The sequence below is a fragment of the Chiloscyllium punctatum genome, chromosome 37, assembly GCF_047496795.1.
Source record: "Chiloscyllium punctatum isolate Juve2018m chromosome 37, sChiPun1.3, whole genome shotgun sequence".
In the NCBI taxonomy this organism is placed as follows: Eukaryota; Metazoa; Chordata; class Chondrichthyes; order Orectolobiformes; family Hemiscylliidae; genus Chiloscyllium; species Chiloscyllium punctatum.
In genome coordinates this window covers 35,029,914-35,174,092 of record NC_092775.1, presented here as the reverse complement: position 1 = coordinate 35,174,092, position 144,179 = coordinate 35,029,914, and the positions used below count along the sequence as shown (strand labels likewise).

At 39.9% G+C, this 144,179-nt stretch overlaps 1 non-coding gene across 1 annotated transcript; it reads left to right on the top strand.

Moving 5' to 3' along the window:
* Nucleotides 1-42,241: 42,241 nt before the first annotated feature.
* On the top strand, nt 42,242-42,348 carry LOC140463240 (U6 spliceosomal RNA). Its single transcript, XR_011954646.1, has one exon. It is a non-coding gene; the product is annotated as a U6 spliceosomal RNA (small nuclear RNA).
* Nucleotides 42,349-144,179: the final 101,831 nt, after the last annotated feature.

Here is a 144,179-nt window from a genome sequence, read left to right as displayed (position 1 = left end):
CAATGTTGAAGGTGGTGGATGGAGTGTCAATCAAGTGAGATAATGTTGCTCTTCTTGGGAAATGTTGCTGCGGCATTTATCCAGGTAGCTGGACAGCATTTCCTCACACTCCTAACTTTGTAAATGACAAGTAGACATGGGGAGGGAAATTATTTGTTTCAGAATTCCTCATCTCTGATGTGTTTTTGCAGCCGCTGTCTTTAACTGGTCCAGTCTAGTTTTTGGACAATGGTAACTTTAGGATGTTACGAGTGGCGCATTCAACAATTGGTAACACTTACGAGTGTCGAGGGAAAAAGTTTAGATTTTCTCTTGATGGTTATTGGCTGGCACTTGTCTGGTGAAATTGTTTCCACTTATCAGCCAAAGCCTGTGTGCTGTCTAGTTCTTGCTCCATGTGGACTCAAGCTACTTCAGTATCCGAGAGTTGTAAATGCTGGACATTGTGTGTAACGGACAGCAACAATTCTCGTTGCTTGGAAGGTCTTGAGCTGTGGGTATCTGCATATACAGTATCCATAAGGCTAGTTGCTTCTTATCTTGAAACAAGGCTTTCAACCCCTTCTGAAATCTTAGTAGGACTTATACACTTAATGGTAAGGTCCTAGGGAGTGTTGCTGAACAAAGAGACCTTGGAGTGCAGGTTCATAGCTCCTTGAAAGTGGAGTCCCAGGTAGATAGGCTAGTGAAGAAGGCGTTTGGTATGCTTTCCTTTATTGGTCAGATTAGTGAGTACAAGAGTTGGGAGGTCATGTTATGGCTGTCAGGTCATTGGTTAGGCCACTGTTGGAATATTGCATGCAATTCTGGTCTCCTTCTTATCGGAAAGATGTTGTGAAACTTGAAAGGGTTCAGAAAAGATTTGCAAGTATATTGCCAGGGTTGGAGGATTTGAGCTGTAGGGAGAGGTTGAACAGGCTGGGGCTGTTTTCCCTGGAGCAGAAGCTGAGGGGTGACCTTATAGAGGTTTACAAAATTATGAGGGGCATGGATAGGACAAATAGACAAAGTTTTTCCCTGGTGTGGGGGAGTCCAGAACTAGAGGGCGTAGGTTTAGGGTGAGAGGGGAAAGATATAAAAGAGACCTAAGGGGCAACTATTTCACACAGAGGATGGTACGTGTATGGAATGAGCTGCCAGAGCAAGTGGTGGAGGCTGGTACAATTGCAACATTTAAGAGGCATTTGGGTGGGTATATGAATAGGACGGGTTTGGAGGGATATAGGCCAGGTACTGACAGATGGGATTAAATTGGGTTGAGATATCTGTTCGGCATGGACGGGTTGGACCGAAGGGTCTGTTTCTGTGCTGTACATCTCTATGACTCTGTGCACTGTGACATTCTTTATTCATATCTGTGCATAATCGGTTATCACGTACAACTGACCAAAATCCTGAACTAAATTAGTCCGACCTGCCTGTTCCTGGCTCATATCCCTCCAAACATTTCTTATTCATTTAGTTATCTTAATGTCATTTAAATGTTGCAATTGTACCTGCACCTATCACTTCCTCTGGAAGGTCATTCCACTCACAAGCCACTCCCATAAAAAAAAGCCCTTCATATATTTTTTAAATCTTTCTCCTCCCACCTTAACAATATGCCCCTTAGTCTTGAAATCTCCCACCTTAGCAAAAAGACATCTGCCATTCAACTTACTTATACCCCTCATGATTTTATAAACCTCTAGAAGGTCATCTCTCTAGCTCCTACATTCCAGTGAAAAAATGTCCCAGCCTATTCAGCCTCTCCTTATACCTCAAACCCTCCATTCCTGGCAACAGCCTGTTAAATCTCCTCTGTACCTTTTCCATATAAATCATATTCTTGATATAATAGGGTGATCAGAACTGGACACAGTACTCCAAAAGAAACCTAGCTAACATCCTGTACAACCTCAACATAATGTCCCAACTCCTATACTCAAAGGTCTGAACAATGAAGGCAAGCATGCTAAATGCCTTCTTAACCATCCTATTTATATATGATGCAAACTTCAATGAATTATGTTCCAGAACCTCTAGGTCCCTCTACAACACTGCCCAAGGCCTTACTTTTAAAAGTCTTGTCTTTGCTTGTTTTATCAAAGTGCGATACTCACATTTATCCAAATTAAACTCCATCTGCCATTCTTCAGCCCACTGACCCAATTGATCAAGATCTCTGTAATCTTAGGTAGCCTTTTTCACTGCCCAGTATATCATCAATCTTGGTATCATCTGCAAACTTATTAACTATATTTTCTATGTTCACATCTGGACTACCTTGAGCAGTTTTAAGCCCCATTTCTAAGATAGAGTGTGCTGGTGTTGGAGAGGGTCCAGAGGAGGTTTACAAGAAAGATCCCAGGGATGAAGGTCTTGACATTTGAGCAGCAGTTGAGGATTCTGGGACTGAACTCGATGGAGTTTAGAAGAACGAGGAGGGATCTGATTGAAACTTACAGAATACCACAATGCCTGGACAGAATGAAGGTGGAGAAGATGTTTCCATTGTAGGAGAGCCTAGGGCATGAGGACACAGCCTCAGGGTGAAGGGGCAATCCTTTACAACTGAGCTGAAGAGGAATTTCTTCAGTCATAGGTGAATGTGTGGTGCTCATTGCCACTGAACAGTATGAAAGCCAAGTCATTGTGCGCATTTCAATCAAAGATTGATAGTTTCTTGATTAGTAATGGGACTAACGGTTATGGGGAGAAAGCAGGAGAATGGGGTTGAGAAACATACCTGCCATGTTCAATTCGCAAAGCACTTTCAAATGGTTTAATTCTGCTTCTATATCTTACGATCATCTGGTCTTATGATATATGTCAAAGGGAAAGCTGCAAAATGTGTCTGCAGTTTGGGACTTAATCCACAATAGATAAATCATCATCAGCCTCTTGTTCTCATTGTAGTCGTGAGAGATCAGTATGGTCAAAATTCCTTTTGCACATTTGTTATATACCATCAGTCCCAGACAGGACTATTGCAAGCCAGACATTGAATCTACCCCTGCAGATCTCTACTTTAAAGATAAAGGGCATTTTGGAATTGAGGGCTAAAATCACCCAAAGAATTTCAGGTTCTGACCTTGTTTACTTTTGTAAAAAGAGCCAAGTACAGTAAAAACATGAATAAACATCAAATCCTTTGACTACTTGAGGTACAAACACTTATTTATTGGATGACTTCACAAAGTAGAATACAAGCCACTTGAAAGCATCTTGAGCAGGTTATCTGTTGTAGCTCATGTAACTACAACGATTACAGTGGTGGTACGTTGGCAATTTTCATATTGCAAAAAACAGACACTCTGAATTCTTACACGTTCTTGATGTATATCCCAGAGGAGAAGCAGCAGTATTGGCATCAGTATACCATGGAATTGGGACAAGTATTCCATAAATGGTGCTGGTTCCACTGTTTTTTATCATTTATATAATTGATTTGGATGAGAACATAGGAGGTATGGCTTGTAAGTTAGCAGCTGACACTAAAATTGGAGGTGTAGTGGACAGGGAAGAAAGTTCCCTCAGAATACAACAGGACTTTGATCAGATGGGAAAATGGGCTGAGGAGCAGCAGATGGAGTTTAATTTTAATACCTGTGGGGTGCTGCATTTTGGTAGAGCAAATCAGAGCAAGACTTATCTACTTAATGGCAAGGTCCTTGACGCTGTTGTTGAACAAAGAGACCTTGGAGTAAAGGAGCATAGTTCTTTGAAAACAGAGTAGCAGGTAGATAGGAATATGAAGAAGGTATTTGGTCTGCTTGCCTTTATTAGTCAGTGTGTTAAGTATAGGGGTTGGGAGGTCATGTTGCAGCTATACAGGACATTGGTTAGGGCAATTTTGGAATACTATGTTCAATTCTGGTCTCCCTGCTAGAGGAAATATGATGTGAAACTTGAAAGGGTTCAGAAAGGATTTACAAGGATGTTGCCAGGATTGGAGAGTTTGAGCTATAGGGAGCGGCTGAACAGACTGTGGTTATTTTCCTTGGAGCATTGAAGGCTGAGGGGTGACATTACAGAGGTTTATAAATTCATGAGGGGCAAAGGGTGAATAGCCAACATCTTTTCCCCGGGGTAGGGGAGTCCAAAACTAGAGGGCAGGTTTAGGGTGAGAGGAGAAAGATATAAAAGGGACCTAAGGGGCAGCTTCTTCACACAGAGGGTGGTGTGTGTATGAAATAAGCTGCCAGAGGAAGTGGTGGAGGTTGATACAATTACAACATTTAAAAGGCATCTGGATGGATACATGAATAGGAAAGGTTTAGGGCGATATGGGCCAAATGTTGACAAATTGATTAATTTAGGATATCTGGTCAGCATGGATGAGATGGACTGAAGGGTTTGTTTCCATGCTGAACATCTCCACAACTCTAAAGTGATACAGGCTGTAGTGCCAATAAAACTGGGCTTGGTACCAGTAAAATTGATCATGGTCTTGTTACCATTAATACAGATCATTGGTTGTCAAGCTGGTGATATTGATTCTGTCTCCTGTTTGGAGACAGTTCTGTAAATGTACGTTATGGTGCCAGTTTGTTTAGCTGTAGTATGATATGCAAATATTGCCCAGATAGATTGTCCACATTTTCCTAGTGAAAGGAGCTTGATATAGGAATGTGCATGGGAGGGCTTTTGCATGCCTAAACGGGGTTGCATATGGCAACATCAATTGTGTCATGTGTTAATGAATTTGGAAGTTAGTTTATTGAAAATCTAAATCACAAAAGTATATAACCATACATTAAAGGACAATTAACACTATAAGGAATATCATGACAAACAACCAAAAGGAATATTAACACACAGTTTTCCCCCATCATCACTTATAAATAGTTTGTTGGATCGCCTTTTCTTTTTCTGTTCAAGTCCATAATCGTCTCTGATCTATAATTATCAACAGGGTTTGCTCCTTGCAGACCCCTTAGATGAGAGATGGTGACCATAGTTCACTGCAAATGAGGAGAAAAGGGAGTGCATATAATTCATGGCTGTAAACTCAACAAAGCTGCAAGGCGGATTTGAATTTAAGAGTTAGCGTGAAGTTCGAAGATGGGGAAAATGCAGCCATCAAGGGTATAGAGTTGAGAGCATAATTAAATGCAATTATTGCCCGAAATAATGTAAAACTCTATGTCACAGAGAGCAGTTTAGGCCAAAACATTCAATGTTTTCAAGAAGGAGTTGGATATAGTTCATCAGGCTACAAGGATCAAAGAGTGTGAGGAAAAAGTGGAAACAGGATATGGAGTTAAATGATCAGCCTTGATCATGTTGAATGGGTAGAGTGGGGTCAAAGGGTTGAGTGGCCTATTTCTGATTCCACTTTCTGTGTTTCTATGAGCTTATCTTAAGCAGCAGTCAGTGAATCAGGAGAAAGTGCAGATGATTGCCCATTTTGATGAAGGTAGAGTACGTCTGAGCTCCATACAGGGTAGCCAGGGATTTGAAAACATTAGGTTTGTCTTGGAGCCAAGAACATTTTCCCATTGGGTCTCTGAGATCAGCGGACACATTGCCTGGAAATTATTTTGACTAAAGTATTGCGTTTATGAAAGTACACATACATGGATGATAAACGTAGAGGCTGGACAATGGCTGGGGAAATCCTATTTTTTAAACATCCGACTTCTATCATACCAGAGGTGCTTTAGGAATCCTTATTGAAAAGACATTGACAACAACAGATTTCCAAGTCTGTCTGTAGTTATATTTGGCAAATATTGGGAACACATTTACAGCTAAGGACTATGAGGGACAAGAACATGAGACTGTTTTGTCATTCTGGATTGTGAGTGCTATGTTCAGTTCTAGCTGTGGAGAAACATGGGAAGCATAGAAGCACTTTATGAAGTCAACAGAGCAGTTACAAAGTAAATCCCTTCTTTCAGGGATCTGAATTATGAGGTAAAGCTGCTGAGATGTGGACATTTTCACCCTGAAGCAGTTTACGTGAGGAGAATTTACGGAAGGAGATAAGATTGCTAATGCAGTTGAAAAGTAAATCAGGAATATTATATTCACTTAAATAGGTTCTCTTATCTTGAAGCATCTTGAAATCTTTAGGATTCTTGATGTAATAATTGCAACCGACCAGTTTCATTGTGTTGTAGGTAAAGATACAAAATACAAATTTAGCAGTGAATCAGACTAAGCTTTATTTAACAAAAGCTTTTGGGAGAAGCATGGCACCTAAACACAGTTCCACTGGCTTCTTGTTCAGTACAGATTACAATCGTCTTTATTACCCTTGATTGCACATCGTGTCACATTTGCCTTCTTCTGGAAGGGCCGCAGAGCATACTGAGCCATTGTCCGTTGCAAGACGTTTTCGTTGGCTGTTGCAAGATGTTTCCATTGTTGCTTTCATTAGGTAGCACACCATGATTATACCTTGCACGATAACAGGAACAGCCTTTCTGCAGTTGCTTGCAAAATCTAAAAAAAAATCACTCAACAGTTAGCACAGCATTTGTCCATTTGTCCCTTTAATTTCACGTCTTCAACTCAGTAATGGCAGATTTCTGATTAATGCTGATGAAAATGAGGTTGAATTATTTTCAAGATAACACTTTGGCTGAAATTTTAAAAGCTCCTTGAGACAATGGGCTTATGTATCATGGTTAAGTAGAACAAGTGACTTTGAACATATTGTGGAGCATTTAAAGGGTAAGTGGAGAGTGGGCTCGTGCATACTGTGAATTTAATCCTCCAAAAGTATCCTTGGGATTGGAGCCACACTCGTACTTTCCCTCTTCCAAGTTTAACTAGTTTAAAGTTTATTTTAAATCTCAATATAAGTTTGTTTTTTAGCACAGTTTAATTTAAAGTAAGGTCATCGCGTTTTACAGGGGCAAGGTATTTTGTGGACAGTAGCATCATCTGACCTGTGCCCAGAGTATCATGGAATCTTTTAAGTCACTCTGAGAAGGCAGACAGGATTTTGATACGCCATCTACCTTCAGGATGGTACTTTTACTAAGCTGCATTACACTGAAGTATCTGTTGAAATGTATTGCTTATATTCTGGAGTTAAATGTGTGACTACTGCGCTCTGGCAGACACCTTAGAACAAATATTTTGATGTTTATTTTTTCAAAAATGTTGGTAATTCACAGTATCAATCCACTTTGAAGGAATAAATAATATTTGAGCAATGCTGATTAAAGTCAAATACTCCATGGGTCACCCTTCCCTTGTCTTCCCATTTTTGTTCCTGTTCATTTTTTCAAACATAGAAATCCCTCAGTGTGGAAACAGGCCCTTCAGCCCAACAAGTTCACACTGACCCTCTAAACAGTAACCCATCCAGACCCATTCCCCTACCCTATTATCCTATATCTACCCCTAACTAATCCACCTAACCTGCACAGTCCTGAACACTATGGGCAATTTAGCTTGGCCAATTCACCTAACTTGCACATTCTTGGACTGTGGGAGGAAACCAGAGCACCCAAAGGAAACCCATGCAGACATGGGGAGAATGTGTAAACTCCACACAGACAATTACACGAGACTGTAATCAAACCTGGGTCCCTGACACTGTGAGGCAACACTGCTAGCCACTGAGCCACAATGCCACCCTGAAATTAAATCAAACAGGAAGGTAAAACAGAAATCTCAGACACTGTGTATTGATGGAGGAGTTAATCTTGCTTTTACAATTGAAAAAAATAATCCTTCTATGGTAACAGACTGTAAATAGATTGGAGGCATCAGTTGCCTGAACAAACTTACAATTTATAGGGTTCAAATAACACTTGTTTATGTAAAAATTTATCCATCTGAACTTTATTTTGAGGGGGAGAGATATGTTAATATTTAACAATAGTTGTGCTGAGGGGACTGCACCTGATATTCTCCCCTTGTCAGTCATCTTACTGTGTGATACTTGCAGGATAATATGCAATACAAGATTTGGATATGTCGTCAAATGGTCCTGCAGAAGTGAAGAAAGCAAACAATGTCTCTCTGTTCTCTGTACAATACCTGGATTGAAAATACAACTTCATATTCTTCACATAATGGCATGTGAGGTGAACATGTGTGATGTTGTTCTGATATGAATCCAAGTGTCTATGAAAAGAAATGCTCATATGTATGCAAAGCACATCCTGCACCTTTATAGATGAAAATCTGGATTGTGTTTTATGATTTGAGAAATATTCTTGAGCTAGGAGGCCTGATATTGTAATCCTGGCACTGCAGTAATATAGCTTTTGGTTTCTGGGTGAGGTGAGGAACTGAAAAGTTGTTAATTGACTTTGTGCTATAAAAACAGGCCAGCTCTCATTTACAATATTTCACAATTTTCGGAGTACAAAAGCATACAATGACCTGGAAGCACAATTGATAATGAGACGACTTATTGAATGTCAATAACTCTTAAAAGGTTGCTAGTCTCCTTTAAATTTGTATTGCTATTGAGTGGTAGAAATACCTGCAACAAGCCCACAAGGTTGTGTGGCACTGTTCAAGATTGCAGCTTTGAAAGCTTTACTGTCAGAAGTGCTAACAAAATGGTATTCTTTTAAAAGTATAGGAATGTTCTTGAGTGAAGACTAGGACCGGGGTAGTGCTTACATGCACATTATCCTTCATGTAAATGAGGATGATATTTGCTGAAGCATTTCAAAGAGAACATCTACAAATTCTGGCAATTGATGACCAAATGCTGCATGCAAATACATTTAGACTACATCCTATTAAATATGGCACCACGAAAATACCAACATAATGTACCTTCAACTTTAGGAAACCATATAACTTCTCAGGTTTTGAAGCAATCCATGCCTACATATAGCAAAACCAAGGCAACATTCAAACTTGATCTGATAGATAACAAGTGGAATTCATTAAACATCAATGCAAGACAATAATCATCTCCTACAGAGAAAATCAAATCATCTCCTATGGACATTAAATTACATTCTCATCATTCATTCCCCAGGATGAAAACCTGAGTTACCATTTGTCACAAACATAACTGAATCAGCCACATCAAAACAGTAGTGAGAAGAGCAGGTTGGGAAGTTGGGAAATCTGCAGCAAATCACTTACATCCTGCAACCAAACCCTCTCCACCATCTATAAGGCATGTTGGAAGTGGAATTCTCTCCATCAAAGAAAGGGGCTTCAACATCACTCAAGAAGCACAACACCATGCATGACAAAGCAGCCTACTCGATCTGCATTGCATCTACCTCCTGAAACGTTTGCTCCCCCTAACACCAATGCAAAGTGTAACATTTACAAGCTGCAATGCCGGAACTTACCAAGGCCCCTTCGACAACAACATCCAAACTGGTGACCTCTATTACCAAGCAGGACAGATGGCCCAGACATATGGGAATGCCTTTTCAAGTGAATCACCATTCTGACTTGGAACTATGTTATGGACCAGGCCAGACCCACTCAAAACATTTCAAGAAAGTAGCCGAGACCATAGCTTTGAGAAGGTCAAATCAGTTAGTTAGTCAGAGAGATGAGAGATGGCAGAGAGATTCAGGATGGAACAACTTCTTCCATGTAGCTGCTTCTTTGACGATCAGCCTCAAAACTGACTCATTGCTTGCTCTGAAGAGCCAGACCACTAAAACCAAACCAAACCAAACTAACCAAACCAGAGTGAGCTGAGCTGGGAGAGCTGGCCATTTCCCTTTTATTGTACATTTTATTTTAAACTTAAAAACTTCTTCAAGCTGAGTAAGCCAGCTATTTTAGAAACTGTGTCATAAAACACTTTTGAAAAAACTTCCAAGGACAACGCAACCTTGTTAAAGCTGCAGCATCATCACACCTCCCACCTTAAAAAAAAGAACAATCGATAACCAAAGAAGGCTTCATTTTAAAGCCCCTTAATCTTAAATCATTAGTACACTGCAACACCCATATTCAATACATTGACTATAAACATGCAAACATGCACTACTACATTTTGTTTCGGTCTGTTTTACTTCTGCAACCGAATGCATCTGTTTCTCATTCAAGTCTTGGCAATTTGTTGGCAATTACGTTTTTCCTGTCCTGCCACATGCATAACTTTCAACTTGGATGGCTGTAACCACAACTTCCATCTAAATAGTCTGGAATTATTGTCCTTAAATTTCTCCACAAATTTCAATGGGTTATGATCACTGTATATGGTCGACGCAGGTACATTATTGGTAAAAATAAACAATGTTATAACGCCAACACCAAGCTCAAAGTCTCCTTCTCAACTGTCAAATATTTCTGTTGAAGAATGTTCAGTTTCCTGGGGAGATACCTGATAGGTTTTTCTATCTTCTCTTTATCTTCTTGAAAGAGCACAACATCAATACCCACACCACTTGCATCAATAGCCACCTTGAATGGCTTTGCATAATTAGGTGTGGCTAATACTGGGGCAGCTTTCAATTTGTCAAATGCCTTCTGACAGTTCATTGTCTATTGGAATTTCTTGCCTGTTTTTAACAATTTGGCAAGTGGAGCAGCCACACTGCAAAAATTTGGTATGAATTTTTGCTAGAATCCACTCAATCCCAGGAATCGTAGTTCTGCTTTTTTTGTCGATGGTGTAAGAAACTCCCCAATTACCTTTGATTTTGCATTCTATGGGGCTATTTGTCTGTATCCAAAAACATGTCCCAGGAGGGTGACTTGGGCTTTTGCAAATTCACTTTTAGCCAAATTTATCACCAAGTCTGCCTTCCGAAGTCGATCAAACAAGTCTGCTAAATGGTGCAAAAGTTCCTTCTATGTGTGTCTAAAAATTACCAGGTCATCAATATAAACTACACACTTGGGTAATCCGGAAATGACCTTATTGGTAATTCCCTGAAGTGTTTTCATACCAAACAGCATTTTTCATACCAGACAGCATGATTTTAAACTGATGCAGTCCATTCGGCATTATGTATGCCAAAACTGTCTACACTCTTTCAGACTAAGGTATCCTCTGAGCAAGTCCAACTTAGAAATATAAGTTTCTTGTCCCACCTTTTCAACATAGTCTTCCAAATACAGAATTTGTAACTGCATTGATAGTCCACACATAACCGTTGGGCACTATCTGGTTTTGGCACCATCACTATGGGTGAGCTCCAGTCACTGTAACTCACTTCAATTATGTGTCTTGGTGCCTTCATTCAATGTCTTTTTGCACATGTGCCAACTGAGAGGGTTGCAGCATAAGGTACAGCATCTCCTATCTATCTACATCATGCTAAATTAGGTTAGTACTTCCCAGCTCCCCATGTGATAGTAATAACTCACATTCCTGATGATGAGCTTATGCTCAAAAGGTTGACTCTCCTGCTCCTTGGATGCTGCCTGACCTGCTGTGCTTTTCCAGTGCCACACTTTTTGACTCTGATTTCCAGCATCTGCAGTCCTCACTTTCTCCTATGCGATAGTAATAACTCTTCTGTGTCAATTTAATTTTCCTCTGGAATGTAACTCAATAATTTATCCCAATTTTTGAAAACTTCCTTATTATCCAATTTAATTTGAGGAATGTCCAATTCAGAACCCTCTGCACTACGTTATTCCCTCTGTGTTTAAGCAATAACACGATCTCCTTTGGCTTTCCTTCCCTGTCAAAATCCCTTTTGAACATATTCACATGATACACTCTGTGAGATTTTCTTTCTGTCTGAAGTCCAAATCAAATAGTTTACCTCATTCAATTTCCTTTCGACTTGATAAGGTCCACTAAATCTTGCTTTTAAAGATTCACCTAACCTTATCCCCAATAGCAAAATTGTGAGTTTTTGACTTCTTGTCTGTCTCCTGTTTCATTATGTGTTGTGATACTTTCAAATGCTGTCTGACCAACTCCCCCATTTTATTTAATCGTTCCTGAATATTTTATACAGTCCAAATATGTGGTCTCTGAATTATGATTTACCCATTTCTCCTTAATCAATTTTAGTGGCCTCCTCACTTTGATGAAGTTTGAGAACCACAAAAGAAAAAAAAAATTCACTTGCTTATGATGGTTTATTGGGAATTCAAAGGTTAAAGGTTCCCTATTAAAGTGACTCGCTGCAGGTTTGATTGCATGCCTGTTCTCTGATAGAGTGAGACTGGAAATCACAGTGGGGAGTCTGGCTGCTATCTCCAAACTGCCAAAATGGTCTGGAGCCATACATGTGAATCTTACTTTCAGCCCCAGGCAAAGGTGTTTGTTCTCCCTGCACAAGACTGATAGCCTTTGTTATAGATCTTATTAACTGCATCCTGTCCATATTAACGTACTTTCTTACTTACTAACAAGGGTATGTGAAGACCAACAATGGGAACAAAACAAAAATCCTATTATCTAAACCCCTTACCCATTAACATACGATTGTGAATAATACAATAACCAGCTCCTATAAACCATTCGTATCTGTCACAGGAAGTCAGCAACTACGGGGCATTGTAAGATTGTGAAATACCTATCTTAAACAACATAATAACAATCAGCCATTTGATTTTATACTTCTGTATTAGTCACACCCAAATAAAATATAAAATACACTGCTTACATGTAAAGTTCAAAGATTCATCGAGGGGTGCTATCCAGAAATAAAACATCGACTTTTGAATGGAAATTTGTGTCGTCCGGATTTGAGAGTCCATAAGACCATAAGACCATAAGACATAGGAGTGGAAGTAAGGCCATTCGGCCCATCGAGTCCACTCCGCCATTCAATCATGGCTGATGCGCATTTCAGCTCCACTTACCCGCAAAACTTCCTCAACTTCATGCCAAAAATTGAATTCAAATGGACTGAATTTGGTCAATGTCTTTGGTGCACCTCTGATCGCAAAAAGCACAAATAGAATTCCCTTATCCCAATCATCTGGATAATCTTGACTATAAGCCCTTAACATAGTCTTTAATGTCTGATGCCACCTTTCTAGTGCTCCTTGTGATTTTGGATGGTATGTAACAAGATTTGAATTGTTTTGTTCCTAAGCTGTCCATAACTTCCTTGAATAATTTTGATGCGTGGTTTGACCCTTACTCTGACTGTATCTCTGGGGGGTAGTTTGTATCTAGTGAAACATTTGAGTAACTCCTCCATAATACTTTTAGCTGTGATATTGCGTAAAGGAATGGCCTCTGGAAATCAGTGGACAAATCCATAATACAAATACTGATTCCTACTTTTTGTTTTACGTAGATATCCTATGCAATCAATTAAGACTCTTGTAAAAGGTTCCTCACATGCAGAGATAGATATTAAAGGTGTGGGTTTTATTACTGCCTGTCGTTTTCCAATTACCTGATATGTATGACATGTCTGGTAAAAATCAACTACATCCTTCTGTAGTCCAGGCAAATAAAGATGTTTTTGTATTTAGATTAAGGATTTCTCACCCCTAAATGACTCCCTGGTGGTAGTTCATGTACCACCCACAACACCTCCTTTCTATACCCCACTGGCAATATGACTTGATGAATTTCTGTCCATTTCTCATCTGTCTGAATATGTGATGATCTCCATTTCCTCATTAAGACATCATTTTTAAGATAGTAGCATCCAGGGATACGTTCAGATTCTTTTTCTGTGTATGCATGTTGATACGATCGCTTTAAGTTTTCATCTTTCATCTGTAACTCAGTTAATTTATCTGTGCTATAAATGTCTGCTTTGTCATCTATCTTCTCCTGGTTTGTGTTAAACATTTGATCAGACAGGGTCTCTGCTAATTCCACTTCGGTGTCCTTATCTGTACTCTGTGATCTCTCCTGTTTCAACTGGTGACTTTATGAACTCGTTACCACACAGTTGGGAAAAATCCCAGGGTACGTGTCCTGCAATAGTTTAGTTGCCTGAGTTTCCATTGACTCTTCAATCATAGTAGGCCACACTCCTACCTTTGAAACAGCTGTATCATTAGCAAGGACAAATTGTAATCCTGAAAATGACCACTCCTATCACGACTTCTCCACTCTTCACTGGACAGTCGATCCTCACTTTACATAATTGAGCACTTCCTGTCTCACTGTGAATTCCCATTACTGGTACCTTTTCTGGCAATAGTTCTTCAGGGGTACATATCTCCTCATCATTCAATGTCAAACACTGAGAGTATCTCTTAACATTGTAACCTCCTTACCTGCTGCTCCTGGCCTATGAGAGTAAACTTGACCTTCACAGGTATATGGTTTAAGAAGATCTGGCACTTCCTCCTTAACCAACCTTCAACCGGGTTGTACATTCTGGTGCAGCTTACCAGCCTCAACTGTGCTTTCCGTTACCACTCCAACAAAATTCACTGGCTTATCCTGTTTTCCTACATCTGGCTTCCTAGTGCTTTTCCTAAACCAACACTGTGATTTCAATTGGCCTACTTTATTGCAGTGAAAATACTGGAGCTTTTTAACTTCTCTTTCCCCTTCAACGGGTTCCTTTTTTACTCTGTGGTATATAATCCTCATCATCTTCACCGAGATCTACCTTTCTCTTTCCACATGAGGAATTCTCTTTTCCTCAATTTCTATCCCTCACGATTAAAATTGATTTTGGAAGCCAAACTTTGATTTATGGACCAACTCATAATCATCAGCCATTTCAGCTGCTAATCTTGCTGTTTTAACTCTCTGCACTTCCACATGAGTTCTTAATACTTCAGGAAGTGAATTTTCCTCCAAAATAATTGTCTCTCTTAGAGTGTAATGGTTTTGCTCTATTTTTAATGCTCTTATCTACCTATCAAAATTACTTTATTTGATCTTTTTAAACTCAATGTACGTTTGACCAGGGTCCATCCTTGGATTCCTGAAACATTGGCAGTAGGCTTCTGGCACAAGCTCATCTGCACTTAAGTGGGTTTCCTTCACAGCTGCAAAAGCCTCAGATACCTCCTCTGATAGTTATTCAAATATCTCATTAACTCCACCTTGATGTTTTGTTTGGATCAACAAAACTGGCATGGTCATTATCTGCCGCATTTGTTTAGCCACCTTTTCAAATGAGCTAAAAAAGTCTTCCACATCCTTCTCATCAAATTTAGGCAATGATTGAATATATTTAAACAGATCCTCACCAGACCTTTGACTATCATGAGTTTGCTCACTCTCACTCTTTTCCTTACTAAGCACACCATCAGCCTTCATCTCCATCCTTTAAAGTTGACATAGAGTGGCTCACAACTGTTTTCAGAATAAGTTAGTGAATGGCAAAAAAACACTTGCTTTTCCAACCATGTTCATATCCTAGGACTGAGTTATTTTTAAAACAAAGTGGGAACTGGCTAAATATTTGAACATTGAATGGCATCTCTCAGATCCTTCTCAATACAAACTTAATGAAAATTCCACATAATTGAAGAGCTTCAATATGTTATGAAAAATCAATTATTTTAGATTCATGCTTCAAGTATGAGAAGATAATGCCAATGTCTCCTGCAACCCACAAATCATTGCCTTAATCACAGTTGGTACTGCATTTGCTTACTTTTTATGATTTCCAGTGAGACTCAATAGGCTTTATCACACACACACACATGCACACACAGAAAGCTTTCATGTTCGTAGAGGCTTTTCTTAATTCTTTAAAAAATGCTAAAGAGACATAGGTGATAGAGCTCATTTTCTGCCTTGAATCATGATCTTTACAGCACCTACATTGTTCACACCTACGGTTTAGTAAAATTAATAAGTTATAGGAAGAATGCTTGTGAAGGAGTGAAGACGTGTATGCAGTTCTAATGTGCAGTCCATAAAGTAAGATGGTAAACTTTTAAAAGTATTGACGACATGTATTCAGGCCAGGCTTACATTTAATATCACGATTTGATGCAGTAATGTAAAAGTTTCATAAGCAACCTGTAAAATTTGTGATTATCTAGCATGAATTTAGAACCTGGGATATATGTAATTGCATAACTATAGACATGTAGTTCATCATAACCACCTGAACAAGCTACACACCACCACAGAAAGCATAACCACACAATGGTTTCTACAGCTGAATGAATTAACTAACTTGGGCTGTGTAGGATATAAGCCCTGATCCACAGCAGTCTGCTGTTGCAGATTTACCACATTAAGTAATTAAATTAAGGTCCCTAGAATGGAAGACATTCTTAATCAGGCACCAGAGGTCTGATCTAAAAAAAAATCAAAATATTCATCAACAAGGACCTTGCCAAATTGTAAAAGTGGACAGTGACTGAATGGTTTCCATGGAGCGTTATTGAAGTTCCTTGCCCAGGCTAATAACATTATCATCAGCCGCATGACGTACCTGTGTATTTTAGTTGTAACAATTCTTGGAGATCTCTATTGTCTCTTCAAAATAACCAATACCAAAATAGTAGCAGCAGATTTCATACAACATTACCTCTGTCTTTAAATCATTCAAAGTCCATCTGCATGAGAGTGTAATTCTGTCTCCATTTAGTTCTTTAATGGAGGCAAGCCCATGTAACATTATTATATTCATACTGATGGAAGCAAAGTTTTCTGGCAGGTGCTCCCAATGCAGAGCCTGGCCGAACAGGTATTCATTTTGTGAGTTAGGAGGTGTTTAATGATATTCCATTCATTCATTTTGAAGATAAAGAAACAGGAGGTCTTAGCTCTCAAACTTAGAAATCATAGAATCATTAAATGACACATCATAAAAGAAGGCCATTTGACCCATTTGGCTTCTGTTGGTTGTTTGAAACAGCTGTCTAACCCTCCTCTGCTCTTTTCCACTGGCTGTGGCAATAATCCTCTTTCAAGTATTTATCCAATTCCCATTTGAAAGGCATTTTGAATTTGGTTACACTATCTTTCATACAGTGCATTCGAGGTCATAACGATTTACTGGGAAAACCTTTTTGTAAACCTTATGTTGCCTCTGATTTTCTGGTAGTTTTTTTGTATCCTCTGGTTACAGACACTTTGCCGTTTACGACATTGAACACCTTCATTAAATCTTCTCCTTCCCTGCTCTGCTGGAAGAAGAACATCTCCAGTTTATCTAGTCTTTCCACATGATCAAAATTTCTCATCATAACATTCTCAGAAATCTCTTTAATTTGTCAAACAGATAAATGTCCCTTTTATATATACATAAAAATCTACAATTTTAAAAATGCAAAGGTCTTTAAGTCGATGGTGGGTTAACTTTTATTATCCTTAGGGGATTTATTTTCCCCACACAACCTAATCTTTGATATTACTGAGTCTGCAAAGTTATTGGCACTGATAAATACCGGCCTAATTTCACAGCTGCATTCTTATTTTGAATGGCCTATTTAGGAATATTTCCTTTAATCTATCAAAAATAAAATCTACAAGCCCATTCTTTGCCACAACAGAATTTTCAGAGTGAATCTTCTGAATCTATTTCTGTGTTGCAAAATAAATAATCCTCAAATCAGGTTTTCTGTTTGTGCAAATTCCAAATTAGGTTGGTACATATCGGAGTATTTCCTTATCCTTTCATGTTGTTGTAAATAACCTCAGACATGAGAACTAATGATACTCTGTAGCTGAGGCTTCTGGTGCAAATGATTTTTTAAAAGTTTGACATAAAGGATCTATTTATGAGCATATTAAGTTCATAGGTTACCATTGATGTAATACATATCCTTTCAATAAGATAGATCATTTAAATTAAACTTTTGAAATTACACCAATTACTCTCTATGCATTGTAACAAAATCTATGATGGTACAGGAGCTCGCAAACATAGATTTAAGGTTTTAGGCAGAGAGGTGTGAGGAAGAAATTTTTTTGTTCACAATTATAAATAATCAAGATCTCACTGCTTAGCAGGTTGAAACAATAATATCAATAGAAAAAAAGATAGGAGAGAGGAAACATCTTATCTCAAAATAAAACCTGTGCTTTTAGGAGACCTGGGTTCATGTCCCACCTGCTCCAGAGATGCGGAATAGCATCTCTGACCAGGTTGATGAGAAAGGTAGAATCAACTTGGGTGGACATTGGAAACAGCAATGACACAAAAACAATAGTGGGAGACTTTTTATAGGCACCTTAACAGTGGTTATATTATTCAGTAGAGGCCAAATCAGCAAATGGGAGCAAATCAGTTGGGTTAATGCAATGATCATGAGGACTTTAATCTTCAAATAGACAGAGCAAGTTAAATTTGCTGTATGTGAGTGAAGTGTCAACAACTTTTAAGATAGATTTCCACATTAGTGTGCCAAGAAACAATTAAAAAAACAGTTGACTATGGATCTAGCATTATGCAAAGAGACTTGCGTAATGAATAAAAGTATGTTAGAATATATTCTGGAAAAAGTGATCATATTATATTAGAGCTAGTAAGTCATCGTAAGATCATAAGAAATAGAAGCTTTAGTGGGTGCTTTAGCTCATTCAGCCTCCTCCATCATTCAGTTAGAACATGGTTGATCTGTTTACTGCTTTATGTCTACTTCCCTGCCAATCTCTAATACCTTTGACTCTCTTGTCAATCATAAATCTGTCAAATACAGTCTTGTGATTATTCAATGATCCAGTCTCCACTGCTCTCTGGGAGAAAGAATTCCAAAGACTAATTACCCGATTAAAGGAGTAATTCTTCCTCATCTTTGTCTTATATAGCACATTCTTTATTCTTAAAAGTTGGCCCAAGTTCTAGATTCTCACACAAAAGGAAACATCTGTCTAAATGTAACCTGTTAAAACCCCTCAGAATAGCATATCTTTCAATATGTTTCACCTCTCTTTCATTGAAATCCAATGAGTAGAACCCAAATTGCTCAACCTTTCCTTATAAGACAACCCTTTCATTCAAGGAATCACTCAAGTGGACCTTTGTTGAGTTGTTCTCAATGCAAGTATACCCCTCTAATTGGCAATAGGGTGGGACAACTGTTTGCAATCTATCCAGGCTCACTTGGAGCAAAGGTATTAAACATGTTAGGGATCTATCCACTACCATTGCATCTGATGGCAAGGGCATTGGATTATGCTAATTGAAAAACTAAGGGTCACAATAGCAAAATAAACTGTTTAGCCATTTAGGACTGAGATTACAATAAATTTTGTCAGTCAAAAATTTGTGAACCTTTGAAAACACCCCAGAAAGGATGTTCTATCATGGATTTTCAAGACAGACTTGGAAATTATGTATCAGACTATTTTCTAAAGTCACTTTCCTGGGTCCTCAATGAGTCACATGCATACATTACTTTCTCTATGAGGAACTTGAGTTGGAGAATGGTGCCTCCCCATTCCACATTAATAGCCATCATAGCTTTCTTGCATCCTATATTTCCAATCACAAGCTGAATGGTTGAGCTCTCTAAAAACATTGGGAAATATTTCACATGCTCATAAAATATATACATTATCCATTGAAACTCCACTTGAATAAAATTGCTTCTATTTTAAGCTTTCAAATATATATTTGTTCAAAACTATTTGAAAAATAGATTCATCCTTAAGTTCACATAAATTTATCAAAACAAAAATCTAGCCATTTGAAAACCTCTTCAAACCACTTAACTCCTACTGCTCATAAAACTGTAAATCAAAACAAATTAATAGCTACCTTAATGACTATCTAAATACTCTTTGCTCTGATAAATCCAGCAATGGCTCTTAACGTTTACCAAGAATTCTTAATAAGATAACATTGCTCAACTGTAAATCCAAACCCTGCAGATTTCAATACAATTATGCTGTTAGAAGTTGAATAAGCAGGAAACTAGACATCAGCAGCAAGACAGTAAAATTAACTCATTAAGTATATTCAAAACTAAATCAAGGGATAATTTCATGGAATGGGAAAGTGAAAGATCAGCATCACCAGACTGAATAGCTGTGCAGGTTTAAGGGCTCAAGGCCTTTTCCCCTTCTTTACAAATTCTTATTATGTTGAATAGTGGTGCAGTAGTTAAGCAGTATCGTAGCCAATTATGTGTGTGGGATATATGTGAGTCTCACATTATTAATTGGAACCTTCAGTCTCTAAGCTTTCAAACAATAAAAAAGGAATTACAAAATCTATCTCACTGTGCAGTAATTATGTTCAATTACATCGCTATTCGTTTTCACAATTCTGTATTGTATTTTTAAAAAACTCAACTTTTAGCCAATGGAAGGCTGCAATTTCATTTTTTAACCTCATTAAATTGCTACATAAATAATAAACACATGAAAGTAATCAGGCCTTTCCTAAAAAAAAACAGGCACTTGATTTTGTTGCCATAATTCTAATCATTGAGCACAATCGTTTACAGAACGGCAAAAGTATAATGTTAAAACCATTGTAGTAATGTTACACAATACATATGAACAACTCATCTTCTTTCAGCTAACCACTAGCATTTTATTTGAAAAAATGTCATGTTGGGTGCTGAAAGGCTGGTGTTTGGCACAATTCAGGCCTTGTTTCCTTTAGAATTTAGTTCAGCTATCATAGCCTCCTTTAATTTCATTCCTTCTCTGTTCCCAATACAATTCTCTTAAAATACCAACTAATAGAATAAAAAATAGAAAGTCATGATGAGAACTATTCCAGCATGACTGGGATCACATCAACCATCTGTTTACTTCAATGGAGCTCAACACCTGCTGGAGTTTAGATCAGACGGCCAAACCAATGCTGACTGTTCTATGTTACCTGCAAAGGTGAATTTCTATTTTGAGTGTTTGATTTACTCGAAGGTATCTAACACTGGCATTTTAAAAATGTGTTCATAACTGGCACATGTGTATTATTGATTCAACTTAATTTGTCTTTAAATGCTTCTCTTCTCTCTTTTGGGGCAACATACTAAACTTGCGAAGGCAGCTTCTACTCAAGCACATTTAAATGAAATATCGCCAAATTGTGGACGTGCAATAGTTCATATACTGCTCAAACTGTTATCTGTGCCGTTGCTATCTCGAGACTTGACCAATCCCATATGCTGTTCATTAGGTTTTCACCTTGGTCCCTCATTAAATGAGCTCATCCAAGTATCTGCTGCTTACCAAGTCCCACTTTCATCCATTGACCCTCTCCTATTTAGCCTTTACTAATTTCGGGCAATACTTTGTCTTGATATTAAAGTGATCATATTTTTTTCTCAAAACTCTCCACTCTATTTGCGTTTGAAACTTATTCCAATCTCACAAAGTCATGAAATTTCTTCACTCCATGATGACTTCACTGCTGTCAGGGTGACTTAAGTTGCCTTGGGCCTAATCTCTGGAATTCTTTTCCTAAATCTCTCCAATTTGCTACCACTTCTCCTTCTTTCGAACAATCCTGTCACCCAGCTTCTTGAGGAGAAAGTGAGGACTGCAGATGCTGGAGATCAGAGCTGAAAATGTGTTGCTGGAAAAGTGCAGCAGGTCAGGCAGCATCCAAGGAACTGAAGAATCGATGTTTCGGGCATCAGCCCTTCTTCAGGAATGAGGAAGGTGTGTCCAGAAGGCTAAGATAAAAGGTAGGGAGGAGGGACTTGGGGGAGGGGCATTGGGAATGCGAGAGGTGGAGGGAGGTCAAGGTGAGGGTGATAGGCTGGAGTGGGGTGGGGGCGGAGAAGTCAGGAAGAAGATTGCAGGTTAGGAAGGCGGTGCTGTGTTTGAGAAATTTGACTGAGACAAGGTGGGGGGAGGGGAAATGAGGAAACTGGAGAAATCTGAGTTCATCCCTTGTGGTTGGAGGGTTCCCAGGCGGAAGATGAGGCGCTCTTCCTCCAACCGTCGTGTTGCCATGGTCTGGCGATGGTCTTTCTAATCCTCCCACTTCCTCCAAACCAAAGGAGTAGCCATGGGCACCTGCATGGGCCCCAGCTATGCCTGCCTCTTCGTAGGATATGTGGAACAGTCCATCTTCCGCAGCTACACTGGCCCCAACCCCCACCTTTTCCTCCGCTACATCGGTGCCTGTAACGGCGCTGCCTCGTGCTCCCACGAGGAGGTTGAACAGTTCATCCACTTTACCAACACTTTCCACCCCGACCTCAAATTCACCTGGACTGTCTCAGACTCCTCCCTCCCCTTCCGAGACCTTTCCATTTCCATCTCGGGTGACCGAATCGACACGGACAACCGACTCCCACAGCTACCTAGACTACACCTCCTCCCACCCTGCCCCTGTAAAAACGCCATCCCATATTCCCAATTCCTTCGTCTCTGCCGCATATGCTCCCAGGAGGACCAGTTCCAAAACCGTACCACCCAGATGGCCTCCTTCTTCAAGGACCACAATTTCCCCACAGACGTAGTCGACGATGCCCTCCACCGCATCTCTTCCACTTCCCACTCCTCCACCCTTGAGCCCCGCCTCTCCAACCGCCACCAGGACAGAACCCCACTGGTCCTTACCTACCACCCCACCAACCTCCATGTCCAACGTATCATCCGCCGTCATTTCCGCCACCTCCAAACGGACCCCACCACCAGGGACATGTTTCCATCCCCTCCCCTATCAGCGTTCCGAAAAGACCAATCCCTCCGTGACTCCCTCGTCAGGTCCACACCCCCCACCAACCCAACCTCCACTCCCGGCACCTGCCCCTGCAACCGCAAGAAATGCAAAACTTGCGCCCACACCTTCCCCCTTACATCCCTCCAAGACCCCAAGGGACACTTCCATATCCGCCACAAATTCACCTGCACTTCCACACTCATCATCTATTGCATCCGCTGCACTCGATGTGGCCTCCTCTATATTGGGAAGACAGGCCGCCTACTTGCGGAACATTTCAGAGAACACTTCTGGGACACCCGGACTAACCAACCCAACCACCCTGTAGCCCAACACTTCAACTCCCCCTCCCACTCCACCAAGGACATGCAGGTCCTTGGACTCCTCCATCGCCAGACCATGGCAACATGACGGTTGGAGGAAGAGCGCCTCATCTTCCACCTGGGAACCCTCAAACCACAAGGGATGAACTCAGATTTCTCCAGTTTCCTCATTTCCCCGCCCCCCACCTTGTCTCAGTCAAATCTCTCGAACTCAGCACCGCCTTCCTAACCTGCAATCTTCTTCCTGACTTCTCCGCCCCCACCCCACTCCGGCCTATCACCCTCACCTTGACCTTCTTCCACCTATCGCATTCCCAACGCCCCTCCCCCCAAGTCCCTCCTCCCTACCTTTTATCTTAGCCTACTTGACACACTTTCCTCATTCCTGAAGAAGGGCTGATGCCCGAAACGTTGATTCTCCCGCTCCTTGGATGCTGCCTGACTTGCTGAGCTTTTCCAGCAACACATTTTCAACCCAGCTCCTTGACCAAACTCTTGGTCATATGCACTAATTCCTCCTTGTGTGGCTTGAACTCAAATTTTGTTTGAACATGCTTCTGTGAAGTGCTTTTAGATGTTTTATTCTCTTAAACGCATAACTGAAAAGCAAGCTATTGTTGTTCCATCTGAGTTTATTGATTGTGTGTATGTTTAACAGCATCCAAGAGTCAGCTAACATTTGTGAACAGCAAACAACTTCAAGTTTGAAATTGTCACTGATTAACCTTTAAGAACAAACATTAACTGAATGGAAATTGTCAAACTGGTACAAAAATATATACAGATGAAAGCAAGCAACACTTAATGCCAGCATGTTAAAAAAAAATACTATCTGCAACTCTGAGTGATTTTCAACAAAATGTTATTTGTGATTGATTTTTACTCTTTGTGAGGTGAAAGAAGCTTTGATAGCTAAACAAATTAAACCTGCAAATGTTTTATTTTTAACCGTAGGCTTCAATAATCTTATAAAATAATAGAATTACCAAATATACTCGTGTAAAATTCAATTTTTTTAGACTTTTTTTAAGGTTTAATTCATGAGGTTGACTATTTTTGAAGGGCTGAAATTCGTGCTACAGTCCAAACTACTGTGTCATTAGGAGAACCCCAAACAATCTCTAAATGATAAAAGAAAAATACACAATTACGGTAATATGACTGTATTCAAGAGTGCAACAGGGGGACTGAGCTCAACTGAGCTGCACACAGACAGAGGTTGTCACCTGACTCTGACCTGATGCGTCTCAAACTTTTGCACCAAACTGGTGTGTATTGTACATCAAAACACATAATAGAATGAAAAGAAATTAGTTCCCTCATCATAACTTTTATCTACAGGGTAATACCTTGACTCATAACTGTTGATCTGTTATCTGTAAAGGACTATGGTCAACGTTTGCATGAGTTATATGGAAGATCTAGATTTTTTGGCCAAAAATAGGGGTCCATTTTCACATGAGATCAACTTTTACTGGGGTATGTATGGTACATGAAATGGGCATCTGCATACAAACTACAACTTGTATCTATGGAGCTAGACAGCAATATTTAATCAGAAACAGAATAGTTGTTGGAATACAGGCTAAGTGATGCAAAAAAAGAGACATTAATAAGAATCTAAATTGACATTGAAAGCTTCTATGAATGTAAGTGAAGCTAGTCAATTGACAGAAAAAAAAACCTGAAAGCAATAAACATCTTGACAGGAGTGCAATATTTAGGGAGGATAAAAGGGAAACATAAAGGCTCTTGTCGTGCAATGGTAGTGTCCCTATCTCTGTACAAGGAGACAGATTCAAGTTCCACCTATTTCAGAGGTGTGTGATAACATTTCTGAGCAGTTTAATAAGAAAATATCTAAAGGAGAAATTGGGCCCTCAATCATATTAACCTAAAAACAACTGCTCTCTTCTAATCTCGGAAGCTAAGCAAACTCAAGTCTGGTTAGTATCGCAAAAGGGTTCTTGTGGTGCAGTGGTAATGTACCTATCTCCAGACTAGGAAACCTGCGTTCAAGGCCAACCTGATCCAGAGGTGTGTTGTAACAGATCTGAACAGGTCGATTAAGAAATATCTAAAAGCAAAATTGATTTTGGTAATGATGGACTACTTCCCCATTGTTCTAACAATACTGGAGAATGTTGGATTCTGGAAATCCCATCCACAAACACAACACTTCCTGTTTTTGTGAGGGCAGATCATGTTTTGTGTATGTGTGTTTCATGGAGGCAGCTTCCCAAATTAAACAGCAACTACCTTCACTCATGAATGGCTTTGGTGACCTGGGTGTCTGAAACACAATATGCATGGATTAGGCTTGATAGGATCTGGTCTGAAATTCATGAATTTGCTTCGATAGGCAAGGTATCTTTTGAAGAGTACCATTGGATCTCTGCAGGATGTTAAGTGATCTTTGGAGAGTGGCCATTGGGATTGTTAAAAGTAGGCATGAATGTGCATAAAAATGTGTAAACTCATTGAAACTGTCAAGAGGAATTGTCAAAATAACACAAGGGCCTACGCAGAAGAAATGCCAAAACTGTCAAGGCATTTAAAAATGCGATTTAAATCTGTGAAACACGATTTTCTGGAATGTTAAAAAAAAATTGCATGTTATTTCACATTATCTGTTGAGAGAGACCTGAGAGTTACCGTTACTGGATTAATTCTGCATGACTGATTTCACAACCTAGTATGGTGCCTATTGCTTTACATGAATACTGAGCTCCAAGTAGTTATAGACTCTTAAAAATAGGACTGTGAAAGGAGCTTGCTTTAATGGATTATGCATTTGAATGAAAATTTTGCAGTTGTGAGGAATCATGTAGTTAAAGGAAATTAACTCTAGCAAGCGAGTGCGAAACTTTAATAAAAAATTACATCTGAAGTAAACGCTTCAAACTTTGTATTATTTCACCAAAGCATGGATCCTGAGATCTGTCCATTGTTCAGATGATTACCATAACAGTTGTAAGGACAAAGCATCATAGGTGGGGAACTTCTATTGACACTAATTGTTACTGAGGTTATAAAGGCAGAAATCACTTGACACCCGTTTATAATCCAATAGGTTTATTTGAAATCACAAGCTTTCAGAGTGTAGCCCTGTCATCAGGTGCAGTGAGAGGGGAGCACACAGACAGAATTTATGAGTGTAGGGAGCAAGGGCAGAGAGATCAAAAGATCATACAAATGCTGTGAGTGGAGTGTCGAATAATAAGTCTCAGCAGGTGACCGAGGATGTTAGACAGTGTTAGTAAAGTGTCAATAGCTGAATAACAACTGAAGGGATGATCTATAATCTGATTAAATGAGGCAGAGAGATAATTTTTAAAAATTAAAAATGCTGTAGTGCTGGAGACAAATCAAATGACTGGAATAACAAGGAACAAAGTCGGTGATGGAAACCAAAGGAAAGGTCACCGGCTGCAAAACGTTAACTCTGATTTTTCTTCACAGATGCAACCAGACCTGCTGAGCCCCCAGCAACCTTTGTCCTTGCTCCTGATTTACAGCATCCATAGTTCCTTCAGTTTTTATTTGACTGGAATAACATGATAAGTATAGGAATCACATGCCAAGGGTCTAACCAAAGTAATAAGTAATCCAAAGATGTACAACCTAATTAAGGTACAATGATCAAGGTGATGGTGTCAAAGAAGGATAGTAAGGAAGCTTTTACAGGTATGGAACAGTGTGGTGGGGTCAAATGTGGTGCGACATGAACTCAAGACTATGGTTGAGATCGTCTTCATGGGAATGGAATTTGGCTATCAGTTTCTGCTTGTTGGCTCTGTGTTGTTGTGTATCTTGAAGGCTGCCTTGGAGGACACTTAACTGAGGAGCAGAGGCTGAATGTCCTTGACCGCTGAAGTGTTCCCTGACTGGGAGGGAACATCTTTGTCTGGCGATAGTTGCGCGGTGTCCAGTCATCTGTTGTTGTAGTGTTTGCATGATCTCACCAATATACCATGCCCTCGGAATCCTTACCTGAGTGTATGAAGTAGATAACATTGGCCGAGTCACATGAGTATCTGCCATGTACGTGGTGGGTGGTGTTCTCACGTGTGATGTCAGTGTCCATGTTGATGATCTGACATGTCTTGCAGAAGTTACCGTGGTAGGATTGTGTGGTGTTGTGGATGAAGTTGTCCTGAAGGCTGCGTAGTTTGCTGCGAACGATGGTCTGTTTAAGGTTTGGCCATTGCTTGAAAGTGAGAAGTGGATGTGCAGGGATGATCTTGGTGAGATGCTCATCATCATCAATGAATGTCGGAGGCTGTGAAGAACATGGTGTAGTTTCTTCATTTCAGAGAAGTACTGGCCAACAAAGGGTACTCTATCAGTTGTATCCTGTATCTGTCTCCTAAGGAGGTCAATGCGATTTTTCGCTGTGACATGTCGGAACTGGGGTAATTGATAAGTCGAGTATCATATCCCGTTCTTATGAGGGCATCCTTCAGCTTCTTTAGGTGTTCGTCAAGCTCCCCCTCATCTGAGCAGATCCTGTGTATAGGGCTTGTCTGTAGGAGATGGCTTATTTAACATGGTTAGGGTGGAAACTAGCAAAACACAGCATTGTGAGGTTATCTGTGGGCTTGCGACAGAGTGAAGTACTGAGGTGTCCATCCTTGATGGAGATGCATAGGTCGAAGAAAGAGACCGATTCTGAACAGTAATCTCTGATAGTTCTGATGGTGGAATGAAGCCTGTTGATATCACTCTATAGTTGTTTCAGTGATTCCATAAGATCATAACACCATAAGACATAGGAGTAGAAGTAAAGCCATTTGGCCCATCGAGTCCACTCCACCATTCAATCATGGCTGATGGGCATATCAACACCACTTACCCTCACTCTCCCCGTATCCCTTAATTCCTTATGAGATTAAGAATTTATTAATTCCCTGCCTTGAAGATCTTTAACATTCCAGTCTCCACTGAGCTCCATGGCAGTGAATTCCACAGGCCCACCACTCTCTGGCTGATGACTCCTCATATCCTTTCTAAATTGACCCCCTCTAATTCTAAGGCTGTGCCCATGAGTCCTAGTATGCCCGCCTGAGGGAAACAATTTCCCAGTGCCCATCCTTTCTAAGCCATGCAATATCTTATAAGTTTCCACTACATCTCCCCTCAACCTTCTAAACTCTATTGAATACAATCCCAGGATCCTCAGCCATTCATCGTATGTTAGGCCTACCATACCTCACCATGAGTCCACAGGAAGAAAATATTGTCGATGTATCTGGTGTATAGCATTGGTCAGAGATCCTACACAGTGAAGGAGTCTTGCTTGAACTTGTGCATGAAAATGTTGGCATATTGGGGTGCAAATTAGGCAATTTGTTTATAAAGGGGCAGAGATTCAGTTGGAAGGCATGAGGAGCATCAGGACATAGGCAGAAGGGATTGGCTGAATGGAGGATGTGGGTCTTGGATTCGGGGTGACGTGACATAGATGGATCATGGATTGGGCCTAGGAAATGTGTGGGGGGGGTGTCGAGGCATGTTGTAAGGGGTAACGAGTAGAGGGATATATTTTGTTTTATTGCTTTTTTAAAGATACTTCTACATACTTGATCTGAATCTCAATGCCCAATTCAGAAAAGACCACATTGCTCCAGAATGAACATCCTAATTTATCAGTCATATTCTCCCCATTCAAATTTTGGAAGTAGGGAATATTCCAACCCTGTGATCTCAGCCAGGGAGTAAAAATTCAGGCCTAAGTCTTTGAAATTCCTCGACTGCATATGCCTTGGAAACATCTTAAGAAAAAAGGAAAAGCTGTCCTCCTTGGTCATACAGAACAGAATCATTTTGCAACTAACTGCATAAATTTAACAAACCAAAACAACGGTCGTATGCAGCAGATGAAATCATTGGTGATTTAGATACATACCTATTGCTTGAAGTTGATGGATCTGTACAAAAATAATACATTTACAAATTACAAGGAAAGCAATTCCATATCCACTGGGATTACATATTGTGAAGCTGCATGTTCTCAAATGGCAATTTTCTACTGAAACAGAACAATTACTTCTGCATGCCGAGGTACTTCTGGATAATAAGCAATACATATTTCAACTAGCAAGTGGCATTAGAATTAGTGTTCTACTTGATATTGAATATTAAAGGATGTTGATGATGCAGTTGGCAGAAAAAACCTTGGATTCTATAAGCTTATAGATGTTGGAACAGAAGTAGACCATTCAGCCCATCACTCCACCATTCAATGAGATCCTGGCTGAACTGATAATTTTTCTTGCCTGTTCCCTATAAACCTTGATTCCCTTACTGATTAAAAGCCTGCTTTTATCGTTTCCTTTTCAGCAAAAGCACCAATATATAAATGAAAGAACTGTATTAAAAACAATGACAAATATATGACAACCTTTCCTGGGTACTGAAATACATGTGAGCTGTGACCACAAATCAAAAACCTTGTAACAATTTATAATTCAGCAAAACTTGCAAAAACAAATTGCAATGGTTAAAAATTAAGATATTGCACATGGAATCATTTATTTGCAGGCACTTTCTACTTTCATGTTGGATCCAATGTCACACCTCAACAGTTGGCCATTCATTTTATGTTCTGCAAAAAAGCTTCTGAATTATCATATTAATGAGTTGGTGTTTTGAGCATTTTTCTGGAAAGTATTGCCGTGAGAGTGAAGGGGTGAAAAATGAATAGTTCAAGGACCAGGATGGCAGTGAACAATACAGTGCAACATTTCAAAATCAACACTGATGCTTAAAAGAGTGATGAAGAGAAGAAAAACTTGCTCAAATCAAGAGACAGAAGAAAACATTAGAAAGTGTACATAAGACAAATGGTAATTTGATATTTCGATGTCCAGCATTGATTATTTCCTAAAGAATTTGTGGAATAGGCATAGTAGATCACTGGACTGCACAAGCTACTCAAAATGAAGAGTATTACCACTGTACTGTTCAAGTGTAAAAAACTATAGGGCATGCTTAGTCTCATGTGTATTGGAAAAACATTTCATGGGTTAACTAGAAGATCTTTTCTATTGCAAACAATTACAGCTTTTTGCATGTTAGCAACTAGAAACAGGTTAAGTTGATTTGATGAACATTATTACAACCAGATATTGGGTCTCAATTCTTTGAGATCCTTAATTATTGCACCCAAAAGTTCATATGACATTATCATAGTGGGTTGCACTTAAGGCACTTTTCAGTATTAACATTTTCAAACAATATTAACACATAAAGGGAATGAGGCTCCACATGTGTAATGGTTAATTATCTGTAACAGTGACCAGTATCTATAAATGAACAATTATTACCCCTTGTTTGGGCACCTGCTTGAAATGGAAAGGTGTGTGAAATTTATAAGGCATAGGCCATTTAGCCCCTCAAGCCTCTTCAAAATTCAATGAGATCATGGCTGATCTGTAGTAAAAAGAGGAAGCGTAGGAAATAATCAATCTCACAGTGTCTGGCAAAAGAGAAACAGCGTTTATATTTTGCTAAAGGACTTTTCTTTAGGTTGCTATTGTTAATCTATATCTAAACGCTTCCCACCAGCTGCTCTTAATATCCCAGATTTTCAATAATGTATCTTTTGTACTTGTTTATGAAATTTTCATCTGTGAATAGGCACTCCTGAGGTTGTAAATGGGTTCTCGAGTCCATTTGCAATTTTTATGCAAGTTGGAACACAATGCAGGACATCCTAACATTCATAAGTACAGGAAGTATTCCTATGTCGCATCTTTAAAAATTACAACCCCATCAGGGATCCCCTTTGTAAGTATGAATATTTCTAAGCTGGACAACTATAAATTGGAGATTCCCCTATAAATAGGCCTATACTTACCTCATTCCTAGCATTCTATTTGAAAGAAAAATCTCTGATCTTTCAATTTGAGATCCAAAATAGATGACCTGATAATTATTTGTACTGAAATGTACCATTCCCATTCACTTCACGGCTGAGAAGAAAGAAGGTAAAAGGACAGCTCTTGCATCTCCTGTTTTTAACATAGAAAGGTGCAGTGGGAATGGGAGACAGTGTTGCAGGTGACAGAGATGTGGGCCAGGTTGTCACAGAAGAAATATTATTAAAAGAGATATCTGGAAGTTCTGCAAAGGCAGTGTCAGAAATTAGGAGCTAAAATAAAAGCAGGATATCAAAGCTAATCATTTTAGGATCCCTAGCTGAACCAGATACAAACTGACAAATGGAGAAAGATAAAAGATTGATATGATAAAGAATTGATATGAGAAGGAAGGATTCCATTTCATCATTTAGTCACACCAGCATTAAGAAAGGAGCATACAAACATGTCAACAAGGGACAAGAGTAGACTACTCAGCTCTTCGAGCCTGCTGTACCATTTCATAAAACCATGGCTGCTCTGGTTTTAACCTGAACTCTTCATTTCTGCATATCCCTGATAGTCTTTCATCCTCTTGGTATTCAAGCATTTATTTACCTCTCCCCTAAAGTATTTTAAGACTCTGTAACTACTGCTTTTTGATGAAGGGGATTCTAAAGACTCACAATCCTCTGAGAGAAAAAATAAATATTTCCTAATCTCTGTCTTAAATGGATGACCTCCTATTTGTAAACTACGACACCTAATTCTACCTGAAGCTGAAGGAAGCTGGAATGGGCTTCACCTGAGCTGAGCAGGACCCAAGCCTATAATGTAAATGATACATTGTGCTGGCTAAAAGCACTTTAAATGGTTGTTTGGGGAAATGGGGGTGGTAGAGGGGAATGGGGAGTGCTCAATCAATAATCTATTATTGTAGAATTGAAAATAAAATGTTGAGATGGAGGTTCTGCTCACAAATTTTAGCCCCAGATTTCTCTTGTGTCAGACACATCTTTATCGTAGCAAAAATACTGGATGGATCCAGAACTTGCAAGCCCCACCCTAAGCCTAGCAGTTCCCACTTAAGAGGACAGGAATGGAGATGATCCTTTGTGAAAGAGTTGGCTGTTAAAATCATCGGTTGACTTTCCTGATGTAAAAGTATTGGTTGCCCAGGAGAGTAAGACATGAAACGTACAGGGTAGAACTCATGAGAAACTGGTCTGAATGTTTTTGCATTGCTTTAGTTGGGCAGCGTACTCATTTGGAAAGCTAAAGCATTCCTCTAGATTTAGTTCCTGAACATCTTGGGAAAAGGTAAGAAAGGTGTTATTTTGGAGGAGCATCAGGTGCCATATGGGACAGATCCTATACAATTGGGCAATGTGAGATGTCCTTTGGAATTATTAAAATGGGCACAGGAACAGCATAAATGGATTAATTGTCAAGCTCTTTGGAATTGTTTACAGGCTTAAAAACATCATAGGTCAAAGTAATTATAAACATGACTTGTCAAAATCATCAAGAAGATATGTCAAATTGGTTGAGAGGAACTGTCTAAACAAAGGGAATTGTCAATCTGTCAATGTATTTCAAACTCTTGCATGAAAAAATATAAAAATAATTCTGGTGTGCTAGAAAGATGAATGTTTTCTAATTCATTTTGTCTGTTGATGTAAGCCTGAGGGTTTCCATTACTGCATTGTTACTGCACGAATGATTTCACAATTATAAAGTAGGGTGCCCTGCCATTTTATTCTTTGATTGATAAGTACAATTGGTTATAAAGTCTTGAAATATAGCAAGTATAAGGAATGGGGAAGATTTAGTGTCACAGAAATGTGCTTCATGGAGACAGCTGTTCATATTAAAAGTTGCTGTCTATGCTCATGTCCATTAGCTACGCAAATACGTTATGTGCAGATTTGACGTAATTGGAGCAGGTCTGAACTTGATGAAATTTGTGGAAAGGATTTCTGTCATTATGAAAATCTGACCTAAAATTCCAGATTTTGATAAGACAAACATTAATGGAATGAGACAGAGACTAGTGACAGCAAACTGACAAAAGCAATTGCCATTTACTTGTTATTGTTTACTCACCTGATCTTATTACAATTACTACTCTCATTGGCTTTGTATGATTTAAATCTTTTGTCATTTAATCTGTCTTGCTCGCTATCCAACCACAACCTTTATTTCTTTCATTTTTCCTACCTTCCTGTAACTCCCGCTCTACTCCATTCCCAACCACTTGCTCAAAACATATGGTGTTTCTAACTTCTTTCAGTTCTGATCAAAAGTCACAGTTCTGAACAAAAAACCTCTGGTTTCTCACTCCAAAGATAATGCCAGTCCTGCGGAATATTTCCAGCATTTCCTGTTGTTATCCATTTTGTCATATAAGTGCTCCCTCCAGCTGATCACAAGCTTTCCTTTGTATTCTGTTACCTGCTTTGCCCAGTTATTGCCTTTAGACTTATTTAACCATGTCACATTTTGAACATGTACCAGTTCTGATGAAAAGTCATTGATCTGGACATACACTCTGCTCTTCAGGTTTGCAGTCAGATCTGTCGGACATTTTCACCATTTTCAGTTTTTACTTCAAATTTCCAGCCTTTGCAATATTTTGCTGTCTTACCACTTTTTAATACCTACTCACCTTTCAACTTTATGGAATTGAATAGCCTTCAGTGGTTAGGCATGTTACATTTGTGAAGCAGCACAGCTTGACATCAAACCTTTGGGTTTTGACAGTTTATCATGCAACTGCTCCACACTTGAGATTGCTGCATGATCTTTACATAAATACCATAATCAACAGCAGACTTATCATTATTTGATCAGTGAAGTACAAAACATTCATTCGGTAATTCTCACTATAGATAATGATTAATGGCCAAAATAATGAAAGAAAATTTACCAACCCCGTTTTAATGCAAAAGGTGGATTTTGGTACACTTTATCTGATGGAAAGATGATGAGCTTCCTGTGACCTTTTCAGCACCATTTGTAACATACTGATGGTTGTGAATTTCTTTTGGCTTTGTTCCAATTGCTGAGAAAGTCCAGAAAAGGTTTTATGAGGCAATGGAAAATCTGGAATGATACATCATTTTGTGAGGTCACTTTTTAGTATGTGAGACACATGATCACAATCATGATCAAAAACTAAAAGATTTGAGAAAGAAATGGCAACAAAAAGATAACAGAATAATAAGGGATAAAAAGAAGTTCAAGGAACCAGAACTGAAATATATGGGTCAACTATTCCCTATAGACTCACTAAACCCAAATCCTTCTCTGGTTGAAGCAGGGTTCAAAATACTTCCTTCCATCAACAACGAAGGTATCTAGAGAATTCTAGGAATGACTAATTATCCACTTCAATTTGCTCCAAGTTTCAAAGTTAATTGCTACTCTTTGTGAGAGAAGTCGCTTTACCTGGGACTGTTACATCAAAGTGCTTCATGAGGTCAAGACGATCTCCTCTTAGCACCAGTGCTAAACTGCATTGATGTCACCAAGAATGTATTCATTTGAAATTGTGCAACAAAATCAACTATAAAACATAAACATTAAGATCTATAATTGAAAACATACTTGAAAAAAAAAACCTCAACTGGTCTTTTGACTGGAAGATATTTGAATTTTATGAGTTTGAAAAAAAAAATTACAAGTACACAAATTGCATGAAGCTATTTTGAAACTGTTCGATCATTAAACTCAATTGGCTCCAGGGAATGATTCAACATTTTCAAAATCACATAAGAGACAATGAGATATTTCTCAGTGGAATATTAAGCAGAGTATATTGACTTCACATGGCCAGAAACACTGACAACTGAAAAGGTATTTTATTCAATCAAACAGAAGTAGTGACAAAAACAGGAACCTTTAATGTGCTGTAATAATGAACCTTCTCTGAGGATGGTATGACCAAGATTCAGCAAGCTATGAAAGAGATAAGGTCTGAAATACACGAGAATGATAACCTGGAATTTATGACATGAGGGATGAGAATGACCACCACAGATTATTTTGATTTCAATTTTAAAGGTAAACTAAACAAACAGAATGAAGTAAATTCAAGACCAGTCAAGTACTTATAGAATGAACACAAAAATGAACAATAGAGATCTCTAAAAGCACATTAAAACCCAAGGTTGTCTAAGAGATGTATTGGCCTTTGATAAAAATGATCTAGATATTAATGTTTAATATATGGTAAAGCTGCACAAAAATAATTCCAAAAAAGCCTTCATCAGCACTTATCGAAGGGAGAGTCCCTGGAATGCTACAGAACTGATAGTTAAAAATTCCCATGGGCTCTGCAATTAGTATAGGACCTAGACTTACATATTTCATTCATAATTTTTTGCTGCATGCAATGTGGATGATGGACTGTTATCCTGATAGATTGCAGCAGTAATATGTTGAACCCCAGAGGTATATTATTAGGTCTTTTTTTAATGGATAATATTGCGCTGTAGCATCTCCCATTGACACCCTAAAGACAACCCCAAAGAAATGTGGATGAAAACATATTTAAGACACTTGTGAAAAATAAAATTATCGTTTATGGAGATACCAGGCAATTGATTATAAATTGTAGAACATGAATGGATCTGTTTGGCAATCCACAGTCCAAGAAATTATATTAAGACCAGTGGAACTAAAGTGTAAAGACCAGTGTAATCAAAAAAAGCAATATGGTAAACTTCAAACTGTCACAGAAACAGAACCTGCCCATGAAATAAGTTCTCTTAAACAATACAAAGAAAAATCCTGACTTTGAAGAATGGGCTAGGTGGTGTTGGAATTGTGGGAAAAACATGTATAATCACAAACGTCATAAAGCAATGCTTTTGAAACATTTGTTGTTAAGCATTCTTGCTTAAATGTTTATTTACTACTATAGAAAAATGGATATCAATATCCATTGTGAATTCAACATTGATAACTGAACAGGTCAGGATAAAACAGGTAAATCTAAGCTAGTCAACCTAACGTCAGGAGGGGAAATGTCTTAGAATCTGTAATCTGGGATAAAATTGTGATTTATAAAGTTGTGGGTTAATCTGTAAAAGCAGGGTACCATGGATCTTGCAAATCTGAAATAAAAACAGAAAATGCTGGCAATATTCCACAGGTCAGGCAGCATCTGTGAAGAGGGAAGCAGAGTGAAAACTTCAGGTCTGTAACCTTTCATCAGAACTGGGAAATGTTCATATTGAGCAAGAGATGGGTGGGATATGGACTAAAGCATAGTTTCTGTGATGGTTATCAGTGATGAGCATCATATATTTGCTGAAATAAACTTTTGTTTCACCCACTTGATTTGAGTTCTTGAGCTAATTCATGGCAAGGTTTGGTGAGGATAGCATATGTTGTGTGTGAGTTCCTCTAAAATCTGAAGTGAGATGTTCCAAATCATGAAGCTGAGACTTCATCTTCAAAATGACTGTGTGGTGGTCACTTTTGCCAATACTGTCATAAATAAATGCATCAGTAAAAAGCTGATGGTTAATGACAAGGTCAAATAGCTTTTCTGTTTGTTCTCTTGCTACCTGTGCAAGACCCACTTTATCAACTATGTCCTTTAGTAGTAGGCCAGCCCTGTCAGTCCTCAGCCAATCTCAGTGATGGATATTAAAGTTTATCATCCACAGTTAATTCTATGCTCTTACCCACTACACCCTACACTTACCCCCTGTTGCCCCCAAGCATGTATCTTCCAAGCAATATTCAACATGGAGAAGTATTGATTCATTAACCAACGGGGAAGGGGTGCGTTTGGTGACAATTGGTCGAGTAGCAGGAGATTTCCTTCACCATGATTGATCTACTGTCATAGGACTTCATCGGTCCAAAGGCAACATTGAGGACTTCAAGGATAATACTATCCTTACTGTAAACTAATGTCCTGCCACCTCTGGTGGTCCAATAGATGGGACAGGTATAGTAAAAATACTGTTTTGAACATTGTCTATAATGTAAGATTTGGTGAGAAAGACAATGTCAGGCTGTTACTTGACTAGTTAGTAATACAGCTCTCTCATTTTTGTTGCAAGACCACAGATGCTAGTACACGTGCAGGACTTTACAGGGTTGACATGGCTTGGTTTGCACTAAAACAACGGACAATGGATGTTGGAAATCTAAAACAAAGATAGCAAATGTTAGAGAAACACACAGGTGTGGCAGCAACTATGGAGAGAAAACCTCTGCAGATGTTGTCAGATGTGCTGTGCAGCACTGCCTGCTTTTGTTCATATATTGCCATTGTTGTTTCCTTGTGCCTTAGCTTGTGCTGGTGGTTCATCTGATTTAACTTCTTTCCTGAGCCTTCATTGTGATTTGACTTGGCTAAGTGATTGCAAGGTTATTTCAGAGAGCATATAAAAGTTAACATTGTAGGTCTGGAGTCATATGCAGGCCAGACTAGTTAAGAATGTAAGAGTTCTTTCCCTAAAGGACATAAGTGTTCGGAAAAAAATCAACATTGTTTTATTATTCACCAGCAGACATGCTTTTAACTTGAGACATATTAATTGAATTCAAATCTCACTATGTATAACAGAGAGATACAAACACATGAATCTTGGAGTATCAGTCTGGTCCTCTGATTTTCAAGCCCGATGAAATTACCACTACCCTACCATTTCTCCCAAACTGAATAAGAAATAACATGACTCAGTGCTTTTTAATTATCTGACCTTTAATAACATGAAATATTTATTTGGCTGTCCAAAACTTTTATGCTGTGATTATTTTGCTTCTGCTATCTTTTATTGGTAAGAAAGGATGGGTACCTGATAGTTCAAATAAACCAAATTTTAAAAAAAACTTTTTTTCAACCTCTGCAAACAGTAATAGAACAATACTTTCTGTTTTTCTCTGTATTAGTTGTCAAAAATCCCTGCCTTAATTATTATCATTTGCAGTATCAATGCACATATATCTTCTTGTCTTCTAAAGGAAGTGTCGACAAGTGTTGCATCAGTGACATCTGGACTTGAATTGCAAGTGTTTGAGGGAAAAGTGGTCCAGGCATCAGTTGTGAATCTCTGGAGAGTTTTTGATTGTTGTTTTGTAAAGTAATTAGTTAGATTTGGAAACATGGTGTGATTGGTGACATCATTCATTACCAGTTGTGTATTTCAAGAACACATTTAAAAATATGTCTGAAATTGCTTTTGTTTGAACTGCTGAAGAGATGATAGCTTTGCAAAGCTAAGGTGTCTGTTACTGTGCGAGTAGATCTCCAGGGTACAAAATGGCACCTCTATGAGCCAAGCTGTTTCTGACTTTGAGCTTGTTAGCAAAGCTCTCATGTAAACAACATAACCCTTCTTTCAATGCAGTTACCTGCATTAGTTCTGAAAGAAGATTGAGGTCAAGTATGTGGGCTTATACCTTTCTATTTTTGAGGTCCTCTCTGGGCACTGAGAACATCTCAGTGGGCTTACATCCTGTTCAGATTATTTTACTGAATAAATGCTAGGTATTTAATAAAGCTGGGTCTTACATCATATTTACATTTTTGGAAATGCAGTTATAATAGGAAATATCAGAGAAAACAAATCACCACATATATTTTGCTTGAGGACATTTCATATCGATGCTAATTGTTAGCCTTGCAGCTCCTACAGTACCAGAGAGGTGTGATGTTGCTATGGCTACAGTATTTCAGGTGTGATAAATATGTAGTAGATGAACTAGTGTTGTAAGAAAACTCTAGTGATATGTTATTGACTTTGTGCGGTGCATATTAAGTTCAAAGTTTATTTAATTATGACTATTACTGGAATAAATAATAGATTACAAAACACAATATGTAAACAGATGTTCTTGACAGACAAAATGAAGCAAACATGCTCTTCTGAGAAATCAGGTTTACAAGTAATTACCTTAATTCCATGTTTATGAATGCTTATGAGTGAAGTCAACAATACCAATAAATGTTTGTAGGGTCTCAGTGTCACATGCTTGATCAGAAACTATGTTTAAAAATGGCACGTTCTGCCCATGTGATGTGGTCAAGGTGGGATTGGGCTTTCTATTAAACTCCACCAGTGAAATAGCCTGTTAATGCTCACTATGAGGATAGTTGATGACTACCATCGATCAGATATCATAAATCACAGAGATCTATAGCACAGAAAAAAACACTTTGGTCCATTGCATCCGAACCAGTCAAAAACAAATTACTAACTATTCTAATCCCAAATGTCTGATGCATTACCAACTGAACTACGGAGGGGCCCTTAGACCAGTCGTCTAATTGTCACAGAACTGCATTCTAGAAAGTATATCGTTACAGGGTTTTGTGGGGCAATGTGAAATCCATAACTTTAGCCTTGACTATCTGTGTTAAAGTCCTACTGTAGAATGATCACAGAGGTGTGGTATAATATCCAAACAAGGCAGAGGAAAGTGGACCCCCCTTAGCAGAGAAGCAAGAATTATACATAAAATAATTGAAAGATAACTAGGTGATGATATGACTATTCTACATATTGACAACAAATTTGAAGCTGACATACTATAGCAGATTAGATATTATATTGGAACCATTATGATACTAATGTCTTTATTCTGCCAATAAAGGGTTAAGTCAAGTGGTAGTAATAATATGTACATGCTTACTTCCCCTAACTACTAATAGCCAATGATTTACAACTTTGATTTTACAGAGACATAATTCTCTGGAGCTTTGATTTTGCATAATGATTTTAAATTTCCATAATTATGTAACATGAACTTCTACTTGCTATGTCCATGGTTCAAATTCTTGTATGCATGTCGTTTTTTCCTAAATAGGGAAATAATAAAGCTCGCAATATCTGCTCCCAACCCCAGCACCCCCCCGAACCATCTATCCATTGAATGGAAAATCCCACAGCATCATATGCAGTTCAGAGCAAACTCTTTTTAATATCACCCACTGGGCCTGCACTATCATTACATTAAATTACTGATAAGAATATGCCATTTCAATGTTAAGCATTATAATTCTTTTGTTTTAATTCACACCTTCTTGGATCAAACAAAACAAAATGTAATCCCTGTCAGCATTTCCTGTTTTATTTATTAAAAATATGCTTTCTTGATGCCCAAAGGAGTTAATGACTTTAATCGACACAAAGGGAATAGATCTCCTTTCATCAGAATTAATTCCAACCATTGCTTTGGATGAAGCAGTGCTGTGCAAACAGAAACGGTTAACATGTCTCAAGAGGTTGATTAGAAATTCCAAACAGAGATGGGGGAGGTGAGGGTAAGGAGAGAGGGGATGGCTCTTGTGGTGCAATAGTAATGTGCCTGCCTCTGAACCAGCAGGTCCGAATTCAAGTCCCACATCTTTTTTTAATTCACTCATGGCATATGGGCATCACTGACTTGGCCAGCATTTATTGTGAAGGTGGTGCCTAGCTGTCTTCTTGAACTGCAGCAGTTTATATACTGTAGGTAGACCCACAATGCCATTAGGGAGAAAATTCTTGGATATTGAAACAATAATAGTGAAGGACTGAAAACATATTTTCAAGTCAAAATTGTGAATGGCTTGATGGGAAACTTACACATTATGGTGTTCCTTTGTGTCTGTTGTCCTTGCCTTTCTAGTAGTTGTGGTTTTGGAGATGCGATCTAAAGATTTTTGGTAAATTTCTGCAATGCATCTTGTAATTAGTACACACTGCTACTACAGTGTACCAGTGATGGAGTGACTGAATGTTTGTGGATGTGGTGTCGATCAAATGGGCTGGTTTGTCCTGGATGGTGTCAAGCTTCTTGAGTGTTGTTGGAGCTGCACTCATCCAAACAAGTGAGGTGTATTCAATCACACTCCTGATTTATGCCTTGTAACAGTGGACATGCTTTGGGGAGTCAGGAGGTGAGTTAGTTGCTGCAGTATTTCTAGCCTCTGAGCTACTCTTGAGGCCACTGAATTTCGTTATGCCTCCAGTTCAGGTGCTGGTCAATGGTAAGCTACAAGGTATTGATTGTGGGGATTCTGTCATGATAGTGAATATCAAGGGGCGGTGATTAGATTGTCTCCTATTGGAGATGGTCATTGCCTGGCATTTGTGTGGCATGAATGTTATTTGCTACTCATCCTATTTTATTTGGATATTGACTGTTTCAGAATCTGCGGAGTCTCAGATGATGCTGCACATTATGAGATCATTGGTAAACATCCCCATTTCTGACCTTATGATGAAGCAGCTGAAGATGGTTGGGCCTGAGGAAATACTGTAGAGATGCCCTGATGCTGAGATGACTGACCTTCAACAACCACAATCACCTTCCTGTTTGCCAGGTATGACATCAACCATCAGAGAGTATTTCCCCTAATTTCCACTGTCTTCAGTTTTGTGTGTACTTCTTGATGCCACACTCAGACAAATGCAGTATTGATGTCAATGGTGTGATTCTTACTGCACCACTGGAATTTAGCTGTTTTGTTCATGTTTGAACATCTGTCATGAAGTCAGAAGCTGGCAGAATCCAAATTGGATGTCAGTGAGCAGACTTTTTCTGAGCAGATGCTGCTTGATAGTACTGTTGATGATACTTACCATGATGATCAAGAGTAAACCAATAAAGCAGTAGTTGACTGGGTTGAATTTGTCCTGCTTTTTTTGTACAGGACTTACCTGGGCATCTTTCCAAATTGTTGGGTAGATGCCAGTGTTGTGCTAGAACAGCTTGACTAGGGGAGTGGCAAGTTCTGGAGAAAGTCTTCGGCATTATTGCCAGCATGTTGTCAGGGCCCATTGCCTTTGCAATATCCAGTGCCGCTAACTATTTCTTGTTATCCCATGGAATGAGTCAAATTGGCTGAAGCTTAGGATCACTGGAGGAGTCCAAGATGGATTATCCACCTACTCCAGATGCATGGAATAACATCTCTGAACAGGTTGATTACAAAATATTGAAGGGCTGTTGTGGCACCTTGATAGTGTCCCTACATTTGGGTTGCAGTGACACTTACTCTGGAGGTTTGATAGAGAACAGATTGCTTAGGAAATATCTAAAATATTTTATGACTACTCAGCCTGAACATATTGTACTAAACTTAGACAGAGATGGAGATGGTTCTGCTTTTCAATCTATTCATAGGACATCTCAAATTAAAAAATCAACATTGAATTAACAACCAATAAAATAACTTGATCTAGAATTAATGTTGGTACCAAAAATAAGGAATCAATAATAAATCAAGTGGCCAGATGTTGAAGTATTCATGTCTACAAAATGTAATACATGTGCAGTCGAATATTTGTTAAAATCTCAAAAGTCTGAAAGAAAATCTGACAAACTGAACCAAATCAGAATAAAATCATTTTATGAGTTCCCATGAGAAGTACACATTCATTATTCCATAGTTTTTAAGAAGTTTCCTCTTCTAGAAAATGGAAATTGCACTGCTCATATCAGCGTAGGAATATCTATAACAAGATTTGATTAGATATCTTGCATTCTAAACACTTGTAATTTTCAGAGGCCACCAGCAATGAGGTTGGAGGTAGAAAAGTTTGTGAAGTGGCACAGGAAGACATTCAGTTGTTCTTAACACCTGCCCTTCTACTTTGTCAATAATAGGAAAGGTGGCAGATTGGCAGCCTGTCTGGTGCCCAATTGAGTCTCTTAAGTGGTCAATTAAAGGACAACTCCTGTGTTCACCTTGGCAGCACATTTCCTTAAATTGGAACAATATACAGAAGATCAGCAGAGCCCTTGTGCAAGAATAACATGCAAATTCATGATAAGAGTGTTGTCAAAGAGTCATAGTGTCTAACAGCATAGAAACAGATATTCGGTCCAACTCATCCATGCCAACTCATCCATAGTCCCACTTTGGCCCATATCCCTCTAAACCTTTCCTATTCATGAACATGTCCAAATGTCTTTTAAATGTTGTAATTGTATCTACAACTACCACTTCCTCTGGTAGTTCATTCCACATATGAATTGCCCTCTATGTGAAAAGGTTGCCCTCAGGTCACTTTTAAATCTTTCTCCCCTCACCTTAAAAATATGCCCTCCAGTTTTGAACTCATTCACCCCAGGGAAAAGACCATAAGACCTTGGCTATTCACCTTATCTATGCCCCTCATGATTTTATAAACCTCTAAAAGATCACCTGTTAATCTCCTTCCTCCAGTGAAAAAAGTCTCAGCCTACGCCTATAGTTCAAGCCTCCAGTCCCAGCAACATCCTAATAAGTCTCGTCTGCACCCTCTCCAATTTGATTTTGGGCCTGGCATCCCTTGGTCCCCAAATGTGCAGAAGAACTGTTGGACTCACTGGGAGCTTACTTTATAAATACATTCTGGTGGATGTGTATTTATTCAATTTCTGTTTGGTAATTTAACAGACAATAGTAAACTGTGTATCAGGGCAAGCCCATGTCAAAGTTGCAACCTCGCTTCTGGAATCCTAAAAAGCATGCAGCAAATGCTACAACAGGCTACGGCTCCCATTGTGTCACAGGCTAAAAGACCGCAGCAGGAGGCACTCAATTAATTTGACTGAACGTTGACCACCAAACAAATCCCTAATTCTTGGGTCAGTCACACTCTTGCAAGTAATATTATGCTTGCCCAGATACATAACGACAATCTAAAACAGCACTTAAAACTGACAGCTTCTTTTTTAACCAAACAAATGCTTTATGTATTGGAGGTGCATCTTACTTTAATAAATGTCCAATATATTTCAATAATACTTTACAGTGACTCTGCTGATGATACAAATTACAAAAATTCCATAGGAGCAAATGCCCAGAAACACTGACTGGATGAGCATAAACACCATTGATTTTGATCGATGTTGCTGCGGAAGTCAAAGGCTGGACATGGGACCAGGACAACTTCAAGCTATGCTGTAAACAGCAACAACAACATCTTGGTGTCAGCTATGTGTGATGATGCTGCTACTTTAACAAGATTAGGTTGTGCTTGGGTTTTTTTTCAGAGGGGTCGTAAACACAGAGACTTTGAATGGTCTAGGTATGAAAGGGTTTAGGGTCAATTTGATTATAGCTAACAGATAATGCCTCAGGCAAAAGGCTTTGAAGTTTAAAAAAAACTTACACAATGAAAAGGGAATGGCTAGTTCTCCCAGCTTGGGTTTCATTTGGGTTTAGCAGGCAGTCAGTTGTGAAGCTACTGGACCCAAAGAAGCAGGTCCAGGCTGATCCTCCCTCTCTCTGACATCTCTCCTCTTAGAACCTGTGTTGGATTTTTCTTTTTTTTTTGTCTGGGGTGTTTATGGGGACTGTTGCAAGTATTTGGAACAACATCTTGAAATTGGGATAATTTGTTGGGTTTTTGGATGGGTTAAGTTATTCTGTATTCTGTTCTAACTTGTTTGTGTTTCATTCGGTAATCTTGCAAATAAATTTGGTTTTATTTTAAAGAAAGTGGTTAAGCCAGCTACATCACTCCTGGAATATCCACTTTACACCTGCTTCAAACAACTAGCAAAGTTAGAGTCTGGGCTACTTTCTTGAAATCTTTTGAGGGGGTCTGGCCTGGTCTGTACCAAACTGGGGGCTCTTTGTGGGATTTGTTCTGTAGTTCCAAACTGGGGATTAGAGTTGTTGGACTCGAAGGCTGCAAGTGGCAGGTGTTAGTGTCCTTTGTTCCGGGTGTTGAATTTGATAGTGCTTGGGATAGCAATAGCTTTTTCAGTCACCAAAAGTTTTCTGGGGGTGGAAGAAGTGACCTTAGGGGTTTTACAAAAGGTGATTAAGGCCAAGCTGCTGGAATGAGCAGACAAGCTGGAGTTGGAGCTGTCTCCTTCCATGGGGAAAGGAGAGATAATTATAACCAAAGCTCAGCATTTAAATTTGCTAGAAACACCATCAGAATCTATAGAGATGGCTAAAATTCAATTGAAAATGAAGCACCTTGAGTTTGAGGCAAAAGGACCTGGGTTCAATTCCCGACTCAGGCGACTGACTGTGTGGAGTTTGTACGTTCTCCCCGTGTCTGCGTGGGTTTCCTCCGGGTGCTCCGGTTTCCTCCCACAGTCCAAAGATGTGCAGGTCAGGTGAATTGGCCATTGCCCGTGTGTTAGGTAAAGGGGTAAATGTAGGGAAATGGGTGGGTTGCGCTTCGGCGGGTCGGTGTGGACTTGTTGGGCCAAAGGGCCTGTTTCCACGCTGTAAGTAATCTAATCTGATCTAAAACTAGGAAAGGGCAACAGAAATGAAACCATTTGAATTACAATTTAAAGCAGAGAAAGGAAAAATAGAATGAATCGCCTTGGAAGAACAAAAAGAAAAAGAGAGGGAGAAAGAGAGAGAGGAAAGGAAGAAAGAAAGGGAGGTTGAACTTCAGAAACTGGCACTCAGACTGGTAGGTCAGCTTAAAAGGATGGAGATGAAGGCTGAAGGTAAGCTCAGTGATGAAAAGAGTGTGGATGAGCAAACCCATGGGATCCAAAAGCCTGGAGAGAAACTGTTTCAATATATTCAAGTATTCCCTAAATTTGATGAGAAGGATGTGGAAGCCTTTTTCATCACATTTGAAAAGGTGGCTAAAAAAATGCAGTGGACAGTGAACATGTGGGTTTTGTTGATCCAAACAAAATGTGTAGATAGAGCTAGTGAGGTATTTGCATCACTATCAGAGGAGGTACCTGAGGTGTATGAGGAGGTGAAGAAAACCATCTTAAGTGCATATGAGCTTGTGCCAGAAGCCTACTGCCAATGTTTCAGGGATCTAAGGAGGGACCCTGGTCAAACCTACATTGAGTTTAAAAAGGTCAAACAAAGTAATCTTGATAGGTGGATAAGGGCACTAAAAATAGAGCAAACCTATGGCACTCTTAGAGAGACGATTATTTTGGAGGAGTTCAAAAATTCACTTCTTGAAATAATAAGAACACGTGTAGAAGAGCAGAGAATTAAAACAACAAGATTAGTGACTGAAATGACGGATGATTATGAGTTGGTATATAAATCAAAGTTTGGCTTCCAAAATCAATTTCAATCACTGAGGAATAGAAATTGGAGAAAAGAGAAACCTTCATATGGAAAGGGAAAGGTAGATCTTGGTGAAGATCATGAGAATAATTTACCACAAGGTAAAAAGGAAACCCTTGAAAGGGACAGAGGAGTTAAAAAGTTCCAGTGTTTTCACTGCAATAAAGTAGGCGATATGAAATCACAGTGTTAGTGGGTTAGGAAAAGCACTGGGAAGCCAGATGTAGGAAAACAGGATAAGTCACATCCACTAATATCATTTATTGTATCCATTGCTCCCAATGCGGTCTCCTCTACATTGGGGAGACTGGGCGCCTCCTAGCAGAGCGCTTTAGGGAACATTTCCGGGACACCTGCACCAATCAACCACACCGCCCCGTGGCCTAACATTTCAACTCCCCCTCCCACTCTGTCGAGGACATGGAGGTCCTGGGCCTCCTTCACCGCCGCTCCCTCACCACCAGACGCCTGGAGGAAGAACGTCTCATCTTCTGCCTCGGAACACTTCAACCCCAGGGCATCAATGTGGACTTCAACACTTTCCTCATTTCCCCTTCCCCCACCTCACCCTAGTTCCAAACTTCCAGCTCAGCACTGTCCCCATGACTTGTCCGGACTTGTCCTACCTGCCTATCTCCTTTTCCACCTATCCATTCCACCCTCTCCTCCTTGACCTATCACCTTCATCCCTTCCCCCACTCACCCATTGTACTCTATGCTACTTTCTCCCCACCCACCTCTAGCTTATCTCTCCATGCTTTAGGCTCACTACCTTCATTCCTGATGAAGGGCTTTTGCCCAAAACATCGATTTCACTGCTCCTTGGATACTGCCTGAACTGCTGTGCTCTTCTAGCACCACTAATCCAGTGAATTTTGTTGGAATGGTAAGGGATAGCACAGTGGAGGCTAGAAAGCTGCACCAGAATGTACAACCTGATCGGAGCTTGATTAAAGAAGAAGTGCCAGATCTTCTTAAACCATATACCCGTGAAGGTAAATTTTACTCACATAGGCCAGGAGCAGCAGGTAAAGAGGTTATAATATATAGAGATATAGCGTCCTATCAATCTTTGATGTTGAAAGATGAGGAGGTATGTACCCCTGAATGACTATTGCCAGAAAAGGTGCTGGTAGCAGGAATTCACCCTGAGACCAGAAGCACTCAATTATTTAGAATGAGGTTAGAATGTCCGGTGTAGAGTGGGGAAGTTGTGATAGTAGTATTGGATAAACTCTCAGCTCCAGGAATACAATTTATACTTGCTAATGATATAGCTGATTCACAGGTAGGTGTGTGGTCTACTGTGGTTGAAAAGCCAGTGAAGACACAGGCAACTGAACTATTGCAGGACACATATCCTGGAATTATTCCCTATTGTTTGGTAATGAGGTCACAAAGTCACCAGTTGAAACAGGAGAGATCAAAAAGTATAAAAAAGAAAGTTAAAGTGGAATTAGCAGAGATCCTGTTTGATCAGATATTTGGCACAAACCAGGAACAGATAGGTGACAAAGCAGACATCTTTAGCTCAGATAAATTAACTGAGTTACAGATGAAAGATGAAAATGTAAAGCAACTGTATCAAAAGCATACACAGAAAAAGCATCTGAAAGTATCTCTGAATGCTACTGTCTTTAAAATGATGTCTTAATGAGGAAATGGAGACCATCACATATCAGGCAGATGAGAAATGGGCAGAAATTCATCAAGTCATATTGCCAGTGCATTATAGAAAGAAGCTGTCGCGAGTGGTGCATGAACTACCACTAGGGGGTCATTTAGGGGTGAGAAAAACTCGAGCTAAAATGCAAGAACATTTTTATTGGCCTGGACTGTACAAGGACATAGTTGAATTTTGCCAGACATGTCATACATGTCAGGTAATTGGAAAACCACAGGCATTAATAAAATCCGCACTTATAATATCTATTCCTGCATTTGTGGACTTTTTACAAGAGTCTTAATTGATTGCATAGGTCCCCTACCTAAAACAAAAAGTGGGAATCAGTATTTGTTAATGATAATGGATCTGTCCACTAGATTTCCAGAGGCCTTTCTATTATGCAATATCACGGTGAAAAGGACGGTAGAGGAATTACTCAAATTTTTCACGAGAGTACACACAGAGATACAACCAGATTAAGGGTCATACTTCATGTCTAAACTATTCAAGGAGTTTATGGATAACTTGGGAATAAAGCAATTCTGGATGGTACTGCATACCATCCAGAATCGCAGGGAGCACTAGAAAGGTGGCAACAAACATTAAAGACCATGTTGAGGGCTTCTAGTCAAGTCTATCCACATGGTTGGGATAAGGGAAATCCTGTGTACTTTTTGCGATCAGAGATGCACCAAATGAATCGACCAAATTCAGTCCATTTGAATTAGTTTTTGGGCATGTGGTGACAGGGTTGCTAAAATTGATTAAAGAAAAATTGATAAGTCATAGTTCAGAGACCATATATTTGGATTATGTGTCAAATTTTTGGCAATGATTAAATAGAGTGGAGGAGTTGGCTGGACAGTATCTAAAAGTATCACAGCATATAATGAAACAGGAAACAGACAAGAAATCAAAAACTCACAGTTGTGCTACTGGGGATAAGGTGTTAGTGCTATTTCCAGTGATAGGTGAACCTTTAAAAACAAGGTTTCATGGATATTATCAAGGTGAAACAAAATTGAATGAGATGAACTATTTGATTTGGACTCCAGACAGAAAGAAATCTCACAGAGTGTGTCATATGAATATGCTCAAAAGGTATTTTGACAGGGAAGGAAAGCCAAAGGAGATTGTGTGTTATTGGTTACAACACAGCTTGAATAACCAAGTTCAGAGGTTTCTGAATTGGTCATCCCTCAAATTAAATTGGAGAATAAGATATTTGTCAAAAATTGGGATAAATTGTTGAGTTACCTTCCTGAGGAAAATTGAAATGACCTGAAAGAGTTATTACTATCGCATAGGGAGATTTGTGCAAATAAGCTGGGAATTTCTAACTTAATTATGTGTGAGATAGGAGATTCTGTTCTGATTAAGCAACATCCTTATAGGCATGCACCTCTAAAGTTGGCACAGGTTCAAAAGAAGATTGAACGCAGGCTCCAAAATGACATAATCAAAGTGAGTTATCATGATTGCAGCTCACCCACAGTAATGGTGCCAAAACCAGATGGTACCCAACAGTTATGTTTGGACTATTGCAAAGTCAATACAGTTCCAAAGACTGATGCATGTCTGATTCTGTATTTCGAAGCCTGTGTTGAAAATGCAGGACAAGACACTTATATTTCTAAGTTGGACCTGCTTAGTTCCACTGTACCCGCGTGTTCCACTGAGAGTCTGGGCCATGTGCTTTATAATGTGCTTTTGGGGTAGCATGGTGGCTCAGTGGTTAGCATTGCTGCCTCACAGGGGACTGTCTGTGTGGAGTTTGCACATTCTTCCCATGTGTGTTTCTTCTGGGTGCCCTGGTTTCCTCCCACAATCCAAAGATGTGCAAGTCAGGTGAATTAGCCATGCTAAATTGCCCATAGTGTTAGGTGCATTAGTCAGCAGTTAATGTAGGGTCTGGGTGGGTTATTCTTTGGAGGATCAGTATGGACTTGTTGGGCCAAGTGGCCTGTTTCCATACTGTAGGGGATCTAATCTAAAAATAATCAGGTAGGTATCTATCTCTTGGAGGATTTTTAAAATTTATGATTGCTAATGATTCGCATTGAGGAGAAAGTGAGGATTGCTGATGCTGGAGATCAGAGCTGAAAATGTGTTGCTGGAAAAGCACAGCAGGTCAGGCAGCATCCAAGGAACAGGAGAATCGACGTTTCGGGCATCAGCCCTTCTTCAGGAATGAGGAATTCCTGAAGAAGGGCTGATGCCCGAAATGTTGATTCTCCTGTTCCTTGGATGCTGCCTGACCTGCTGCGCTTTTCCAGCAAATGATTCGCATTGAATCCAGTTATCATGGTATTTATAAGCATGCAGTGCAAACAATATTACAAGTGCACCTAACCACCTCAAGTCGGGGTTAAGGTTAAGCATTTTAATTAGACTTTGGTGCCTAAATCGAATACAAAAGAACATTTTTGTTATTGCAGAACATTGTCTCATTATTATCTGGGGGGAGGGTCAGTCTAGCTCAGTTAGCTGGATGGCTGGTTCGTAATGCCAACAGCATGGGTTCATTTTCTAAACCAGTTGAACTTACTACAAAGGATTTTTCTTCTCAATCTTACCCACTACCCCCTCACCACCAACTGCACCCCCACCACCACCACCACCCCCCACCCCCACCACCCCCAATCATCTGAGGTGTGGTTAAGCTACTACTAATCATCTCTTTCTAATGGGAGAGCAGGCCTACTGTTTGACAAGACAATGGAAACTCTGCCTGTATTACCCTGAAGCTGGCTATTGTGTTTGCTCAATCTCAGTTCAACATCCAAGTATTGTGAGAAGATGTGGTGCAAGCTGTTCTCTCAGCATTTGAGCTTTTTTGGAATTCTCTATAAAGTTGTGGAGGCCGAGTCATTGCATATAGTCAAGGCTGAGACAAACAAATACTGAAGTATGTGGGAGTCAAGGGGTTGAGGCAGAAAAAATGGAGATGAAGCCAAGATCAAGTCAGTCACGATGTTATTGAATGGTGGAACAGTCTTGAATTGTATGGCCTACTCATATTTCTTATATTGTTATGCTCTTGTACTGTCGAACAGTTCCCAGCAACCAGGGACATGTTGAAAATGTAAACCCAAATGCAGGACAATCGCTTTCAACACAGTTTGCTAGCTCAGTTGGTTAGAGTGTGATGCTGATGAAATATCAATTATGGGTCTGATTCACCTATGGGTCCTTTGTTTCCTTAGGATAAGGATTGTTTCTTAACTGTGTTTCTTCTTGTGAACATCTTTAAAAGTTTGTAAAGAAGCTGGTGAGGTCTCATCAACCTGAATCCTTATCCTTGTTTCAGATGTTTCCAGATTGGCAGTGTACTTCTGGCATTTTCTGACTTTACTTCAGCTTTACAGCATCTGCAGTATTTTTATTGTTAATTTGCTGTAGGTTATAAGCATTCAACCAAAGGCAACATATGTTAGGATATGGAATGCACTGCTTGAAAATGCAGAGGAGATGGCTACAATCATGGCTTTTGAAAGGGAACTGAATAATTATCTAGGTTGCAAGGAAAGGGACAGATGTGGAACTCCGTAAGTTACTCTGAAAGAGAACTGATATACAAAACACCATTAGCTACAGTCCCCAACAAGCTACTCACCAACCTTACTTGGAGATACATTTGTGCTGTTCCTTCACTATCACTAAGTCAAAACTGAAGAACACACTCACTAACAACATTGTGGGCAATAGCCCCTCCATTCTTTTGCACATGTACCTCCATGGTTTTGTGGCAAAAACATCCAAAACCCCCGAAATGCAATGTTTGGCACATGAATTGGTGCGTACCTCAGAGCTGCTGCTCAGCTTTCAGGGAACACTAATAGTGGGATTCCCCACAGCAAGTGGCCTTTAGTGGCTCAAAAAGGCAATTCACTACCATTATCCCAAGGGCAAATGAGGTGGGTAATAAATTCTGGCTCAGGCAGAGATGCCATTGTCCCAGGAATAAATCAGAGAAATGGACATGAAAGGCTCTTTCAATGCATGATCAGTTCACACTTTATTGTTTGATATCATTCCAAGTTTAATAAATCTATAGATGGCTATAATTCCATGCTTAACAAGAGAAGGTTGATATTAAGATAAGGTCATAAGACATTGGAGCGAAACAAGGCCATTTAGCCCATTGAGTCTGTTCTGCCATTCAATGAGATCGTTCTGATCTGATAACCCTCAACTCCACTTTTCTGCCTTATCCTCATAATCATTGACTCCCTGAATGATTAGAAATGTGTTTATCTAAGCGCTGAACCCTCTGTTCTACGACAGAGAAAAAAACCTGCTTAGCTCTACCTTAGGGTGACTCCAAACTCAGAGATAATGCTCTCTGATCCTAAACTTATCCACAAATGGAAACAACATCTCAGCATCTACCCTGTCAAGTCCCAAAGCATCCTATATAATTCAATAAGATCACCTCATTCTTCTCAACTCCAGTGAGTAAAAGCCCAATCAATTTGACCTCTCCTCATAGGAAATCACTTCCATACCCAGGATCAGCCCAGCTGACCTTCTCTGAACTGCTTCTAATGCTAGTTTACCTTTCCTTAGTGAAGGAGATCAAAACTGCTCACAATATTCTAAATGTGGTCTGACTAATGACTTCATAGTTTTAGAAATTCCTTCTTACTTTTATTTTCCATTCTCTTCGAAATAAAGATCAACATTCCATTTGCTTTCTCTATTATTCACTGAATGTGAATGCTAGCTTTTTGTGATTCATGTACTAGGACATCCTAATCCTTTTGTCTTCTAGCTTTCTGCAGTCTTCCTCTATTTAAAAAATATTCACATCTTCTATTCATTCTGCCAAAATACATAACCTGATACTTTCCTACATTATATTCTATCATCTTGGTTTTTTTTCCCACTCACTTTATCTATTTATATCCCTCCATACAATCTTTGTGCCATCTTCCTACCTGCCTAATTGCCTTACCAACTATTTTGTGTCAAATGTAAACTTGACAAATGTATAATGCATTCACTTCTGTAATCCAAGCAATAAATATCATAAATACGTGTGACCCAGCAGTGATACAATAGACAATAGACAATAGACAATGGATGCAGGAGTGGGCCATTCAGCCCTTCGAGCCTGCACCGCCATTCAATATGATCATGGCTGATCATTCCCAATCAGTATCCTGTTCCAGCCTTATCTCCATAACCCTTGACTCCACTATCTTTAAGAGCTCTATCCAATTCTTTCTTAAATGAATCCAGAGACTGGGCCTCCACTGCCCTCTGGGGCAGAGCATTCCACACAGCCACCACTCTCTGGGTGAAGTAGATTAGATTAGATTAGATTACTTACAGTGTGGAAACAGGCCCTTCGGCCCAACAAGTAGTTTCTCCTCATCTCTGTCCTAAATGGTCTACCCCGTATTTTTAAGTTGTGTCCTTTGGTTCGGCACTCCCCCATCAGCGGAAACATGTTTCCTGCTGCCAGAGTGTCCAATCCTTTCATAATCCTATACGTTTCAATCAGATCCCCTCTCAGTCTTCTAAACTCAAGGGTATACAAGCCCAGTCGCTTCAGTCTTTCCGTGTAAGGCAATCCTGCCATTCCAGGAATTGACCTCGTGAACCTACGCTGCACTCCCTCAATAGCCAGAATGTCTTTCCTCAAATTTGGAGACCAGAACTGTACACAGTACTCCAGGTGTGGTCTCACCAGGGCCCTGTACAGCTGCAGAAGCACCTCTTTGCTTCCATACTCAATTCCTCTTGTTATGAAGGCCAGCATGCTATTAGCCTTCTTCACGACCTGCTGTACCTGCATGCTTGCCTTCATTGACTGGTGGACAAGAACACCCAGATCTCTCTGAACAGCCCCTTTACCTAATTTGATACCATTGAGGTAGTAATCTGCCTTCCTGTTCTTGCCACCAAAGTGGATAACCAGACATTTATCCACATTAAACTGCATCTGCCATGCATCTGCCCACTCACCTAACTTGTCCAGGTCACCCTGTAATCTCCTAACATCCTCATCACATTTCACCCTACCACCCAGCTTTGTATCATCAGAAAATTTGCTAATGTTATTGCTGATACCATCTTCTATATCATTTACATATATTGTAAAAAGCTGCGGTCCCAGCACGGATCCCTGCGGTACCCCACTGGTCACTGCCTGCCATTCTGAAATGGAGCCGTTAATCACTACCCTTTGTTTCCTATTAGCCAACCAATTCTCTATCCAATCTAGTACTTTGCCCCCAATACCTTGCGCCCTAATTTTACTCACTAACCTCTTGTGTGGGACTTTATCAAAAGCTTTCTGAAAGTCCAGGTACACTACATCCACTGGATCTCCCTCGTCCATCTTCCGAGTTGCATCCTCAAAAAATTCCAGAAGATTAGTCAAGCATGATTTCCCCTTCATAAATCCATGCTGACTCTGTCCTATCCTGTTACTATTATCCAGATGTGCTGTAATTTCATCCTTTATAATAGACTCCAGCATCTTTCCCACCACTGAGGTCAGACTAACTGGTCTATAATTTCCTGCTTTTTCCCGCCCACCCTTCTTAAAAAGTGGCACAAGATTAGCCGCCCTCCAATCCTCAGGAACCAACCCCGATTCTATTGAACTCTGGAAAATAATCACCAGCGCATCCACGATTTCCCGAGCCACCTCCTTCAGTCCTCTGGGATGCAGGCCATCAGGTCCCGGAGACTTATCAACCTTCAGACCTAACAGTCTCTCCAACACCAAATCCTGGCAATATAAATTCCCTTAAGTTCAGGTCCTTCAGCCACTGTTACCCCAGGGAGATTGCTTGTGTCTTCCCCAGTGAACACAGATCCGAAGTTCCCATTTAATTCCTCTGCCATTTCTTTGTTCCCAGTAATATATTCCCCTGTTTCTGTCTTCAAGGGCCCAATTTTTGTCCTAACCATTTTTTTGCCTTGGACATACCTAAAAAAGCTTTTACTATCCTCCTTTATATTCTTGGCCAGTTTACCTTCGTACCTCATTTTTTATCTGCGTATTTCCTTCTTACTAATCCTCTGTTGTTCTTTAAAAGCTTCCCAGTCCTCAGTTTTCCCACTTATCTTCGCTAAGTTAAACTTTTTCTCTTTTAACTTTATATGTTTCTTTACTTCCCTCGTCAGCCACGGCCGCCCATGTCTCCTCCTGGGATCTTTCTTCCTTTTAGGAATGAACTGATCCTGCAACTTCTGCATTATACACAGAAATATCCGCCATTGTTCCTCTACGGTCTTCCCTGTTAAGGTATTGCACCATTGAATTTTGGCCAGTTGCTCCCTCATAGCTCCATATTTCCCTTTATTCAACTGAAATATTGTCACTTCCGATTGTACCCACTCCCTCTCAAATTGCAGATTGAAGCTTATTGTATTATGGTCACTACTTCCCAATGGCTCCTTCACTTCGAGGTCACTGACCAATTCTGGTTCGTTACACAATACCAGATCCAGAATCGCCTTATCCCTGGTCGGCTCCAGCACCAGCTGCTCTAAAAATCCATCTCTGAGGCACTCCACAAAGTCTCTTTCTTGAGGCCCGATACCATCCTGATTCTCCCAGTCTACCTGCATGTTAAAATCCCCCATAACAACTGTAGTAACATCTTTGCGACAAGCCAATTTCAGCTCCTGATTCAACTTACATCCAACATCCAGACTACTGTTTGGGGGCCTGTAGATGACTCCCATGAGGGTCTTTTTACCCTTAGTGTTTCAAAGCTCTATCCACACTGACTCTACATCCCCTGACTCTAGGTCCCCCCGCGCAAGGGACTGAATATCCTCCCTTACCAACAAGGCCACCCCACCCCCTCTGCCCGTCAGTCTGTCCTTACGATAGCACGTGTAGCCTTGAATATTCATTTCCCAGGCCCTGTCCCCATGAAGCCACGTCTCAGTTATCCCCACAATATCGTACCTGCCAATTTCCAAAAGAGCCTCAAGCTCATCCACCTTGTGTCTAATGCTTCGTGCATTCATATATAGAATTTTTAATTTGTTACTGCTCTCACCCTTCCCCTCAACCCTTATTTCACTCAACTTTACAGCATGATGCCTTTTCCAGTTTTCTGCCTCCTTGATACAGTTGTCTTTCTTGACTTCTCTTGTTCTAACTACCCCTTCAATTTCCTTTTTAAACATCCAGCTTGTCCCCTCCCCCCCGCTACTTAGTTTAAATGTAGCGGTGTTGCAGCAGAAAACCTGCCTGCCAGAATGCTGATCCCTGATCTATTAAGGTGCAAGCCGTCTCTCTGGCACTCCAATAGTTTCAGGTTACCATCCTGAAATTGCCCCTCCTTTATCCCAACTTTCCATCTTCTATTAGTTAGCCATTGCTCTATCCAAGCTAATAAACTAACCGAATACTATGAGGGTCTCCTTAAATAACCTCATTTGTGGTGCCTTATTGAATGCCTTTTGAAAATGCAAGTCTGTTACACTTGCTAGTTCCCCTTTACCTACCATTCTTGCTAACTTGTCCAAGAACAGTAATAGATTTTCCTGTAATGAAGTCATGCTAACTCCGTTTCTAGATTTTATGTTCCGAGATACATTGCTATAACATCCCTTATAGTTGACTGTAAATTTTCCAGTGAAAGATGTTAAGCTAACTGGTCTGTTTTTGCCTCCCTTACTTTTTGAAAGCAGGTGTTAAATCGAGAGTTTTTAATCACTGGAACTTTATCAGAAACTGCGGACCGTTAGAAGGTTACTACCATAGCATTGACAGTCCCTGCATCTACTTCCTTTAAAATCCTAGGATGCAAGCTATCAGGTCCAGGAACTTATCAGTCTTTAGCCCCATCAGCTTCCCTCATATGTTTCTCACAATAATATTTATTGTGTTTATTTCCTCCTCCACGTTAGCTCTTAGTATTTTTGAAATTCTATTTGTGTCCCCTACCTTCCCATTTCCTGGCTGTCTATTAATTTTCCCCAGTATCATTTTCTAAGGGACCTAAGTTCACTGTTACCTCTCTCCTCTATACATTTAAAGAAGATCGTACTGTTGGTTTTTATGTGTCTTGTTAGTTTGCCCGCATCATTTATTTTCCCATTTGATTTGACACAATTCTTAATTTGGTGAAAGTGAGGACTGCAGATGCTGGAGATTACAGTTGAGAGTGTGGGGCTGTAAAAGCACAACAGGTCAGGCAGCATCCAAGGAGCAGGAGAATCGACATTTCGGGCAAAAACCCTTCATCAGGAATTTGCCTAGTTAATCATGGTTGGTTTATCTCCTTCCTAAAATTTTAATTACTATATTACAGAAAAAAAATCATATGTGTGTAATACAGGGGAACCTCGAGATGGGGGGGCACTATTTCACTCGGAAAGTCGATTATTCGGTTAATCGATTAAATGCCTTTCCTCTTGGGCTCGGAGTTTTTAAAGCCTGCTCCCTGTTCAGGAGACTGCAGCAGGACACAGCGCACGAGACCCTGCTCCCAACACCGCCCACGGCCAACCCCCCTGCCCACCCTTAAACCCAGTCCAACACCACCCCCTGCTCACCCCTGCTTCCCTCTAGCACAAAGCGTGCAAACCCACGTCCCAGCACCACCCCCGCCCACCCCAGCCCCTGCCCCCCAAACCGGTCCAACCCTCCCCTCCCGCCCCACAACCCCATCCAAACCTGCCTCCCCACCCCCTAAACTGTGACCCCTCAACCAAGCTCCCAACCCTGTCCAACCCCGCCCCCAACCCAGTCCAACACCGCTCCCCACCTCCCCACCTCTACAGGGCAGCCGGGCTGTACACCAACAACAAAACTGCTGTTGCAGCTGCCTTTGTGGGGTAAGTCTCCAAATAGCGTGCGCGCGCACACACACACAAACATAACTTTTTACTGCAATTTTTTGATAGGTTCCATCTTTGCCCTGTACAGGACAGTGTTGGAGAGATTATCTGGGGGCGGGGGTTAAGGTACACCCCTGTGTAGAACTCCATGGAAAGTGTGGGGAGAGAGAGAGGGCGGGAGGTCAGTGATTTGGAGATGGTGCCTGTTTAATCACTGTAAACAAAAGATGTGATCAAAGTTGGAAACACGTCTTTGATGTAATGTTTCTATCGTGACCTCAAGATCTCCTTCCGATAATCCGATTTTTGGATAATTGGTATTCGGATAATCCAGGTTCCTCTGTATTAATAGCTTCAAAGATGTGTGGTGAATGCTCTCCTTACATGAACATATGGCAATGAAGTGCACAAAGCCAATAATACTTAAACTGACACCATACAAACTGAAATGTCAAAGTGATAACATTAGTTAAAGACAGGAGGACCAAAGAAAAGCTGGGGGAATCTTCCACTGGAAGAAGAACAAACAGAATAACCTGAAGGCTGGAGTAGCCAACAGTTTCCAGAATTCTACCTCCCTCAAAACAGCAGTGTTCACTCAATGGATCCACACACATTCTTTACACAAAAGCTTCACACAGCCTCCATCAGTGGAATTTGTTGGATTTCCATATGTCACTTTGGTTATCCAGTTCACCACAGTGTGAATGTATATGGCCTACAAAATAATTAGACTTGGAAGCTGCAAGATGTCACCCATAAGATGATAGTAATGACAAAGGAGACATGCATGATTTCATCCCAACTTTAATGTTTTCAAAATATAATCCTATCAATTCAAATTAATATGACATTTGAACATCATAACAGGCTAAATGGAAACAATTCTGTACCAGATAAATGTTCAGTTAATTTTACTCATTTAATTAAGAGACTGGGAGCCTTCCTGCAAAGACTGAATGAGGAGTAAATCCAATACATTTAAAATACAAGGCCCAATTCTGCGACAAATGCTGAAACACTGATGCTGCTGCTGACCTCAGAGAAAGCAGCTAACTAATGTATCAATTGCAGTAGTTTTCCTCTTTCCTGATGTTAGTGGGAAGCGAGTGTCAAATCAAGAGAGTTTCCAACAATCCAAAAAGAGTTATATAATGAAGTAATGTAAGCCGCCATTGACAGCAAACCAGATATTAAATGTATTGCTTATCCTTCACTCCAAGCTAAATTTTACCAAGCAAAATAAATTGTTGGGACACATATAGAACATTAAGTTAGAAAGTCAAACAACATTAATTTCATTCTTTGAAAATTATAAGACATGTTTGGAATTGTTTTCTATCACAATAGAGAGTGTTAATGTTGCATAAATGTAAAATGAGTTTTTTCTGAGTCAGTTGTTCACCAGTAACAGTTTACCAGAACATAGTACACTGATAAATACCCAGTTACACCTCATTCAATACCATGCAGCATTTTCATAGGCATTTACAGTGAGAATAATAGAGCAAAAGATTAGTTTTCACCAGTTCAATGATTTCTATTTGGTTTTAGACTGGGCGGACTTCAGCAGCTCATTCAATGAAGATGCATATAATTATAAACAGCAACTTCTAGATTTTTGCATGTGGTCTCCAGAAGTGGCTGTCAGTTTCAGAGAAATACTGATGGTGAACACTTTCAGCTTTGTTGACAATCTTACCATGAAATCTCGGCTCCCTTATGCAGACAGCAAATTGGAATATCTACTGTTATGTTCATTTTTTGTAAATGCAGTTATTTGTCTGTCGGTGTTGCTTCATGATTTCCTAGTAAAGGAAAAAACATAAGAATGGGAGAAATTCGCATAGAAATATCAAGAAAGCATGTCTTTTGACAAGCAAAAACAGAATATAGGTGCAAGACAAATAAAAGATTGGGAGGAAATATACAAAGTTAAGTTGAAGGTACTTTGAGGTGATGACAAAACCTGAGATTATTTCGGCTGCTGAATTGCATGTTTAGTAATTTAATGCATAGGAAAACACACACATTAAAGTAAGAACTGATACTTTCAAAACCAGTCTATTGGAAAAACATTGGTTAACCAAAGACACAAGCTAAGTAAGTCATTTATTTGTCTTATGAAGCTGCTCAATCAGGGAGTGAAACACTAAAGATTTACAACATTTGCTTGTTTTGAACTTTAAGGAATGAAATTTACAGTGATCAAAACATGCTTCTTTGCTAAGGTGTTTATCACTGTTGCAGAGAAAAAGCAATTTACTTTCCTCGAGCAGACTCCAGTATGCAGATATATATGCAAATAGCCCAACATTATCAACATGTAGTACCATTGAAAAGGGCAAGATATTCTGTTCTCATTAAAACATGCAAGTGCGTACAAGATTTTCATATTGGAGGGGCAAAGCCATGCTTGATATATTAATGAGCAAATGCACCATAGCCTACATATTTTCTTGTCAAATAGCTTTCAATATCTATTTTTTCCCTCATGCTGTATTTTACTTCTCATTTAAATCCTTTTAAAACATTTCAGTTTTAATGATAGCTAATCTCAGTGACATTATGTGCAAACCAAGTACAGCTGCCAAAAAGACTTGTCAAATACTTAACCATGTTGATTATCAATCAACGTCACTTTGGTTATTTTTTCTTATCATATTCTACATATTGAACTGAAATATAACTAAAATACTTTCATATTATGAACCAGTCCAAATCCTTTCAAGATATATTATAAGCATAGCCTAGACCCCAAGTTTTTTTTTTCTTCAAAGGCAAGAGTAAGACCTCACCCTTTCATGCTGCTTCTGTCATTCCAACTTGGAAAAAAAACGTCAAGGCTTCATATGCTGTTTACTTTATTGGCTTCCAGATATAGTTCAATTGGTTGAACTACCAGGCTTGAAGCAAAACATAATTTATTTTTACACTATAGTTTAAATGTAAACAAAAGAAAGAAGAATTGGCATAACTTTACTGGAAAAATTAACAGAACAATAGGTTACTTAACTACTAAACAGCAACTGTTTTAATACAGTAATATCCTAAAAACACACTCTTGGCAAGGGCAAATTCAGTAAAGTAGATTGTCTCATGTGCAATTCCAGCAGCAGGACGAGAACCCCAGCTTTTAACTGTAACAGAGTGAGGAATAATAGCTTCCACATGCAGCTTCAAGACCTCAGCAACTACTGAAAGTTAAACTAAAATCCTGGTTCTGTGCGAACTTGACCTCACCCTTGCATGCTGCTTCTGTTGTTCCAACTTGGAAAAAAAAAGTCAAGGCTTCATAAACTGTTTACTTTATTGGCTTTGAAAAGACAAAGTCGGTATCTCTGTCTCAACCTCTCTTCATAAAAACAAAGACAAAATACACCTCTTGAAGACATGGTATTGTCAAATTCAAAAAGAAAACTATGACTAGAACAACATGTCAGCTATCCATTCATTTATATAGAAAAAATGTTATGAAGTTTGGGACAGAATTAAAAAGATGGCAGTGTAAAGTTCTCTTTCACTGGAAATAACTGTAAGTTTGTTTATCATCAATGAGATACGAGAGCAGTCATTTTGTGTTATTATTGTAAAGCGGCAATAGTCAGTATATTTAGGAGGCTGACAACATTGTAATAACTGAAGGCTGAATCCAATTCATCATTTATTGCCAAATGGGTACAGTAGCCTAATGCCTAATGTACCAGATTACAAATACATAGTCTTTAGTTCTAAATCCCAGCAAAGGATGCCATGAAACTGAAATCAACTGACCTATTAAATTTGACCAGCACCAAAAAGTGGCCAGTGAGCTACTGGATTTCCATAAAGCCCCAAAACATACACTAATATCTCTTGGGTGGGTCATTCTGCAACTGTTCCCATAGCAGACCAATAGCATTGTAGACCAATACAGCCGAATAATAATAAGGTGCGATTCAGTGAGATTCTAAAAGACTTAAAAATGTAATCTTCACCCCCAACAATCTCCGATTTACCCATGCCTGCTCTATTGGAGGTGAGACAAAAGAAAGGCAGTCGGTGCTCTCAGGAGGCAGGCCAACCCTTAATTATCACTAGCAGGAAGTTCCCTTTGAGCCAGAGAGGATCAGCCTACCAGCCAAATGATGGTAGCTTCAGGACTGAACTTTAGGTGAACCAAGGCATTTTCCTACAACAGGAGGTCAGGTATATTCAATGCACAAACACATTTAAAGTAAAGACTTCACCTTGATTTGTATCAATCACACGCTGATACATTATTTTTCAACTGACCACTAGTAAGAGAATTTGGGGCAATAAAAACTGGACAAACTAAAACAAAAAGTAACATGAATGAAAATCAATTCAGATGCTGCTCCAGGGAAAACTGAAGTTCTTTAGGTGCCAAAACATAAAGATCGCAAGACCAAAGTGTGCTGGATTACAGAGGTATACTTTATATGTAGAGAGTGTATTCCAGTGACTGCTGGATCATTCAGACAGTATCTCTTTTTGGGATGTACGCAATAGGCTGAGTGTTGACCATACTCAACCAGCCTGTGGCTATAAAACTCAGGATAGTGTCCAATGTTAGATTAGATTCTGCAATTGGGCAACACCACTTAAACAATCCCCAAACTGCAAAAAGAATTACACAAAAATCAAGTTTAAGATTATCAGTCAGGCTTGTAAAGTGGCTCACTCAAGCCTGTTGGAAGCTGCCTGTAATCAAACACTGGGCTATATGCTCTTCAACATTGCTCATTTTTAACTAAATTAAAAACATGAGGGACAAATATTCCTTGGTGCATTTTTCATGGCAATCAGAGGCAGTTTGCATTTTAAAAAATTAAACAATTACTTGGGGGAGTTACTGCTCACTAAGACATTTTGCATGGTACTGCCCTGACCAATCCGAAATAAGTTGCTAACCAACCAATGCCCTTTTTTTCATGCAGTATCAATTGCTGTTCTGGGTGAAATTTGACATTCTTGTACCTCTCCTGATGGGATTTCAAGAAATAGACTTGGTGTTGTTGTTGAGAAAGAATATTGAAAGAAACAGCTAACATATGGAAAATATTAGCTTTATTTGAGAAACATCTTACTGTGCCGTTATTTTGCCACAAAGCTGCAAACAGAGTGGGAAAAGGTGACATTGCATCACTTCTTGTTATGCATTATATTGTTCTTATTAAAATGGCATAAAGTCAAACTCCTTATACTAGAAATGTAAGATGAAAACCATAAAGTATCTCTTTTACATACTCAAAGCATTTGCAATCTCTCAGCAATCTCAAGTTTTGTACTACCAAGTGACTATTTGGATACAATTTCTGTTCATTATAATTTATTTCTATGCTACAATCTTGCCAAATGTTAGTGTTCCTTTTAAGAGAGTTAAACTTGAAACCATCCATTGCATGAGAAGGTACTAGAAGCATTCCATTGCAGTTGATCGGAGTTACTTGCTATATCTGATGGCAATGTAAATACTCAGAAACCTATATGAAGGAACAAAGGTAGAAGCAAGGTTGAAGTTCTGAGCTGCAGAATTCTATAGCATTGTTTTTGTGGAAGTGAGCTTTAAATTAAGTGCCACCACTATCAATTTGAAATAAAAAGGCAAAGGCTGATTAATGTTGCATCTTTGGTTTGCACAATGCTTCAAATTTTAAAATTACTGTATTGGTGATTAAAAAAAGAGGGTCAAAAATTTCAACTTTTGTACCTCCATAGTACCTCCAAAAAAGCTCATTCCTGAAGAAGGGCTTATGCCCGAAACGTCGATTCTCCTGTTCCTTGGATGCTGCTTGACCTGCTGCGCTTTTCCAGCAACACATTTTCAGCTCTACCTCCATAGTACTAAGGCCTTCAGAAAACATTGATATATTTTTAATCCCAGACTTCTTTGCTTCTGTTGTGCATTCAAACTAGCAGCCTCAAATTGGGCAGGCAATATCCCTAATTTAAATATTTGGAAATTTCTGTTTCATTTACTGCAAGGGCAACATTTTTGTTTTGAAGTTAGAAATACAACATAATGTCTCAGAAACAATGTTGAATGTATAATTGTGATGTGGAGGTGCTGGTGTGTGACTGGGGTGGACAAAGTTAAAAATCACAAAATACTAGGTTATAGCCCAACAGGATTATTTGGAAGCACTAGCTTTTGGAGTACAGTGCCTTCGTCAGATGGTTGTGAAGCAGTATCATAAGACACTAAATTTATAGCAAAAGGTTACAGTGTTGTGTAGCTGAAATGATATGTTAAACAAGTCTAGATTGTTGTTAAGTCTTTCAACTTTTAGAAGGGGTTGCAGGTCTCGGATCATTAATATGTAAATACAATAACTTCTTTTAAGTCACATTCTCGAGATAACTTAAGGTTTTATTATAAAAAAGGTGACATCTCAGCTCAGACAATGTATTAAAAGTGTGAGGTTAGAGTCTGTCTGTATTCCAATCTTGAGTCAGACCGGTTCTGTTTCCAAACTAGGAATTTATAAAGTATTTTGTGGATTGACTGTAAGACAAAAATTCAAGGAGCCAAGCTGGAAGCTTAGAACTAGAACAAACCGAGTTGTTATCTCTAGTTTGTTACCTGTATCATTTGCTAGCGAGTAGGGTGTAGGAATAGGGAGAGAGAGCAGTTGAACACAGGGATGGTGCAGGAGGAACGGATTCAGATACCTGGATAATTGGGGTTCATTCTGGGGTTGGTGGGACCTCTACAAATGGAATAATCTACACTTGAACCAGAGAGGTACCGATATCCTGGGGTGAGGGATATTTGCTAATGCTATGTGGAGAATTTAAACTAATTCAGCAGGGCGATGGGAACCTGAATTATAGCTCCAGTATACAGGAGATTGAGAGTAGTGAGGTCATGAATAAGATTTCAAGGTCAAAGGAGTGTACTGGTAGGCAGGAAGGTGGTTTGAATTGTGTCGACTTCAACGCCAGGAGCACCTGGAATAAAGTGGTTGAACTTGCAGCATGGGTTGAAATCTGGGACTTCGATGTTGTGGCCATTTCGGAGTCACGGATAGAGCAGGGACAGGAATGGTTGCTCCAGATTCTGGGGTTTAGATGTTTTAGTAAGAACAGGGAAGGCAGTAAAAGAGGGGGAGGTGTGGGTTTATGAGTCAAGGACAGTATTACACTTGCAGAAAGGACGTTTGATGAGAACTCATCTACTGCGGTGGTATGGGCTGAAGTTAGAAACAGGGAAGGAGAGGTCACCCTGTGGGAGTTTTCTATAGACCTCTGAAAAGTTTCATAGGTGTAGAGGACAGGATTGCATAGATGATTCTGGGTAGGAGTGAAAGTAACAGGTTAGGTGTTATGGGGTCTTTACCTTTCCTAATATTGACTGGAAACATGATAGTTTGAGTACTTTAGATGGGTCAGTTTTTGTCAAATATGTGCAAGAAGATTTCCTGACACAGTATGTAGATAAGCCAACAAGAGGTGAGGCCACATTGGATTTGGTGCTGGGTAATGAACCAGTCATGTGTTAGATTTGAAGGTGGTGAGCACTTTGGTGATAGTAATCACAATTCAGTTAAGGTTACTTTAGTGATGGAAAGGGATAGGCATATACTACAGAGCAAGAGTTATAGTTGGGGGAAAGGCAATTATGATGCAATTAGGCAAAATGTAAGATGGAAAAGGAAATTACAAGGGATGGGCACAATTGAAATGTGGAGCTTGTTCAAGGAACAGCTACTATGTGTCCTTGATAAGTATGTACCTGTCAGGCAAGGAGAAAGTGGTCAAGCAAGGGAACCATAGTTTACTAAAGAAGTTGAATCTCTTGTCAAGAGGAAGAAGGAAGCTTATGTAAAAATGAGATGTGAGGGCTCAGGTAGGGCATTTGAGTGTTATAAGTTACCAGGAACCACCTAAAGAAGAGGTAAGAGAGGACATGAGAAGTCTTTGGCAGGTAGGATCAAGGAAAACCCTAAAGCTTTCTATATCTATGTCAGGAGTAAAAGCATGACTAGGGCAAGATTAGGGTCTATCAAGGACAGTAGTGGGAAGTTGTGCATGGTATCCGAAGAGATAGGAGAAGCTCTAAATCAATATTTTTAATCAGTATTCACACAGGAAAAAGACAATGTTGTCGGGGAGAATACTGAGATATTAAACTAGATGGGATTGAGGTTTGTAAGTGGGGGGAGGGTGTTAGTAATTCTGGAAAGTGTGAAAATGGATAAGTCCCCTGGGCCAGATGGGACTTATCCTAGGATTTTCTGGGAAGTTAGGAAGGAGATTGCAGAGCCTTTGGCTTTGATCTTTATATTATCATTGCCGACAGGAATAGTGCCAGAAGACTGGAGGACAACAAATGTTGTCCCCTTGTTCAAGAAGGGGGGGAGGGGTGGTAGAGACAACTCTAGTAATTATAGACCAGTGTGCCTTACTTCAGTTGTGGGGAAAGTGTTGGAAAGGATTATAAGGGATAGGATTTATAATCATCTAGAAAGGAACAATTTGATTAGGGATAGTCAACACGATTTTCTGAAAAGTAGATCATGCCTCACAAACCTTATTGAGTTGTTTAAGAAGGTGACCAAACAGGTGGATGTGGGTAAAGCAGTTGATGTAGTGTATATGGATTTCAGTCAAGCGTTTGATAAGGTTCCCCATGGTAGGCTATTGCAGCGAATATGGAGGCATGGGATTGAGGGTGATTTAGCAGTTTGGATCAGACATTGGCTAGCTGCAAGAAGACAGAGGGTGGTGGTACATGGGAAATGTTCGTCCTGGAGGTCAGATACTAGTGGTGTACTGCAAGGATCTGTTTTGTGGCCTCTGCTATTTGTCATTTTCATAAATGACATATGGACGAGGGCATAGAAAGATGGGTTAGTAAATTTGTGGATGACACATAGAAAGATGGGTTAGTAAATTTGTGGATGACACTCAAGTCGGTGGAGTTGTGAACAGTGAGGAAGGTTTTGCAGATTACCAGAGGGACATAGATAAGCTGCAGAGCTGGGCTGAGAGGTGGCAAATGGATTTTATTGTGAAAAAGTGTGAGGTGATTCACTTTGGAAGGAGTAACAGGAATACAGATTACTGGGCTAATGGTAACAATCTTGGCAGTGTGGATGAGCAGAGAGATCTTGGTGTCCATGTGCATAGATCCCTGAAAGTTGCTACCCAGGTTGATAGGGTTGTTAAGAAGGCATACAGTGTGTTAGCTTTTATTGGTAGAGGGATTGAGTTTCGGAGCCATGAGATTATGTTGCAGCTGTACAAAACTCTGATGTGGCCGCACATGGAGTATTGTGTATGGTTCTGGATGCCACATTGTAGGAAGGATGTGGAAACATTGGAAAGGGTGCAGAAGAGATTTATCAGGATGTTGTGTGGTGTGGAGGGAAGGTCTTATGAGGAAAGGCTGAGGGACTTGAGGCTATTTTCATTTGAGAGAAGAAGGTTAAGAGGTGATTTAATAGAGACATACAAGATGATCAGAGGATTAGATAGGGTGGACAGTGAAACCCTTTTTCCTCAGATGGTGATGGCTAGCATAACATTATACTGAGGGGTGATAAATATAGGACAGATGTTAGAGGTAGTTTTTTTACTCAGAGAGTAGTAAGGGTGTGGAATGCCCTGCCTGCAACAGTAGTAGACTCGCCAATTTTAAGGGCATGTAAATGGTCATTGAATTAATGTATGGATGGTAATGGAATAGTATACGTTAGATGGGTTTCAGATCAGTTTCACAGGTCAGCGTAACATCGAGGACCAAAGGGCTTGCACTGTGCTGTATTGTTCTATGTTCTATGTTCTATGACTGCCTGCATTGACTGCCTCCAGATTGTGCACTTTTTGAGCAAACTTGAATATATCTGCAAATATAATTCTGCAAATGTAAATTCACCCCATAGACTTATATGTGTGTGTGTGTGCACATGAGAGAGAGTGTGAGTGTGTACATGTGAGTATGAGTGCATAGGATACAGACCCTAACTTCACCTTTAATACACTGTCTGAGCTGAGATGTCATCTTTTATTTATAAAGCCTTAGATTATCTCAAAAATGTGACTTAAAAGAAGTTCTGGGATTTGCATATTAATGAACTGAGACCTGTAACCGATTCTAAAAGATTAAAGACTTAACAGCGATCTAGGTTTGTTTAATATATCATTTCAGCTGCATGATACTGTAACCTTTTGCTATAAATTTGGTGTCTTATGATTCTCTTCCATAGCTACCTGATGAAGGAGCTGCACTCTGAAAGCTTCCAAATAAACTTGTTGGACCATAACCTTGTATTGGATGTATAATTGACAGCTACGTTCTCTTTTTCTTATGTGTTTCTCATATCTTCTTTTCTTATTGTTATGTTTCTCTTTTTTTATAACCTAGAAATTGTTGCTCACATAGTAACTTACATTAGCAGCCAACACACACAATCTGTACTGAAAACAAGAGTAGTCCTGGATATCACAGTGGGTCAGGCAGCATCCATGGAGAGAAAACATTTCCAGTCTAGATGATTCTTCATCAGCCATGAAATGAAGTGTGGAGGAGGCAGCATTTATTCAATAATGAGAGGATGGGGATTAGAGTGCTGGGGGAAAGAGGCTGCTGATAATGCAGATTAAGTGATCAGAATGTAAGAATGGGAGGAACAATGGTGTGTCTGCCGAACCGAAAAGAACAGATAGTCCCTTTGGAGTGGAGGAAACAGAAGTCATGGTGACAGAGAATGCAACAAATAAATCCCAACTACTGCATAAACACTACCTCCTCCGCACTTCACTTCAGCTCTGACCCGAAATATCCGCTAGCTGTATCTCCATGGATGCTGTCTGAATCTCTGATTATCAGCATGTTTTTTTCAGTAAAGATTCCAGCAGTGCTGCCTCAATAGACTCAGGTTTAGCAGATTTGTACTCTCAAAATTATGCTATAAGTTTCATTTTAAGAGCCTCAAGCCTGGGGATAGGTCTGTCCATGGCTATGTGGTTATATTTCTCAATTTTTCAAGTCTCTACATCTGTTCAGGAAATACCAACTTTCTTCACAGAGTTTCAACAAATACTTGACTGACAAATTATTTATGTAGATCAACACCCTGTTCTCCATTCCCACCCAATAATAACTTCTACCTGTTTGCCTTCTTTCTGAATATATAGGAATATGTACATGATATCCTGGTATCCATCCAAAACCTCAACTTCAATATAAGAAATCGATATGTTCCTAATTCATAATTAAGGAGGAACACCTGATTATACAGAACTATGTTCACTTGACTGCCAGGCTGCTTTCACCTGTGCTAAATCTATTGGAAAGTAGGGGTTAACTGGAATGATGGCTTCTCAGAACTCAAGACACCCTTAATTCTGCTTAAAGACATCTTTGTGGTAGCCACACACAAAGATAAAGAGAAGATAGAACAAGACCAATAATCATTTGAATCATTGCTGTGTAAATACTTGAGATGTTAATGTAGTATTGTTTAGCTGCATGGTTGGACTAGGCAGCCCTCAAGGCTATCTGGAATATTTTCATCTGCTGTCTACACCATAATTTTGCTACAGAGACCTAATCACTGAGGTGGAAGAGATGGAGAAGATACTTAACTATAAGGCTTGCAAGCAGAAGTCTAAGTATCCAACTGTGTTCAGAAGATGTGCTACTGCTGTTTCTGGAATTACTACATGCTGCACTGTAGACTACACTTCAGGCAACTGTTCATCCATAACTACACACATCTGACTCGTGGACTCATTCATACTACATTCCTTTCTCTGACTTCCCTGTGGTGAAATTATGAACAGTGCTGAAGTCTTGGAAACACTTGGGCACAGTTAGGACTGGCAGTATTTATAGGCAGAGCAGAAGGCCAGCAGCCAAGGGACAAAATATATAGTGCTTTGTGCAAAAGTGTTTTATATGTCAAATTGTAGTTGGGCAGGTTGTGAAGTGAGTGCATAGGTGATTAAAAGGTTAGTTAAGTGCTGCAGAGCTTATTGTTAATAGCATGTGATTAGGTCAGTCACTCTATCAGAAATTTTCCTGGATTGTTACAGATTGAAAAGAAAGTGGTTTCTGCTTCTTTGGATTTGCAACACGCGTTCATATTGACACATTCTGAATGTACAAAAAAGAGCATATATATTATTTCCTTATTTCAAACTATAAACTCAAAATATATAGATGATGTGAAATTGCATGCAGAGCTAATTTTTCCCCATACTTTAACCATATAAAATAGCCAGAAAGAATGTTACAGGTTATATTCTTCATCCACTTCGAACAGCAATACTTCAGTAGTGGTCATTTTTATCCTCCTGCATAGTCACAGAGATTCACTAATATTCTTGACTGTTTTCTCTGTTTGGAATGCTTTCAGCCTGCACATAGACTTGCTTCAAGATTCTTGTACTTGAATTCTACTCATTGACTTTCAAAGTTGAAGTCTCCAGGCACCTGATTGTTGCAACACTCATCCTTTCTATTTTTTTTCTTGGCATGTTTCCAGTTGTGTATGTGTAAGAACACACAAGAAAATGAATACAAAAATGTAGGGAAACATGGATCACATAAAAAAGATCAGGCAACTGATAATGAAACAGTGCTGGCAGTGGGCACAGAAATCTCCTCTGTGTGCACCCGGCAGTCTGAAAATTCAGTTGATAATGGATTATTTGTTCCAAGGGTCATTTTGTTCAATTCTGCTGTCAACTTATCATTTGGAAAGTACATCTGTGCCAGATCAACTAAATGAACTAGTGAACTAGAAAACAGTACAGCTAATAGCGCCTATGTGGCAATTCACATCATGCTAACAGAAGCACATGGTGTATTCGTAGTCGTGGAGCAGAATGTGTTTATCAATGTTTCACAAGAGGAATGTCATGTCCAATTTTTTTCTAAATTGAGAACGTAATTTATCAAAATAATTTTAAGTTCATCTGAATAAAAATTTTGTACTTAAATTTTACATAAAGATTTACCACATTTGGCTTTTTGATATTTTTGATCTTATCACCAGTAAGAATGTTGTCATCATCTGTCACTAATTTTAAGTTTATTGCTTTGAAATTTACTGCTTGTAATGTAGGATCTGGTTTAATAGATTATTGATTTTTAGGAAATTGACTGTGTCAATTATTCTAAGCTATTATTCCTCAGAAAAAAATTGTGGAATATTCTTCCACAACCTTCTTTTAGTTATTGCATTTTTGAATACTCTTGTTCCTTTCCTAACATGTTTTGAAGTAGTTCAATCTGGATTTTTGCTCTGTTCAATCTGGATTTGTTTTATTTAAGAAATATTAGAGATAGAGTGGAAACGTTTTTGTGCAATCCTTCATTCTGACATTTTGACTGAGACAGTAACTTACTATTTGTGGAGTGTTCATGGAGTGGGTCTTGAACTTTAAAAAAATCTACTTTTTTTTAATTGCATACAGTTTACGTGATTATCACTGGTATCATGATCATATGACCTTTCCTTTTCAAGGTTTGAACTAAAATGTCAAACCTTCTGTTGTGTCTAGGCCTGAAAAGGTCTAACAGGGTTAGTACTTGATTGAGTGCAGTAAGCACCACCACTGTGATAATGTCACAATGAATTGGGACAGTAAAGTAAGAACTGGTAGGGAAAAGAACAGGATTATTGTATTTCTAAAAGTCTTTGTAGTAATGTTGATCATAGTCATGTAATCTGTAAATAGTTGCAGTAAAACAATAAATTCAACAAGACTTCTCTGGGTGTGCCAGAAAGGTGACTACCCTCATCCACACTGTACTCCACACAACCGCAAATGAAACAATTAGGAGTGTCAGTAGTGGCATGCTGACACTGTTGCAAAATGGCACCAGATCGGAGAAATTAGATTTCAGGCCTTCAAAGAAAAATAAATATGCTGGTGACCCATTGGCTTCAAAAGAAACAGAAATTGCTGATTGATAATGACAGCAAACTCCACAAACCTTGTGGGAACACTCAACACAAACAAATATTTCAGAGAATGGCACACTAAGCGTTTCAGACCTGAAAGAAGGTGTGTAGGACAGAAAAAAAAGGGTGCTTCAAAACAGACACTGGTGCCTGCAAGGTAATGGTCTATGGAAGCAGTCCCAATTCTGAGTAGAACCAGTAAGCAGGAAGATGTTGAGGATTACATGCAGTAAAGTTTTTAAGAATCCCATGAAGAAAAGAGGAAGTCTTAAACAGTGCGGTAATTCAGGCTGAAAGGGGCAGAAATTTAAAAGAAGTAAGTTGTAGCTTTGACTGAGCATTGCTGGAATTGCCCTTTTGTCTATGCTGACCAAAAAACACCATGCTACACTAATCCCATTTACCTGCAGTTGGTGAGAGCCGATTAGGCCCTAGCATTTTAAGTTCTCATCCAGATGCTTCTTAAATGCTTGCCACCATCAGCCTCTCAGGTAGCACATTTCATACATCTGTAATCCACTGAGCAGAAAAAAATTCTTTCTCAGATCTCCTCTGAACTACTTGCTTCTCACCTTAAACATCTGCCCTGTCATCTTAGAAATGTCTGCCAAGGGAAGAGATTCTCATGATCTACCCTGTCTAAACCTCTCACAATTTTGTACACCCCTTTAACCTCTTCTGCTTCAAGGAAAACAAGCGCATCTTATTCAGTTTCTTCTTATAACTGAAACTTTTCATTCCAGGCAACACCCTGGTGAATCTCTAGAGCAATCGCATCCTTCCAACAACGTAATGACCAGAACTGCACATGATATTCTATCTGAGGCCTAATCAATGTTTCATAAAGTTGTAACAAGTCTCCTATACTCTACACCCCAGCTAATGAATGCAATCATTCTATATGCTGCCTGCAACACCTCGTCTACCTATGATTACACCTTAAGGGATCTATGGACTTGTATAACAAGGTTCCTTTGTTCCTCAGTACTCTCTAGGCATCTACCATTCATAGTGTATGTCCTTTCCTTATTAGACTTCACAAAATTGATTAGCTCACACTTATGAGGATTAAATTCCATCTGCCATTGCTTTACCCAGTTTACCAGCTGATCAATATCAGAATGCAGCCATCCTCCTCAATTATTTTACCAATAATTTTTGTATCACCTGCAAGATCACAAATTATACCTTCTACATTCACATCCAAATCTTAAATGTGCATTAAGAAAAACAGCAAAGGTCCCAGAACCAATCCCTGTGGTACGCCACTAATCACAGGTTTCCAATTACAAAAGAAACCCTCTACCACTACCTTTTGCTCCTTGTTCGTAAGCTATTTTTGGATTCTGTTTGCCAACTTGCCTTGAATCCCATAGGCTTTTAACTTTTGGACCAGCTTTGCATGTTGTACCTTCTCAAAGGCCTTACTGAGGTCCAGGTAAACCACATCAACTGCACTGCCCTCATCAATATATTTCATCCGCCTTTTCAAGAAAAACTCAATTAATTAAGTCAAACAGGACCTTCCTCTAACAAATCCATTTTGACTATCCTGAAAAATGCCAGCCTTTACAAGTTTTGATTAATCCTATCCTTCAAACGGTTTTTTTCATTTACTTTCCTACCACTGACATCAAACTAACTGGTCTGTAATTACCTGGCCTATCCCTGCTGCCCTTCTTGAATAAAGGAACCACATTAGCTATCCTCTAGTTATCTGGCACTTTGACAGTGGCCAGTGAAGTGTTAAGTATCTCCACCAAGGCCCCAGCAATCTCCTTCCTTGCATCCCATAGCACCCTGGATACTTCTCATCCGGTTGTGGGGATTTATGCTCCTGTATGCCCATTAAAATGTTTAATGCCTCTTGCTTATTAATCTTAACATGTTCCAGAACCTTACCACCCTGGCTGAAATTCCTAGCTACAATGTATTTCTCTTCTGTGAATACAGATGAGAAATGATCATTTAGGACCTCACCCATGTTCACCAGCTACATACACAGATTGCCCTTTGATCCCTAATAGGCCCCACTCTTTCCCTTATAATCCTCTTACTCTTATCATAGGTTTCAAAAGCCTTGGTATTTTTCTTGATCCTATCTGACAAAAATATTATGTGGCCTCTCTTTGCCGTCCAATTTCCTTTTGATATAACTGTCTATGCTCTCTATACCCTTTAAGTATCTACCCAGACTACCCAAACTACTTTTAAGTATTTAATACACCACATTTGATATACGTTTCCTTCTTTACTATATCAAACTCATAATATCCCTTGATACACAAGGATCCATGGACCTGCTTTCCTTGCCCTTCACTCTTAGAATAACATGTTGGCCCAAAGTTCTTGCCCTTTGATCCCTAATAGGCCCCACTCTTTCCCTTATAATCCTCTTACTCTTATCATAGGTTTTAAAAGCCTTGGTATTTTTCTTGATCCTATCTGATAAAAATATTATGTGGCCTCTCTTTGCTGTCCAATTTCCATTTGATACAACTGTCTATGCTCTCTATACCCTTTAAGTATCTACCCAGACTACCCAAACTACTTTTAAGTATTTAATACACCACATTTGATATACGTTTCCTTCTTTTACTATATCAGACTCATAATATCCCTTGATATACAAGGATCCGTGGACCTGCTTTCCTTGCCCTTCACTCTTAGAATAACATGTTGGCTTACAACTTTTAAAAGACTCCATCTTTCCAAATGTAGACTTAATTGCAAGTTGTTGCTCCCAGTCTATATTTACTAGATCCTGTCTATTGGTATTGAAACTAGCCTTCAATTTCGACACTTATTTTCTGCATTACCTTTATCCCTTTTGTTAATGACTCTGAACCTACAGAATTATGGTCGCTACCCCAAAATGCTCGCCCATTGAATCTTCAACCAGTTGACCGGCTTCATCCCTAGGATTAGGTTTTTCATTGCCCTATCTCTACTAGGAATATCTACAAAAGCTTCTCCTGATTCACTTTAAAAAAATCCAACCACTCTGATCCTTTCACACTACGGCAATCCCAGTTAATGTTAGGAAAGTTCCTAACAGGAAAAGCGAAAGTCCCAGCAAGGATATTGGACCCATTCTGGTTCAAGTGTAACCTATCTAGCTTATACAGACACCTCTCACCCCAAACACTAGCTCAATAATCCAAAAATCTAAAGCCCCCCACCCCTCCTACACTAGCTTTTTAGCCACGTGTTCATCTGACCCATCTTCCTATCCCTATACTTATTAGGGAGTAATCTAGAGATTGAAATTTTAGTAGTCTTCCCCTTTAATTTACTAACTAATACTCTAAATTCTTGCTGCAGGACCACATTTCATGCTTTATCCATGTCATTGGTATCAACATGTACTCTGACTATTCATCCTTCTCCTTCAGTATTCCATGCAGTTGCTCTGCTAGATCCCTGACCCTGACCCGGGGGGTTGGGGGGGGGTGGTGGGGGTGGGTGGGGTGGGCAGCACATCATTCAAGAGCCTTGTTTACTGCCACAGAACCGCCTATCAGTTCCCCTTAAAATCAAGTCCCCATCGCAAAAGCTCTTCTAATCTTTTTTTCTCCCCTACTGTGCAACAGAGCCAACCATGGTGCCACCCAAACTGGGCCATTGCTGCTTACCCCTGAGAGGCCACTCCTCTACAACAGTATCCAATATGTTGCATATATTTGAAAGGGGAATGGCCACAGGCAACTCCTGCACTGCCTATCCATGTTTACTAGTCTTCTGGTTGAACACCCAATACTTCTCTCTCTGTTTAGTCCTTATTGGTGGTGTGACCAGCTCACTAACCTCATCCAGAGATGAGGGGGTTACCCTGTGAGGAGAGGTTGAGCTGCCTAGGACTGTACTTGCTAGAATTTAGAAGAATGAGAGGGGATTTTATAGAAACATATAAAATTATGAAAGGGATGGATAAGATAGAGGCAGATAGGTTGTTTCCACTGGGTAAGACTAAGACTAGGGGACCTAGCCTCAAGATTAGGGGGAGTAGATTTAGGACATAGATGAGGAGGAACTGCTTTTCCCAGAGAGTAGAGAATCTATGGAATTCTCTGCCCAAGGAAGCAGTAGAGACAGCTTAATTAAATATATTCAAGAAACAGTGGGATGGATTTTGCATGGTAGGGGAATTAAGGGTCCTGGGGATCATGCAGATTAGTGGTGCTGAGATGATGGATGGATCAGTCATGATCTTAATGAATGGCAGAGGAAGTGCAATGGGCCAAATGACCTACTCCTACTTCTATTACTATGAAACTATGAAACATGCTATCCACAAATTCCACAGCCTCATGGATGCTCCATAGTGAGTCCATCCTCAGGCCTAGCTGCTCCATGCAGCCAATCATGAGCTGCAGCTGGACACCCTTCCTGTATAAGTGGTCACACCATGGACACTGGATGTGTCCCTGATTCCTCACATATAACAGGAGGAGCATTCCATGGGGTCAAGTTCTCCTTCCATTTCGAACCTTATCATCAAGGACCTAGTTATTCAACCTTATCCATTATTCAACAAAATCAGATTTCTTTCTCTCTCTCTATTCCTACAAACTCAAATAAGGATTTTACACTCACTCTCCTGGCATTATTCAGTCAGAATCTAAAGCAGCAAATCCACAGTAGCCCTACATCAATTTTTGAATCATGACCACCTCCGGAGGTAGGCCTCTGAATTCAGTTTTGTTCCTTGCTCTACTACATCAACTGAGCTTGATCCAAGCCCCGCTCCTCAGGCTTTTATCTGGAAGCTCTGTTGCTGCTGTTTACCCTCAGGTTCACTCTGCTCCACTTCACTCCATCTGCTGCTCCAACGGAGAATAGACAATATGAGGCTGAGCTAGAAAATTGAAACTAAGAGGACTAGAAGAGAGAATTCAAATTCTGGGAGCAGAGGGCCTAGGAAATTACCAGCAATGCATTGGGCAACTCAGGGAAAGGTGTGATTCTGCTCTAACACTGATTTATTTCTTTGGAAAGCCTCTGTTATAGCCACAAGGCAGGGGAGGGCAGACAGATTGGGTAGTGACCTGGGGAGGTGAGAACCCTATGGGGTATGCAAGATGGGTGAGATGGCAGGATTTTTGGGGACTCACTGATATGTAAAGACTAAAGCTGAAAGCCATTGGCTGATCTCCCTGTCCCCATATTGCCATGCCTTCAGCCCTGAGGACCAATGGCTGAGGTGCTAAAGTACAGGCATGTGCACCCCACTTAGCAGCTCCTGAGGATGTAGGACTTAGCTCTTCAGGGCTGTTACCAATCTGTCCATGGAGACAGCCAGCTTTCTGCATTATTCACTGCATTGCTGTAACTTCTGGGACACTGGGTGCTTTTCTTGCTGGGGTTGAGCAGGTGGCTGGTCTCTGAAAATCGTAGATTCATGAAGATATTACCACGTGGAAAGAGGCCCTTCAGCCCAATACGTCAGAAAAGATTTAGATTAAATTACTTACAGTGTGGAAACAGGCCCTTCGGCCCAACAAGTCCACACCGACCCGCTGAAGCGTATACCACCCAGACCCATACTCTTACATTTACCCCTTCACCTAACACTATGGACAATTTAGCATGGTCAATTCACCTAACCTGCACATTTTTGGACTGTGGAAGGAAACCGGAGCACCCGGAGGAAACCCACACAGACACGGGAGAATGTGCAAACTCCACACAGAGAGTCACCTGAGGCGGGAATTGAACTCAGGTCTCTGACGCTGTGAGGCAGCAGTGCTAACCACCGTGCCACCGTGCCGCCCACAAATATTATGCAATAATGTTGCCAGGATTAGAGAGTTTGAGCTACAAGGAGAGGCTAAAAAGGCTGGAGCTGTTTTTTCCTGGAGTGTCGGACACTGAGGGATGGTCTTGTAGAGGTTAATAAAATCATGAAGGACATGGATAGGTTAAATAGACAAAGTCTTTTCCCTGGGGCAGGGAAGTCCATAAGTAGAGTGCACAGGTTTAAAGTGAGAGGGAGAAGCTTTAAAAGAGACCTAAGGGGCAACGTTTTCACACAAGGGGTGGATTACTAATTAAGGAGCAATTTCTCCTTCAAAGGAAAGAGGAGGAGATGTGGCCAGTAATTAGAAGTGGTGTGCAATGTTGGAAATTGGCACCAGGGTTACTGTAAGATTTCCAGAGGAATGAACAGTGGTACTTACTTGGTTGAATGAACATGGATGTTTCGGTATGTCTTGTATGCAGATCTGCACCCATGTGGTTCAGGAGCCAGCACGACACCAGTGCACTGAAGATCAATGCTGCCCTTAACTTCCACACCAGCCAAAGTGCTCAAAGGATTTCCAACCATTGTTTGCTTCCTTCAGGTTTTAGGGGCATTGAACATGTGGCGCCCAGAACTCCCTGGCATAATTTGACTAGATTCCTGAAAGGAAGGGATTTCATTCTCTCAATGACTATCTTATTTGTGATTAAAGGATCGGGCAGCACAGTAGCTCAGTGGTTAGCACTGGTGCCTCACAGTGCCAGTGACCTAGGTTTGATTCCAGCCTGGGCGACTGTCCATATGGAGTTTGCACATTCTCCCAGTGTCTGTGTGGATCCCTTCCAGGTGCTCTGGTTTCCTCCCACTGTCCATATATGTCCAGATTAGGTGGATTGGCCATTCTAAATTTCCCACAGTATCCAGTGATGTGCAGACTAGGTGGATTAGCCATTTGGGATTACAGGAATGGGATGGGGGGGGGGTGAGTTTGGGTGAGATGCTTTTTGGAGGGTTGACGTGGGTTCAATGGGCTGAATGGCCTGCTTCCACATCATAGGGATTCTACAGACAATTTCTTCAGATTGTGTGTTCACTATCCAGAGAGTTGTTACCACACTTACATTCTGCATAACTCAGTGATTCATTGAATGTCTGTCTCACCACACTATTTTTAGAGTTAGATTGTGGGGGACAAGGAGGACCCTGAAAGGGCTAATGGCCCCAATGTGAAAGCCTCAAACTAATGCTAAAAATCACACAACACCAGGTTATAGTCCAACAGGTTTATTTGGAAGCACCAGCTTTCGGAGCGCTACTCATGACAACCACCTGATGAAAGAGTAGTGGTCCAAAAGCTAGTGTTTCCAAATAAACCTATTGCACTACAACCTGGTATTGTGTGATTTTTAACTTTGTACACCCCAGTCCAACACCAGCACTTCCAAATCCAACTAATGCAAGACATTGCGGTACATGCATCTACTCGGATCATCATTAAACAGGCAATTGGACTTCAGAAGATGTGCTTTGATTGCCTGGACTACTCAGGAGGAATACTCTGCTACTCACCCAACTGGACCTCCAGAATGATCATTGCTTGCTGCACAGTGAAGTACTGAACTCGAGGAAGAGGAGGCAATCGACCAACCAACTATCTCTTCAAGCGCAGGGATTTTGATGGAAATTCAGATGATGATGATTCTAAAGAAACCAGGACAATACTGAGCTGAGGCAGACAGGCCTGAGAGAACATGATAGAAGTTAGACTTGAGGTAAACTAACTTTGTATGTGAACACTCAAAAGTAATAGACATTTATGGTGAGAACTATTCCTGCCTTCATGGGAAAAACTGTTTTATAACAGTGAAACATTTACCATGGATTGTAAATGACTTTGCCCCTATACACAAATTATCTCTAGTTTTGTTTGCTGGTCAGAGAATCAGCATGGGATTCTGCAGGCTTCCATGGGATAATACGTTTGCATGAAACAAAGTTTAGTTTGCAAGGAGCATTCATCTGTCACAGAGATATAGAGAAAGTGCACTTTGCTTAATGACTGCCAAAACCCAACTATCTAGCTGAAGCTCCTGGTTTTCAGAGAATAGGTTGCTCCCAGACTGGATGAGAGCTTCAGTGTTCTTCGCACTCCAACACACGGTATACATGAGAGCATCTGGAATAATCATTGGACCTCGAGTAAATCCACAAGGAAAACATTCAGAGGAAAATGTCTTGACTGATTGAAAGTGACAGCGGGAATGTAATATAAAGCACTATTTATTTCATGCTTATTGCTGTACAGAAGGTTAATACCCTGCACCCAAAGACACTTCAATATTGTTTAACCTTTCTTTTCCTACTGCTACACCTTGCTGCCACCTTGACAACTGTAGCTAAGCTTGAAGAAATCTTCTGACCACCTTGCTTCCTCATCACAGCTTATTTCGGTTGCCTGCCTCAGTTTGGCCCGGGAGAAGAGGACTCTGGCCTGGGGTGTCTCCTGCACTGTTGGCAGGGCAACCTCCTCAGTCTGATCTGATGCAGTCAATTGGGCTGCAAGCATGGGAGAATTGATGCAGCAGGGCACCTCTGTTGAGTCCTGAGCTGACAGTTCTTGAATGCCTGTCTGTCCCTATCAATGATTTATGACACTTTCCTTACTTCTTGAGGGGATGAGGCATGTAATTCAGTCGAAATGCCTCAGTCTCCTCTTGTCTAAACAGTGAATTAAAGTATCCAAGTCTGAGTAAGGGAGTGAATGTCCCTGCACATTGATGGCAGATACTAATTGTTCTGTTGGATATTGGTCTCCATGGTCCCCTCTACATGCACCTACAGGCCAGAGCTATGACATCAGACAGAATACTGTCACTCTCTTTTATCCTTCACTCCTGACTCAACACCATCTCTGGCACCTCAAAAGATGATCCCTGCTTGCCTCTGTACTTTCATCAGCTTATTATAGACCGATTCTAAAAGCTCATCATCTCCACTAGGCTTGGCACTGACCTATCCTCTGGCAGTCCTCTAGGTGTCAGGGAGTCTTTCTCTTGTAGCTGTCAGCCTCCAGCAGTGCTGTACTCAGCAGAATGTGACTCCAGGCCTATCCCAGGTCTACTTTACCCACCCAGGCCTTGATGGTACATTCTTTGCTCCTCAAGAGATACACTTGAGCGTTGGGCTGTCATGACTAGGATCCAGAGACAATGGAGAAGAACACAGATTTGCTCCAGCTGGTAGCTCACGACACTGACCACGTTATATGTGGGTCTTGCTACTTGATGTATAGCTGGAAGTAACAGATCAAGGCTTTCATGTTAGATGACCGGATGCATTCAATGTCCTGTGTGGCACAGGCATGTGCCCCTTGCTGTCTTGCAATTTCCTTGGCATCTTCCTCGAAAGTCTTGAAGTCTCTTTTGTCAGGGTCCCCATAGTCTGCACATGCTCATAATGTTTGTTCACATGCTTCTCCTGCAGAAAAGAGAAGCATTAACAGACATCAGCATGGGTACATTAGCATTTTGCTTGCATTAATAGATACAGATAGAGATGTCCATCCACAGAGCTGTGATGGTGAATATGCAATATGTGTAAAAAGAATGTGGTGCGAAGAAGTTATGAGTTAAAATATTCTGAATGAAAAGTAGTTAAATGCAGGCAAAGAGCTGGTAGGTGATGGAAATCAATATAGCTCATATGATGTCTGTGCCTGTGAGGTATTGATCCTGAATCCATCTTCTGTGATTGTGTACTTCTCCCACATAAGTCTTTGGTGAGAAGCTATTAGATGTGTAGGTTCTCCCAGTTGGGATGAAACATCATGCAATGATAGTGAATCAGCCGCTGAATGTTGTAGCTTCTTTGTTTGAAGTGTGAATTCTGGCAGATGTGTGATGCATTGGCATAGTGATGCTTGTACTTCAATATTAGTACGGGTAATGGAGTGAGAGATATTGATTGAACATAAGACATGTCTTAGAGATGTCTGGCACCTAATCTTGTACGTGACAGTCCCGCGCAAGGGCAACTTTACAAAGTTAATTCACACGCAGAGCATGAAGCATTAGGTAGAAAGTGACACTTCTTCTGGCAGTGTGTAACAGATCATTCATCCTCTTGTGCACAGTATCCAGTCTCCGTTCTCATTTCCACAGGCCGCTGACCCATGAGGTCACCTCAGTCCAGGCTGCCTTGGTCCCTCTATTGGAGTTGTTGTTAAAGCACAGGGCTGATGCCTAGCCTATCTTTAAAATCTGCACGAGTAGATTGGGCTGATGATCGTAGATTGTGTGATACTCCTGTGTTTTAGAAAATGAAGTGATATCCAGGTGCATGCAAATAGAGTGTTAGGAAATTGAACCTGGAGATTATGGAAGGGTGAGTAGCAGGACTTCATCTCCACCTGCCCATAAAATTTGATGTTTGACTCACACTTGAATGTGCAACGAGCTTAAAAGAATGTAATCAGGTGAGATGGCCTGCCCTGCCTCTGAGGAAATATCTCTCCTGCTTTCCAGGCTTGGCTCCATACTTCACCCCAGAAATAAAAACACACACCCCTATGTGTATCCAAATTAAATTTGGGAAACCTGAGCAGCGTCACATTCTTAAAAATTCAGTCAATGAGGAATCTCAGACCTCCTGAAAATTCATACAGGGATAAAAACGAAATGAATCTATTTCATAGCTCAGATTTCACCAGTAACTCTCTTTCTCCAGCTTGTTTAGAAATGTCCTGTTATTTTCTTTCAGTTGCATAACAGCTGAAATCTACATCCTCCTCTTTCACAAGAGAGTGCAACTGAGCAGACAATTAGATTTTCTCCAATTATAATGCGGTTTGTTGCTATAAGTATTGGTTGGCACAGGCTGAGGTGTGGAGAGATCTTTTGTTTCAGTTTGCTTTTGTCTTCCCCATGAAGCTGTTAACCCTTAGATGAAATTTAGCTGTTTTGAACTAGATGCAACTATTATTAATATCAGCATGCACTAAATTTTGGTTAACTCAGGAGCCATCAGAATCATGAACCATAGACATTTCAATTAAATCCTGTGTGTAAGTTTCTGGGTTTGACAGCAGTGTTAATTTTAAATGACCTATATCAGTCCGTCAGTTCAGCATCACTTGGATTCTCACAGCTGCTCAAAGGCTTGGTCATTCGTCTCCGACAATCCTGATCAGCTGAGGGCTTCTGTTGTCCAATAACAGTGATTTTATCTATTGTCTTTGTTACTAATCACTTGTAATGACAGTTTCTGTGCCTTACTTATCATACGATGCTCTCCAACACCTGTGACAATTTCACAAGAACATTTTCAAACAAATTTAATAATGAACCAGTAAAGGAATATCTCTCCTGCTTTCCAGGCTTGCCTCCATATTTTACCCCTTTGTCAAACACAGGTTTTAAAGCTTTCCTACAGGAGGAAAGGGAGGTACAGATGTGAAAGTATTAGAGCCTATACAGCTGATGAAAATCAGGAAAATTTAAAAAGCCAAAGTCCAGTGATTGGCTACATCAACACATACCTGACTCACATGATTTAACTTCATACAAATGTTCTGAAAGTAATGGGTGTGTTCACAAATGAAAATGCTACCTTTTTATCTCTCCAGGGGGAGCAAATTAGGGTGGCATGGTGGCTCAGTGGTTAGCACTGCTACCTCATAATATTAGGGAGCCAGAGCCTTGGGTAACTACCTGAGTGGAGTTTGCATGTTCTTTTGCTTGGGTTTCCTCTGGGTGGTCTGGTTTTCTCTCCCAATCCAAAGTGGTGCAAATTAGGTGAATTGGCCATGCTAAAATGTTTAGAGTGTTCAGGGATGTGTAGGTTGGGTGCATTAGTCAGGGATTAAATGTAGGGGAATGGGTCTGGATGGGATATTCTTTGGAGAGTTGGTGTGAACTTGTTGGGCCGAAGGGCCTGTTGAGACATGGTAGGGATTCTATGATCTGATCCACAATTTTATTGGAGGTTGTTATATAAGAGAAAACACTCATTTTAATTTCACACAGGCCAGGCCTTGGGGTCAATTTGATTCCCAAATGTAGTGTAGCTGTCAGTGAATTTTACCAACCACAGGGCTACTCAAGAGGACAGACAGCTTATTTACAAAAGGCCAAAGTTGAGACCACTTTATAATGTCTTTGACATTTTCCTGAAATGGGGGTGATCCCTGATGTGTGAGAAGGCCTCCAGCTAAATAAGGACAGGCTTACTACTATAGTAAAAGGGGAGAAGGATCTATGACTCAGAGGCTGCAGGCAGATAGACAGCAAATAGGAATGTGATGACTTCACTGGAGGGGTTTGTGCTGTAACTCTTGGCCCTATTAAAATTTTTTTCCAAGTCTGTGTAATGGAATCTCCAGCAGCAGGTAGCAACGATGGGGCAAAACACCAGCCAGGCATTTGTAATGTACCTTTTATGTTTAAACATAACTTTTCTTCATGCTTGTAATGGTTTGACACCAGTGCGACTCTGTTTTGTGAGCTTTGGGCTGTCCATCTGTTCAAATCTCAGGTTACACGTTTTGTTGGAAACTTCAAGTCTCCTGCGTTTCTCAGCAGTGTCTACCTCTCCTGTTGGTATTGCTGAGTCTTCAGAGCTGGAATATCAGGAATCTGCTTATTGTCCTTACTGGGATGGCATACCTATGGATGGACAATTTGTGGGTGACCTGTTATAAAGTTGCTGTGCTTGTCCCATTGACAGTGGTTAGGGACCCATTTTTTACCCTGATCTTTTTGTGCTGACATCACCTTTAAAATTCAGCCCATTGGTTTCTAAGTAACATGGGAACCTGTCATTTTTCTCATACGGTTCAATTATTTCACTGAATGCTGCTAATTTTAGCAGTAACACCATCAATGAGCATATAATATATGCTGCTGCAGGTTGAGTTGCCAAGAATTGCTGGGAATGTAATCTGTGCCCAGCACTTGAAGGGCACTAACAAGTACATGACAAAACTGCATGCTCCTACTCAGTTCTCCACTTTGTAACATTTTGAAGCAAATCACTGTAGAATAATACAATAGTGGAATTTAGATAGATAAGTAGCTCAGGAGTAAAGTGATGCTTCAATCATGATTATGTGTGGATGGCTGAATGAGGCTAGCTGATGGAATGTGCTTTGCATATTATTCCTTTATGTGATCAATTTCAGATAAAACTGATGTGACTTTGATTCAATTTTATCTGAATTTGATGGAATGAATTGGAGTTCAATGCAGAAATAGTACCAGTGAAAGTAATGTGGAGAGGCAGGTATGTGAGTAGAGAAGAAGTGGGGGGGAAGGATGTTGATAAACTATGGACTATCATTCAGTTGGCCAGGTAAAATGTTTATGCCTTTTTCCTTGTCTTGGACTGGAAAGCTTACCAGAACGAAGAAAATGACCAAAAACAACAAACATTTAAAATGCTGAAAAAGATCGGCAGGTCTGGCTGAAGCTGTGGAGGTGGAAACAAAATTAATGCTTTGAGTCTGTTATGAATTTTAATCAGAAGTCCATTTAAAATGCATGATAAAGAAAGAATTTCTTGCAATTTCAGCAGTAATTCAATTTCAATACAAACAAAAATGACAATAAAAAGTCCAGAATGTTTTGATTTTGAAGATAAAGTATATTGTTGAGTGGGTTAAATGTTGTCACTCAGCAAACTTTGGATGTTGGAGTTCTGAAACAAATGCAGAAAATGCTGGTGAAACTCAACAGGTCTGGCAACATCTGTGGAGAGAAAGTAGTGTTAATGTTTCAAGTCTAGAATGGTTGTCACAAATGTTATCACATCTACTATATCACAGGGTATTGTGCGATTGTGAGAATCAGGGAAGCAAGTAATTAAGGGGGAGAATAGAATACTATCCTTTCTTATGGCATAGATTAGAAGAGCAGGGAGGTTATGTTGGAGCAGTCCAAAACTTTGGTTAGGCCACAGCTGGAGTACAATATGCAGTTCTGGTCATCACACTATGGGAAGGATGTGATTGCACAGGAAGTGCAGATTTACTCAGGATGTTGCCTGGGATGGAACTCTTTAGCTATGAAGAGAGGCTGGATAGACTTGGGTTGTTTACTTTGGAGAAGAGAAGGCTGAGATGGTACCTGATAAGTTCTGTAAGATTATGAAGTGAATGGACGAGGTGGATGGAACCAGCTGCTCTCCTTTGGGTCAATAACAAGAATCACCATTTTAAGGTGAAAGGCTGGAGGTGTAAAGGACATTTGAGGAACAATATTTTCACCAGAGGGTGGTGGGAATCAGGAATACACTGCCTGGGAGGGTAGTTTGGTAAGAAACCTCACAAACTTGAAAGAGTGCTTGGGTAAGCACTTGATATATCAGAACATTAAAGGCTGTGATCCATGTGTTGGCAAGATGGATGAGTGTAGATTTAGAGTAGTTTTTGCTGGTACAGACTTGAAGTGCCAAAGGGCCCCATCTGTACATATGATTTTATGAGAAGAATTGAACACAATGGTAAGATTGTTATAAAGGCATTGGTGAGAACTCATCTCAAACACTTTGCACAGTTTTGGCCTCCTTATTTAAGGAAGGATGTAAATGCACTGCAGGTAGTTCAAAAGAGGTTTACTAGATTGATACTTAGAATGAATGTGTTGCTTTGTGAGAATAAGTTGGACAAGCTGAACTTGTTTCCACTGGAAATTAGATGAATGAGAGCTCATTTGATTAGGATGGATCCAATCCTGTATGGTCTTGTCAATGTGGATATAGATCAGTCTAGTACTAGGTTTCAATATTAGGTCACCCTTTCAATACAGATATGAGGTTTTTCTCTCCTGGAGGGCTGTGCAACTTTGGAATTATGTGCCTCAGAAGATGGTGGAGGTCATTGAACTGTGGGTATGTTCTTGTTAGGGGAAATCAAGGTAGATAGGAATTTGAAACTGCCACTCATTGGGGAAGTGCACCGGAAACCAATCTCCACTATTCCCAGAATTGTCATAAAAATTAAAGATTTTAACATAAATAAGCAAAGGTCACCAAATTTACCTGAATTTCCGCCATTGATTGGTTGACACCGAGGCACAAAAAATGCAGGTGGAGGAAAGTTAGGCAGGCAGTTTGTAATCTTTATTCAAAAGGTCTGTTAACGTCCTTCTTGCTGATGAGAAGGTTTGTTCTCTGTCTTTCTTTTCCAAATGCTTCCACTGATTTGCAAGAGGTTCAGGATGGCTGGTTCATTTACAAAAGGTATCTGACATATAAATTAAGTAACACATCTTCTAGTAACTGATGAAGGAATGAGAAACTAGTGATCTTCAGTTTTATAGTGGCTTAATACAGAGAGTGGAGAGAAAGTTCTCAGCTGGTGTAGATCTGCTGACTTTTCCCCTATTAGTGATAATCATTGCCTGGCATTTGTGTGCACAAATGTTACTTGCCACTTTCCACCCCAAGCCTGGATATTGACCATGTCTTGTTGCATTTGAACATGGATGGCTTCTGAGGAGTCACAAATAGTGATGAACACTGTGAAATCATTAGCAAACATCCCTAATTCTGACCTTGTGATAGGACCTACATCTCCTCTGCTACTAATACATCCCCCCTTTAGTGACTGAACACAGAATTAAATGCAGCACTTTCTGCCTGGGTTATACTGCATCACAACACCTGGACAGTCCAGATATTGGAGTCTCATTTTCAGGAAGCTTATGACCTCTCTTCATTGGCTCTTGTGAAACATGACCAGTTCTAAGTGTCTCCTTGATGGCAGTCTGAGACTTTTTGAGAGGTGTCTTTAGGCAGGTGGGTAATCCTTATAACCCAGAAGTCATCACTGTTTATGCAGAGGGTCTATGGAAGAGGTTGATACATGTGATTGAAGATTAACAACAGAGGTGTCCTCTTTGGGTTCCTTCTAAGGAGCTGGACTGCTTGGGTGGCAGAGGGGACAGCACCCTACTCCTGTAGCAGCTCACCCACAGTGTGCGGAAATAAGTCTGAATTAATCACTTAGGAACCAAGTTGCAAGACAGGGAAGGGGCTGCTTCTGGCTTCACTGCCAGCCAGAGTTTGGAATCACATCACTGAATTTCCCAACCAGGCTGGACAAAATCCCAGGGGTGTCAAGCTCGCAATAGGCTGTTGCAGCCTCAAGGTCTCCACTCATTTCAGGATCTAGGGTACTTGAATGGTTGTAGATGACAGCAGCAGTTAAACTTTGTCCTCCACAGTTAGAGAGCAGAATGTTGGGTCCATAGGGACACTGCATTCTCTTCCATGGATAGGTAGCTTTTGCTTTTGACTTCCTCCTCTTCCAAGAAGTAGTGTTGCTTCTTACTGAGGGATGTTGCTGGAAACCTTTTGTTTGACATTCTCCCATGGGCTATCTGTTATAGTGGGGGTGTTGCCTTGACTCAACAGGTCTCGCATTGGGCTCAGCGTCACAAACAGTCTCAATAGTTTTATGGCCAACCATTTAGCCAGGACACACAAGAGTGGATACAGCTGAGTTATAAATAGGCTACAGTTAATATACATTCAAGTTCATCAAGTCATCAGCTCATAATTGGATGGTAAAGAAACTTTAAAACAAGTCAACCAATTTAATCAAATTAAACCAAATTGACAGCCCTTAAAGGGACATTTTTAAAATGTGATTTTGGAAGTTAATGATTCACTTCAACCCTCGCAGTGCCCACCTGCCAGGGAAAGTCTTGACTATACCAGTGGGGCACCATATTGCTTCTTTTCCAAGATACCTATGCACAAATATAACTGTAAAGGAGGGCAGGCAGTCATGCTAAACAATCCCTAAACATGTATATGGCAACCTTGGTAACTGATGGTAAGAAGAATGAACACAGGGGTGTGTCTGTGCTCTGAAATGTGCTCATGAATCTGCATGTTCAGCCAGAGGTTCAGGGATAACTCACTACTCAGAGTGCACACACTTGAGCTTGACACAGCTTGAACAGTATGAACTACTCTTTTGAAAACAGTAGGAGCAAATAAACCAAATTAAGCTAAATTAGACAAAATTAAACCAAGTTGATAGTCCTTGGAAGGTGTGAGCCACTCGCTGAAAGCAACTTTAAGATAAATTAAGCCAATGAAATTGAATTAAGCCAAATTAAAGGTTGCCAGTCCCTTAAAGGAGCATAATAAAAATCACAAATTTTCAAAGCTAAGTTAAGAAAATTCAAATAAATGTGTTGATTTGTGTAGAGAGGATGCACTCCAGTCCCTGTGGTGCCCACATGTAATAGAAAGTCTCAAACATATCACTAGGCACAATATGCTCTCTTTCCAAGGAGACCTGGGAACAGACGTAACAACAAAAGTGGGACTCGTCAGGCTGAATGACTGTATTGACTGCCCACTGCCAAGACCTCTTTCCAGCCATCTTGACCAGGTTGAGTATCTATGGAATAACTGGATCGAAAGCAAAAAGGATGCACATCGAGGTGTGAACTTGCTCTTAAATGTGTTAAAGAAATCATATGTTCACATAGAGGAATGAGGGCAAAGCATTATGCTGTACACAGCTTGGAAGGTATGAGCTGTACATGTATGTTACTTAAATGGGAAATGAAGGCACATGTTTAACAGTGATTAATCACTGGACTCCTGATTACTGGAGCAGACCTTTAACTCGCCACATGTTCCAGCTATCAATTTCACTCCCTTTCAGAAAACAAGTATATTGCTTATGCATCCCATTTTGTGTACAGTCTTACTGAAATTAAAAACATATTGTGCACTTGATTTTGCAATCAATATGGTCAGCTGCAGAATTTGTATTCACTGCAGCAAGTTCCAAGTCACCTGTATGAACTACCATATACCCCCCAACATTCTGTATCTCACTCACTGTTTTGAGATGCCTGTTTTTGCAATGACCTTCACAACCCCCTCTGTTTTGGCTGAGCCCCCTTATGTTACAATCAATGTTTCTGTTTTACCCTGGAACACCTGACATTTAAGATCTCCATGCCTTTGCTGGCCCTATACTTTCTCTAGATTGACATCAGAGTTTACCCTCAAAGTTTCTCCTTTCAAGACCATTCAACATTCTGGAATAGAAATGGCCCAACCCTATGGTCCAATAGTGTTAGAACTCCCTGATTGACAGGAATATTAAACATTCCTCCCCTTTTTTGTCCACATATTTTTATGATCTTCATGTATGTGCAGTACATAATCATGATGTTGCAAGTACATGTACCATATCTGATATTGTCACTGCATATTGCCCTTTAGCCATATGTAGCAATTCTTTCTCACTGACACTTCGCTGTGTCCTACAGTCATAAAAATGCCACCTTACCTTCTCTGCTAAGCTGCCATTGAGAAATAAGTACTGCATTGTCTTTCTGCATTTGGGTTCTATGAGGGTGCAGGACTGCATCCTGCTTTGCTCCCCTTAGAAGTGCCTACTGCACTTTTGTTGTGAAGATAACAGTCATTTGCAATGTTTTGTGGAGGAAGAAAAGGCAAAGAATGTGAACAGACCAGAGGTTGTAAATCAGGTATCTAGCTGTGAGTTTGCTGAATGCAGTCATAGAGTCATAGAGTCATAGAGATCTACAGCATGGAAACAGACCCTTCAGTCCAACCCATCCATGCCAACCAGATATCCAAACCCAATCTAGTCCCACCTGCCAGCACCCGGCCCATATCCCTCCAAACCCTTCCTATTCATATACCCATCCAAATACCTCTTAAATGTTGCAATTGTACCAGCCTCCACCACATCCTCTGGCAGCTCATTCCATACACGTACCACCCTCTGCGTAAAAAAGTTGCCCCTTAGGTCTCTTTTATATCTTTCCCCTCTCACCCTAAACCTATGCCCTCTAGTTCTGGACTCCCCATCCCCAGGGAAAAGACTTTGCCTATTTATCCTATCCATGCCCCTCATAATTTTATAAACCTCTATAAGGTCACCCCTCAGCCTCTGACACTCCAGGGAAAACAGCCCCAGCCTGTTCAGCCTCTCCCTGTAGCTCAGATCCTCCAATCCTGGCAACATCCTTGTAAATCTTTTCTGAACCCTTTCAAGTTTCCAATGGGAACGAGACCAGAATTGCATGCAATATTCTAACAGTGCCCTAACCAATGCCCTGTACAGCCACAACATGACCTCTTAACTCCTGTACTCAATACTCTGACCAATAAATGTATCTGGCATATTAAATATCTTGACTGAGTAGAAGTTAACTAGGAAAACGAGCTTAATTCCAGCAAGTTGTGACATTAATAAAATGTAAATTAATGTATTCTAGGTTTGGACTTTCTTGTGGTGCAGTGGTAATGTCCATACCCCTGAATCAGGAAGCCTGGATTCAAGTCCCACCTGTTCTAGATCTCAGTAATAACACTTATGAACAGGATCATTAGAAAAGTAGGCTAAAGTTTGTAAAAAAAATTAAATATTAGGTTTGCATCACCTGATTGTGAGAAGGCAAATGCACCATCAGAGGAGTGAAGATTTAATTGGTCAAGTTTATCTTGATGATGAGAAGCTAACACTTGGACTCTTATCATTATGCCAGCTCTTGGGTCTTTGGGCACAAAAAATGTTTAGTTTCATGAAATTCACATGTTGAAACATTTTCCTGTTTAAAGTTGTGCTAAATCTCACAAGACAATTTCTAATATGGGAAAAGTTTTATTTGTAGAAAAACAAATAGCAGAGTATTGAAATTGGAAGATGGACTACAAAATTCTATTTACTTAATAATTGAAGTGGGGCAAATAAATATTGAAAAACAAGAAAATAGCATTAAATGGAACAATTTTGTATAATCTGATTATCGAAAGATGTGTGGGCTGATGCAGGAGAATATCAATCTTTGCCTGCTTCTCTGGTGATATACTCCATTCTTACCCTCTCATCACCTCCCTGAGTTATACAGTGACATTGGTACATCTGATCATGATGCTGAAAATCATAAATCATTTAATTGAACAAATTTTTTGGAGATTTCTTCAAAAGCTAGCACTGAGCAGATCACCATAAGTGAGAAGGTAAAGGAGTAGGTTAGACAACTTTCTTGACAAAGAAAGTTTTGATATTTCAACCAGTGGTAGTGAAAAGTTCATTTTTAAAAAAAAATTAAATTTCTTATGGGATGTGTCCAGGTTAATGTCCCTTGTTGAAATAGCAGACACTGTAATTTCATAATCACTGATAATCTGATATTGTATAGTTCCTAAGAATATTTTAATGATCTAAAGGTAGCATTGAGAAGGCAGCATTAATTAGGATAAAGGTACAAATGTGAGGTTTATAAGGTTATGATGTTTTAAGTCTATATTTTTGGTTATAAGACTGTTGCAGTTAAGAACTGTATAGTTAAGTATTGAGTAAATGGAAGGAATGTGACATGTACTGAAGTCTGTCTGACAGCAAGCCCAAGCGACTTAGTCATTAAGATTGCAGGAAGACTTGAATTGCTTTTTTGAGGTGGTGCAGACATTGATAGCTGTTCTTCCTGAATCAAAAATGGGTAGGTCCTGTGTCTTCCAGCATCCCAAACATGTGATATTGATATTAAATTGTAATTGGTTGCGCTATAAACTATTTCTACAATAAGAGAGTTGGGGTCAGAGATTAATGATCTGTATTTCTATTTAGATATAGTACTAATGTGTTTACTGTTCTCATTGGGAAGAGAGTAGAGGAAACCAATTTGAGATCAGTTTACAGCTTATCCTAAAACCCCAAATTCATTACAGACTGGAGACAGGATTGTAGGCTCAACTGAAACGAGGACAGGAAAAGAAATACAACGAGCCTTGCCTTCACCCGATATAAAAACAATGCCTGACTATTATACACCATGTAACATGTCGGTGGAATTGATGCTTAACTTAAAGATCAAATTTGTGAGGAGCTACAAAAAGACTGCAGAGTTCACCTAACCAGAGCTGGAGGGAGAAATCTTTGGGTAAATTCTTACCACAAAGAAGATATTGGGGAAGGAAAGCAACATAACTAAAACATTTGAAGACTGTAAATCAGAATAATTAGACGTCTACTGAGTAAACTGACAAAATTGGGGTTTTCAGTTGTCAGTAAATGCAGAATTCTGTTCAGTAATTTGAAGTATAGCTCAGCAATGTAGAAAAAGTAGTCTATGGTTTACAGCTCTTTTTGTATTTTCCAAAGTTAACATTTCAAAATGTGAAATCTTGTTGTGTTCTTCTTGTAGCTAATGTTTGAATTTTTCTTTAAAGCTTATCAGATTTTGTGGAAGTCATAACAATGTGAAGACTCTAATCATTTATATTTTGTGCTACCTGGTCTGACGTTAAAGAAATTAGTGTATTTCACAGTTTAAAAAAAATCTAGAATTCTACATCTACTAAAGGCATTACTTTCCTTATTTATAACATCCTTCAATCTTCTGTAAGTCAAAATTAATGATGCAACCTTTTACAAGGTATCAATGTATTATGCTGTACCTATATCTTTGCTAACTAGAATAGCCCTTTATTACTCAGAACAGATGAGTGAATCAAATTCAGTCAACACGGCCTTCCACACATTTATTCCTGAAGCCATTGAGAGTAACCAACGTTACCAATTAGTCTTGATGGTTTTTTTACACAATTAGTTTTGATGTTGGATTTTCAGTTCACTATTAAAGTCACTAATGTTCTTCCCCCACTCACTTTCTAAGTTAACACAGCAGATTCAAAACTGAGTTTTGACAAATAGCATAATTTCCTGCCAACCAACAACATAAGAATATTTGAAGAATGAAGAGGCCATTTGGCCCATTAAGCTTACCATCTAGACATACATGTAACTCACAAAATATTTGTTGCAAAAAGTAAAGACTTAACATTAAACACTGTGTGAATACTGTTACAGAGAGACTATTATAATAGATTATAATGCATTACGTAGACTATTACATAGCAGTGACTCACTCCATATTTGTATATAGGTATAAATATAATCCTATATTGTAAATACATTTTCTATTCTGTAGATAATAACAAACAGAGAACATATGTAATCTCATTTATTTAATTAGTAAACTATTAACATATTTACAGAGTTATGTTCCTCATGAAATTAATTAAATTAATCATTTTAAAACAATCCTTGAGTTCAGTTCATAAATTTGTCTTAAGTGAGTTAATTTTTAAAAAATTCAACATATTGATCATTTTTTAAATCACTATTTTGAATGTAATATGATGTATATATATCAAGTCAGTTTAATGATAAAGCTTCCCACTTAAAAAAAGCACAATATTTTTCTTTCCATATCTTCATCAATTATTATATTAATATTTTACAGCTCATAATAGCTTTAGAATAAAAACTTGAACCATATTAAATATTTTAAAAATTAATTTTAAGTAATTCTATGTTATAGTGAATTGAACACATAAAAATGCAATATGTAATCTTTTATAGGGTGTTGTTGTAGTATTCTATATTTTGTCTCTTTTCTCTCCAACAGTCCTCTCTTACTCAGTCAAACTCAGACAACACGTTCGGCTTGGTAACTAATTAGTGAGTTATTGAGAGTCAGCAGTTTTGCCAAATGCATTTTTTTCTCCCATTGTTGTAAAATGAATGCAATTTCTTTCTCTTCATAATGAGGGTTTGCCCTGTATATTTGGTACAATTGATTAGCTGATTAATATTGTGATCAACATTTCAATGAAAATTACTTTTCGTCAAATTCAAATTTTGTTACAAAAATAATAATTCTAAATATTTTATTTAAATGTACAATTAATTAAAATCAGTGATGTGCTCCATAGTGCCCCAGATCATCAGGTCCTGAGATAGGGTAGAACTCCTTTGAGTCCTGGGAGGAAAACTCTGCCAAGCGCTTGGAGAATTTGAGCTGCACTTTAAATTTTCTGGTAAGATGGTGTTGGAGTAATGCTTCTGAGCTCAGGGCTTGTCTGGGTCATCCACTTTTCTTTCACTTCCTTTTTTCCCCTGTTTTCTTATTTTCTTTTTTATTTTACCTACCTTTTGTTGAAGAGCTTGGTCGTGGTGAAATGTAGCCTGGGCCTATTGTGGACTCGTGGCAACAGCAATGGAGCCGAATTTGGGTCCCTGGTGGCATCTGCGTTGATGAGATGGTGCTAGCCGTGACTCGTGGCTGCTGTGGCGGAGGTGGGTTTGGGTTCCTGGTAGCGTCTGCATCTAGTGCAGATTCATGGAGGCAGCAGCAGAGGGCATGTTTGGGCCCAGTACGAGACCCAGTGGCATCGACAGCAACTGCATCGGTGAGGTCGACTCGAAGTGGAATCATGGCAATGGCAGAACTGAGTTTGGGCTAGTGCGGTACCCAGCAGCATTGGTGGTCTCTATATTGGTGAGGTCCAGAAAGGATTCATAGTGATGAGGGCTTTGGTAGATGTGAGGTGGTGCCAATGTGTGGTCGCATTTGTGCCAACGGTGTCATAGCAAAGGGGCCTCATGCCTGGCCAGCAGGCCCATGGTCTATGGTGGAGTATGCAACAAGAAGGACTGTAAAGTTGAACACTTATTCTTTATTTCTTCATTTTTCTGCTTTGATATTCTATGTTTTAGTTTACATTTTTGTGTTTTAAGATGGCACCAGAAAGTGGCGACATGACACAACACTTTTCACTGTATTTTGAAGCAAAGTACATGTGACAATAAATAAATCAAATCAAATCAGAAAATATTTAGCATCAGTATGATAAGCCTATCAGTAAACCAAGGGATAGGAGGGAACAATTGTCGAGCATTAATAAACAAGGACCATGTCAGCTGAATGGCTGCAAATTCTATGCAATTCCGTAGAGTAATGTTTTATCTTGAATTTTAAAATAGGCCACCTATTCCAATAAATATGGCTATTATTTATTGATCAACTTTCTTCATGTGAAAAATGACTCTGGCTGTCAATCTTGGGTGGTTGCTTGCCTGCATGTCTGTTTTGCTCCTTTAGCACAAGAACACATTAATCAGACAATCAGCTTCCTGAAATCAACCCTGCCTCTCTTATCTCCTAAGCCTTTCCAAACATGCACATCATATGACCTGGCAGCAGTTTGAGGGATTCTCTGGAAAAATAATAATTGCCTTTATATAGTGCCTTTCACAACCAGTGGATATTCCAAGGTACTTTACAGCACTTTAGTTAACGTAGTCACTGCATAATTTAGGTAATTTGATGGCCAATTTGCATGTAGCAAGCTCCTACATGTAGCAATCCTATCAAAATAGGCTAAATAATCGATTTGTGATATTGATTATGGAATAAATTTTCTTCATTAAGATGGCACCGTGAAAACGTTTGCATCTACCTGAGAAGGCAGACAGGCCTCTTACCTGAAAGGCAGACACCTCTGTTGGCGTAGTATTCCCTCAGTACTGCACCAGAATGTCAGCATTAACTTTCATGCTCAAGGTCTGAAGAGAATGACCTCTACTTTTAGTCTCAGGGTTAAGATTGCTACTGAACCACAGCTGACATATGACTGATGGGGAATGCTCACAGTCTGTTCAAGGAATTCTAGCCACTTCCCAGGACTCTGAGTTCAAGATCAAAGATGCTACTCAGCTAAGATATCGACATTAATGGCAATTTTAAAAAGGTACATTGTTGCTTTGAGTCTTCCTCAATTATATCCGGTTGCACATCCCCATTCCAAATGCCTCTAGCTTGGGCTGTCTACTCTGAATATCAAATGACCACAATGCAACAGTGATACCAGCTATCATCAGGATGTCTGATACAAGCATGAATAAAATGGTAGAAATAGATTTCCAGAATTACAGCACCAGAACCACGTTCCTATTTGCTATTATGCCACATTGAACTGAAAATGAGTGATAATCATATTATCATTGGCAGAACACTACAAATTTAACCACTGTGCTTAAAACATCAAAGAACATGTTAAAATTAACTTCCTATTAGACTAGTGAAGTCCAGCAAATACATTTCCGCCACCTCCAAAAAGACCCCACCACCAGGGATATATTTCCCTCCCCACCCCTTTCCGCCTTCCGCAAAGACCGTTCCCTCCGTGACTACCTGGTCAGGTCCACACCCCCCTACGACCCACCCTCCCATTCTGGCACTTTCCCCTGCCACCGCAGGAACTGTAAAACCTGTGCCCACACCGTGTGGGTGGCACGGTGGCACAGTGGTTAGCACTGCTGCCTCACAGCGCCAGAGATCCGGGTTCAATTCCCGCCTCAGGCGACTCTCTGTCTGGAGTTTGCACGTTCTCCCCGTGTCTGCGTGGATTTCCTCCGGGTGCTCCGGTTTCCTCCCACACTCCAAAGATGTGCAGGTCAGGTGAATTGGCCATGCTAAATTGCCCGTAGTGTTAGGTAAGGTGTAGATGTAGGGGTATGGGTGGGTTGCGCTTCGGCGGGTGCGGTGTGGACTTGTTGGGCCGAAGGGCCTGTTTCCACACTGTAAGTAATCTAATCTAATCTAATCTAAACCTCCTCCCTCACCTCTATCCAAGGCCCTAAAGGAGCCTTCCACATCCATCAAAGTTTCACCTGCACATCCACTAATATCATTTATTGTATCCGTTGCTCCCGATGTGGCCTCCTCGACATTGGGGAGACTGGGCGCCTCCTAGCAGAGCGCTTTAGGGAACATCTCCGAGACACCTGCACCAATCAACCAAACTGCCCCGTGGCCCAACATTTCAACTCCCCCTCCCACTCTGCCGAGGACATGGAGGTCCTGGGCCTCCTTCACCGCCGCTCCCTCACCACCAGATGCCTGGAGGAAGAACGCCTCATCTTCCGCCTCGGAACACTTCAACCCCAGGGCATCAATGTGGACTTCAACAGCTTCCTCATTTCCCCTTCCCCCACCTCATCCTAGTTTCAAACTTCCAGCTCAGTTACTGTCTCCTTGACTTGTCCGACCTGCCTATCTTCTTTTCCACCTATCCACTCCACCCTCTCCGAGGTGTCTCGGAGATGTTCCCTCTCCTCCTTGACCTATCACCTTCATCTCCTCCCCCACTCACCCATTGTACTCTATGCTACTCTCTCCCCACCCCCACCCTCCTCTAGCTTATCTCTCCATGCTTCAGGCTCACTGCCTTTATTCCTGATGAAGGGCTTTTGCCCGAAACGTCGATTTCGCTGCTCGTTGGATGCTGCCTGAACTGCTGTGCTCTTCCAGCACCACTAATCCAGTATCCAGCAAATAACTCAATCCTGATCAAAAGATTAGCATAAATTACCTGACAGACCTTATTTCTAAAGATGTTTTATACAGTTTCAGTATAATAACATTAATAATACATTTTATAGAGAGATAATTGTTCAAAGTGCATGCTTGGGTTTTAATAACCTGGTACTCACAGACTATAATGTGAAAATTCTCCAAAATGGCTGCTCTGAATCTACAAATTATTTTTTAACTCAGCAAACACTCAGTCTTTACATTGTCTCTTGCTTTTGACAAGGTTCAACATTAATCCTGAACTTTTTAAGTACAACCGCAGTAAGTAGAGGAGAAGGCTGTGCATGTTTGACTTTATGTAGACTTCTTGTTCAGCCAAAAGGGTTGACCTAAGATATAATAGGACTTCAGAGAGAAATAGTATTGCAGCTTGCGGCACACAAAAGAAACAAATTACTTTCAAAATGTCACTGTTTGGCTTCAAAAGGATATCAAAACAAACCTCATTGCTTTTAAGTTTAAAGGGCACTTTGTTGAAATCTTAGTCACAATTATATGCTGCTAAAGGCTAAAACTCAATCTGTAGTCGCCTAAGATGGGAACAAATATATCTGTGGGCAAGATAAAAGGTCGTCATTCATTCTGGTCAGTTGTGTTTCTGCCTGTCTGTGCAGTACAATTATTGAATAGAGTTGGAACAAAAGAAGCCTGCATTGTTTCGACACAAAAGCAGAATGATCTGGATGCTGGAAATCTGAAATGTAGAAAATTCTGGAAATTCTCAGCAGGACAAGCAGCTTCTGTGGTGAGACAAACAGTTAAGAGGTGAATTTTTCCAGCCTTCAAGCAGCATGACAACAGTGAAAAATCTATGAAAACACAACAAGAATGAAAAAAAACTCAATCTCAATGTTGAGAAAAAAAATGTCAAGGCTGTCAAGGTTTCAAGGTTAGTTCTGAATCTCACCATTGAACAGTGACTACTTCATCTCTATGTATTTGCATCTCAGTAGTTAATCCCACCTCGTTTATACACACCTTGTGGTTCTCATAGAACTTCAGCAGGGCAGATAGAGGCCATTTGGCCATCATATCTGCATTGACCCACATCTTATTCCCATATCCCCATTTACCATTGCCAATCCACCTAACCTGCACTTCTTTGAGCTGTGGGAGGAAACCCACATCGGCACAATGCAAGTATTGTAAACTCCCTCCAGACAACTACCCAAGCTTGGAATTGAACTCAGTTCCCTGGCTCTGCTAACTATTGTACCACCATGCCACTCCCTGTTCTCCCATGATTCTCCCATGTACTGCCACAAAACTGGATGACACCAATTCTTGATTTGAAGATCAGAGTGGAAACCTGGTGCATGCAGCTTGCTGTTTAGTTATCTAGATACCCATTTTCAGGTACATTCATTCATGTCTCATTTCCACCTTTTTGCATTTCATTCACAGAAGTCAGCATCAACTGAGCACCAGCCTCAGCTGATCAGGTGACCTCACAATACATGCCAATACTTCACCATTTTAGAGATCATAGCCACTTTGCATTGCATTGCTCCTGCCAGGTTGCTATACATATAGAGACACATACCCAACCTATGCATCTCTGAGAATACTTTCTTATAGTTTATTCACTTTGCATTTACTTGGAAGTTCACAGTGTCTCTGACTTGCCTTGACAATATTTCTTCAAAGAGAACTTACAGGATCACCACATCTCTGTCTTGCCATGCTTGTTAATGCAGAAATATAAGCAGGCTCCAAATCATGCTTGCCAACAGTGAACAGTCTAAGAGGTAGATATATAGCTTTATGACACTGCACTGCATCCATGGCAAACCTACTGCATACACCAGTAGCTTAAGTGGCGAAGAAACCATTTAAAAAAAAATTCAATCAGAGATGTGGTTCAGCTGTCTAGATCAGCACTTATTGTTCATTCTTAAGTTCCAATAAACATGATGATGTGTTGTCTTCTTGAACTCCTCCAATCCATTTGGTGTAGGTACACCTAAAATGCTATTAAGGAAGGAGTTCCAGGATTTTGACTCAGTGACAATAAAGAAACAATGATATATTTCCAAGTCAGGATGATGCACAGCTGGGATAGAAACTTGCAGATGACGATGTTTCCATGTATCTGCTGCTTTTGTCCTTCTATATGATAGTGATCATGGATTTGGAAAGTGCTGTCCAAGAAGTTTAGGTAAGATTCTGCAGTGCATGTTGTAGATGATAGACATGGCTGTTATTGATTGTCCATGAGACATAAGAGCAGAAGTAGGAATTCAGTCCTTTGAGGCTATTCCATCATTCAATGGGATCATCCCAGATCTGAATCAAAAAGTGTGGCTCTGGAAAAGCAAAGCAGGTCAGGCAGTGTCTAAGGAGCAGGAGAGTCAATGTTTCAGGAATAAACCCTTCATCAGGAATGTAGTTTATGCCCAAAACGTCGACTCTCCTGCTCCTCGGATGCTGCCTGACCTGCTGTACTTTTCCAGTGCCACATTTTTTGACTCTGATCTCTAGCATCTGCAGTCCTCACTTTCTCCTCCTCATCCCTGATCTGATCATTCTCAACTCCACTATCTTGCCTTTTGCCTATAATCCTTTGATTTTAAATCCAACTTTCTCAGTCAGGAATATACTTAATGACTAACCCTGACAATTTCTGCTGTAAATAATTCTACAGATTCACTACCCTCTGAGAAAAGAAATTCCTCATCATCGCTGTTTTAAAAGTGTGACCCCATATCCTGAGATTATACCCTCTAGTCCTAGAGTCTCTCACAATGAGAAGCAACCTTTCCACATCTATCTTTTCAAGTTCCCTAATAATCCTGTACATTTCAATAAGGTCACTTCTTATTCTTCTATATACCATTGAGAACAGGCCACCTTTAAGAATTGTCAACAACTTTGCAATTTTGTCTGGACCTTTGAGATGTACACACAGAGATCAGTTTGATTGCTGTAATGTATGTTTCATAAACTGTAAAGTGTTTTACTGTTTTACAAATCTAACCCTAATCAAAACTTGAGGAAGGATTGATTATTAAATCACTAGTTTACTAATTAGTAAAGTTAGATCTCGTGGCATTCAGGGTGAGTTTGCCAATTGGATACACAATTGGTTTAATGGCAGCAAACAGGAAGTGATGGTCAAGGGTTGTTTTTTGGACTGATGGACTGTGACCAGCAGTGTTCCCCAGGGATTGGTGCTGGGTCCATTTTTTGTTTGTCATATCATAAATTATTTAGGTGACAATACAGGAAGCATGGTTTGTAAATTTGCAGATGACACCAAGATTGGTGGTATAGTGGACAGTGAAGAAGGGTCTCTAAGATTACAAGGAGATCTTGATCAATTGGGTCAATGTGGAGAAGAGTGCCAAATGGAATTTAATTTGGATAAATGCAGGTATTGCATTTTGGTAAAACAAACAAAGATAAGTCTGATAGAATTAAAAGTAAGGCCTTGGGTAGTGTTGTAGAACAGAGAGACCTACAGGTTTGGGTATGTAATTATTTGAAGTTTGCACCATGTATAGATAGGGGAGTTAAGAATGCATTTAACATATCTTCATTTCTCAGACGTTGATTATAGGAGGTGGGACATTTTATTGAGGTTGTACAGGGCATTGGTGAGGCCTCTTCTGGAGTATTGTGTCCGGTTCTGGTAGGAAGGATATTATTAAGCTGGAGAGCGTACAGAAGAGATGTGCCTGGATTTTGCTGGGATTGTAAGATTTGAGTCATAAGGCAAGTTGGGACAGGCTGGAACTTTGTTCACTGGAGTGTAGGAAGTTGAGGGGTGACCTTATAGAGTTTTATAAAGTCATGAGATATATAAGTAAGGTGAATAGCAGGTGTCTTTTCCCTAGGATGGGGGATTTCAAGACCATGGGGTGTATTTTTAAGGTGAGAGGAACAAAATTTTAAAAAAGACACGTGAGGCATTTTTTTTACACAGAGTGTAGTTTGCGTGGGGAATGAACTTCTAGAGGATGTGATAGATATGGGTGCAGTTGTAACATTTAAAAGATAAGTACATGATTAAGAAATGTTTGAAGGGATATGGGCTAAATACAGGCAGGTGGGACTAGTTTAGTTTGGGATTCAGATCAGTATAGACTGGTTAAACTGAAGGATCTGTTTTCATGCTTTATGACTCTTTGACTATATGATTCTAATGGAACATGGTGAAAAGTGCTAGGAAGCATCATGATCTTGAGATCTATTATGATTGAATAATCAACAAGCAGTTAATATACAAGGAAATAAAATGCACAGTCAACAGTTTTAAATTGTGTCAATTGTCATGAGACAACCATCAATGCTTTTGTTTATTGCAATGTTAGAGAGTGTTGAAAGCATTATTTATAGTAATTAGATCAATTCCTATCCCAAGACAAGTTAAACTCACTTGAGAAAGACAATTAATCAAGGTATGTGCAAGAGAGATAGCAAACAAGGAAAAGTCAAAGGCATATTGTCAGAATTGCCACAAAATTCCCCTGTTAAAATTGGGACATAGTAAACCTCATAACAGAATTTGTAATGTTTTCACAGCATTCAAAGCTACGGTTTCTAGATTTCTGTCCAATACAGAAAAAACAAGCCATCACTTCATAATTGGAAGCAAAAGTCTGTACAGACCTAATATGTTGGTCGAAGAGATAAAAGATACCCAAAAAGTATAGACTACACTAGAAGAGCAGTTCATTATCAGATTAAGCTTCCATATTCATTGACTAGAATTGATGTTGTTTATATGGAAAACTACCCAAATCCATAGACCACTATGTGATCATTACAATGAAAGGGGATCATTACTTGACTTTCAGATGGGGAGTTAGTTAATACAATTGGTGAGTTTGGCAATCACAGCCATCCTTATGGAAGCTTGCCAGAAGGTTTTGCTGGACAACCTAAGAGAAATTGCATCAAAGCATTACTGAAGGTTGGATGTAAGTATGGCGTGATCCTCAGAGGTCAATGAAGCATTCAGGTCCCCAGTACAAATTTGACAATTTGCACCAATCAGGACAGCAACCAGACATACCAAAACATGTGGAAGGTGCAACCTTCTGCATGCATTAAGGAAATGCTCAGTTTTCGGTCAATTTTGCAAAGCATTTGGCAGAAAAGGCCATGGTAGATATAGTACACAAAATCAAAGGCTGATGCTGTTACAGAGCCATGTACCAACCCAAACTGACCATGCTCATGGAGTATTTTCAAGTTACACTAAAGTGAAGACGGCATTGCTATGCTTTCCTTTCTTGGTCAGAGCATTGAGTATAGGAGTTGGGAGGTCAGGTTGCAGCTAAACAGGACGTTGGCTAGGCCACTTTTGAAATATTGTGTGCAATTCCAGTCTCCTTTTTCTCGGAAGGATGTTGTGAAACTTCAAAGGATTCAGAAAAGATGGACAAGGATGTTGCCAGGGTTGGAAGATTTGAGCTATAGGGAGAGGCTGAATAGGCTTGGTCTGTTTTCCTTGGAGTGTAGGAGGCTGAGGGTTGACCTCATAAAGGTTTATAAAATCATGAGAAGTATGGATAGGATAAATAGACAAGTCTTTTCTCTGTGTTGGGCGAGTCCAGAATTAGAGGGCATAGGTTTAGGGTGAGAGGGGAAAGATATAAAAGGGACGTAAGGGGCAATGTGTTTCACACAGAGGGTGGTACGTGTATGGAATGAGCTGCCAGAGGAAGTGGTGGAGGCTGGTACAATTGCAACATTTAAAAGGAATCTGGATGGGTATATGAATAGGAAGGGCTTGGAGGGATATGGGCCAAGTGCTGGCAAATGGGACTAGATTAGGTTAAGATATCTGGTTGGCATGGACGGGTTAGACCAAAGGGTCTGTTTCCATTCTGTACATCTCTTTGACTCTATTATCTAATAATCTACTTAAGGCTTATGCATGAGGTGATAAACAAACCAGAATCTGGTGATGTATACCATGAGACAAACAGTGGTGAACACATATTTTCACACTGCCAATTTTGTGAAAAAAAAATTGTCATCATACTGTTCAAATTGAGTGCAACAATTCAGCTGTCCGCACAAATGTGGTGATGGTTCATTATTGGCTAAGACTGACATGAGAGCAAATGTCAATATATCATCCCTGCAAATTCTAAGAAAAAAGACATCCAGAGATGTGGGAAGTCATGACCAAACCTATGAATAAAAACCTTGTCGTACAATGCTTCACCAATTTTATGTGCAGAATCAATAGTGGTGGAGTATAAGGACAGTCAAACTGCCTTGGTATTGCAGATATTCTATAAAGCAGACACTGCTGAGCCTGCAGTTGTAGTTATACCAGCATGCCATGACCTCACCCGAATTACAGTCCATGAAATCAGTTAAAAGTCAGACTTAACAGAAACTGCAATGGACTATTGATGAAACGCTTATAGAACTGAGTATGAAAGAAAAATAACACATTTCACTTACTTCTGAATTACTGGAGCTAAAATCTCAGACATCTGCATTGAGATAAAATTGAAAGTTCAAGAGGAAAAGACTGAACAACTCACTCAAATCAAATCCAAACTTGAGAGTGCCTTCCCCTAGGTCTGTATGGGATATGTCTCCTCAGCTCACAAAGATGAATGAGGAGCTGAAAGACAAAGAGAGGAAGCAGGATGAAGTCCAAACTGAATCTCAACAATTTTCTGATCAGGAAGATCTGGAGCAAATTACACATAAAACAAATCAGGCTTGGAACAAAAAACAGTACAGTACAAGAACAGGTATTTGGCCCATCAAGCCTGTGCCAACACACAATGCCTTTCTAAACTAAAAACCTTTTGACTCTACGCAGTCCATATCCCTCTATTTCTTCCTTATTCATATATCTGTCAAGATTTCTCTTAAATGTTGCTATTGCATCTGCTTCTACCATCTTCTCAGGCAGCACACTTACCACCCTCTGTGGAAAAAACTTGCCTCTCATATCTCTTTTAAACTTATGCCCTTTTACCTCAAACCTGTCCCATTGTAATTGGCATTTCTATCCTGGTCAAAAGATTCTAAATATCTATTCTGTCCATACGTTTCATGATTTTGCAAGCTTTTGCAAGGTACCTCCTCAGCCTTCAATACTCAAGTGCAGACAAAGCTAATACCCTTCAAACCAGGCGACATCCTGGTAAACATTTTCTCTACCTTCTCCAAAGCTTCCGCATCCTTCTGGTAGTGTAGTGACCAGAAATTACTCAATATTCCAAAAATGACCTAACTAAAGTTCTATATAGCTACACCATGACTTGTCAATTTTTTTTACTGAGTGCTCCAACTGATGAAGGCAATCATGCCTTATGTCTTCTTGACAACCTTATCGAGTTAACAGCAGCTTGGGCTGACAGCAATTCTAGATACATTAGAGATCTGAAAAAATAGCTGAAAATACTGGAGACAGCAAAAAGTTGCAAATCACAATCTATTCAAAAATTAAAGCCAACAATGATGTTCAAGTGAAAGAATTCAAGTGGGCCTTTGAAGATTTCAAACAACCACAGAAACAACAAATGAAAGAGCTCCAGGCTTCAAATAAAACATAATAAACAAAGTATTGATAGGCTGTTCAATTATTAGAGCAGGCTAGGATAGAGAAAATATACTAGATAGACTGGATAGTATCAGAAGAATACACAGGAACCTCGATTATCCAAACATCAATTATCCAAATTTTGGAGTATTCAAACAAGATCACGGTGGCACAGTGGTTAGCACTGCTGCCTCGCAGCGCCGGAGACCCGGGTTCAATTCCCGCCTCAGGCAACTGACTGTGTGGAGTTTGCACGTTCTCCCCGTGTCTGCGTGGGTTTTCTCCGGGTGCTCCGGTTTCCTCCCACACTCCAAAGATGTGCAGGTCAGGTGAATTGGCCATGCTAAATTGCCCGTAGTGTTAGGTAAGGGGTAGATGTAGATGTAGGGGTATGGGTGGGTTACGCTTCGGCGGGGCAGTGCGGACTTGTTGGGCCGGAGGGCCTGTTTCCACACTGTAAGTAATCTAATCTAATCACAAGGTCCCAATACTTGGCTAAACTAACGGCATTTGATTATCCAGCATTCAATTATCCAAACTAAATACTCCCCACCCATGTCATTCAGATAATCAAAGTTCCTCTGTACAGTGTACAAAAAAAAACAGAGGCTTGAAAAAGAATTGAAAGCTCTTAAGGAACAAAACAGTAAATTCCAAGAAGATTTGAATAACGCGGAATAGATTGAGGAATGAGATCTATCAGGAGAATCAAAACAACAGCATCTATGACAGGGCACATGACATCTGATCAGAGACTTTGAAGCTACAATCACTTCCTTCATCAACTACAAAAAGCAGTGCAAAGCACCAGATATTTCCACAAACTCAGCAACAGCCCAGAGAAATTAATCAGCAACTAACCGGAAAGTGGTTGAATAACCCAGGTCTAACTGTGTGAGGCTAAAGGAGGCTGTTAATTGAGTGTTCAAGTTGAAAGTGGCAGTGCTAGTTTCAAGTTAACCTTACATGCTGACTGACCTCATAATCTGATTATTTTGAATTCATCCAGCACACAAGTTCCATGTGCTTTATCAAAATGGCATCCATCAGTGTCAGCTCCATAAATATCCATCTGCAATTATATTCCACAGTCTGTATGCCCAGGGCTTTTAATATGAAGCAATGACACAGCCCTATATCACAATGGAGATCAAATCCTTTCCAGATATTGCTTTTCATATTCAGAGAATATAGATATTAAGATATGTCAAGGATTTGATTCAGTTTTGGATTAGGTCTCAGAAAAAAACACTTGACTCTGTAAAATTATCAGAATTTTAGCTGTATCTGCACTTTTTTATTATTGGCTTTATCCAAAACTGAATTACAATATGGAGTTGCATTCATATAGAAAAAGAAGAAAAATGATTTCCAGGTAAAGAATGATTAAGTATTATTTCAATATTTTATTCTAGAAATTTGAAGTATCTCCTGCTTATCTTTAAATAGGGCTATTTATTTTCACCAAAGAGATCTTTTATTACTATGATTTAACTGACAACTGTTATATTCAGATGTTATTATTATGTCAACATTTGGTTCTCTGCAATTACACCATCTCCACTACCTCATGATTTTTCTTTTCTGTTTTTCCCATTTGTGGAGGCAAGGATAGGGATGTACCAGTGAGATTCTATTGTAGTGACTGACATGCTTTATATCGCTTCGAAGAACTAATGCCTATCAGGTTGAGTATCAACTTAGATTTCTGATTATGGAATTAAAATTTAAGTAAATCAAATTTTATTCATAAAAGATTGCTGTTCAGAGATCACTTTTGATTACTTGGTGTAATTTGCAGGTGGGGTCAGTTAGCTCAGTTGGTTTGTAAGGCAGAGTAAAGCTAACAGCATAGTTTCAATTCCTAGAGCAGTTGAGCTCACCACAATGGTTTTACCTTTTCGACTTTACTCGTTTCCTGAGGTGTGGTGGTTCTCAGGTTAAACTACCACTAGTTGTTGCTTTCTCAGGAGACAGTGGGACGATAGTTTCTTTAGCTTTACTATTTGTGAGGTTAATTTATGTATTTTTATGGACCCAGAGAGAATTCTTGAAAGAAATAAAACAGAGGCAAGGCAATGGCTTACTGGTATTGTCACAAGTCTATAACCTACAAACTCAGCTAATGTTTTGGGGACTTGGGTTCAAATCCTACCATGGGAAATGATAGAATCTGAATTCAATGAAAGAACCTAGAGTTGAGGATCTAATATCAACCACAAAGCCATTGAAAATTTTTGGAAAAACCCATCCTTGCAGGAAGAAAATCTGTCATCCCTACCCTGGTCTGGCTGATATTTGACTCCAGGACCACAGCAAAGTAGTTAACTATTAACTGCCCTCTGGGCAATTAGGGATGGGCAATACATGGTGACCTAGCCATATCCCATGAGTAAATTTAAAAAAACTATAATTACCTGCATACAAGTTAAATTACTGAGATGTTTTTAAAGTCAAAATTCAAGTGGCCAACTTTATGTATTGTTTTTGTGCACATTTAATTTGAGCCCTAAAAAAGCCCGTTGCAATGGAATAAAGTAAAAACAAACAACACTAAAGAGTTCATATTAATCACCATACATAATCTGATTACTTTAATAAATTAAATTAAGGAAACAAAATGTAAGAACACGACAATTTTATGCAGTTATTAACTGCTATTCATTTGCATTAGTATTGAAACATTTAAAATGTAATCATATGAGTAACATTGCTGCCTCACAGCAACAGGGTCCTGGGTTCAATTCTAACCACGGGCATCTGTTTGTGTGGAGTTTGCACATTCTCCCTGTGTTTGCATGGGTTTCCTCCAGGTGCTACGGTTTCCTCCCACAGTCCAAAGATGTGCAAGTCAGGTGAATTGGCCATGCTGAATTGCCCCATAGTGTTAGGTGCATTAGAGGGAAATGGGTCTGGGTGGGTTACTCTTTGGAGGGTTGGTGTGTGTTGGTTGGGCCGAAGGGCCTGTTTCCACACTGTAGGGAATCTAATCTCCAGAACTGCATTTTGTTTCTGAAATTTTTGGGCTTTGATCCCTGAAAATCTAGGGTAAGCTTTTACTTGAAATTTACTTACAGGCCAAAAAGCACAAAGAAGTGAATTTAACAAAAATCAGAAAAATGTTTATTTTGGGGGGATTTCCTGAAGTTTGTCTTTGTGAGCTCAGAAAGTTTATGCTGTTTTTTTCATTATACAGACACCACTCCTCTATTGCACTACAATCGAGCTACTGTGCACTCATCAGGGGTGGATGTACTGGTGGGAACTTTCCGGAATTTCTGGTGTCAGCACTATATCTAAAGCCCAGCTGTGTTGCAGGTCAAGCCAGCTGGTCACTGCCTTCCACAGCTCATGTTGTCGGAGGGAAATGAAAAAGGAAAGCTTTTGAGGGTACATAGGTGGTACAGCTAACAATTTGTTACAAATACAAGCTCACATTCGTAAGTGTATTATTACTTTACATCATCACATTTCTGACTGACACCCATTGGAAATACAATTACAAGAATCAAGCTATCCTGGCTTAACATCATACCATGTTAGTACCCAGTTTCAGGCAGTGTTACTCTTTCCTTAATGTCCAATGTTGCATAACATATTGTTATTGTTCAATGCTGGAGCATAACATGCTAGAAAGTCTTCAAACAGCTGAAAACATAACTATTATTGAACAACAGAAAAAGCAAAGAGAAAAAAGTCGTGCTTGCTTCTGAGAATAGGCAGGCTCCACTCGACTCTTCAGAACAGCAAATTTACAGTCAATAAATGAACACTGGAACCAGCTCACATCAATTGGAGCTGGGAGTCAAATAGGTCCCATATGGCAAAAACACCTGATGCTGCTGCTCCTGCTCAACATCTTCATCTTCCTCTGACTATTGCTACTGTTCTCCCAGCTTTATAATGTCCATTACATCCCCTCTTGCCTGCTCCAATTGTGCAAAGCACACAGCATGCAGGAATTTTATCGGAAATTCTGTTTTGAGTGAACTGCAAGTCCTTCTAGACCAATCCAAGCTTCAGAACCTCATCTTCTTGGATGCCTGTTATTTGCTCCATGATGGCACTGGTCAAAGAAAGATTGCACTTTGTATATGCGCGGGCTCAGTTAGGGTTTTGAATAATTAAGTCATTGTGGTGCTAATCAGTTATCTCCCAGTAACCATCTGTACAAGGCATTCAGCCCCTGAAACACAGCAGGAACATACACATTCTCCAGGATATAGCATCACAGCAGCTTCTAGGTTACCTGGCACAGACTTCTAAGATGTGGTAGCAATGATCAAAGATTACTTTCATATAGATGCATTGTATGTCTTTGTAAGGTGGCACAGTGGTTCAGTGGTTAGCACTGCTGCCTCATAGCATGAGGGACCGTGTTTGATCCCACTCTTGAGTGATTGTCTGTGTGGAGTTTGCATGTTCTCTCTGTGTCTGCATGGTTTTCTCTCTGGGTCCCCTGTTTTCCTCCCATAGTCCAAAGGTGTGCAGGTTAGGTGGACTGGCCATGGGAAATGTGGAGTTACAGGGGTAAGGGAGTGGGCCTGGGTGGGAGGGTCGATTTGGACTCGATGGACTGAATGGCTTGCTTCCACACTGAAGGGATTCTATGATTTCCTGTTGGTGATGTCTAGTGCGTTATGATAAAGCACTTAATGCAACGTGTACAGTCCAAAGTGCCCTGTATTTGGTAGTGGTGGTGGTGGTAGTGGGTTGGGGGGGAAATATCAGCTATGTTGGCAAAGTTTACCACCTGGGCAGCATCACTGACTTTGTCACAAAGAAACAAGATAAAATCAGGTGATCTGGGGCAAACTGCATCAGCTACAGCCTTGATACTTTTTTTTGGGTTGAGAATTATAAGTCTCCTGTGGATCCCTGAAGTTTTAGCACAGTCGTCATCTTGACGGCCATTTGGATAGGGTGATAAGCACTCCTTCAGGTCAAGATATCCCCCGACAGATGGTTTAGTTATAGAGTCATAGAGCCATACAGTCATAGAAATGTACAGTACAGACACAGACCCTTTGGTCCAACTCATCCATGCTGATCAGATATCCTAACCTAATCTAATCCTGTGATTGTGTCCCAGGACATCAGCAGTTTGCAGCAGCAATGTCCCTCACTCATCTGGAGGAAATAGCATCAAACATGATTGGCATTGGGCATCCCATTCCCCGTCCACATCCTAAGGGGACTATAGCTGCAGCTTCCTCATGTGGAGGTTATTCAGCAGCTGCTGGAAGATGCGGCTAGTCCTGGGCTTGCTGCTGCATCTGTTCTGTTCTTTGCCTATGCATTCTCTTGACCATTGCTTTTTTTTCACAGCAACAATGATGATAAACCCTGGCATGGCTGCATCTATTGGTCCTGCTTCCAATTAGCTGCATGAGGAATATCAAAAACAGAAAAAAGTATCTTAGTATTGTGAGTAGTCAGCATCCACAGCACACACAAATGTCTATTCAGCAGAATCCACCATCTACTGAAACATTGAATGTCTCTACATAGACCTCGAACATAGGGAGCCTTATTCTGATGCATACAGCAGAAGCCATGTTGTACAAATACAGTTGGAAATTGTAAGCACAGTAGGGTTAATGTAACCTGTCATTCTAACCTTACTACCACTACCCCCCACCTTGACACATTACTCAAGAGAGAGAGAGAATTTCATATAAGTGTATGTTATGGTTCAAAGTGAGAGGAAATCAACTCCATGTCTTCATATAGCCTGTGAAGACTTGGCCTCTCCTAGTGAATTGTTGCCCATCGGTTGTCTGTGATTACTTCTTCTTCACACATTCCTATAATCAATCTGCAATGACCAGTGATATGGTCAGGATTAATTATAATGAAGATTTGCTCCCACATTGATGGATAATGCATATGATTCAAAGAATGCTATGATTAGAATGTGCCTTGTATAACGAATACAGTGATTAATACAATTAACCCTTGAAAGGCATCATTGCGCTCCACATTGAGCCTAAATGCTCAGATCAGAAAAAAAAACACTTGCTCTGCCCATTCCAGTTTGAACACAGGCATTTTCCATTTCCATTACATAGCTACAAATTGGATGAGGACAAATTGTTTCATTTGGCAGAGTGAGTTGTAATTTCAGCCTAGTAATAATGACACCCTACTCCCATGATGATGCCCTCCCCATCTCCTCACTGCCTACTCCAAAACCTCCATGTTCTTTTCTTCCTTGCACTCCTGTCTAGCTCAGCAGTCCTGAGCTTCCACACAGTCAAACCCAACACATTCATTTCACCCTTCATCTCCCAAAACTAACTCAAGGTCCAGACCTGCAGCTTATTTATGCTAACCATCATAGTGTATCATTAACTGTTGAAACCAGAGTGGTTTTGACTATTGATGACCCACCCCTTCCTCTGTCACCCATGCCTTCCAATGTTCTGTCGTCTCCTAACTTTATATGTTTCTCTCTTCATTATTAATATCCCTCTGCATCCCAACATGATGTCTCCAATTTTCACAATTAACTCCCCCAGCTTCCCTATCACAGCAGTGGGGTCTGATAACCTGCCTTGATTTTCACAGAGCAGACCACAAGGTCTGATGGTGGCTCAGCCTCCTGACAGACTTGGCCAGCCCTGACTGAAAAGTGACCAGACCTGACTCCCATCTCCCGACTGACTAACTATAAAACTCCAGTCTGGATGTACTCGACCTTCAGGATTGATCATCCTGGACTGTAGTGATACAGAACCTTCAAATGACCAGCTGACCATGTGCAAACCCCTGGACTGGGATTAGATGCTGACTTTAACTGACTGTGGTGAGTTACATGACTGATGACACTCCCCCTTGACTTGACTGAAGAAAACTCCCTTTATATTTTGAAAAATGGCCTTTGGCTGAAGCATATGTAGTGTGTTTATCACATCAGCTGCTGACACATGATGTAGATATGACATTGAAATGACATGGTGCCAAACAGTAACATGTCTAGCCTCAGACAAGCTGCCAGGCTTAGTCTCTGCACTAAATGCCAAGGCTACACAGAAGTAATATTAGGGGTTATGTTCTGAATGAGGCAGCAAAGTGCTAAATACAAGACAAGGCAAGACAGAGATGTTGTGAGCATCCAAATAGGCTCAGAGTGAGTGAGCACTAAGAAATTAAACAAAATTTCCTTAGTTACATACTATTTCGATGCATGAAATGGGTATCTGACCCTGTGTGTAAAATGACCTGGCAACAGCTTTGCTATATAACAGGTATTGGTACACGCCAAAGGGCAGTATTGAAATGGAGAACTATATTGTAAGTGAGTCGGAGGTGCACCATCATGATTTGATGAGACTGGTGCATGTCTGATGTCAGCCTCCATGGTCAGAGGACAAAGGCTGTCGCTGCCCATGGACAATGCCCTAAGATGTTGGGGACTGCTGTCCAAGACGGAGATCCAGTGGAAAAAGTGGTAAACCGGAGCCATCAGGCACCCGCTCTGAATTTCATGTCAGGAATTGTTACTCTAAAATTTCTTTCCTGCACACGGGAGAATAGGAGACTGCGAGTAAAAGATGTGAGATTAAATACTAGTGAGATGTAAACATGCATACATAGGCCTTTGCTACTCTCTTGGGGATACCCAACTTGCCATTCAAACATAGAGCCTAAAATAAGATTTTTTTTTCCCTTAACATCAAAAATGTCATTTTTCTGATCTTGCTACATCTTACTAACTAAGGCACCGTTTCTCACAATATGTTCAGAAGCCTGACAAAATACAGTCCTCAATCAACTTATAAATGAGATTGACTTTTACATGAGATTAAATGCAAGCTGTCACTCTAACCTTACTACCACTGCCCGCCCACCTTGGAACATTACCCAAGAGAGAGAGAATTTCATATAAGTGTATGTTACAGTTCAAAGTGGGATTGACTTTTACATGAGAATAAATGGTAAGTGACCCTTGAAACATTAGATCAGTTCCCATGAGCTGAATTTTACAGACCTTCATGGATAGGAGTGTTTAGCATGTACTCAGATTTTAAACATAGTGTTGACACCGGATATCCTGGAAGGATCCACCTTTCTAGTGGCTGGTGCTTCCACTGCTGATGAGCACATGATCATGTAACAGAGTGCTGAAGGAGTGTGAAGTGTACACCATGCAGGGGGCAATATAAAATTGAGAGAAAACTTGCGAGAAGTCACTGAAGGAAAAGTACCATGAAACTTTCCAAAATTAACACTTAACTTACATCTGGAAAAATTCAGGCACTATACAAATACTACTGCAAGTGTTCATAGCAAAATTCTTCGCGAAGTTAGTGTTTTAATTGAAACCATAAGAAATAAGAGCAGGAATAGGCCTTTCTTCTACTCGAGCCTGCACTGCCATTCAATAGGATGATGGCTGATCTGACTCTCCTTGCATCTACTTTCCTGCCCTTTCCCCATCATTCTTGATTCCCTTACTGTTCATGAATCTATCTATCACAACCTTAAATATACAACAAGGACTTTACCACCACCCCCACAGCTCTCTGCGGCAAGGGTTTCCAAAGACTCACAATCCTCTGAGAATTCCTCATCTCAGTCTTAAATTGGAGTTCCTTAATTCTGAGGCAATGTCCTCTAGTCCTAGACTCTGCCACAGAGGGAAACATCTTCTCAGCATTTAGCCTGTCAAGTCCATTAAGAGTTCTGCATGTCTAAATGAGAGCACTTTTCACTCTTCTAAACTCCATGTTTATCCTTTGTTTATAAGAGAAACCCTCTATTCTGCAGATTATCCAAGTTTCTACCAGTTGTCTCAAGTAGTTTAAATTTTGAGATAAATCAAGAAGATTTTTCTTAACAGGTTGGTGCAGATCTGAGTTCCATGTCATCCCACAGTCTAGGGTGTCAGCTTCCTTTCCAGCAGTGAACCAGCTGAGGCTCTAATATAGAAACTTTCATGCTGACCTTATAAGAAACATTAAGAAGCGAGTGTAGACTTTAGAAGGCTGAATAGCTCAGAAAAAATAAAACAAGTAATACCAACAGAAAGCTGTATTTTCAAAGATCTCGAGACTTTTCTTTGCCAGGGATCCTTCAGTTCTGCCTTGAGCAGTTGATGCTTGCATCTGCTGCTGTTTATTAAACTTTGTATGACATATCTCAAGTACACCAGTCTCTGAAAACAGGAAACCTGGAAGTGTTTCAGTACTAGCTTTAGGTTTGTCATGTGAAAATACAGCCAGCGGCAACTTGGCAGGCTGGTAACAGGGAGGGTCTAGGACAGCAAAATTCATTGGGAAATCAATATTGGTTGGAAGATTTCCTCTTTGCTAATTTGAAATATTCTGTGCTACCCGAATGTTTAGCCCCACTGGTGTAAATTCAATTGGCACTCAGTGGCTCCTAAAACTAGTGCCAAATGTGGGTCCCAAGCCCATTGGGGGTAAACAAATGGGATTTTATTGGTGGCTGCCAATATCGGGTCACCAAAAGGATCAGCTTCCAATTAAAGATGACAGCTTGCCTTCCTAAGTTGCTGACCCAATCACAAAGTTGGCAGCTCAGGCTGACCTCTGCTGAGCTTGCAGGCAGGTTGAAAGGGATTCACTTTAAAGCAACCTTGAAACAGTGGGTAAGAATTTGCATTAAATGTGTGGGTGTCAGGAGTGCAGACATCGGAGTGAACCTTCCAGCACCAGCATCAACACAATGACAGCCACTGTCACTGGGGAAAGTTCCCTAACTTGGACATGGACCTCTAGAAAGGAAGACCCTTTCTCCAGGGGTCCAGTTGTGGACCACCTTGATGTATCTGGCAGTCTCACTATTGGGTGCCAGTGGAGGTGTGAATTATCTCTTATGAGGTCAGTTAATTAGATTTATTGCTGCTCACTTCCAGTCAGCAGGCAATCAAATCACATCATTCTCATCTTCTCAAATACTCCATAATAGCTAGAAAACATTGTGCTTTCCCTCACCCTGGTAATTTTGAACACCATTATCTCAACTCTATCATTGCCCAACTCCCTCACATCTCCAGAGGACTGGTAAAATCAATGTCATCAGATTCTTAAGTAAAGTAATCATACATTATAGTCTATCTTGATTCTGAGGTTAAAAAATAACCTTTGTGTTCCTTGAATAGAGAAAGAAAATCAATCAATGCTTCATGTCTTTGATCTTGATCCGATGATTCCTTGTTAGCTGCCTTCATCACTCTGGATATCACTGTTCAAATACATTTCCAGGGTGTCACAGCAGCCATCAATCTTTTCATCAAAAGTTCAATCAGACTGCAGAAGAATTCCAATATTTTCATGGAAAAGGAAAAGACCTCTCACAAGCCGACAGTGTTCCTCCTTCCACCCATACTTCTCTGCTTTTACACTTACTGTTTTATGACAGCCAGTCAGCATACACTGTTGCAATCTGAGCTATAATGAAATAATTGCAAGTCTACATTCTAGGCACAGTGGTGCCCGAGGTCACCCTCCAAGGTCTGGTGCGGACTCTTCAATCCAAAGTCAGCAGATATCATCACTGGGGGAAGAGCAGATAGGAGCACCAGGAGAACCAAATACACACAGAAGACAGGCACTAAGGAATAGTGAGTGTGGTTGAGTTTTGATTGCCTTATGTTATGATTACATTTTAAAAACCTGATTATAATGTGTGTTTTTTGGTTGCATTTTCAGAAAGAAGGTAATGTGATGTTCAATGGCAGAGGAAAGGAGTGGAATATGGAACAACTGGTGTTTGGGGAGATGTAATTGAAGTTAATTATATCACTTCATTTGAACTTAGAGATAAAGAAACAATCCACATTCTATCAGACCTTCATCTTCATATTCCTGCATTTCCTGAGCCATTTCACTCTTCCTTTCCACTTCCAGCACCTCCTCCCTCTTCTATCCGATTCTTCACCTCTGTGTGACCCCTTTTAATTCTCTTATTCATGTTAAATTCATAGATGAAGTCCTAGAATGCTATCCACAACTGGAAACAAGCTTTTAAATCTACAAAATAATACTTCAGCATCAACCAGACAAAGGTTTTTAAGTAATTCAAACTTTAGCAAATAAAGAAAAGTTCCAGAAAGCTGTAGAACTAAACTAGTAACCAGAAGAAATAACTTGACAACTAATTTGTAAATAGTTTATGATTCCTTTAACTGGTGCTGCTGGGGAAGGGGAGAGGTGAAGGTTTTTCTGACCATTTAATGTGAACTGAGCTGTGTAAAAATAAGTTGGAGGGCCTTCTTATTCTTTCTACCAAAATGTATCACCTCAGATATTTGTATAAATTCAGATTAGTTGCCAGTTGCACAACCATTCTGTGTATTTCTATATTGTTATGATTCCAGTCATGGTAATACTAGTTAAGTCTCACCCCACAGTGCAACCTGGCTTGATGAATCATGTGCTGTATTTTCAACAATGTGGTTACCTTGACTGTCACATCTCTGAACATATCCAATGGAGGTTACCAATGTACTTCTAACAAAAAACATCAACTTTATTGCATACAAAAAGAACTATTTGAGATAACTTTATGATAAACATCAGAGGTAAAAATCAATCCTTTTACTCACAACAATAATTGTACAGATACTCAAAACTTAGTAAATGATTACTCTGTTTCTACTTTAACATTCTTGGTTCACTTGGCACAGATTAACCTGGTTTTTTGCAGCAAATATTTGCATTCAGTCAATGCCATTCTCTTTAGTTAATATTTCTCACTCAGACCCTTAAACAAACTGTTAAAACTTCTCACTTAGCCTTAAATTTCCTTTCCGCAGTCTTTTGTTTCAGAGCTCACTTTTCTTGATATTAAACTGTTCATGACATATCAACCCAATACCTTTGAAGACTGCTAAGCAAATAGCATAATTGCTGCCACTAACCTGTTCTCCTGGAAGAGAAATCTGCTCACTTCCTAACCTTCTGAATGGTTCTTTCTTCCTGAAGGAAAAGTGTTTGTCTCTGTCTCCCTGATGATATGAGACACTTTGTTGTTCGGCCACAACCCAATCTTTTTTTCTTTCATTAGCTCCTAGTTTTCTACGTATTGAACTAGTCCACACAAGGGTTTTAAAAAGCTTCTTTTAAATGCATCAAAACAAATCTCCTCACACCCAATGCCACTATAGTGCTAAAGAAAAGTCCTTCTCTGCCTAAACTACACAGCATGAAAACGCCAATCTAATAAACCTACGCGTGATGTGTTTACTTTTGAACTCAAGTTTCCAAACAATAACATACCATGAATCTACATCACAACATATTTCCCTGGTGGATTTCTTAAGAATAAGCATACATATTAAAATCTGTTTACCTGTAAAATAATTAAAAATACTAACAGGAGATGGATTATTCTACTATCGTTATAAATTATAAATATCATTCTGAAAAAAATTAATTTCAAACTTTTGAATTCGAGTTACCTGCTGTGCAATAAAGCTCTGAACAGATAACTGTGATTTTATCGTTTTAATCATGTATTGTGTATTGCAAATGACAGACTTTTATCTTGTTACTTTGTAATATTAAATAATTCACTTCTGCATGATCTCCCACAGTGATAAATAACACAATCAAAATAAGTGAAAATGGCAATGATGCTCAGATGAAAATAGAAGCATATACAATGACAATTTCTTTAAAGAAATCCTATTGATTATTTCACTCTTATTTTTATTGTTGATGGTTATGTTTTCTGAAGAGACTGAGTAATAGAGATTTGTTTAGGTATGCTTCTATTCAAAAATATATGCAAACAAAACGAAAATCAAGGGTGCAGCAGAGGTATTGAGTGGTAGAATGCCAATATTCATTATTGTGAGTGGGTGGACAAACACATAATCATCTACATTAAGCCACTTTGATCTGTCTGAACATATGTCTCAAAAGGAGAAAAGCAATTAAACCACTTCGAGTTCTTACAGAATGAGTTTGAAGTTGTACCAGGAAGGGTTTGACAAGAGTCTAAAAACAGGTTGTCATCTGGGCAGCAGATATGCAAGTTTCAGTAGACTGAAGAATTTAGTTTTTTAAAATTCATTTGTGGGCATTGCTGGCAGGTCAGCATTTATTGCCCGTCCCTAGTTATTCTTGAGAAGATGGTGGTGAGCAGCTTTTTTGAACTGCTGCAGTCCACATGCTGTAGGTTGACCCACATTCCCACATTGCCGTAAGGAGGGAATTTCAAGATCTTGACCCAGCAACAGTGAATGGTGATATATTCCCAAGTCAGGATGGTGAGTGGCTTGAGGGTAGCTTGATGATGGTGACATTTCCATGTATCTGCAGCCTTTGTCCTTCTATTTGGAAGTGGTCATGGGTTTGGAAGGTGCTGTCTCAGGATCTTTGGTGAACTTCTGCAGTACATCTTGTAGTCAGCACACACTGCTGCTACTGAGTTCAGAGGTGGAGGGAATGAATGCTTTTGGATGTTGGCCTGGATTGTGTGAAGCTTCTCATGTGTTGTTGGAGCTGCACCCATCCAGGCAAGTAGGGAGTATGCCATCGCACGCCTGACTCATGCATTCAGGATGGCAGGCAGGCTTTGGAGAGTCAGGAGTTAAGTTACTCATTGCAGTATTCTTAGCCTCTGACCTGTTATTGCAGTGACTGTGCTTATGTGGAGAGTCCAGTTGAATTTCTGGTAAATGGTAACCCCTTGGATGCTGACAGTCAAGGATTTAGCAATGATAATATCATTGAATGTCAAAGAGTAGTGGTTAGATTGTCTCTTATTGAAGGTGATCATTGCTTGTGCCATGGACCAGACCAGACCCCCTCAAAATATTTTAGGAAGGTAGCCCAGACTCTAATAATTTTCTTATTTTAAAGGAAGATATGAAGTGTGTGTTCCAGATGCAATGCAACTGATCAGATGACTCGAAATTAGCAAGACACAATTTATTTAAACACTATGGTTAAAATAAAAAAAAGTGGAATTCAGATTCACTTAACAATTGAAAAACTTAACCAAATAGTAGATACAGTAAGGATTACAATTAACTGTTCCAATACAGTTACATTCCATGAAAATACCCCTTGGCAAAAAGGCAAATTCAGACACAGATCCCTGTATGCTGGTCTCCAATCCTGGAGGAGAAAATATCAAGAGAAGATTCAGAGAGTGTAGTAGCCAGAAGACATTCACTGATGCTTCCAATTCTTTTGAGACCGCAAAGGCTTCTGATGCAACTGAAAAGACCACAACTCAGAAATCTGGATCTGTGAGAGCTGGCCACACCCATTCAGGCTGTTCAAAAAAAAACAAGGCCTCAGGAGTTGTTCACACAAGACATATTCAGTAACCAGTTTGGTACCTCTGCCTTACAAACTCTCTCTAAATGAAACTAAAATAATAACCTTTTAAAGTAATAGCATCATCACAGTTGGCATTTGTATGGCATGAATATTACTTGCCATTTGCCATGCCAAGCCTAGATATTGTCCAGATCTTGTTGTATTTGAATATAGACTGCTTTGGTATCTGAGGGGTCGAGAATGATGCTGAACATTTTGCAAACATTGGTGAACATGCCCACTACTGACCTTATGATGGAAGGAAGACCATGGACGAAGTGGCTGAAGATGGTTGGGCCAAGGACACTACCCTAATGAACTCCTGCAAAGATGCCCCAGAGCTGAGATAACTACACTTGAACAATTACAATCCTCTTCCTGTGTGTCACATATGACTTCAACTAGTGGAGATTTTGCTCATTAAGTCCAGTTTTGCCAGCTCCTTGATGTCACACTTGCTCAAGGGCTGTCACTCCCACCTCACCTCTGGAATTAAGCTCTTTTGAACCAAAGCTGTAATGAGGTCTGGCCATGACAGAACCTAAACTGGGTGACATGAACAGGATATTGCTGAGCAAGTGTTGCTTGACGACAGATTTTACCCAAAGACTGTAATAATGTAATCATAAGAATATGAATTACTGCTGAATAGAGAGATCTGCTGTCAATGCTATTTGTGTGGTTTTAATAGTTGCCTCATTTATTTTCCATTACAATGCCTTGTCTAAATTGCCAACCAATATGCAGCCTTTTCTCAGTCAGTATAAATTACTACTCCCGTCGAAATTTGGTTTTCTTGTGTCTGTTCTGATGAGTGTAAGATGGAAAACCCCAATAGCATTTCTCTTTTCACAGTTCAAGATCAGTGCTACCAAGTAACTAGTATAAATAGTAAACACATTAATTAAGCAACTAACTTTATAATCATAAATATTTAATGGCATATCAGCTTTTGAGAGCTGCAATTTAACAGCATCAATTGGAAAGGTTTTCAATTTCTTTGACAGTTTCAACCATAAATTTATTTAAAACTGAAAAGATCATGAAGGTCCATTTGACTAGTTCAATTTTACTGAAGTTTCATTTGCACACTATAATGGAAATGAATGTCTTAATTTGGCACCACTGAGAAATCAAATGCACAGCATAATGAGGTCAATGCAGAAGACTTTAAAGATCTGCCCTAAAAAGCTTATATTTTCCACATCAGTATTTTTGCTGCACCTCAGATGAACAGCAGCAAACTGCAAAGATAAAGCTGACAAAGCTCCATGTTATATTGGTGGTTGGTTTCAACTTTGAGAACTAGTGCAAAATGGGTGACACAAATAGAAATAAAAATTGGGAGTGATGTAAAATGGGCTGTAATAATTGATTTTACAATAAAATCAACAAAGATCTACCCCATTCATTTATACGGTAAAGTAGGTGTGCTTCTCATTTTGATGATTTTAACTGCGACAAGCAATTAAATGACAGTTTGCCTTTGGGAACCTGGAAGTTATAGCAATTGTATTTAGAATGAAAATTGGTCATGTTTAATAACATTGTCATGCCCTATGAGATAAATTTGATCCAATTTGTCCTCCATGGTATTTTAATTTTTCATTTTTACAATAACATATTTCAGTGGTGCACTGCATTTAATGTTATAGTTAGGGATGACCTCAAATCTTGTGGGTGACATGAAAGATATATGTCATCTGCTCCACTTATAGAGGTGACATACTTTTTGGTGAATTAACAGCTTACGTGTTAAACCATTTGGTTGATGAATCCTGTATTTAAATAGATGTATATCTTCAGAATTTATAATGGTTTGATCTATTGATTTATTTAACAATCTCTCCAATACTAATGAATATAATGTAGCAAAATATAATTGATACAATTAAGAGCAATGTGGCAAACAAAATATAGATCTGTATAATTTAGTGTTATGGGTTAAAAGTTTGTCTGCATTATACTCTCTTACTTTAAGTTCTCAGGGATACATCAAATGCTTTATTGTCCATGGAGTCATGCCTCAGCCAATGTCCAAGAAAACACCATTAGCTTCCTGAATATATCTTGTCTCACCTGCAGGACAGACCCAACAGTGGTACAAGCATATTGGTATAAAGTATGAAAGGAATTGCCATTGGGGTCCTCAGCATTGACTCCACAGCCCATGAAGTCGCATGGCATTAGATCAAACATGGTCAAGGAATCCTTCTGCTGCACGCCATGTATTTCCATCCCCATTAATGATGGGGGAGCCCAGCACAGCAGTGCAAAAAGTAAGACTGATGTATTTGCAACAAACTTCAGTCAGAAGTGCCAAGTGGATGATTCACCTCAACCTCCTCTTGAAGTCCCCAGAATCATAGAGTCATAGAGATGCACAGCATGGAAACAGACCCTTCGGTCCAACCCGTCCATGCTGACTAGATATCCCAACACAACCCGTGGACAGCACGGTGGCACAGTGGTTAGCACTGCTGCCTCACAGTGCCAGAGACCCGGGTTCAATTCCCACCTCAGGCGACAGACTGTGTGGAGTTTGCACGTTCTCCCCATGTATGCGTGGGTTTCCTCCGGGTGGTCTGGTTTCCTCCCACAGTCCAAAGATGTGCAGGTCAGGTGAATTGGCCATGCTAAATTGCCCGTAGTGTTAGGTAAGGGGTAAATGTAAGGATATGGGTGGGTAGCGGGACAGCCTGTTTCCACACTGTAAATAATCTAATCTAATCTAGTCCCACCTGCCAGCCCCTGGCCCATATCCCTCTAAACCCTTCCTATTCATATACCCATCCAAATGCCTCTTAAATGTTGCAATTGTACCAGCTTCTCATTCCATACACATACCACTCTCTGTGTGAAAAAGTTGCCCCTTAGGTCTCTTTTGTATCTCTCCCCTCTCACCCTAAACCTATGCTCTCTAGTTCTGGACTCCTCAAGCTCAGGGAAAATACTTTATCTATTTATCCTATCCATGTCCCTCATGATTTTATAAATCTCTATAAGGTCACCCCTCAGCCTCCAACACTCCAGATAAAACAGTCCCAGCCTGTTCAGCCTCTCCCTATAGCTCAAATCCTCCAACCCTGGCAATACCCTTGTAAATCTTTTCGGAACCATTTCAAGTTTCACAACATCTTTCCGATAGGAAGGAGACCAGGACTGCACGTAATATTCCAACAGTGGCCTAACCAATGTCCTGTACAGCCGCAACATGATCTCTGAACACCTGTACTCAATACTCTGACCAATAAAAGAAAGCATACCAAACGCCTTCTTCACTATCCTATCTACCTGCGATTCCACTTTCAAGGAGCTAGGAACCTGCACTCCAAGGTCTCTTTGTTCAGCAACAATCCTGAGGACCTTACCATTAAGTGTATAAGTCCTGCTAAGATTTGCTTTCCCAAAAGGCAAAATCTCGCATTTATCTGAATTAAACTCCATCTGCCACTTCTCAGGCCATTGGCCCATCTGGTCAAGATCCTGTTGTAATCTGACGTAACATTCTTCGCTGTCCACTACACCTCCAATTTTGGTGATATCTGCAAACTTACTAACTGTACAACTTACGTTCACATGCAAATCATTTATGTAAATGACAAAAAATAGTGGAGTCTTGATTCACTATACATGATGTCGCAAAATGGCTGGAGACACTGGATGCTACAAAGGCTATTAGCCCTGACAACATTCCAGCAATAGTATTAAAGATTATGCACCAGGACCTGCCATGTAGCTACCCCAGCTATCCCAGTATAGCTACAACTGGCATCTACCCAGCCATGTGGAAAATTGACCTGGGATGATCAGTACAAAAAGCAGAACAAATCCAATCCAGCCAATTACTGCCACGTCAGTCTACTCTCAATCATAAGTAAAATGACAGCAGGAGTCATCAACAGTGCTTTCAAACACCACCCGTTTACCAAGTACCTGATTGCTGACACTCAGTTTGGCATCTGCCAGAGCCACCCAGCCTCTGACCTCATTACAGCCATAGTTTGTATATGGACAAAGAGGTAAATTTCAGAGATGAAATGACAGTGAGTTGACATCAAGGCTGCATTTGACTGAGTTGGATATCAAAGAGCCCTAGCAAAACTAGAGTCAATGTAAATCAGTCAGAAAACAGTCAGAAAACTGTTTGGAGTCATACCTGGCACAAAGGATAAAAATTGTGGATGTTGGGGATCAGTGGTTTCTGCTTCAAGATTACTACACCAGAATTCCTTAGAGAATATCCTCTACAAAACAATCACAACTTTTCTAACTAACCTATATGACTGAAGTCATTCCTGAGACTTGTTCCATTAGTCTTTATGGTACTCTCTTCATATCATTCCTAACAGACCCAAGGATATTTTATATCCCACCTGAGAAAGCAGACAGGATTGGCACCTCCAACATTGCTGGACTTCCTTACGACCAAGTTGGAGGGTCATCCATCCTATTATGCTCATCTTTCTGGAGAGAAATGTTAGCTGTCTGACTCAGAGGTGAGAACACTGTCTACTGAGTCATGGTTCACTCCAGATAGGAACAACTATTACATTTTGTGCTTACATTAAATTGCATATTGCAACTTTTCAGTATTAGAATACTATCGTCTCTGTAACGTGGTATAATGTTCTTCTCCTTCGAAACAGCACATTTTCCTATCAAATGTGAATTCATGATCTAACAAGCACTATTTTAAAAAAAAATCTTATATTGTCTGCTTTTGTTCTATTGCTGATAATCTGAAATTTAAGTCCCCTACCTTCTGAATCACCAACAAGTAAAACTAATTCCTACCATTTATCTTATCAAAACCTTTCATTATCTTGAACATGGATGAGCGGTATTGAGGCAAGTACAATTTGTACTTCCAATTCTGACACCACATCAAATCTTTTTTGTAATCATAGAAATGAAAGGTGTTCTTGTACATTTTATTCAGCATCTGCAGACTGCTAATCAAACAAAAAAAAAGTTCCCACAATGTATTTGTTGTTACTGTCTGATACGTTAAAAACATTTGAAATCGAGAAAAAATTTTCCAAAATGAAGATACTGCAAATGTCCATTAACTGTAAACCATGGATATCCAAACATGATTGGATTTTTGATTTGTCATTTTGCACTACGTGAAGTATCCATGAAGATATGATTATCTTTGAGTATATTTTAATACAACTTTAGACCTTTCTTTGTTATGTATGTTACATTGCACATTAAGCATGTGATTCAGAATTAATAATATTAATTGGTAAATCAATGGCCTGGTGGTGTTATCGCTAGGCTATTAATCCAAAAACTCAGCTAATGTTCTGGGGACCTGGTTTCATATAGTGGAATTGACTTCAATAATAATCTGGAATTAAGATTCTACTGATGACCATGAAAGCATTGTTGATTATTAGGAAAAAAAACCCACCTGGTTCTCTCATTCCTTCAGGGAAGGCAATCTGCTGTCCTTATTCAGTCTAATCTACACGTGCCCCAAGACCCACTGTGATGTGATTGACTCTCAACTGCCCTATGAAATGGCCTAGCAATACACTCAGTTCAAAGGCAACGAAGGATGGGTATTAAATGCTGGCCAACCAGTGATACCCGTGTCCCATGACTGAAAATAAACATTATTGACATTCTGATATTCAACTTCAACTGTAGACATGAAGGATTAATTAACACTTTTAACAGATGTGGAGAACTGACAAGAGTGAATCTGTTCCCTTTTAGTCAATTGACAAGACAATCAAGCAGGTTATAGTCAATGGGATAAATCAGGAGGGGTGGATGTATGTTATTTTGAGAAGAATATACAGTGATAGGCTATAAAATGAAAGTGTTATAAATGACTCTATTTGGAGGTATTAAGGGCTAAAACTTAGTATTTTGATTTATTTTTAAAGAGGATTTGAGGTTTTTTTACTTTCAATTTGTATATTATGCCTATGTGCCTTTGCAAATAAAGCTTGGATTTTGACCCAATTAGGAGACCTATGTAGGCTTACAAAATAGAACTTGAACTTTTGACCTAGCTGAGACTCCTTGAAAGGAAGAAATCTCTGAAATTGCTATTAGATAATCAAAGAGGATGGAACTATGCTCGAGGTGAAAACTAGTTGGTTTTGTTTTTAACAAGAAAAGGGAGAATCAAAAATGTTCTGGAAGTTATACGTATCCAGCCTGTTGTCCAGAACCAAATCATTCAGTTCCATTCGCTTACAGAGAGAAGTAATGAGCTCTAGAGAAGAAGGCAGAGCCAAGTTGATCTGTGAAGATGGAAGTCAAACTATGAAATCAATGGCAAGAGAGAGTTTCTGAACATCTGGTGGGTTGTGGTATATGACTATTAGTGATATCAAGGTTGTATTGGGAGAAATACAACGAAGAGCTGACTCTAATGTTTTTTGGCTATGTCTGAGTTGCATTTTGCTTTTTCAAGTGCTTTCTGCACAAGGCTGAATGGTTTTCTTGCCAGATCTTACCAAATGTGCGACCTTAACTTTCTAATCTGCCCCTACACTAGCCATCACATTTGATTCTGGTCACACCTTACCCCTTGACATTCCCAGAACAACTCGCTACTCACTGGATATTTTCCATTAGACCATGGTGCCTGCGCAATCTTTAAAAGGCTACTGTGGACTCTAGATGTCCTTTCTTTATAAAGTGACAGTGTGATGCCAAAAAGTATCCAGACAGAGGAGGAACCATAAGCAACCCTCCAGGGTCATTCCAGAAGTGTCTAATCCCTCTGCCTCCATCCTGCCTATCTCCTCCATTCCTTGGAATTTCATGCCAAGAAGAGTCAACATGCCTCTGACAAAAAGACTCTTGTCATATCTGGTGCATCTAAACACTAGCATCCCTGCAATGGCTCATAGATACCTCCATGGCCAAGAGGCTCCATTGTCAAGCCGACACAGTCTACCCCAGTTTGGGACTAGGAAGTGCACGAAAACATAGTGGGAAGAAGAGGAAGAAGAAGATCTATTGTGGACAGATTGATGGCACAGAAAATCATACACTGTAGGTGATTTTGCACTTTTTTTTCAATAAGTGTGACTGATTTCATCTTACAACTGGTTGTTTATCTCTCTATTGGCCCTGAATGGCATTGTTCCAGTATCAGATATCAACTCATGTCCTCAGATGATATTCCTATAGAAACGTAGAAACCTCAAAAATAAGAGCAGAAGTAGGCCATTTGGCCCTTTGAGTTTGCTCTACCATTCAACATAAACATGGCTGATCATCCAGCCTAGTACCATGTTCCTGCTTTCTCCCAGTCCCTTTGATCTCTTTCACCTGAAGAACTATATCTAACTCTTTCTTCAAAACAATCAAAGGATTGGCTTCAACTAGTTTCTGTTGCAGAGAACTCCACAGACTCACCATTCTCTGGTTGAAGAAATTTCTTCTCATATCAGACCTAAATAGCTGACCCCATATCCTTAGACTGTTACTCCTGGTTTTGTACTCCCCAGTAATAGAGTCTGAACATCCTTCCTGCATTTACCCTCTTAGAATTTTATAGGTTTCAATGAGATCTCCCTCATTCTTCAAAACTCCATTGGATATAATCCTAATCGATCCAGCCTGTCTTTGTACATCTGCCCTGTTATCTCAGGAATCAGTCTGGTAAACCTTTGTTACACTCCCTCCATAGCCAGAACATCCTTCCTCAGATAAGGAGATCAAAACTGCACACAATACTCCATGTGTGGTCTCACCAAGAATCTGTACAATTGCAGCAAGACATCTCTGTTCCTGCACACAAATCCTTTCAGTACAAAGGTAAGTCTACCATGTGCTTTCTTCACCCCCTGCTGCACCTGCATTCCTACCTTCAGCACCTGGTTACAAGGGCACCCAAGTCTCGTTGCACCTCCCCTTTTCCCAATTTACTGCCATTCAAAAATCATCTGTGCTTGTTTGTTTTGCTACCAAGGTGGATATCTCATATTTATCCATATTATGCTTCATCTGCCACGGATTAAGTTCTGGCCGAGAACCTGCTGCATCAGTTTGATGTAAAAGGAACAAGGCACATGCATGGAATTGGGTCATGCTGACACCTTTAGACCTCCTTGTACAATATCCCTACTCTTTTGTGGCTTCTGTGTCCAAATGTGCAATGGTTATGAGTTAGTGATTTCTGTGGCAAGTAAGAGCAACCTACAAAGTGGGGCAAATCATTGGGATGTCCAGTGAATAGGGATCCTGTAGCTCCATGTCCTGTATAGTACTTGGGACAGTGGGATTTTTTATTTTGCCTTTAGAAGTCCTAATATTGGTGGTTCCTGCAGTACCCTCCCCTCTCTGAGTGTGGACGCACTCATTTTCTTCACTTTCCATTCTGGACTGTATCCTTCCCCTTGCAAATATTGTTCTAGATATAATGATCATCCATCCGTGTCCCCCAGTCTTGAAGACTAACTTGCACAGTTGCATTTCTGTGACAACAGCTGACCTCATTCCCCCCACTCACACCTCCTTTACATTGATGTTCTGTTGACAGAACTGACAAATTGATCATGGGTCACCCCCTTGAGTGACCCAACCAGACAGTCCTGGAGGGGAAATGTCCTGATGGCTGTAAATTAACTATGTTAGCTCTAATCTTCAGAATGGCCACTATGGAGTGATAAGATTGATGGTAACCCACGCAGCAGACTGCAGAGCAGATACCAAGCATCCCCTTCCCTGCACCGCCCCTTTCTCTCACTCACTCACACTTACACACACACTTACACACACACACACACACACACACACACAAGTGACCGTGGCCACACCCCCATGCTGCTATAGGAGGTTGCCCTGTGCCAGGACTCAGTAATCCCTGGGTGCCTCATTCAATTTCAGTAGTGACTGCCTCCTAAGTCTCTAGGAGATGGCCACCTGATTGCTGCACATGAATCGTGTTTGCTGTGTAAGCTGCTGGCACATGGTGCAGGGGTGAGATTGACAAAGCACACGGCCATGCTGCAAGATGTTCACCCCTTTGACTGTGGACTGCTGAGCAGAAAGGCAAACTGTCTGATTGTGTAATGATGCTAACTAACTTGACAAGGCAAGGCAGGGATGTAGGTGGTAAGTGAACAGCCCTGAGTTATAGCCAGGTCCATGCCGTGAGCAATGCCTATCCATATGTACAAAACCTCCCTTATGCAGCCTTTCAATGCTAGTTACTGACGTGTCCTGCAACGCAAGTCTATTTCCAGAGTGCACTTCCAATGCATTGGGGACGTACCGTTTTGGTCATGAGAAGTTGGCAAATGTTGCATGCCATTATCTGTGGTCAATGGGTACATGAAACTGATGCTTATTATCAGGCCCTGACCTGTACTTCATTCAAAGGTAACATGGCCATCCTTCAGAGCAAGTGGTGAGCTGAGTGAGCTGTGGGTACCCACACTGGTCTCCATCTCAGGTTTTCCCAACATCAACCTTTTTTGATGAGTTTGTCAATTTAATGAGGCAGGTTGGGTCATCAACAGGGTGTTTAGCAAGAAATCATCCATTTAATTGGCAACTAACTAGTTGCCTGGCTTGAAACTCACAGTTTTTGAAAAGCATACACGTCTGCTTTTGCCACAAATCTTGCCATTGCCCACATCACTTACTCCTATAAAATTCTCCTATTGACCTGATCTGTGACCTGTGCTGTAAAATCCAGAATGAAACTTCCAGAGCTCTACCTATCAGAATGGAAACCACAACGTAAGTATTAAACTGGTTTAACACTATTGAATTAAATTTAAAGTGGTAGCTTATACTACCTAGATCTAGATTCACCCAGAAAGCAAAACATCCTCTCAGCCTTTACCCTGTCAAACCACATCAGGATCTTATATGTTCCAATAAATTAAGCTGTCCTTTTTCAAACTTCTATAAATAACTAGTCACTCATCTCAACCTTTCCTCATAAAACAACCCCTTCATTCCAAGAATCAGGATAGTGAATCTCCTCTAAACTACATACAATGCAAGCATATCCTTCCTTAAATAAGGAGACCAAAATTGCACAAAATATTCTAAATGTAATTTCATCAATATACCACATGTAGGAAGATGTCCTTATGTTTATATTCCACTTCCTTACAAAAAAGGTCAGATGAAACAGAACAATAAAGAATTATTGTCTAGTTTTATGGGTATTTTTCATGCATTGAGTGATTATGCCAATTGCTATTTATCCCCAATTTGTAGAGTTTAATAATATCTGTCCTCCCCAAATGCATTTTGTCAATCATTGACACTTCCATATTTACATCTTCTGCTGTTTTTTATGTCATTTAAACCTTCATTCCCAATTGAGAGTGTTGCACCTTCACAAAGTTTGGGTTGGATGTTTGGGAGAGCTCTCCCAACCATCCAACCCAAACTTTGGTTCTGCTACTTGGATGACACCTTTGTCATCAATAAATGAAACAAATTAGAGGAAACCTACCACACCATCAATAATGCCCTCACTGGCATAAAATCCACAAAAGAGGAGGAGAACAACAACAAATTTCCATTCTTAGATGTCACAGCAGAGTGAACCTGGGGAACTTCAAACTTGCATCTACAGGAAAACAACACACACCAACCAAATAGTTAACTACAGAAGCAATCATCCCAACACCCACAAATGAAGCTACATTAGGACATTATTTCAATGAGCCACCACACACTGCAGCACCAAGGAACTACAAAGAGCAGAAGAGAAATGCCTATACAGCAAATTCAAGAAGAATGGGTATCTGAAAAACACAATCTGCCGATTCCTCAGCAACAAACCGAAACAAGCAGACACAATGCACCCAGAAACCTTAGCTACTTTATCCTACATCAAAGACATCTCTAAAATGACTTACAGAATACTCAGACCTCTTGGCATCACAAACCTAGTAACACACTAAAACAGCAGAGAATGAACTTAAAAGACCCTATATAGACAATAAGCAAAGCAAACATCATTTACAACATACCTTGCAAGAACTGTAACAAACACTCCATTGGACACACAGGCAGAAAACTAACCACCAGGATACATGAACACCAACTAGCCACAAAAAGACATGACCCACAATCACTTACTGTATCCTTACATACAGACGAAGAAGGACATCACTTTGACTGGGACAACACATCCATCCTAGGACAAGCCAAACAGAGACATGCATGAGAATTCCTTGAAGCATGGCATTCCAACTGGAACTGTATTAATAAACACATCAATTTGGACCCTATCTACCATCCTGTGAGAAAAAGAACCGGAAATGACATCACCCAACCAAAGAAATCTAAACACATAAATAGAAAGCAGGACATACCACCAGCACTTCACCAGAGGCTCACTGAAGATGTTACCTAGTATAATGATGAAACTTCTGAAAACAAACCTTCCAGCTCAGTGAGTAAACTTACATCCAGAACCTCAACCTGAGCTACAAAACTTCTCAAAAATCGCTAGTGCATTTGCATGCTTGTATTTATAATTTCAAGTGAATACGAGAAGGCAGTTGGAGGTTTAGAACAAGAAGCATACTAACATTTTTAAGCATGTGGATCATGAAGCATATGTACAGTATTTGCATACCCTATGCTACTTGTAAAAATAATTTGCTTTACATTTGCAATAAATCTCCCTGGTCATATCTGGACTTGAACTTGGTAAAAACATTTCGTTTTCATTCTCAATGGCTCAGAAACTCAAACATTTTTAAACTTCATGGAAAGGTGAAAAACAAGTACAAACATCGCACAAAATGCAGGTCACATTATATAATTTTTTGCTCTGGTGAACCTATAAATAGGCTGACATGCTAGAGTACTCAGTGTTGTCATTTTAGCTAAGTGGACAAGATTCTGTTATTTATTACCTGAGTTTATAATTTGAGTACTAAATAAAATTGTTTTTTTCTGAGAAGTGACACTGAATTCTCAGTTAATCATGTTTTATGGAACCTTTTTGCACTTTGTTTTAATCAGGCAGATGTTGGGCATACATGAGAGCTGATCACCATATTTAATCAGTCTTGGAAACCTAACTGTTGAGAAATGAACATAACTCACAATCACCTGATACGGACAAAACACTCTTCCTGTAGCAACATACTTCACATCTGCAAGCTCAAATAATGTTACTCAGGCTCTGAGGAGTTAAAACATTGCTCCCCTTTATCCAATAGTCCTGTGGGAATGAAGAAACAAAAACTCAAGTTAAATGCAATGCAGTTTACAGCATTAATAACTGATGGATTTGTTCTGCTTGGCTGACTGTAGCCATACCACTGATTCAGGCATTGATGCTTTCCATTGTCTGGAATCAGGTGGGAAGAATCTTATTGACAATTATTACATTTTTAGGGTGACATTGGCATAGTGGTAATGGCACTGTATTTGAAACCCAGAAACCTTGGTTAATGCTCTGGCTGCAAAATTTAAATTCAATTAATAATTCTATAATTGAACTTTAAGCTCAGTAATGGTGACCATGAAATTATCATTTATTGCTCTAAAACATGATTTACTCATGTCCTTTAGGGAAGGAAATTTGTTGTCCCTATCTTGTCTGGCCTACATGTGAATCTGGGCCCACAGCAATGTGATTGACTGTCCTCTGAAATGGTCTAACTTTCAGTCAGTTTATAGGGGAAACAACTGCTAGCTTTGCTGATGGCATACATATTCCATGAAAGAACACCTTTTAAAAATCAAGATCTTGTTAATGATCCAGACTACTTGATTAACAAGTATACTGTGGGAGCCCACTGCAGATCTGTTTGGCATTGAATTATAAAGTTCCTCTCAGAGGATGAATTGATTCAAATTTTCCATCATCAATCATGTCACCTTGAAACTAACTCAATCACAATGACATTCTATTAACCTCTCTATGAAGGAAGATAGTCACAAAGCAATAGACAAGTGAATTCATAAGCATACCAATGTAAAGGGAAAACAACATTGTTACTGTATGAGAGGAGTCTGCTGATTGGTTGGCAAGGGGGCACTGGCAGAAATGTTGCCATGGAGAATGCACTAATTTGATAGCGGGGTAGATTTTTGTGGACTTCTGTGTTTGCCAGTGTTGGTCTGCTGAAATCAATTGTCAATACATACATATATGTGAAAACAAGAACAAGAAACATCTAGTAGATCTCTAAGCTCACCATCCAGACTGGGGTGAAATGTCACCCACCAAAGATCCACTGCCATATCACATAACCAGCTCAGGAAAGCAAATAAAAAAGAGAGCAAGAATTCTTTTTAGTCATTTTTCTTGTGGAGAATTGAACCCCATGTCTGAGTAGAAAGGTGATATCAAACACATTTTCAAGCAGCAACTGATTGTAGCAGGGGTTTTTGATAAGACTGTAGAACATCTACCAATTCCTGTTCGCTTGTGAGAAAACAAAATTGTTTACGTCTTATGTTAATGCATTTTAACTATTTTTTGGAATTGAGCCCCATACCCGAGCTCCAGAGGAATGAATGAACTGTGAAATTCAGGGAAAATATTTATAGATTCCATATTAATGCATGTCACATAACATGGATGTGATGATATTCTTTTGAAGTAATTTGCTCCGAGTGTCGGGTTTCATCAAGCTGGGTTTTGTACTACGTCGGTCACAAGCAATATTCCTGTGTAGACTACTCATAATACTACCTCACACATTTCTTTATATCATCATTTGTTAAATGCTGAGGAATTCACAAAAGCTATAATCCTGAGCTGATCTTCTTGCAGTTTATAAATCTTTCCATTGCTGTGGCCACTACACCTTAAATTCTAGATCCAAGTGTCACCAACGTTTTTAATTTGGTGCTTTTTTTTAATATCCTACACTTTTATAACCTGACCCTGACAGGCCACCAATTCCAAATAATCATGTTTGCTTTTTCCTCCCAAAGGAAATAATTGTGGTGCTGTTTCTTTATCCAGGTTGAAATGTCCACTGCTTTTCTTTACCAGGTAAATCAATTTTATTGCCACTCTGATGAAAGTCATGCTCATTTTATAATGCCATGCTGGGGACTTAATTCCGATATTAGTATATTCTAGTGGAGTGAAGTGTTGTTCCCTGGTGCTGCATATCTAGTACGCTGAATGTATTCACACCCTGCAATGGATATTTAAGTACATTGTAGGGAAACTAAACTAAGCTCAGTGTTAAACTGAATGTTGTAACTCAGAGGATAAATTAAATATCATATATGAGAGACTTAGAAAATCAAGATATTATAACATGTGTTACGACATGGGGTAAGCTCTCCTCTTAATCTAAAACCTACAATACTGAAAAGATTACCGTGCAGTAATCTGTAAAAATTCAAGTCATAGAGTCATAGCGATGTACAGCGCAGAAACAGGCGCTTCGGTCCAACCAGTCCATGCTGACCAGATATCCCAACCCAATCTAATCCCACCTGCCAGCACCTGGCCCATATCCCTCCAAACCCTTCCTATTCATATACTCATCCAAATGCCTTTTTTAAGTGTTGCAATGTACCAGCCTCCACCACTTCCTCTGGCAGCTCATTCCATCAATGTACCACCCTCTGAGTTAAAAAGTTGCCTCGTAGGTCTCTTGTGTATCTTTCCCCTCTCACCCTAAACTTATGCCATCTAGTTCTGGACTCCCCCACCCAAGGGAAAATTGTCTATTTCTCCTATCCATGCCACTCATGATTTTATAAAATTCTATAAGGTCACCCCTCAGTCTCCGATGCTCCAGAGAAAACAGTCCTAGCCTATTCAACCTCTCCCTATAGCTCAAATCCTCCAACCCTGGCAACATCCTTATAAATCCTTTCTGAAACCTTTCAAGTTTTACAACATCTTTCCTATAGGAAGGAGACCAAAACTGCATGGAATATTCCAACAGTGGCCTAACCAATGTCCTCTCCAGTCGCAATCTCCCAACTCCTGTACTCAATATTCTGACCTGTAAAGGAAAGTATACCAAATGCCTTCTTCACTATCCTATCTACCTGCGATTCCACTTTCAAGGAGCTGGGTCTGGGTGGGTTACTCTTCGGAGGGTCGGTGTGGACTTGTGGTGCTGAAGGGCCTGTTTCCACACTGTAGGGAATCTAATCTAATCATCTAAAAACTTGCCCACCACCGACCTCAGGCTCACCAGTCTATAGTTCCCTGGCTTGTCCTTACCACCTTTCTCAAACAGTGGCACCATGTTAGCCAACCTCCAGTCTTACAGCACCTCACCTGTGACAATTGATGATACAAGTCTCTCAGCTAAGAGGCCCAACAATCACTTCTCTAGCTTCCCACAGAGTTCTAGGGTACACCTGATCAGGTCCTGGGGATTTATCCATTTTATGCGTTTCAAGACATCCAACACTTTCTCCTCTGTAATATGGACATTTTTCAAGATGTCATCATCTATTTCCTTACATTCTATATCTTCGATGCCTTTTTCCACAGTAAATACTGATGCAAAATACTCGTTTAGTATCTGCTCCATCTCCTGTATCTCCATACAAAGGTTGCCTTGCTGATCTTTGAGGGGCCCTATTTTCTCCCTAGTTACCCTTTTGTCCTTAATGTATTTGTAAAAACCTTTTGGATTCTCCTTAATGCTATTTGCCAAAGCCATCTGAAGTACTCTTTTTGCCTCCCTGACTTCTCTCTTAAGTATACTCCCACAGACTTTAACTCTTTTAAGGATTCACTCAATCTAAATCTGACATATGCTTCTTTTTTTTTCTTAACCAAACCCTCAATTTCTAGTCATCCAGCATTCCCTATACCTACCAGCCTTTCCTTTCAACCTAACAGTAATATACTTTCTCTGGACTCTTTTTATCTCATTTCTGAAGGCTTCCCATTTTCCAGCCATCCCTTTACCTGCACACAACTGCGCCCAATCAGCTTTTGAAATTTCTTTCCTAATAACGTCAAAATTGGCCTTCCTCCAGTTTAGAACTTCAACTTTTAGATCTGGTCTATCTTTATCCATCACTATTATAAAACTAATAGAACTATGGTCACTGGTCAAGTAAAGTAAAAATTAACAACTTTATTTCTTAAAGTATAACAGAAAGTTAAACTAACAGAGTTAACGAACCACTATTTAGAATTTCTTTCTCTAACCAATCTTTTACCTTCCCTTCTATAATACTAGTCCGACAAAACTCCCAAATAAGATTTATAAAACAACACTTCTTACCTCAAAACCAGGCAGCTGTAGGTTCTTGTGTTCAGATCTTCCTGTGTTTTCTTTTCTCCTTGTTAGGAATTTCTGCGTCACAGGTTACTGATCGAAAAGGTACCTTTTTAAGAGCAGTATTTTTCAGACAATCTGTTTACATTCTGGGTTTGTTAGTTCTCCTCTCAGCTGTTCAATTTTCACTCGGTCTTATACCCCACAGCATCAGATTGTGTCATTGGCTTTTAAGATTGTCAATAAACTTGATTGCAAATTGGTATATTTTATCGGGATATAATTTAAACTGATTGGCTGAATTCGAATTTGTTTTTGTCTCCAGGCAGCAAACTACTCGAGTTGCTGAACTCAGTGTTACATACATTGTTGCCTTACTGAGAACATTTGGTGCTGTGTCCTGTAGTTCTGCCGCTTTTAACTCTCTTAAAGGTATACCCACATCTTCATAACAACATGGAATAGATGAAGGAGCCAAAAGGTGATGCTTTAATGGTCAGCTTAACAATGCAGAACTTTTCCAAGAGCTTTGGACTTGGATGACAGATTCATTTGCTGTTTTGACAAGAAGAAAGAAATCTTTGCATTTACATGGTGCCTTTTATGATCAATTGACATTCCAAAGCATTCTATAGCCAACTGAGTATGTTTAAAACTTTTATGCAGCAACTGAGTTATGCACATCAAACTCCCATAAAAGAATGGAATAACTACCAGAAATTTCATTTTTGTGATGTTAATTGAAGAATGAATAATAATAATGAGACTTGGCATAATTGCCATGCTCTTCTTTGAAATATACCAATGACATTTTTGATGTCAACCCAGATATGGAGATGGTGCCTCAGTTTAGTGTTTCATCTGAAAAATAGACCACTGGCAGTGCAGCACTCCTCCAGTGATATATATTGGAGTGGAAGCTTTGGTTTTTGCCATCAAGTACAGGAATTCAACTTCAATCTCGCAGTTAGATGCTCAGAGGTGAGATTGCTACCAAGCAGGCCATGGCTGAGATCACCTTACATTATTGAAGCTTTTAAAAAGTCACCTTGATCAGTTTACATAATATTTCATACAATCCTCCAGTGTACACTTTTAATAACATAAGAAGCAATTAGCTAATCAGGTGAGAAGAATGAGTATGGAACCAATTTGTTTGCTAACCAATAAATTGGGATGATATCAGAGAGAAAGAGAAACGACATAAAACATTATGGAATGAGTTGCCAGAGGATGTGGGGGAGGCTGGTACAATTGCAACATTTAAGAGGCATTTGGATGGGTATATGAATAGGAAGGGTTTGGAGGGATATGGGCCAGGTGCTGGCAGGTGGGACTAGATTGGGTTGGGATATCTGGTCAGCATGGATGGGTCGGACCGAAGGGTCTGTTTCCATGCTGTACATCTCTATGACTCTATATCCAAAAATAAGCCCCAAAACGGCATCATACGTGAGCAATCAGGAAAAGTACTGGCAAGTAAACAGGAAGGAAAACAACAGAAGAAAGCAAGTACAAGATATAAAGAGTCAGGAGTCACACATCATTAAAAAAATGGGAAGATAACTCATGCAGCAGAGAAGATAATTTAGAAGGACACATAAAAGTTCAGTCAAAATGAATTAAACAGAAAATGGACAGAGTTCGAAACTAAAAAGTAGATGGGTGACTGAAATTATGTTGAAGATGTGATGGCAGGACGCATTACTCATAGAGTCTGTGTATCAGAATAAAAATTCCTGTTGGCAGCTCAACATAGAATTTAAGGAAAGAAAGATGAGTCGGAGATACTAGCCTAGAATTGAGGAGATAAATCAAAATTGTGATTCGGCTTTCTCTATTTGACAGAAGAACCAAATACAGAGTTGAGATGCATGATGAGCATTAGGTTAAACTTCATTATTTGTGTTAGAAAATGCAGAAGACTGGATAAATACACAAAGTTTACCTGAAAGAAGCTAAGTCAAAACCAAATACAATGTAACAATAATAGAATCCAGCCAGGATTCTGTTCTTGTATCTCTGCTCAAATCATGTGAAATTGTGGTGAACATTGCATGAGATGGAACTTGAGAGCTCCAGCCATTGCTGACTTGAATTTTCCTCCACTTGTCCCCAAAGGATCATAGCTGCCCCCTTCTCATTTACCCCATATCTGTGCTATCTGAGACATCTTTGCCTATCGTATTTCCTATTGTTGTTTCTTTCTAGTTCTGTGTAATTTTCAGTGTAATTCTATGCAACATGTGATACCAAGACACTTTGTCCAGAGGAATCCCAGAAGTCTGTTGATGAGTGGTGAGTATAGAAAGCTCCACTTATTTTATCTGCATTTTAAGTCTCACATTATTATGCCTTGATATTAACCTTTTGCTCTTTGAGATCCCTTTGCAATTTTCATTACTTGGCTACTTCTGCCTTTTCTGACAGTGATGCTTCCAAGGCAGGATCATTCAGATTTCACAGTCTGAGGTGAATTGCTGGCAGGGAGCCAACTCTATATTGTAATTGGTTGTCAAATCCTGAAAATGGTTTTGGTTGTAGCATGAAAACATAGGAGTAGACAATTCAACACATTATTCTGTTCCATCAATCAATTAGATGACGGCTAATTTGTACCTCAACTTCATTTCTCTACTTTTGCTTCATATCCGTGGTTCTTACATGAAACATTAATCTTTGTCAAAGTTACAGGCAAATTCTTAGAATCCATAATTCGAAACTAAATTTGTGAGCATTTAAAAATGTTGAAATTAATCAGAGGCAAATGATATATATTTACTAAAAGTAAAGTTTAATAAGTTTGAATTTTTCAAGAAGTGACTGATTGCATGGGTTAATGAAATCTATTTAATATTGTGTGCACAAATAAGCAGAACACATTTTGTAAGGTAAACATATCAATATATAAGAAGAAATGTTGCAGTTTGCCTGGAAAATAAGGTAGGGGACAAGAATCGTAACAGATAATGTTAATGTTAGTGAAGTTCCTATGTCTGACTGAGCGCCAATAGATAAAATAATAATCAAATAATTTCGATAGATTACTCCAATTCTTTTCTTCAGATGAATTGAAATCTAACTGATAAAAAAGGACAAAGCCTTTGTTATCTATTACCTGAGTTCCTTAAATAGACTAAGATGCTTATAATCAGCTTAGTGACCTTTTCATTTTGAATTCTGCTGATATTTTCTGAACATTATCACTTTCTACAGTAATCTAATACTTTTATTATGCTGTAGAATGCATCTACAGACTTTCTGCAACCACTATTTCTCAGCACCAGACAATGCAAAACAACAGCATATCCCCAAAACAAAGAACATGAAACAATTAATCCACATCAATATCAAGCACTCTTAATTTAATTAATATTAACCAGAGATAATTGAATACATTAAAAAAGATAACTTTGCTTGAGAGTAAAAGAACATGGGAAAGAATGACTCAATTATGTAAACTGTGTAAGGTTTGAGCTGCAGGACTGGGTAGAAGAAGCAATATTATTGGTAAACATTGGTAACAACTGCTGAAGCAGAAGTTTTTATCAGCCCAAAAACAGCATAAGTAAAGTAAAATTCATGGAAACAATGGAATTTGATAGCAAAACAGCTGAGAAATGGATCAGCTTATTGTAAGTTTTTACAAAAAATATGACTTGATAATTTTGCTACATAATTTATTGATTGTTATTATGGATTAATTGTCTGGCTGGAGCAGTAATTGGCCCTTGTATTGGAAATTACTACAAAGTGTCAGACCCACTGTATAGGTTAATCTGAAGTGCGGAGATAAAAAAATAAAACAATTAAGATTATCTACAAAATAAGGTTTCAGTACATTTCTTGCAAAGTAATAATTTCATTAATCAGAATAGGATTTGACTAATTCATCAACCAAGGCACAATTTCATTACAGACACTAGGCTTCCCATAAGGAAATGAAAGCTCCTTATGCCTAAATTTTCTTCACAGCACTGTGTCTTCATCATGGGAGAAAATACTAGAAGACATTGGGAATCCAAAATCTGCCCTGTACTCAACATTTCGCATTTTCATGGGAATAGGATTGGGAGGGGTCCATGGTTCTTGCATGGTTCCTGGAGAATCTGGACATTTAAAAGATCGATTCAAATAAACACATTCAGGAAAGTGGAGAATGTGAGTTTTGACTGTTGATGGTGAGCAGGCATATTTATATGGCTAGTTCCGTTCTGCTTTTGGGCAATGGTATCTCCTAGGATGTTGATCATGGTGGAATCAGCAATGGTGATGGCATTGAATGTAAAGGGGATTTGGGGAAATTCTCCAGCTGAAGATGGTCATTGCCTGGTGTGAAAGTTACTTGCCACTTATCTGTCTAACCCTGGATGTTATCTAGCTTTAGCCTCACATGAACATAGACTGCTTCAGTACATGAAAAGTCATGAGTGGTACTTGCCATTGCACAATCATCAGCACACCTCCCTGTTTCTGACCTTGTGATAGATGGAAAGAAAATGAAGTGGCTGAAGATGGTTGAACCTGGGACATTATCATAGAACATAGAACATAGAAAAATGCAGCACAATACAGGCCCTTCGGCCCTCGATGTTGCACCGACCGAAGCCTACCTAACCTACACTAGCCCAATAACCTCCATATGCTTGTCCAATGCCCGAATAAATGACCATAAAGAGGGAGAGTCCACCACTGCTACTGGCAGGGAATTCCATGAACTCACAACCCGCTGAGTAAAAAAATCTACCCCTAACATCTGTCCTATACCTACCACCCCTTAATTTAAAGCTGTGTCCCCTAGTAACAGCTGACTCCATACGCGGAAAAAGGTTCTCACTGTCAACCCTATCTAAACCCCTAATCATCTTGTACACCTCTTTCAAATCTCCCCTAAACCTTCTTTTCTCCAATGAGAAAAGCCCCAAGTGCCTCAGCCTTTCCTCATATGATCTTCCTACCATGCCAGGCAACATCCTGGTAAACCCCCTCTGCACTCGTTCCAATGCCTCCACATCCTTCCTATAGTATGGCGACCAAAACTGCACACAATACTCCAGATGAGGCCGCACCAGAGTCTTATACAACTGCAACATGACCTCAGGACTCCGGAACTCAATTCCTCTACCAATAAAGCCCAGTACACCATATGCCTTCTTCACAGCACTATTTACCTGGGTGGCAACTATCCATGAGGAATGTTCTGTGACTGAAATGATTGACCTCCAACAACTACAATCATCTTCTTTGTTGATAGGTATGACTCCAACTAACAGAGTTTTGTCTTGATTCTCATTTGTTGGGGCTGTTTGATCTCAGACTCAGGCAAACGCTACCTAGGTATCAAGGGAAGTCACTCTCATCTCACCTTAGCATTTAGCCTTTTTGTCTAGATTTGGACTAAGACTGTAATGTGGTTCGGAGCTGACTGGCCGGAGCAGAATCTAAACTGAATATCCATGAACAAGTTATTGCTGTGCACGTTCTGCTTGTTAGCACTGTCAATGATCCTTTCCAACACACTTCTGATGACGAAAAAGATGATTGGATCTACTAAAACTGCCAAGGAACAGCCGAAACTGTTAAATCTGCAAAGGAAGGACAAAGAAATGTGTGAAATTTTAAAAAAAACAGGGTGCTAGGTATGTCAGTGTTCCAGGCAACATAAGCTGTTTTGGAATTTGTGCTGCATATCTGATTTCTCAGATTATCATTTTCAGAATGGGGAGCTTATTAAGTGAACATTTTGATCACAGCTTCAACTGCTTAGAGCAGCAAAATGTTTGTTTGTATAAAGGACTGGTCATTCACATGAAAGGTTTGTTTCCAAAGGGATTGAGCATTTAATTACTTGAAATATTGGTTTACATAAGGGATTGAACTTTAAAGTGAAATGTTTGTTTTCATAAAGGAATAAGCAAAGGAATTTCAATGTATCAAAATGATTTTTAACATCAATGAGGATGTGCTCTGTTTTCTAATAACAACATCAACAGATCACTATATTTTTTGTTTCTACAAATGGTTTTGCTATGTTTGTCTATGCTGGATAATAGGTGAACTGCCAAAGAGACAGAAGGTCAAAGGAGGGTGTGTATGAGTTGGCATGTGTTCAATTAGGGACAATGAATGGGTATGACCACTGGTTTGAAGGTATAAAAGGCTGTGGGAATGGGTTAATTGGCATGGGGTGCCATAGAGGTTATGAAGGGCCATGTGCAATGTGTTGAAGGGGATAGTTTGCCAGAAGGCATGATGGATGCTGTGGGTTGGTTACAGATATACATTGGCATGAAGAATGGGGGGACCATTGGGCTGGGTGCAGAGCATTAGATGACATATGTTGCCAAAAATGTGACATGGGAAGTGAGAAGAATAAATGATGAGTGCAGGAGGCATATTTCATGGTCTAATTTTTATTTTCAAACTTTGAACGTAATGTTAGAGTCTCCAGGGACGCTTTTTACCCAGCCTACCACAGGATCCAGAAGCCTCCTCTGTGCTTTCTTGGAGAGATCCAGCCTAATGTTCACACCAGCCCATATCTTCCAACTCACTAACCTCCCACTCCACTCCATCCCCTTTGACCTACCTCCATGCTTTACCTGACCCTCTCAATCTGAGAGTAGAAATAGAAAGGGCGAGTAATCATTTTTAAAGGACAGGTTTGTGGAGCCAGGATTTCTCCAACATCTGCATATCCAACCAAGGAAAGAAAATCTGGGGATAGCTGCACCCTATACCACATCTAGGTAGAAACTGAAGGACCTATTTGGTATGTTTGCTTCACAATGCATAAGAAAGATGCAACTAAAGATTGCCAGCTAATTTATGACATATCCCAAGATACTTAAAGATTATTTTTTCTTTAAAGAATGAAGCCTAGTAACGTGCCAAAGAAAAATAATCTATCAAAACTTTGAATTCTCTGACAACTAGGATAGACTGATATCATTACACATTTATCGATAACATTGAGCTGCCAGATCCAGAGTAATCAATTAAGTGAAAGGATGTTGTTCATATGTTATGCTCTTTTGATATAAATAGCTTCAATGCATTTATGTGTGCACTCACATCTTCAATGGACAGCCTCACTGGTGAAACCAAGGACCAGAAGGAACAGCGCCATAAAGGAGGCCAAAAGCTTATTTATATGAAGAATTATTCTTGCTCATTCAGCTCCTCCATAGACAGCTTAGGCACACACTGTTGCAGAGTTTATCAACTTATTAGACTCAAAAGGATTGAGGTTAGTTATGAGGAGGTGTTATCAATTCTCGAAGAGTGAAAGTAGACAAGTCGCCTGGGCCGGATGGGATTTATCCGAGGATTCTCTGGGACACTGGGAGTAGAAAGCAGAGGCTTTGGCTTTGATATTTGAGCCATCATTGTCGACAGGTTTAGTACCAGAGGACTGGAGGATTGCAAATATTGTGCCCTTGTACAAGAGGGGCAGTAGAGATAACCCAGGTTACTTCTGGTTGTAGGAAACCATTGAGTTTTTTGAAAAGGTGACCAAGCATGTAGACTAGGGTAGGACAGTTGACGTTGTATACATGGACTTCAGTAAAGCCCTTGATAAGATTCCACATGGTTGGCTGTTGGAGAAAATACAGAAGCATGGGATTGAGGGGGATTTTGCAGTTTGGACTAGAAACTGGGTTTCTGAAAGAAGGCAGCGAGTGGTGGTTGATGGAAAATATTCAGCCTGGAGTCTGGTTACTAGTGGTGTGCCACAAGAATCTGTTTTGGGACTAATGCTGTTTCTCATTTTTGTAAATGACTTAGACGCAGGCATTGGTGGATGGATTAGTAAATTTGCAGATGACACTAAAGTCGGTGGAGTAGAGGACAGTTTGGAAGAATGTTACAGGTTGTGGGGGACTTGGATAAACTGCAGAATTGGGCTGCAAGGTGACAAATGGAGTTCAATGCAGCTAAATGTGAGGTGATGCACTTTGGGAAAAATAACAGGAAGGCTGAGTACTGGGTCAATGGAAAGATTCTTGGTAGTGTGGATGTGCAGAGAGATTTTGAAGTCCATGTACATAGATCTTTGAAAGTTGCCACCCAGGTTGATAGTGCTGTTAAGCAGGCATATGGTGTGTTAGGTTTCATTGATAGAGGGACTGAGTTCCGGAGCCGCAATATCATGCTGGCTAGATCAGGGACAGGATTGGCTGTTGCAGGTTCCAGGGTTTAAATGTTTTAGTAGGGTCAGAGGTGGGGGTAAAAGAGGGGGGGGGGTGTGGCTTTGCTTGTCAAAGATAGTATTACAGCAGTGGAAAGGAAGATGGACGAAGATTTGTCATCTGAGGTAGTTTGGGTTGAGGTTAGGAATAGGAGAGGTGAGGTCACCCTGTTAGGAGTCTTTTACAGGCCTCCTAATAGTCCTAGAATCGTTGAAGAAAGGATTGCGAAGATGATTCAGGAGAAGAGTGACAGTAATAGGGTGATTGTTATGGGAGACTTTAACTTTCCTGATATTGATTGGGAAAGCTATAGCTCAAGTTCGTTAGATGGGTCAGTGTTTGTGCAATGTGTGCAGGAGAGTTTCCTGACACAATATGTAGATAAGCCAACAAGAGGTGAGGCCATACTGGATTTGGTTCTGGGTAACGAACCAGGCCAGGTATTAGAACTAGAGGTAGGTGAGCACTTTGGGGACAGTGACCACAATTCGGTGATTTTTACTCTAGTGATGGAGAGGGATAAGTGTGTACTACAGGGCAAGAGTTATAGCTGGGGGCAGGGAAATTATGATGCGTTGAGGCATGATTTAGGATGTGTGGATTGGAAAAGTAGATTCCAAGGCAAGAGCGTAATTGATATGTGGAACTTGTTCAAGGAGCAACTATTGAGTGTCCTTGATAAGTACGTACCTATCAGGCAGGGAGGAAAGGGTCGTGTGAGGGAGCCGTGGTTTAATAAGGAGTTGGAATCCCTTGTTAAATGGAAGAGGGCGGCCTTTGTAAAGATGAGGCGTGAAGGTTCAATAGGGGCGATTCAGAGTTATAAGGTAGCCCGGAAGGACCTGAAGAGAGAGCTAAGAGCAGCAAGGAGGGGACATGAAAGGTCCTTAGTGGGTAGGATTAGGGAAAACCCTAAGGCTTTCTATAGGTATGTTAGGAATAAAAGAATGACTAGGGAAGGAATAGGTCCAATCAAGGATAGTAATGGGAAGTTGCGTGTGGAGGCTGAAGAGATTGGGGAGGCGCTGAATGAATACTTTTCGTCAGTATTCACTC